Below are 144,179 nucleotides of genomic sequence, written 5' to 3'. Positions count from 1 at the left end.
ATGACGTGAGCTGATTATCGAGCCTTCATTGTAACTGTCACATTGTGTATTTGCGTGGGGAGTGTTGCAGTAGAACATTCCTCTGTAGCGACCGGTACATTAATGGGAAACCCTAAATGTTTGGACACCCTCTATGAAACGTCAAGCTACCCCACAGCACCCCCAAAATAAATCTCTGGCGCCGCCACTGAGCCTGACTATTTGTGTTGGGGGGCCCGACTTTTCTTTTTTCTCCAAAGGGGGGGCCTGACAGAAAAAGTTTGAGAACCGCTGCTCTAAAGGTAGACTGACTCTGATCAATCGTGATGTAGGGCGGGTTTGTTTTACATTGCCATTCGTTAAATCCCCTCTGTGAAGGATAAGTTATAATCTTACAAAAGTCTTTCAAAGGAGTCCTCTGGAGGCATAAATCATCTTATTATTTCAGTTAAATCTAAATAAATCAAACCAATAAACGTTTGTTTTTGTGCAAATGTTAGCTAACGCTCAGCTCAAGTTGATCTGTATTTTAGCCCCTCTAACGGTAGACTACCTGACTGATCGATCGTGATGAAGTGATTAGTGATGTCATAAACAGAAACAGTGGTTAGGTATTTAGCTCAATCTGCAAAGTAACTAATATCACAAATGATACAGTTGAATGGAAATAGAAGGGAGATATTGGCTTTCAAATGTGTGGAGTAGAAGATGAAACTCTGATAAAACGGTAAAATAATCAACATTTAACTTGAGTACATCACCAGACTTATTGCGCACCAAAATCATAATTTCAAAAACACTCACGGTACAGAAAAAGCAACAAATATAACGTTGAAATGCCAGAAAGAAACATGAAATGGAAGTAAATTAATAAAGTACAAATACCTCAACATTTGACTTAAGTGCAGTACTTGATTAAAGTATTAATGCAACAAAAACATCACAAATACCACATTTCCTCTTTTTAAAGTGCAACGTTTTATTAATATAATTTAGAAGGTATCATGAAATGGAAATACTCAAGTAAAATGTTGATTATTTTACTTGAGTACATCACCGGACTTATTGTGCACCAAAATCATAATTTGAGAAACACTAACGATACACAAAAATCAACAAATATAACGTTTAAATGCCAGAAAGAAACATGAAATGGAAGTAACTGATTAAAGTACAAATACCTCAACATTTGACGTAAGTGCAGTACTTGATTAAAGTTAGCAATGCACCAAAAACGTCATCACAAATAACATATTTTTTCTGTATCCATTTAAAGTGCAATGTTTTTTATACTCATGTATAAGAAGGTATCATGAAATGGAAATACTCAAGTAAAATTGAACTAGAGTTGAGCATACTTTTAACATAACACCACTGTAAGTAGTATGCCCCAAAAGCATCATTTGAAAAACACTGACTGCACAAACAGAAAGTTACAAACAAAACTTATGATTGCCACATTTAAAGTGTGTTGACTAAAGAAAGTATGTTTCTGTATCTGTTTGAAACAAAGTCCTCTCACCTGACTTCCCGGCCCCTTGGCTCCCGAGCAGGGCGAGCTTGATGTCGTTCATGTTTCAGATCCTCTCTCTCTGAGTCTCGGCCACTAAATGCTCCTCTCAGTGCAGACTGCATGTGAGTACAGAGCGTCCTCCTCCCTCCTCTTCAAAGGACTTAAACCCAGAGAGAGAGGAGAGGAGGGGAAACAGGCGCCCCCCCCCTCCTCTCTCCTTGCTCTCATTACTCTCACACCTCCTTTCTCCATGTTTTCTCTCTTTCTCCTGTATCCAACAAATCTCTCTCCTCTTTGTATGCTCTCAATCCTTGTTTCCCCTCTTCTCCCTCCATATATCTCTCTTTTCCTGCAGAGAGGTTAGGAACAGGTCACTGAACTTATTGTGCTGCTCCAACAATGTGACTGTAGTCTGGCTTCTTTCTACGGACGTTTGTGTTATTCTATACTGTAACATAATTGAATATTATATTATATTTCCAGAAAAATTAAAAGTTATATTGATGAAAAAGGAAGTTTAATTGCAAGAATATACTTTTGGTGAATGTAATGCTACCCTGTGTTTAAAAAGCAGGAAATAAAAAAAGTAACTCGCCTTGTGATAAACCCGCAAGAGAAAAAGCATTTGAGCTCCATACTGCTTCAGAAATCATCCTTGATGTGGTTTAGAACAGGATGGCGTTTTATCACAGCAGAATGTAACCTTTTCTCCGGTAGAATTCTGATCAGGCATTAGCTCCGCCTCCTCTTTTTTAGGACCCAAAATCCGCGTTTGTCTAACAGGGCTGGAATAGAGGGGTATGAGCAGTATGAGGCATGGCTACAATGGATGATCTGTTTGGTATTTTAAGCAAAAAACTTCACAGACATGTTTTATATAGGTATGGCCTTACAATATATGTTTCCAATATAGCATGATAGGTCCACTTTAAGTAATACATATGAGTTTTGAATAACTACATTTTAATATTATTGTAAAGCAAATCTTTTTGTGGCAATATCTCATAACTAGGTACAAGTATTCATTTTAGAAATATAATAACTTTAAAATGAAAAAAACACCTAAACATGAGGAAAATGTAGGCCAAATGTTCATTCTTCGTTCAAGTGTCTGCAGGACTTTCATTATATCGTACAGTATTTAATTTTTTCACTGTGTTATTGGCTCCTGTAATTCAATATATGGGGCAAAGCCTGCAAGCTAGTTCAGGCAGTCAACTCGAGCACCAATAGGCGCGTTCACATCGGAGTACTTTTCCCCGTACTTTTCCCGTTTAGTTCCGTTAGTACCCCTTATTTTTGCGTTCAAGAGTACTTAGTGCCGGGAAATGTTACCTCCAATTGTAGTGCCTGCTAGAGAGGTGGTACTATCCTGGGGAGAAAAAAGTACCAATTTCTGATTCAAATCAAATCAAGTTTTATTTATATAGCACATTTATAAACGATTTTTGGTTGAGTCAAAGTGCTGTACCTATAATAAAAATAGCCTACAGTAGAGACACTTTACAGCAAATACAACAGCACAGATTGTTCAGAATATCAGTATGAGAAAAAAATTGATTGGCTGGGCAAATTGCAAACCACGCCCGTAAAACTCTGAAAAGTGTTTTGAAGCCGCCATTGTATTTGCTGGCATTAGCATTATTAGCATTAGCCCCGCGCACCAACGGAGAGAGAATAACTTATGACAACACAAAAAAAAAACATGGAAGCGGTGGAGATGAGGAGGTGTCGGCGTTCTGGCGATTTACTCTGAAGGCTTCAGTAGAAGCTGCTGGGAGTCCCAGCAGCTTCTACTGAAGCCAGTCACCAACTCTGGGGACTTCCGGCCGGGGACTCCGGGTGGCAGTATAGGCTACGCCGTGAAGTGGTTTGCAGCCTGCCAGTAAACCCAAAGCAGAAGAAGAAGTGACGTCAGCGGCTTCATTTGCGTTATCTTCCCATCCATCCATCTTCTCCCGCTTATCCGTGGTCGGGTCGCGGGGGTAGCAGTTCCAGCAGAGAGCTCCAAACTTTATTTTCCCTGGCCACATCAACCAGCTCTGACTGGGGGATCCCAAGGCGCTCCCAGGCCAGCGAAGAGATATAATCCCTCCACCTGGTCCTAGGTCTACCCCTTGGTCTCTTCCCAGCTGGACGTGCCTGGAACACCTCCCTAGGGAGGCGCCCAGGTGGCATCCTAACTAGGTGCCCGAACCACCTCAACTGGCTCCTTTCGACGCGAAGGAGGAGCGGCTCAACTCCGAGTCCCTCCCTGATGACTGAACTTCTCACCTTATCCCTAAGGGAGACACCAACCACCCTGCGGAGAAAACCCATCTCGGCCGCTTGTATCCGCGATCTCGTTCTTTCGGTCATGACCCATCCTTCATGACCATAGGTGAGGGTAGGAACGAAAATGGCCCGATAGACAAAGAGCTTTGCCTTCTGGCTCAGCTCCCTTTTCGTCACAACGGTGCGGTAAAGCGACTGCAGTACCGCTCCCGCTGCTCCGATTCTCCGGCCCATCTCACGCTCCATTGTTCCCTCACTCGAGAACAAGACCCCGAGATACTTGAACTCCTTCACTTGGGGTAAGGACTCATTCCCTACTTGAAGTGGACAGTCCATCGGTTTCCTGCTGAGAACCATGGCCTCAGATTTGGAGGTGCTGATCCTCATCCCAGCCGCTTCACACTCGCTTGCGAACCGATCCAGTGAGTGCTGAAGGTCGCAGACCGATGAAGCCATTAGAACCACATCATCTGCAAAAAGCAGTGGTGCAATCCTTAGTCCACCGAACTGCAGACCCCCTCCCCCATGACTACGCCTCGAAATCCGATCCATGTATATTACAAACAGGATTGGGGACAAAGCGCAGCCCTGGCGGAGGCCAACCCTCACCGGAAATGGGTCCGACTTACTGCAGAGGACCCGGACACAGCTCTCGCTTTGGGAGTACAGAGATTGGATGGCCCTGAGTAGAGACCCCCTCACCCCATACTCCCGCAGCACCTCCCACAGTAACTCCCTGGGAACTCGGTCATACGCCTTCTCCAAGTCTACAAAACACATGTAGACCGGATAAGCGTACTCCCAGGCCCCCTCCAAGATCCTTGCGAGAGTAAAAAGCTGATCCATCGTTCCACGACCAGGACGGAATCCGCATTGTTCCTCCTCAATCTGAGGTTCGACAATCGGCCTGACCCTCCTTTCGTTATCTTCCCTCAGGAACTTATTCCGGTGTGAACGCGATCTGTACTTAGTGCCATGGGGGTCTTCCTGCCTCTGCCTCGCTATGCTGCTGCTGCCACTGCTGTGTTCACTACTAATGCTACGTTCATGTTCCTGCTGCTGTGTTTCATGTTTGCTACTGCTTGCCACCACCCCAGCTTCCACCTGTAGGCTCGGGGGATAGTGATGAGGCCCGAGCCTAGACGCCAAACTCAAATTATGCTGCTTCTAATAAACATATTAAGAAACACGTGAGTTGTCTGACTGAACTGTGTTGTAGTACGTTTTATATCTATTTTCTCCAGCAGAGTTTTCTTCCATCGTGGCTCCATATTCAGGTAAACCAACTTTGTATATCCTCACATGCCGGAGTTATTGTTGCCTCCTCTGTGATGAGATCAGAAAACTTCCTGCTGAGTCTAGCGTTTATAATATTCGGGCTTCGAGGAAAGTCACATTATGAGAAATTGAATCAATATATTTGATTGAAGGGAAATGCAGTGATTTTATGTGGAAAACATTTTTGATGACTTTGGTTTTGTGTTCAAAATCAACTTCTGCGGTTCCGACTGAAGTAATAAGTAAAAGTTGAGGCTTTGTGTTAAAGAAATCATGAGAAGGCCGGCAATACAATATCATTTTAAGCATCTGTCACAGTCCTGACATCAAACTAAATCGATTCAAACGAGCGATCCTTTTCCTTCAGCTTCGGCTGCCACACAAAGGGTGGCACATGTAGCCAATAAATCATACTCCAGTAGCTTCGATTTCACAGGCGCTAACTTCAGCCAACAGACTAAAACCACATTTCTGTCCTCTTGCATGCTGGGCATTTTGGGCCCATTTCCAAACCAGTTTCATTTGATCTTGTGTTTCTCTCAGACACACACCCCCCCCCCCCCCTGAAACGCCACCATTGGACTCCTTTGTTTACTATAGTGACATGTAGCACTCACGCTTCTATTGGCTAGCGCTCCAACACATTGTACTTGATACTCTAAGGGGCGTGACATCTCTAAGAAGTTGACCAATCACAACAGAGCCGGCCAGCTAACCAATCTGAGCAGACTGGGCTCTGGTTTCAGACAGAGGGTGAAAAGAGGTGCTGCAGCACAGGCAGTATGAGAAAAATAAAGAGCTTTTTGAACATTAAAGAATGGAAACATGTCACATAGAGATACAATGACATTACTAGACTTATGCATCAAAACTCATATTTTGAAATGAATGCCACCAAATGTAGAATTACCAACGATACATTACATTACCAATGTAAACAAGGATTTGAAATACAGCGCATGATATCATGTTAGTCTTTCCATCAAGAAAGCTGTCAATCAATGTTTCCAAACCTCCTTTTTGCGAATTTGAGCCGCTCTCTTTGTGTTGACATTAAGATCATGGAGTTGGATCTTTAAATAAAACCAAAACTGTAACGATGAAATGGAAACAGCCTGACCACTATATGTGTGTCCAAAGTCGCTCATAATGCACGGCACGCAGACTGTATCGGCATTTTGAAATGTTTACCAAATCGTGCTCTTTCCATTCAGCAATGTTATGATATCATGTGTCCCAAAAATGTTGCAGAAAAAATAATTGGGACCACGTTTTGTGGGGGTTCAGACGAGGACTAAAAACACGTCACTTAAAGCCTTCAAGAGAAAAAAGGGGAAATTATGAAAGAGAAAAATAAATGTTCCCTAATCAACATAATCTCCAAAGTAAGAATTTTAATCGCTGAAGCACCTGAGCTTGTGACCTCAATCAGCTGCAGAAAGAACGATATGCTCCAATAATACAGGCATTTTAAATAAAATCGTATGCTTCTCTTTGTGAAAACGTATCAATGGACATTCCTGTGTTGAAGACTCAGGCATCCATGACGGCTCTTAATCAGACGAAGAGGGAAAGACCATTTATCCAGCGCTGATCAACACGTGGCTGCAGAGGCTTTCGCATGATAGGACGACGTCATGCACACACACACCTACACACACACACACACACACACACGTACACACACACACACACACACACCGACACACACATACACACACACACCTACACGCACACACACACAAACACACACACATACACGCACGTACACACATACACATACACGCACGTACACACACACACATACACACACACCTATACACACACATACACACACACACCTACACACAAACACATACACACACACATACACACACACACACACACCTACACGCACATACACATTCACACACAAACACACACACATACATGCACGTACACACATACACACACACATACACACACACACGCACATACACATACACACACACAAACACACACACATACATGCACGTACACAAACACACACACATACATCCACGTACACACACACACACACACATACATGCACGTACACACATACACATACACACACACATACATGCACACCTACACACACACATACACACATATGCACACACCTACACATACACACACACATACACGCACGTGTACACACACACATACACACACGCACATATACACACACACAAACATACACACACATACACACATACACACATATACACACACACACATACACACACACGCACATATACACACACACAAACATACACACATACACACACATACACACATACACACACACATACACACACACACATACACGCACGTACACACACACACACACATAACAACATCAAGGACCCCACAGTACAACGTCATTGCATAACGTCTGTGCTGCAGCAGGAGTCTGTCTGGAGGTTTCTGTTTTTACTGTGAAAATGAGATAATCTATGTTTGATGTGAAAGGTTATGTTGGACTGGGAATTTCATTATGGCACAGCTGGGTTCATTGCTAAATGATGTAATGTTATAAAAACAAAACAATAACAATGTTTATTGTTTAGTGAAACTTAATTCTTACACAAGAAAGGTAAAGTGGTGATGCTTGTTTAGCACATTAGCCTAGATTAGCCATTATGTTTTTGTCGTTTCATTTGCTGTACCTCATTTTAACCTTAACTTAACTTGCTTTTTTATTTGAAGCCATAGTTTCATTTGACACGGTTCATAAGAAACCAAAAATAACAAATTAACATGACAAGCAAAGCCAACTGTGTTGTTTATGTCAGCGTAGCTTAGCCTAGCATCAGCTGAACTTCGAGGAATGAAAACTGTTGTTCACAAATCAATTGTTGAAGTCAAGGTGACTATTTCCACTTCCTATAATCAGTCTTTGATCTCTACCAAATATTAAATCATGTTTTATGATATAGTTTCTATTTTATTAGTGAAATGCTGAACTGCCTTTGCCACAAAACTAGCAAAGAGTTCTTCTTCTGCAAAACATCTCAAAACAGCAGCTGGGAGAAGGATGATGTCAGTATTGAAAACATGGGGGGGAATCACAATCAGCCTTATTTTTCTTTTTCAAGAAAACCCCACCTTTGATTTTGTTTCAGGAAATGACATGATTTATGGAAAACGTGTTCCTAATCTGTAACTTTCACAGAAACAACACAGCTGACTTGAGAGTCGATCAATCATCTCCACAGAGGTTTTAGTAATTGAGCCAAGAAATCTGAGTTAATGTGGCTTTCATGTTTAAAAATTGCCCCCTTTAAATCTAAAGCTGATGATTGTCCCGTCTCGTGCCTGTTGGGGCATTCGTTCCCTTCACAGATTCACATACACATCTTGAACATGTTACTGTACTCAGTGGTACAGCCACCTTCATTCCCCTTTTTCTAGTCACCCCTCAACATGCTTCTCAAATTTGGGCATCACAGGAGATGTTCTCAACATGTTTACCCAGCTGAGAAGAGGCCCTATTATGCTCGTTTGTAGGTTTCATATTTGCATTTTGTTCCTCTACTGCAGGGGGGTCAAACTCAAATACACAGTGGGCCAAAATTAAAAAAGGGGTACTAATCGAGGGCCGGACTGGTTTATAGCAAAACTTATTGAAATGAACTTATTGCACATATTAAACCTGGAACTAACAAAGCTTAAATTATTGCCTATAAAAACAACATTAAACATTAAATAATCAGTTGCATTCATTTCTTATGGCTCTATCTGCAGCTTTTCCAGAGTCATTTCTTATGATTACATTTTTCCACAGGCCAACAACAGCTTCAACAAAACTATTTCCCTCAAAGAACAAACCAAACATGCCCTGCTGTCGTGAGAGAGAAAGTGCAGAAGGAAACATCCATTAAACTCAGGTTGCTGCTCTGTGATGCTAGTTCAGATACTTGGCATCTCATCTTGGGTGCAGGTTCATCAATGTTTGGGCTCAGGCTCTGAGCGGAGGAGACCCTCAGGATTGAGTGAAGGTGCAATATACCGGCGGGCCAGATCGAATAGTAACTAGAAATTATCCTGCGGGCCGAAATTAAATCCACCAAGGGCCTGATTTGGCCCCCGGGCCTTGAGTTTGACACATGTGGTCTACTGTGACATGTCTCCATGCTTTAAAGGGGACCTATTATGCAAAATCTACTTGTTCATGTCTTTGCCCTTGAAACAGGGCAGAAACAGAGGGATTATGGGATGCTGCAATGATCTGTTTCAGAGACATGTTTTGTATATATCTGAGACCTATAATATATTGATGAAAAACAGTATAATAGGGGACCTTTAATGTTCCAAAAGCTCTATATTTTTCTCATACTGCCTGTGCTGCAGCACCTCTTTTCACCCTCTGTCTGAAACCATTGCAATTTGGGGTTTAAGCCTTTGCAGACCATTTACATGCTCAAAAACATACACTCTACAGGAAAGGGAAACCCCCAAAAAGCACAATAGGGCCCCCTTTAAAATTCAGAAGTGATATGACTGGTCTGTCATTGTCTTCAAGCTTATTATTTTTCGAGGTTTCTGGCTTTATAAAACATCCAAATATCATCATTGTCATCTTTATGTGTGATTTCTCTGAGATTTCACTTTGAGATACAGTTAAAACATATGGTAAAACATGTCCTGACTTCCTTTACCTTTACTTTGGTCATAAAACTAAAAGGTGATAAATGTTTCTTACACTGTCAGCACTCAACACAGTTCAAAGAAAACATCCCGCACTTATCTCAAGACAAGATTCAAGCAAATAGTGCTTTAATGTATCATTACTTATCAGCAATGGGAGTGAGGCAATGAGTCAAAATGATCCTCAAAAAATACAAAGAGTCCCAACTAATCTTGGACGGCCACTTTTGGAGGAAGTTCATCTTAAACAACTTTCCCAAAGTGGTGAATGTGGAATAAATGACATATCGTGTGACTCAATGAGGCTAATGCATGCTCTTGAGATTGGTGTAAACATGTATTTTATCGGTGCAGCTGCAGGGGCGTCTGCTTTTTACTTCTTTTAGACATTCACCTAACCTGACATGACATGAGGAGCGGCATAAGATGTTCTTTTGATGTTTTTAAGTGAAACATCTGCACATTACAACACGGGGGAGAAAGAGACAGAGAAAGAAAGAAAGAAAGCCAGCAGACATGTGACTGACTTTACTGGGCTGAATAAAGTGGGTTTAAAAGACACAAGAGGGGAATAAACCTTCCTTTGAAAACATCTCACGGTCAATTTCCCCATTTTACCCTTACATTAGCCACAGGGCTGCCGGCCGCCTCTCATCTCTCTCGCTACGTCTTCATGAACCTTTCTCAGATCCCGGTGGAGGTGCACTCAGACCAAAGTGTTTCAGGCCGGCTCACAGGGGGTTTTTATCCTCGATGCAACAGATTTTCTCCATTTGAAAGTATTTTATTGGGTTCAGGGGGTATAAAGCACTCATGGTGCACGTTTCTTGGTTTATTACATTACGTGGAAGAGCGTTTTGACTAAAGTGCATGAGCTCTAATTTCTTGCTCCTTTTTGACATATTACTTCACTGAGCTGAATCTTGGAAGAACACATCGTCCATTACATGTCATTTGTTAGATTACATGTAATTTGTTAGACGCTTTTATCCAAAGCGACTCAATACTGTGGGCAATCCCCACAGGAGCAATTTGGGGTGAGGTGTCTCAGGGACACAACGACATGCTGACTGCAGTGGGACTTGAACTTGCTACCCCCTGATTCAAAGTCCATCACTATCCACTGAGCCACAGCCGTCCCTCTTTAAAAAATAACATTATTTTTAGCGCTAAAAAGGTGAAACCACAATCGGAAAATAACAGCCGTGAAGTGAGCAGACCACCAAGAGAAACGGCGTCTGGTATCCACATCAGGATTTAGAAACATCTGTTTGTGCGATTTATTTAGAGTCAATTCCAAAGAAAACAACCTCATTCATTTTGTTTGGTTGTTTTTCTTATCTGTTTTTTTAAATGTCTTATTTCATGTTTTCTTTGACTCCCCCGGACTAAGGCTTCATGCTGAATTGGTCTGAAGTGCAATTAAAATAAGGCTTTTATGAAAAAGACTGTCTTGGAGATTTGTTTTGATAGTATGATATTCAGCTAAATGTATCCTTATAAGAGCACCACAAACAAACTCCATTTGACACCATCTTTTCTCATCTTTTGTGTATGTTTATGGTAATGAAGACCCATGTTTGTCTGTCCTCATGATCTCTAAATCAACCGACATTGTGCAGACACCAGCAGGGGGAGTGGAAAGGGAATCTTATTGCAGACCTTTGACTGTGTTCATGCAATCCAACTTGAAGTCAGAGACAAACACGCCCCCTGCTGGGAGATCTGTGTGAAGCCATTTTTATTACATTACATTATTACATGCTTTTATCCAAAGCGACTCACACACTCAATACTGTGGGCAATCCCCACAGGAGCAATTTGGGGTGAAGTGTCTCAGGGACACAACGACATGCTGGCTGCAGTGGGGTTTGAACCTGTGCTCCAGATCCCAACATACGCACTATCCACTGCGCCACACGCCTCCCTCATCAACAGCGTCTGCTTTGTTTCTGTTTTATTTAAATGTAATTCATGTTATTCTTAACATTGTATGCGACATTGGTTGATGTTACATTTAATCAAACAATACAAAAACGTTAGTAAGCCAATGGTCATAAACCCCAGGTACAAGAATTAAGACTTTTTACACATTGGAAAAAGTAGTTTTTTAAATCCTCACTTTAGCTTTAGCTGCTGTAAAAGATAAGATCAGGATCACACATAATGGCGTTCAATTATATTGGATAAAATAATATAAATATCTAAGGGAATTCTGTGAAAACATCTGAAAACAGAGCAAAGATATGATGTACTCTTTTCATAAAAAAAGTACAAATGATTGTGATTGTTTTCAAAATAAATAAAGAACTCCTGTTCAAGATTCTCTCCATTAGTAAGAAAAAGGCTTCAGGGCAGCTTTATCCAATCCAATCCACTTTATTTATATAGCAGTTTAAAAACAGAGGGTTTGCCAAAGTGCTTCACAATGAACATAACATTATAATAAAATATAATATTACACGAATAGATAAAAAGCACACATAAGAAAAGATAGTTTTTATGATCAAAACTAGCTACAAGTAGTATTTCTTCCCGCTGAACACATGTCTCCTCCTCCTCTGGTCCTCCTTCCTCCTCCTGCAGACCCTCAGAAGCTCAGCTCTGCCGGCTCGCTGGAGGCCGGTCGATGGGAACGTCCGGTCGGGAAAAGTCTCCTTCAGTTTTCTTGAGAAAAACTCCTCCAGACTGCGACCGGCCTGAGCCACCTCTGAGTCGGGCTGCAGAAAGGAGATAAATGGGAAGTATAAAAGTAGTTTAAAATGTTATGTATCCAGGGAAAGAAGATGTATTGACTAGTTTGCTCTCTCTTTGTTTACTTCCGTTACATAGAGAGGCGAAGTCCCTCCCCATCCGGGGGACCTCCATGGGACCTTGGTTGCGGTCGGATAATCCAAAAATCAGCTCCTAAATTCTAACCCTATCTCCTATTCCTTGACCTCTGAGTGAAACGTCACAGGGTTAAGGGAAAGTGGATAGGAGAATTCAAAAGGACTTAGGAGAAGAGACTGCGGTACTTTAGAGAATCCGAATGCACTTTCACTTTCCGACGTGTTTATGATGCGCCAGCGGACGTCATGAATGTGCGTCTGCTGCTGTGGGGAAACTATGGAAACTACAGTTTTCTATACAGCGGACTACAACATGGATGTTTAATAAGAACCAGGGACTACTGTAAACTCATCTAGAGACTCTGCACCGTGCTCTGATGCTGTTGCTTTATGCTTTATGAACGTGGACAACAGAGAAACATATTCTTCATGACCAAAGTTGGAATTGAAATGAAAGTGAAACTTATGCTCGTCACCCTCTCCCTCCGGTCCACATTAATACAAATGATCCCAATACGTATGATTGTATGAACTATGAAAAGATCTTAAAATTACGGTGGCCCTGAAGTGCAAGACACCACAGCATTTCACAAAACACCACAGCATTTCACAAAACACCACAGCATTTCACAAAACGCCACAGCATTTCACAAAACGCCGCAGCATTTCACAAAACACAACAGCATTTCACAAAACACAACAGCATTTCACAAAACACAACAGCATTTCACAAAACGCCACAGCATTTCACAAAACACAACAGCATTTCACAAAACGCCGCAGCATTTCACAAAACGCCGCAGCATTTCACAAAACACAACAGCATTTCACAAAACGCCGCAGCATTTCACAAAACACTACAGCATTTCACAAAACACAACAGCATTTCACAAAACGCCACAGCATTTCACAAAACACAACAGCATTTCACAAAACGCCGCAGCATTTCACAAAACGCCGCAGCATTTCACAAAACACAACAGCATTTCACAAAACGCCGCAGCATTTCACAAAACACAACAGCATTTCAGAAAACACAACAGCATTTCACAAAACACAACAGCATTTCACAAAACGCCGCAGCATTTCAGAAAACACCACAGCATTTCACAAAACACAACAGCATTTCAGAAAACACCACAGCATTTCACATTGGACGGAAAGGGTATTCCATTACATTATTACATTACATTGCATTTAGCTGACGCTTTTGTCCAAAGCGACTTACAATAAGTACATTCGACCAGGAAGACACAACCTTGAAGAAAACAGAATCATATAAGTATATCAGGTTTCATAGAGCCAAACATTTCAAGTGCTACTCAACTGGCTTTAGGTAATCCAGTCCTTTATTGGTATAAAAGTGCTTCGTTAATCGTTCTAACGCTCGAAGTGGAGTCGAAAGAGATGAGTTTTCAGTTTGCGCCGGAAGATGCGCCGGAAGTGTTCTCCCTATTCCTTAGGGAGAACACTTATTGTTTGTGATTGGACAGAGCCAGCCATAGAAGCACTGCTGTGATTGGTTGTTTTTGCTGCCAGTCAAGAAATTACGCTTCGTGATTGGCCCAACACATCAGCCGTTAACTGTTAGCACACACTCAGAGCTCACAGCTCCTCATATCTGTTCAGAAACTGGACAAAAGTTCAACATATAAAAAACACAGACTGTCTATGTCATGGTGAATACAGTCGCTGCTTTATTTGTGTCTGTATGACGTTGTTGTGAGTGTAGACGGAGCAGCTATAGCCTACAGGTTAGTTTAGCCTGATCGATCCGATTCCGATAGGATTTACATGGAGATACGGCCCGCCCCCTCTCCAGCGTCTTGTTTGAATGACAGGAGTAAACACATAATTAATGCTTTATTAATTCATGGTTTTTAAGGGGCTTATCTCCAAGTAAATACTATGGTAGACCACCCAATATTCGCATCGCTCTAATCGCTGGAGTTTAACCGCGGCTGTCAGCTGTGTTTGCTCCTGTCATTCAAACAAGAGGCGCTGAGAGGGAGCGGGGCGTATCTCCATGTAAATCCTATGGGAGATGCCAACTACAACAAAATGAACATATTTGACCGTGATTTAATTGTAATACACGTTTCAAAGTGATGCCGAAGTAACTACATACTGATAACGGTGAGTAAAAAAACATAAATTAACGCTTTGACAAGTCTGCAGATAAGACGGCAGGCGAAAAGCTTTTAAAATGCGTGTTTTCTGAATGGAATCGGATCCATCACGCTAAACTAACCTGTAGCTGCTCCGTCCACACTCACAACAACGTCATACAGACATAAATAAAGCAGCGACTGTATTCGCCATGACACAGACAGTCTGTGGTTTGTACATGTTTAACTTTTGTCCAGTTTCTGAACAGATATGAGGAGCTGTGAGCTCTGAGTGTGTGCTAACGGCTGATGTGTTGGGACATATTTCGCTGTCGGGTGTTGACCAATCACGAAGCGTCATTTCTTGACTGGCAGCAAAAACAACCAATCACAGCAGTGCTTCTCTGGCTGGCTCTGTCCAATCACAAACAAGAAGTGTTCTCCCTAAAGGAATACCCTTTCCGTCCAATGTGAAATGCTGTTGTGTTTTGTGAAATGCTGTGGTGTTTTCTGAAATGCTGTTGTGTTTTCTGAAATGCTGTGGCGTTTTGTGAAATGCTGTGGCGTTTTGTGAAATGCTGTAGTGTTTTCTGAAATGCTGTGGCGTTTTGTGAAATGCTGTAGTGTTTTGTGAAATGCTGTAGTGTTTTGTGAAATGCTGTGGTGTTTTGTGAAATGCTGTGGCGTTTTGTGAAATGCTGTAGTGTTTTGTGAAATGCTGTGGTGTTTTGTGAAATGCTGTGGCGTTTTGTGAAATGCTGTGGTGTTTTGTGAAATGCTGTGGTGTTTTGTGAAATGCTGTGGCGTTTTGTGAAATGCTGTAGTGTTTTGTGAAATGCTGTGGTGTTTTGTGAAATGCTGTGGCGTTTTGTGAAATGCTGTGGTGTTTTGTGAAATGCTGTAGTGTTTTGTGAAATGCTGTGGCGTTTTGTGAAATGCTGTAGTGTTTTGTGAAATGCTGTAGTGTCTTGCACTTCAGGGCCACCGTATAAAATCAATACAGATGTATTTATTATAAACGTTAGTCCTTAACATCTATCACTGTGTATATCACCATTCAAACATCTTTTAAAAGTTGAACAAACTCCACACAGCTCAGTAAAGACTGTGAGATGTTGACTTTATTTGATCATTTCAGTAAAAACTAACGTTCATATTTCTCTTTTTGATTATAATAATAATAATGAACGTTCAAAACAAAGCACTTTGGCAACTTACCACCTACGTTTTAAAAAGCTTAATAAGCACCGTAACTTTCATGATATCATTTCTCGGTCATAATCGGTTGTTTCCGTGAACGGCTGTTGTGTGACGGCAAATGCTGCGGCTGCAATGCATTGTGGGGCAGCATTTTCTCCTCTCCTTTCGTCAAGGGAGGTCCAGTGGTTCCTAAGCTAAAGGAGGTTATAAAGGAAGTTTGAAACCTCTTTTCCTTTCATTTAGAGAATTGGAACGGCACTTATCATGGCTGCCAGTGAGGGACTTCCGGGTCATTTCACTCTGTTAGGAAGGTTCCTAAGCTAAATGGACTATTCGACTTCAGCCCTAATTTCGGAAAAATCATGTGTTGAAGTCAATGGAGAGAGAATGATTATCTTTCGATCCCGTTTGAATTGTGCCACGAATTACACATATGATGTTTGTCAATTTAAAAGATAATTTTACAAGTCAAAAAAATGTAAATGTGTCGTAAAAATGTGAAGTAACACTTTTTTTTTGTGAAACCGCTCAATGAACTACATCTCCCGTCTCGCACCACACACCAAGACGGCCGTCACGTTGAAACATTTCACTTCTTTCTTTCAGAATGAGGCGAAAAGTATTAAACGAGGTGAAAATCACTACAAGTCTGTGCATATTGAGAGCTGTACATACACACAAGGGGAGTTAGTCGGTTCGTAAGAGCCAGCATGCGGGACCGGGATTCTGGGATTTGTAGTCTTTCTAGTTGCGTATTTTTCATAGTCTTATATTTCAACAGTTTTACGACAAACTGTAATTCGTGGCACAATTCAAACGGGATCGAGAGATACGTTTTCTCTCTCCATTGAATTCAATACATAATTTTTCCGAAATAAGGTCCCATGGGTCGGAAGTAGATGGGCGGGACTTCGCCTCTCTATAGTGACATCAATATGCAACGCATTGTACGTGATAGGCTAAGGGGCAGGACATCTCTGAGTGGTTGACCAATCACAACAGAGCAGACTGGGCTCTGGTTTCAGACAGAGGGTGAAAAGAGGTGCTGCAGCACAGGCAGTATGAACAAAATAGAGAGCTTTTTGAACATTAAATCATGGAGACATATCACAGTAGAGACACTACATACATATGAACCTGAAAATGAGCAGAATACGTCCTCTTTAATGCAATGGCATTAAATAAAAAGTCAGTTGTTCACCAAAATCCGAGGGAATCATCCTGCAGACTTTGATTGCCTCCAAGAAAATCCATTAAATAGATGTTGAGATATGTCAGTCTACATTTAAAACTCCATTAGCGCTCGGATATTAAATGTCTCACTCACTAAACGTCTTTTTAGTTCCTTTTAACTTGATTTATGTCAAAGTACCCCTTGGGTTTCCAGTACCCTCATTTGAGAAACACTGGCTGATAGCGCTGAAATAATGAAATGACTTCAGAAAATAGATTAAATGCACTCACGTAATTGAACCTGGAGCAGTTCTTGAACATCAGCAGCACGTCGTCCACAAACTGCTCGGCGCTGAAGTAGTGCAGCGTGTTGCTCTTGTCCAGTTTCCTGCGGATCAGCGACAGGTCGATGGGCCTCCGGATGATCTGGTAGTAGTTTCTGGCCTGCAGCACATTACCAGACATTACAGCATTGTGAGAGAGACTGTTGTCATTTTAAATATGCTTAAATGAAAGGTAGAGTACGGTGAGACTGCAGGTTGTTTTAACCACTCACATAATGACTAAAAACAATACACATACAACCAATATAATAAACCCGCCGGATAAAGTCAGGATAATCTTGAAGATAAAAGTTGGCTTTTTCATTTTGGATGAAACTTAAAATACAACACTGACTCAGACAGTGTTGTATTAAATATTAATGTATATAGATGTATATTTGTTAATAGACATGTTTAGATGTGAATCTGTTGTACTGACCAGCGTGCTGACAGGTTCGTGAAATGGAGCGCTGAGTGTGTGACAGTACAACAGCAGAGTCAACTTCTCACACCTCTGCAGGAAACACACAAACACAAATACGGTTACCAAAAAAAACTATTTTCAGTTGTGCAAATGTATGTGGTGAGGGTCAGAGTGACTCCCCCCCCCTGCAGCTCACCCTCTGGTCCTGGGGGGAGAGGGTGTACGGAGCTCTGACTCCCCCGCAGGAGGGCTGCTTCTCACAGGCGTAGCTCTCTTCAGGATCCTGCTCAGTTCTGCACAGCGAACACATCCAGTCCCCTCTGCAGGACACACGGGACACTCATTACTTCATTAAGCATTAAAGGTCCCCTATTGTACTGTTTTTCATCAATATATTATAGGTCTCAGATATATAGAAACATGTCTCTGAAGTGTTTGGCTCCAAACACCAAACAGATCATTGCAGCATTACCCATAATCCCCTCTGTTTCAGCCCTGTTTCCAAAGTGCTGATTCTCTGTCTGTTACTTTAGATGAAAATAAGGAGCCCCTCCCCACGCCCCTCTGAGAGAGATTTGATTACAAAGAACTCAATGGTGCTCTAGGAGGAGATTCAGGTGATAAGGTGGGGGATTACCTTGGTTGGTGATTGGCTAATGGTTACTCAAGACAACACATCGTTATGACATCATAAAGTGGCCCAAATCTGATCAGCTCATTTTCAGACAGGTTTTTATAGAAATGGATCAAAAAGAGAGAGAATCTTTGTTCCTGAAACTTTCAGAGTCTCTTTACACAGAGGGGACACATGTTGATGTAGAAGAGACATGAAGAAGAGGGGACACATGTTGATGTAGAAGAGACATGAAGAAGAGGGGACACATGTTGATGTAGAAGAGACATGAAGAAGAGGGGACACATGTTGATGTAGAAGAGACATGAAGAAGAGGGGACACATGTTGATGTAGAAGAGACATGAAGAAGAGGGGACACATGTTGATGTAGAAGAGACATGAAGAAGAGGGGACACATGTTGATGTAGAAGAGACATGAAGAAGAGGGGACACATGTTGATGGAGAAGAGACATGAAGAAGAGGGACACATGTTGATGGAGAAGAGACATGAAGAAGAGGGGACACATGTTGATGAAGAAGAGACATGGAGAAGAGGGGACACATGCTGATGTAGAAGAGACATGAAGAAGAGGGGACACATGTTGATGTAGAAGAGACATGACGAAGAGGGGACACATGTTGATGTAGAAGAGACATGACGAAGAGGGGACACATGTTGATGTAGAAGAGACATGGAGAAGAGGGGACACATGTTGATGTAGAAGAGACATGACGAAGAGGGGACACATGTTGATGTAGAAGAGACATGAAGAAGAGGGGACACATGTTGATGTAGAAGAGACATGAAGAAGAGGGGGACACATGTTGATGTAGAAGAGACATGAAAAAGAGGGGACACATGCTGATGTAGAAGAGACATGAAAGAAGAGGGGACACATGTTGATGTAGAAGAGACATGAAGAAGAGGGGACACATGTTGATGTAGAAGAGACATGAAGAAGAGGGGACACATGTTGATGAAGAAGAGAACATGAAGAAGAGGGGACACACATGCTGATGTAGAAGAGACATGAAGAAGAGGGGACACATGTTGATGTAGAAGAGACATGGAGAAGAGGGGACACATGTTGATGTAGAAGAGACATGAAGAAGAGGGGACACATGTTGATGTAGAAGAGACATGAAGAAGAGGGGACACATGTTGATGTAGAAGAGACATGAAGAAGAGGGGACACATGTTGATGTAGAAGAGACATGAAGAAGAGGGGACAATGTTGATGTAGGAAGAGACATGAAGAAGAGGGGACACATGTTGATGTAGAAGAGACATGAAGAAGAGGGGACACATGCTGATGTAGAAGAGACATGAAGAAGAGGGGACACATGTTGATGTAGAAGAGACATGAAGAAGAGGGGACACATATTGATGTAGAAGAGACATGAAGAAGAGGGGACACATGTTGATGAAGAAGAGACATGAAGAAGGAGGGGACACATGCTGATGGTAGAAGAGACATGACGAGACACATGTTGATGTAGAAGAGACATGAAGAAGAGGGGACACATGTTGATGTAGAAGAGACATGAAGAAGAGGGGACACATGTTGATGTAGAAGAGACAGAAGAAGAGAGGCACATGTTGATGTAGAAGAGACATGAAGAAGAGGGGACACATGTTGATGTAGAAGAGACAGAAGAAGAGGGGACACATGTGATGTAGAAGAGACATGAAGAAGAGGGGACACATGTGTGATGTAGAAGAGACATGAAGAAGAGGGGACACATGTTGATGTAGAAGAGACATGAAGAAGAGGGGACACATGTTGATGTAGAAGAGACATGAAGAAGAGGGGACACATGTTGATGTAGAAGAGACATGAAGAAGAGGGGACACATGCTGATGTAGAAGAGACATGAAGAAGAGGGGACACAATGTTTGAATGTAGAGAGACATGACAGAAGAGGGGACAACATGTTGATGTAGAAGAGACATGAGAAGAGGGGACCATGTTGATGTAGAAGAGACATGAAGAAGGGGGACACATGTTGATGTAGAGGAGACATGAAGAAGAGGGGACACATGTTGATGTAGAAGAGACATGAAGAAGAGGGGACACATGTTGATGTAGAAGAGACATGAAGAGAGGGGACACATGTTGATGTAGAGGAGACATGAAGAAGAGGGGGACACATGTTTGATGTAGAGGAGACATGAGAAGAGGGGACACATGTTGATGTAGAAGAGACATGAAGAAGAGGGGACACATGTTGATGTAGAGGAGACATGAAGAAGAGGGGACACTGTTGAATGTAGAAGAGACATGAAGAAGAGGGGACACATGTTTGATGTAAGAAGAGACATGAAGAAGAGGGGACACATGTTGATGAAGAGAGACATGAAGGAAGAGGGGACACATGCTGATGTAGAAGAGACATGAAGAAGAGGGACACATGCTAATGTAGAAGAGACATGAGAAGCGGGGACACATGTGATGTAGAAGAGACATGAAGAAGAGGGGACACATGTTGATGTAGAAGAGACATGAAGAAGAGGGGACACATGTTGATGTAGAAGAGACATGAAGAAGAGGGGACACATGTTGAGAAGAGACATGAAGAGGGGGACACATGTGATGTAGAAGAGACATGAAGAAGAGGGGACACATGTTGATGAAGAAGAGACATGAAGAAGAGGGGACACATGTTGATGTAGAAGAGACATGAAGAAAGAGGGGACACATGTTGATGTAGAAGAGACATGAAGAAGAGGGACACATGTTGATGTAGAAGAGACATGAAGAAGAGGGGACACTTGATGTAGAGAGACATGAAGAAGAGGGGACACATGTGATGTAGAAGAGACATGAAGAAGAGGGGACACATGTTGATGTAGAAGAGACATGAAGAAGAGGGGACCACATGTTGATGTAGAAGAGACATGAGAAGAGGGGACACATGTTGATGTAGAAGAGACATGAGAGAGATGAAGAAGAGGGGACACATGTTGATGAAGAAGAGACATGAAGAAGAGGGGACACATGTTGATGTAGAAGAGACATGAAGAAGAGGGGACACATGTTGATGTAGAAGAGACATGAAGAAGAGGGGACACATGCTGATGTAGAAGAGACATGAAGAAGAGGGGACACATGTTGATGTAGAAGAGACATGAAGAAGAGGGGACACATGCTGATGTAGAAGAGACATGAAGAAGAGGGGACACATGTTGATGTAGAAGAGACATGAAGAAGAGGGGACACATGCTGATGTAGAAGAGACATGAAGAAGAGGGGACACATGTTGATGTAGAAGAGACATGAAAGAAGTGGATTTTGCATAATAGGTGACCTTTCAAATACAAATATTAAATGTTCTTTATTTTCTGAAATCAAGTGTTGTCTGTGAAACCAAAGCCTGATATTACTTGGGATTGCACACTGCCTTTAGGTGACATATTCCTTGATTTCAATAAAGTGTGCTAGTTTTATTCCTCTTTTCTCTTGAGTTGTGCTAATGTTCCCTAACATAGATCTTACTCTTTAGATACCCGGCCTATTGGTTTGTAGGAAATGCTTCATTCATTTTAGGTAGAAGCCAAATTTGTGGAATCATAATGTGCCATTGTAGACTGTGTTCCAAAATAACAATTAAAAAGTATATTTAGTTTTTTAAACACAATTGTTTGTCACAATATCAATGGAATATTTTCTTCAAAAAACAATAAGAGAGTTAGTCAAATTCACCCTAAACTTTGTCTACTTTTGCATTGTGTCTTTTCTTTTGGGAAAATGAATTCCACTCAATATTAAAGTAAGGCAGAGTGAGAGTGTAAAATGATTTAGGGGCGCAGGATTATTCACATCATGAATATCATCAATACCGATATATAGTAACAAAAATAGTCAATCGGCCGGAGTCACAGAGTTGATTTGTTAGTAGATAATGGTTAAAATAGTGTTTTAGTACCAGGTCTAACATCACTTACTGAGGGAAGCAGGTGAGTGGAGGTATGTGACAGATCAGGTGGAAGACTTTGGGGCAGCGGTCGCAGCAGAGCAGCTCTCCTCCGTTCAGGCAAACACCGCAGAAGTCCTCACTCTCCTCCACTCCTAAAGGTCGAGCTAAAGATGACACTTCCTCCTCTTCCTGCGAGCAACAAAGATCTACACTGTCGTCCATTTGCACTTCTTCACATTTCACTTCTGCTTCGTCCTCCAGCTTCAGATCCAGCTCAGCTTCTGCTTCTTCCTCCAGCTTCAGATCCGGCTCAGCTTCTGCTTCGTCCTCCAGCTTCAGATCCGGCTCAGCTTCTTCTGGTTCTTCCTCCAGCTTCAGATCCGGCTCAGCTTCTTCTGCTTCTTCCTCCAGCTTCAGATCCGGCTCAGCTTCTGCTTCGTCCTCCAGCTTCAGATCTGGCTCTGCTTCTGCTTCTTCCTCCAGCTTCAGATCCGGCTCAGCTTCTTCTGGTTCTTCTGGATCCAGTTCAATCACCAGGCAGTGCTCTAGATCAGGATCCAGATAAAATGTTTCTGACTCTGTTTTCACGTCCAGGTCCCATTCCTCAGATCCAGAATCTAACAGGATGTACGGCTGATCCGGATTAGAGTCACAGTCGAAGCCGGAGTCCCTCTCTGGCTCTCTGGAGGGCGAGAGGTCGGGACAGTACGGCTCAGTCCAGGAGGGCTGAGAGGTTTCTGTTTGGATGAGATCGCACTGAAGTGTCTCTTCTTTTATCTCCAAAATGTTTTCCTCATGGTGACTGAATCCATTCTGCAGACAGAGACACAAAGGGGCAGAAAGAAAGAGCTAATGTAAAATATATGACAAACATCACTGAACCTGTTATATTTTATGTTGAGCTGTATACTCAGTGTTCCAACAATTTGCAAACTGAAAGAAAATCATTAATTGTATTCAAGGTAGCGTTTTATCTGGTGGTCTTTAATGGTGTCCCCTTTTTGCATGCTTCAGTGTTGTGGTCGTCTTCATGGAGCCGTAATGAACTGACTTTCTATGCATTTTTAAGCAGTTTTTGACAATACAGTGTTTAGATAATGGTCGCCTTATCACATTTTATAACAAGATAACGTTTAAGTTATCAGAGAAACAAGCTGAGTAAGGACACAGCCGAACAGCTTTGAAGAAACACTGATGACTGAGTTTAAACTGCTTTATTTAATGTAAAGACATCTTCAAGTCATTATTAAAAACTCACCTGTTCACCATGGCCTTTAACACCTAACCCATCACAGTCCCCCTGCTTCCACTCCTACTGCTATTTATTTAATTGTTTACTTTATTATTTGCCCGTTTTGTTTGTTTGTTCACCATGTAAAGCGGCCATGGGTCCCTTGAAAGGCGCTATAGAAATGTAATCTATTACTATTATTATTAAACCATACTCCAGTGGCTTTGATTTCACAGCCGCGAACATCAGCCAACAAAATGAATTGTATTATGACCTCTTGAATGCTGGGCCTTTTGGGCCACACATTACATAGTCACGTTATCAAATGTTTTAAGATATCAGAGAAACAAGCTGAGCAAAACATTGGCAACAACCTGATTTGATTTCACAGGCGTGAACATCAGCCAACAAAATGAATTGTATTATGACCTCTTGAATATTGTGCTTTGAATTGAAAGTGCTGTGTGTAAACTAAAGTTCATCTCTGTACCTGTTGAGGACGATGTAAACAGGACGTGTTATTGTGGAGCCCAGCTGGTGTTGGGCAGGGCAGACGCACCAGAGAGACGACCGGCTGCAGACAGGAAAGGGACCGGACGTCCAGACGCTCCATTACCACTACAGGGATTCTGGAGTTACCCAGAATCCTTTGGGCCTCCGGGTGAATCCTGTGGAAAGACATCTTGGTCAGTAAATCTCGATTTTGGTCAGTGGTTTAACATTTGTTCATAAATCCTGAATTCTCATTTATCAATAAAGGAATTGTTGGACATAACTCCTTGGAGAAAGCATATTCCCCATGACATCAAACCATTTATTTAAATACATTTGTTCCCATTGTTTTGAGGCGACTGCGTTCACTGTGTTGTCTTTAATTTTACCTTATTCTCTCCAATAAAATCGCCACATCTTTCTCAGGTTTTAATTTGACACATGACGGAGAGAGTCTTGTATTTCCATTGCAGGACCGGTTTGACTGCTTTTCCATCTCACAAATTCCAGTACTGCAAAACTTTATGAAAAAGAAAAAAGAGAATACATGTCAACACTCCAAAAAGTGTATCCACATATCAATCACCCTCCTTAATGAGTCAGCTGTAGTGATCACCTTCTCCTTAATCACGAAATCCTCCACTTTTACGTTTGCTTGTGTCGCTGTAACGTGTTGGGCTTGGCGTGGCTTCTCTGCATTTCCTGCAGGGTTTGACCCGGTCTCAGGTGAACCGTCCTCCAGGTGTGCTCTGCTCTTCGTTACCCGGGGCAACAGAGTGGCTCGCCTCTGGGGCAAGTTGCCATGGCGTCTGAGAGGCAGGTGAGCCATCTATCTCCAGGAGGATCACGCCTTGTGGGGTGAAGAACAAACGAAAAACACAGAAAGAAGCTGCTGTAAAATCTCCCGTGTGCTCAGTGTTTGACGGCAATATAAGAATCAATACAAGAATCAAAACAAACAGGAAGAAGTAACATTTAAAGATTACGGTAACTAACACTTAATTTACCTACAGGTATAATAAATGATAACATAAACAAAAAAACAACATGTTTTACATAACTTATCAGATCCGAAATTCTTCCTCCCTGGACATCTTCAAGTCATCATTAAAACTGTTCCCCATGGCCTTTGACCCCTAACCCTTCACAGTGCTTCCACTCCTACTGCTATTTATTTATTGTACTCTATTATTTGCCTTACTTTGTTTTTGATGTCTGTCCTTGAAAGGCGCTATATAAATTATAACTATTATTATAATTATCTTTTTTTAGAATGTTAGTGGTTTCTATTATTTAGTATTTTTGATTTTGTATTATTATTCTTACTTTTTCTTATTTATTTATTTATTCATTTATTTATTAACCTTATACTTATTGCTATTATTTTCATTCTTATTTTGTTATCCTATTTATTTTCTAAGTGTACATTTTTGTATATTATTTATTTGCTATTTATTTTATTCTTATTTTAAATAATATTCTTATCCTTATTCTTTTAATTGTTTCTTTATTTGTTTCCCTTATCCTTATGCTTATTTTAATTTATATCTTATTTATTGTTCCTATTATTATCTTAATCTTATTTTGCACATAACAACACATCATTAACAAGTCCCAGTTATCCGTACCTGCGTGTCAATGTGAGCTCCCTTCAGAAGATGGAGGTGTGTGCAGGTGGAGGTGAGCTGAAGATAAGAACGACGGAGCTGCTGTCCAGTATCAGGAGGGACAGCTGCGCTCTGATTGGTCGAGAGCTGATCCCACCTCGGCCTCCTGATACTTCAGAGAGTCGCTGCTCATCATGTGATGCTATTATTCGCCTCTCATCGTCACCTGGGGAGTTCACGTATAAAGCATGGGGGAAAACTGCAGCAAATGAGGCGTGGAGCATTAAGAGGAAGAACATCCGTCAGTGACTCATATAATAACAGATTACTAACAGACCAACGACAGGCTGTAGAGTTCACTTTGAATAATAGTAACTGTATGTAAATCAATTTTCCCTCGAACTGATGCTGTATCACGTGAACAAGCAATAAAGGAGCAAATTGGACTCATTTATGTTTCTATTTTCATGACCTCCTGTAATGTAGACCTGTAGGTTTACTATATGCTTCATAACAAGTTATTTACTTAAAGGGGACCTATTATGTAAAATCCACTTTTTCACATCTACATCAACATGTGTCCCCTCTTCTTCATGTCTCTTCTACATCAACATGTGTCCCCTCTTCTTCATGTCTCTTCTACATCAACATGTGTCCCCTCTTCTTCATGTCTCTTCTACATCAACATGTGTCCCCTCTTCTTCATGTCTCTTCTACATCAACATGTGTCCCCTCTTCTTCATGTCTCTTCTACATCAACATGTGTCCCCTCTTCTTCATGTCTCTTCTACATCAACATGTGTCCCCTCTTCTTAATGACTCTTCTACATCAACATGTGTCCCCTCTTCTCCATGTCTCTTCTACATCAACATGTGTCCCCTCTTCTTCATGTCTCTTCTACATCAACATGTGTCCCCTCTTCTTCATGTCTCTTCTACATCAACATGTGTCCCCTCTTCTTCATGTCTCTTCTACATCAACATGTGTCCCCTCTTCTTCATGTCTCTTCTACATCAACATGTGTCCCCTCTTCTTCATGTCTCTTCTACATCAACATGTGTCCCCTCTTCTTCATGTCTCTTCTACATCAACATGTGTCCCCTCTTCTTCACGTCTCTTCTACATCAACATGTGTCCCCTCTTCTTCATGTCTCTTCTACATCAACATGTGTCCCCTCTTCTTCATGTCTCTTCTACATCAACATGTGTCCCCTCTTCTTCATGTCTCTTCTACATCAACATGTGTCCCCTCTGTGGAAAGAGATTCTGAAAGTTTCAGGAACAAAGATTCTCTCTCTTTTTGTCCTGATCCATTTCTATAAAAACCTGTCTGAAAATGAGCTGATCAGATATTGGCCACTTTATGATGTCATAACGATGTTTTGGCTTGTGAAACCATTACGGCCCGTCCACACAGCGGCGTGCGTTGACGCTTGCCGGCGGGCGTGTCTGACACTCGACCAACAACAAATCACATGAATCTCCCGCCCCTGACACACAAGCAGCGGTTTGATTGGATAGAGCTTGTACTGGCATATGATTCGATTGGCTGACGCTTCTGCTGAGGCGTCAAAAGTTGAACATTGCTCAACTTTTGCCGCCAGCAACGCTCCACGTCGCTTCCCACGATGCAGTTCGGCTAAAAGTGACGTCACCCCATTCAAAGTGAATGGGCAGAAGCGTTGGAAGCTTCAACGCACACCGCTGTGTGGACGGGTCGTTAGCCAATCACCAACGGTAACTCCCGTCACCTTATCACCTGATGTGCTGTTTACACGAGAACGCAAACGGTTGTATCCGCTACTTTTCTCTTTCGTATATCCCGTTCGTTCACACGAGGCAGTAATGGCAATGCAGAAACGGACCGGGCAAACGATAACGGGTCCCAAGGTGGATAGATCTGCAAACGGAACGCTCTGGGGGGCCAAACGGCTCCGTGTGTACGCCCTATACGATCATTTCCTGATAACGACGAAGCCATAGCCCCGCCTCTCCCCACCTCTGCTGCTCACTGCTGTAGCATGGTCAGTAGCTACTGACAGTAGCTGTACAATAATGGTGTATTTTGTGGCGCCACTTACAGGCCCAGCATATGTACTACAGCGTTTCCAGCGCTTTCGAGCGGTTTCGTGTGAACGGAAGACTTTTTTGATATCGTATTCGGTTCGTTTTCGTTTCGTATGCGTTTGCATGTAAATGGGGTCTCAATCTCCTCCTAGAGCACCATTGTATTCTTTTTAACCAAATCTCTCTCAGAGGGGCGTGGGGAGAGGCTCCTTGTTTTCATCTAAAGTAACAGACAGAGAATCAGCACTTTGGAAACAGGGCTGAAACAGAGGGGATTATGGGTAATGCTGCAATGATCTGTTTGGTGTTTGGAGCCAAACACTTCAGAGACATGTTTTGTATATATCTGAGACCTGTAATATATTGATGAAAAACAGTATCATAGGGGACCTTTAAGTTCAATTTGAAGGTATGTGTACTTTCCTATTCTTGTTATGTTAAGCGACTACAGCTAACTTCACTACAATTATCTTATGACTTGTTACTGGGACCTATCCAGATACAAATAGTGAATATTAACACGTAAATAAAATGCAGGAAGTTGTTATACAGGAAACGTAACCCCAAAACAATAACATTTGTGGCCTTATGCCTTGTGATCCTTACAAATTAGTCTCAAATAACAGAGTTCCCTTCCATGTCAAGAAATAAACAGCATAGGTTGAAATATAATTCCCTGACAGTGTTAACGTCCGTAGAGACATCATGCCTGATGATGCACAAAATGCATCACGCACCACTCGTTTTTTAATCACAGCTGACCTGGTTTTTTGCTGTAAATATAAAAGAGACACAAGTGCCATCCAGCTGAGGTTAGACTGGATTGACTGCATGTGTAGGCTACTTTGAACCATAAAAATACTATGATTATAATTGGGAATATTTGAATCAGATGTAGTGAAGGAGAAATAAATAAAGAATATCATACAATAAATACGTAAAAAAAGTATGTAAGATACATTTTTATTTGTCTATTTTGTGTTACTTCATCAAACCCTGTGGCGTCGCTGTGGGTTTCTCAGCACTCTGTTGCAAGGAGCCAAATCTCGCACAAAAGCGCGAGGTTTAGAAATCGCGTTCCTCTTTCAACTAGCCTCCAAGATGGTAGGTGCTATCATGGATCTCTGTGCTCTGAAATGTAGTTAAATCTATGCCCATCCTTGTTCATTCGTACTGCAAATTATCATCTAATGGCGGGTTACTGTACAGACATCTCTTAAGAACATTTACTGTATGATTTGTCCCGTGATTTGTTAACATTATGGGGATTTGTGAGCGATTTACTGTGTGAGAGCTGGGGCCTCGGATGTAGCCGTCAGCTAGCACACACTGTCTGAACTCACATGTGTTGACCGCGTTAACAAAACCTCTACATTGATTATAAATGTGACTATCTAGGTCGCTGTTAAAAACGTTAAAGTGCTCGAGAGTTGTTGCTAGCATCAATTTGTTTTCTTAACGTGCCAAGCGGTTACAATATGCTGGTTATAGCTGAGATGCTAGACAGCATGAAAGCAGGCAGTCTTTAAACTGTGAGTTACAGCTTGTAATGCCACGTTGGAGTAAAAAAGAAAACCGTATAAGAATATTTGTGTAACTATTATAAGATGCTATAGTTTCTAAGTGAATGGCCTGTTGATGTAAAGTAGGTTGTTGTTGGTCAATGTAGCATGGCAGCTAACTCCAAGACCACATCTGTACTGAACTTTTATATGTATTCTAATCGATATTTAATCTTTATTTACAGCCCACCAAAGCGACCAAGACCCGGAAGCTCCGTGGACATGTCAGCCACGGACATGGTCGTATCGGTGAGTTTCAACTTGTTTTTTAAGATGTCTTCGTAGATGTATAACTGTGCTTGAGACACATGGTCAACCTGTGTTAATACCAACCCCACAGGAAAACATAGGAAGCATCCTGGAGGTCGTGGTAATGCTGGTGGTATGCATCACCACAGGATCAACTTCGACAAATAGTAAGTTCTGCAAGACGAGTTGTGCTAAAAACACTATGAAAGACCGATCTTACATCCAGAGCTTTTCTTATTAGTAACATTATGGTTAGAAACTGGACGTTAGACTTTAAGCATAGTTATACAAAAAAAAATGTTTGGGTGACTTTCGTGTGAAGTTTAAATATGTCCAGTATAATCACGTATCATATACCCCAACAACTCATTTGTATGCAATATACTGAACATTTAAGCTGAGTGCACACTAATGTCATATTAATCTAGTGATGTTATGGCAATATTCAATACAATTGTCACATATTATTTATTTCATTCTCCCCTGACTAGTATATAATAAGAATTTGCCCTCTAAACATTTTGTTTACAAATATTGAGGGCACTGCTGAGTTTCTGTCTAGGAGAGAATGGATTAAGAACATTGTTTTGTTGCTATTCAATTTGGTACTCGTCTGCGCTCTGGATTGATCGTTGGTATTATTGTTGTAGAGACTCAGAGTCTCACCCTGACACACATAATTGTCTTGGTGTGCTAGAGTTCTCTTAAAGTGAAGACTGGTCCTATTCACCGACTGGCTCTTTGTAGGCCAGTCACCCACATGGGCAGTTACAAATGTTACTCACTAAATTACATCCGTGTCAACATTATGCCTAGTATCTTTGCTTTATTAACAATCAAGTCTACAGAGATTGATAATAAAAGCACTTCCCTTAAGTAACAGATCTTGCCAACATGTTAACTTCTAAAAAGCTTCCAAACAAAACCAAGTTTTTTAGCTTATGTCCACTTTCCATTTAGGTTTCACAGCAGTTGACCCTTTCTCTCGCCTCCTCTGTTTCTCCTCAGCCATCCTGGGTACTTCGGTAAGGTCGGTATGAGACATTACCATCTGAAGAGAAACACCACCCACTGCCCCACCATCAACTTGGACAAGCTGTGGACTCTGGTGAGCGAGCAGACCAGGATCAACTACGGCAAGAAGCCCGACGGACCCGCTCCCATCATCGATGCTGTGCGCGCTGTAAGTACTGACCCACATCTTCATGAGCATAGTGCCAGAGCAGATGTTTTAGCTGACCCTGGCCTTTGTGGTGTAATCTTTGGGTTCTTTAAGTATTGGCATAGGTGAAAGACAAGTTGAGGTGTAGTTGTAATGGATGTAATTGTTACAACAGCTGTAGAAAAACACATTTGGTGGCAGATGGCTTACATATTGGAGCTAATTCTCAATCAACTGGCCACAGTGTCTAGGAAGACTTCAGTGCCGTTGCTAGATCTAATCATTGGTAACGACTACATTTCAGTTGAAGTAGTGTCATTGGTGTATTTGTGACACGCTTGATGGATAAAGACATAGTCAATAAGAAAGCTTTGCCGGTGTTGAAGTTTGGTCACTGTTATCTGCTTTGTTCAAAATGAAAACAGCGACGCCTGACACCAAGGGAAAGATGTGCTGAAGAAACTAAGTCTTAGATTCACAAATCGTTGTCATTGATACTTTTATGACCAAACTATTGTCATTGTTGGTATATCGCAGCCCAGACTGTAGTGATTTAGGCTACGATAACCAGTGCTGTCTCCACAAAAACCAACCATTAGAAGATGTGTCAAACTTAAGATGTTTTTTTCATTAGCACAACTGTTAATGTTTTGCGGCAGGACATTACATGCATGTTGTGATCGATGGTAGTCCAGTTAATGTCGGGAAGTCCTTATATATTTTATTTTCACAACAATCAATTTGTAAGCGAAAACTCAAGCCGAGTACATTCCAATTTGTATCTAGTGATGATATGGCAGTATTCAATAAAATTGGCACATTTGACTCTTCATGTTCCCCTGACTGGTGTACGTTTTCAAAAAAGTTTCAGTCTAGGAGAGAATGGTTTAAGAACATTGTTTTGTTGCAATTCCATTTGTTACTCATTCGTAAAGGTGATCTGCGCATCGTTGGTAATGTTGTTGTAGAGACTCAGAGTCTCACCCTGACACTCGTGATTGTCTTGGTGTGCTAGAGTTCTCTTAGATTGAAGACTGGTCCTATTCACCGACTGGCTCTTTGTAGGCCAGTCACCCACATGGGCAGTTACAAACTAAATATGACATTTGTCACCATAATATATATCCTTTATTTAACCAGGTAAAAGTCTCTGTGATCTTTTTCAAAATTGACCTGGCCAAGAGGGCCGCATGAACAATGTTACAATGAATGACCACAAAACGATACAGGCAGACGAATACAGTAAAACACAAAAGAAACTTGCACAATTTTAAACCGACTAATGCCCTGTGTGCTGTTTTTCTGATGAGGAAATGGTTCATAATCTTGCCAGATAAAATGGCCTCTGTGCTCATGGGATTATCTAGTTGTATTAATGTCTATATTCTTTTCTTACAGGGCTACTACAAAGTCCTGGGTAAGGGCAAGCTGCCCAAACAGCCCGTGATCGTGAAGGCAAAGTTCTTCAGCCGACGGGCCGAGGAGAAGATCAAGGCAGCTGGAGGAGCCTGTGTGCTGATGGCATAATGTTCCTGTCAGTGTGTTTTTGGAAAAATAAACTGTATAAAAAGAACTTCACGTTTTTATGTCTGATTTAAATGACTGATTTTGAGCTTTTGTTCTTTGAAAATGGCAGCATCTGTGGCATGTTCTAATTAAGTGGTTATTTGATGATCGTTTCAATAATTATTACATTGGGATAAGTGCGTTGTTGCTGGCACCACTTGAGCAAGAATCCACCGTAAATATGACTGCAGTTAGCTGTTTTTTTTTATCAATGTATTCAGCACAGTTAGAAATGCGCTTCTACTTCCTGGTTGTCTTTAAAGTTTTGCAGGATTGAAAATGCAAATGATCACAGGACTCAAAGAAATAACTAACGTAACAAAATCAATATACTCTTAAACTTTAGAGTAATACTTATGGTATTTTATTTTCAGATGCGAATTAACCTCAGTTAAACTTGTGATTGCAATCAGTGATGGATGTATTCAAATCATTACCCTAAAATTGCAATACTACAGTAAAGAAGTAATCTATTACACGTAACAGCCATGCATTCAGAGTCTAATGCTAATAAAATATTGGCACTGTTATCACAAATACAAAAAAAGTACTGATAAAAAAAATAGAAGCCGTCTTATATGTCAGTGGTCAGAGCTGACTCAACAACCAGTGGGGTTGTGGGTACGAATCCTGAGACTGGTAAACTGTTTCTCCAGTCAAATCTGTGGCCAAACTCGTATCTTAACCCAAAATAATGGGAAAGATATATGCTCTTCCAGATTAAGCATTATGCAATTTGTAAACTAATGTTTTGCAAATGCATTCATATCGTCAAAAATTAAAAAGTATGAATGTTTTATCCATTGGTTCAAATCCCACTGAGGCAGTGGGGTCTTCCAACACTGTATCTGGATACTGACTTCTCTGAAACGTAGACATTGCCTATAAAGTGGCATCAATTAAAAGTACTCAAGTAAAATACAAGTATGTGTTACCACCATAGACTGTTACTACTTATTCAAATCAGTAAAAGGTGAAACATCTCCACGTAACATTACGTACGGTGGGGGCGGGGCTTAACATGCAGGATTTCCTGTCCTGTCACTTGAAAACATCACGGCTGTGTGCGAGGCGAGCTGAATTTCTCAAGCTACATCAGCATAACGCGAGGAATACGAGCATAACACTGAATCTAAAAAAACACAGTTAACTCTTTATATGTTATGGACTTGTTGCTGACCGCCCAGCTCTGAGTGCGTAAGGTAAACACGTTAATAATCCTTCCTAACCCGCCACTTGTTGACGCAGCGCCTATAACCCTCACGTTGTTGTCACGTATGGAATGGAATCATGGAATGAGACGTGGAATTCTGTGAAGTTTCGTTGTTTCAGTTGATTCAGTTGATTCAGTTGATTCAGTGAAGCGACTGTTGACTGTTTAAAAGAGAAAGTAAGTAACTGGTGAGAAAAAGAAACAAACATTCTGAGTGGGGGGCGGGACTTTGAGGTAATCTTCATGCATGCGCTGTGACCCAGATGCGTTTACTTGCAATGTATAATAACATGTGGAATTGGTGTGTGACGGTTATACTTTTGTTATTTTGAACCACAGTTGTAAAAAAAAAAAAAGGGGATGTACCTTCATATCTTTCTTTGCCCGTCCAAAACAAACCCCCCATATAGTATAGAGTTGCTTAAAACTGTCTTTATCAAATTTGGGTAGCAACCATTTTTGTTATCATTTAATCTGCCAGTCACTGTTTTGTTTAAAAAATAATGATGATTGTCTGTAAAATGTCCATAGGGAAAATGTTCATCTCATGTGTAAGAGCCTGAGGGAAGTATTCAGCTTGATATCAAAGCATACTAATTAAAAGAGGTAAATACGTTTTGTCATGTTTGATTAAGAAATGGTGGATTATAAAACTGTCACAGATTTGTATTTGTCAACCCAGTAAGTAATCCCTACAGTTCTATATTAAATTAGTACAAAAGACAAGAATATCTGTAATAAAAACCCTCTTCTTAATGTGTGTACTTAAGGAAAGAGGTCTCTGTGCTTGTTCCTCCTCTCAGGTGAGGGGCACCTTATAGGTTAACTATCCGTTCATGGAAAGCCACGCCTGGCTGGAGTCGTCTTTGCGGCGCTCTGCCAGTCTGGGTCTGGAGGTTCTGCAGCGAGCCTCCAGGAGAAGCGTCGACTGGAGCAGCGTGGAAGCTTCCCAGACCCCCACCACCACAGAGGAAGACACACAGATCCCTATCAAGGTGCCTGTTTTATACTAACCCCACTATCAATTACATGTATGATCTTAACTTCACGTGTTGTGCCTTAATTCTCATGCTCTTTTCCAGAGACCACGCTCAGAGCTTGATGATGTCTTTGCAACCATCGCAGACTTCATGGCCCAGACAACACATCAGTGCAAGGTCAGGGATTATTTAGGCTGCAATTGATATGCTTTCAGCCACAAGCACAGGGAGTGAAATGTGAATATTTTCTGTGCTGCAGAGGTTTTATGAGTCTGGCTCCTGCACTGAGCCCTCTGACACTGAGAGGAGCCATGTGTGCAGGTTTCACTCACAGCCAGCTGCTGGGATTAAAACACCTGCACGGTCGGCTAGAAAACACGAGAGGGCACCACAGAACCAGGTAACAAGAATGTGATGCTGTTTCTCTTAGTATATAAAGCATTTATCTGTCAAAAGAGACTCAAAGGAATAAAACCGTGTCAATGTAGCAGTTATGGCTAATGCCCATAGCTGACTTGTCGGTATTTTAGACTTGGTTTGGAGAGAGAAATGTTGGGATCCTTAGTTTGTTAATGTTCAATGTTCTTAACCAGGTCAGTGTTAGCAGTTTGAACTTCCCTCACTAATTTACAGGTTCATATTTGTATTTTTTGCCTCTACTGTGACATGTCTCCATGCTTTCATGTGTGTTAATTTACATACTCAAAAACCTATATAATACACTACAGGAAAGGGAAATATCCAAAAAGAGATTGCAGGGCCTCTTTTAAAATTCAAAGTCTTGTTTTGTTCAGGGTCGTGGCTCTGCAGTCGGTGAAGATTTCTTCATCGACGTTTCCCCGGGGACGTACGCTGTCACTGCCTCCATGCCGGAGTCACAGCAGCAGACTCGGATGATCAGTGTCCGAGCCGGAGAGAGCGTCGACCTCACCTTTAACCTCTGACCCCTCTCCTTTAACCTCCAATACTAAAACTGACTGTGTGTGTGTGTGTGTGTGTGTGTGTGTGTGTGTGTGTGTGTGTGTGTGTGTGTGGTGTGTGTGTGTGTGTGTGTGTGTGTGTGTGTGTGTGTGTGTGTGTGTGTGTGTGTGTGTGTGTGTGTGTGTGTGTGTTGTGTGTGTGTGTGTGTGTGTGTGTGTGTGTGTGTGTGTGTGTGTGTTGTGTGTGTGTGTGTGTGTGTGTGTGTGTGTGTGTGTGTGTGTGTGTGTGTGGTGTGTGTGTGTGTGTGTGTGTGTGTGTGTGTGTGTGTGTGTGTGTGTGTGTGTGTGTGTGTGTGTGTGTGTGTGTGTGTGTGTGTGTGTGTGTGTTGCTTTTACACTGCATTAAGAGTTTACATTTTATATTGAATTAATTCTACAAAATGTTGTATTTGCTGCACATGGAGAAGCCATATTTGTATTGCTATTTATTATTTTATTATGTAGTTTGTGTTTCCATATTCTACTTTTAAACATCATGTACAGCTCTTTTCATATTTTATTTCCACATCAGTGTATACAAATAAAGTAACCAATTTCTTATCTTTATATACAGCTACATTAGGCGCTTTCACACCAACTACTTTGTCGTACTTAGTTAATCAGAATTTAGTTAATCAGAACTCAGATCGCGTTCACACCACTGACTGTATATATAAAGGTTCACGCTCTCACGCTGCCCAAACTATTCTCACGCCAAAAACAAGAATACCGAAGACTAGAAACGGTTTTGAAAACGTTTGTCACGTAGTGATCGTCTTCGCAATAGAACATCTTTGATAATGTCTCCTGGCCAATCAGAATCAAGATAACGGCGTGGTGTTGTTGCAGGAAGTCCCGACGGAGGATACTTTTGCTGTAGTACATCTCTATACGTCGATACAATATTACGTGTTGATAGAAATCAACACGTAATTAAATAAGACCCCACGGTTTGATGATTGATAGGTGTGTGGGCTGTCTTTCATTTTGACACACAGAACAATGGGGGCTATCCACAATGTAAAGTAATTCACACAGCCTCTTCTCTCTGTGAGGAGCAGCAGATTCAGCTTTCAAAACAAAGTAACGAAAAACTAAAATGGCATTCATTTTTTAAATATGTCGTGTAGTAATAGATGTATTTATTTTCTTCTCAAGAGAGTACCAGAATGTGTATTTTATGTTAGTATTTCAAAAAATGTCCTGGGTTAGAATCCCCCCAGACCCCCCTGCAGGGGTTGGGTTTTTAGCAAGTCAACTCTTTCACCTGTGGGGAAATTGCAGTATGGAGAGGCGAAGTCCCTCCCCTTCCGAAAGCCTCCATGGGACCCCGGAAGCGGAAAATTATACATTGAAGTCAATGGAGAGAGAAAGGTTATCTTTTGATCCCGTTTGAATTGTGCCACGAATGACACATATGATGTTTGTCAATTTAATAGAACATTTTGCAAGTCAAAAAAATAAAAATGTGTTGTAAAACTGTGAAGTTACACATTTTTTTGTGTGAAACCGCTCAGTGAACTACAGGTCTCTGGTCTCGCACAATACGCGTCACCAACATAAAGATGGCCGTCACGTTAGCACATTTCACCACATTCTTTCAGAATGAGAATAAAATTATTTTACGAGGTGAAAATCACTACAAGTCTGGGCACGTTGAGAGCTGTACCTATATGAAAGGGGAGTTAGTCGGTTCTGCAAGAGCCAGCATGCGGGACCGGCTTTACAAGGTTTCGGTGAGTAATATGAGTGCAATGTTTAACGTTAATGTCAGCTAGCTAACATTAGCTAACAAGGTACACTAACGTGTTTTGTTTTAGCAACTAGTTTTCTCCTTAAGAACTTCGTGGTCTCTGTGTATGCTGTGGATAACATTAGTGTTCACAAGAACAAGGTACACGCCCGTGTTTTGTTTTAGTTGCTCTTCAGATTGAAGCGGCCAGTTTTATATCGACTATACTGTATGTGTGATCTCCTTTTTCTCGTTGTGTCATTTGAGTTTATTTGCTGTGTGTAGATTCAAGGATTTTGGTTATCTAGGCACAGCTGTGTGTGACTCCCTCTGGTACACTGGTATGTGTTTTCCTAATGTAGAGAGCATTGATTAATTAATAAACTACACACTGAGTCTAGATCCTGACCAAATCCTTTTTTATTGTTGATCAAATGTTTTTCAAAAATGTATTCATACACATTTAGAAAAATACAATGTACAATCACAACCAATACAACACAAATTACAAAAAATACAGAAAGAACAAACGATAACAATCAGACAAGAGGACAAAACTATGGAAAAATAAACCCTCCCAGATCCGGACCATCCTTGTATTATTGCTCATTCAATCTATTATAGCATGCTAACAAATGGTACTTACTTTATTTGTACAGATCTGCATGGGAGACGATGGCGCGATGCAGAGCGCTGTCTGTGATTGTGCACAGGAGATGTACAAATGCAGCCACGCTGCAGCATTGGCAATATTTTCCATGTGGCAGATCAGCTCCACAGATGTTGAGTGCCAGTGGAGGAAGCCTGGCACTTCCAAAGTAGTCCAGCCGGTGTCTCAACTTTACCAACAGCGAGAGGAGACATACAACCCACTGGCCAGAGACATCGCCAACTGTCAACTGGGGGGTTGTAAACGAAGCCGAAGGGGTGAAGGCTTTTGTGGAGGCTTTTGTGGAGGCCTATCAAGTGACAGTGTTCAAATCGAGTCTGGTCTCTTTGTGAGTGAGTCGGGTGTTTTGGGAGCATCACCCGATGGACTTGTGCAGCCATCTGCCCTGCTGGAGGTGAAGTGTCCACACAGCCAGAGGAACATGACCATCGCGGAGGCAGTCCAGTTACCATCCTTCTGTCTCCGTGAGGAGGGTGGGTCATATATTCTCAAGGAGAATCACCCATACTGGCATCAGGTCCAAGGGCAGCTGCATATCACAGACCGGAGTCTCTGCTACTTTGTTGTGTGGACCACGAAGGAGGCGATCATCATCCCCATCCCCAAAGACCCTGCATGGCATGGAAATCTCCTCCTCCTGGAACAATTCTACACCCAGCATATGTGTTGGCCAGTAGAGAGGAGGACATTTAAATAAACATACTCTTAACACCCTCGGACTCTGCGTTGTGTTTCGTATGTGTGATGGGGTGTTATGCAGGGGGGAGGAAAACAGGACACAGCAGATTGGGATTGTGGTGGAGATGCTGAGCAGTTATTTAATTGTTGCATGTAATTATTATTATTATACTGCGTGCTTCTGAGTTTTTCCATCTTTTGCTGTAACATGGATCTGTATGTAACTCTATATTTACTTGTTATCTACCACACTTCCTTCTACATCATACACCATCATTATACATGATGGTGTATATAGGATATATATATTTGTATACATATCTGTAAATTGTATAATTTTATTTAAACGTCTTTTTGATCTCTCTGTCTATAAACACAAACTGAGTAAGATTGACAATAAAGTTGACTTTGAAAAATATATATATTCTTTATGAAAATAGTTGACTGTTGTCAAATGAATCCAAATGAAACGTTGGACTGAACTACAACTACGCCTTTAAATCTCTACGGACTGTTTTTCAGTGGGATGGCAAGTTCCTATCTTTAAACATTTATTAGTTTTTTCTCAGAACAGATTTGATTTTCTGAAGTTAATTTAACTTTGCCGACCATGTAAGGTCATTATTAAAAGGTACAATCAATTTGTTTAGGGTTGACTAAAATAATGAAAAACATTCATTTGGATAATTTACTGACAGAATAATAAACTCAATGATGCTCTACTCACCTGTTCCCTTTTTATAAAGTGAAACAGTTGAAACGATAGATTTTTAGTAAACTTAAAAACAACCTTCTCCAAAAGCTATCAAAGAATATACCGAATACTTGTTTTAGAACTTTATTACATATTTTTATATAAATAGTTTGAATGATCCATAATTGACAGAAGCTTGTGTTTACACTGACCTGTTACTCATATATTAATGTCTTTGTAACTTCAGTAAACCACTACCTCACTCATTTCTTTCATTCATCACGGTTCAGTAAACTAAGTGATACATGAACCAGTTTAATCATTATAATAACGTAGGATTGCAACTCTTTGAAAATGTAGGTGGCTCTTAAAAGAGCCGTTGTGTTTGGGTGTGCTGGTCTCAGGTCAGTCTAAGCCCTCTCTCCGCGGATGCGGCGGGCCAGCTGGATGTCCTTGGGCATGATGGTGACCCTCTTTGCTTGGTTCATCTTACTGGGGGGCAGCTACATGGATGTCGGTGCAGTCCACAATCATTGCGCAGTTGAAGGCAGAATGAATTTATTATTGACTCCGAATGAAGCACAACTTCATGTCATACAATACAATGACTTTATTTGTAATTGTGTAAAAAAACATGAGCATTGATTAGCAAGCAGGACCTGCAGGAACAGAGAATGGTGATGGATGGAGCTGGGAAGAGAGAAGAATAAAGAAAACAGATCAACTTTATTATCGGATATTAAAAATTCAATTTCAAAACAAGTTGCCGCTCCTACAGTTTTCTAGTATGTAAAGATGATTTCACATGACCTATGCAAAATATCACACTCAATACATGTGTGTCTCTGGGGGGTGCATTGTGCCTTTGATGTATATAAATAATATACCATAACCAAATACTATTACGTACAGTGGAAATCAGGTTGCCAGAGCAGGACAGTGTGCATGTTCCTCAACGTCTCAGCAGTTACAGGTGAGGTAAAGAAAATAAAAGAGAAAAAGGTCAGTAACAACACTTTAAAGTAACAACACTTTGAATAATTATCTCTTCTAACAATTTTCTCTCAATAAGCACACAACGACTGTCTTTCCAACAAACAGATTGTCATCACAATGAAACACGTCCAGAAGAATGTCATGCAAAGCTCCCTGCCTGCCTTCGACTCTCCCTGAACTGCTTCCTTAGCACCCGATGGAGGGCGCAGTAGGCTACTCTTCAAATGTTTCACGAAATACTTACCATCATGTTTGGTTACTGTTTAACATTTTGGTTTACTTCATGTAATAAAATAATAACTTCATGGTAAGGCTACTAAAAATGACAAGGCTAAGTAATGTAATGCTAACTAACGTGCTCGCTACTCGTCGCTACTAGCTAGGTAGCTAACTTGACTATGCACATGAACATGCACAACATGTATATTACCTATGATATTACCTGATATGTCTGATCCAGCGACTCCTGGTCCTTTCATCAGACGGGAATCGATAGAAGGAGCAAGTGGTATGATCACTTTTATGACTACAACCTGGTACAAAGCACACAGGCATCTTGTAAAAGTGAATTTATTTTTAGCGATCTATAATTTATTGGAGGGAATAAATCAGTTATGAGATCTTCTTCTTCTTCGCTTTAATTACGAGTCTTATTATAAATCACCGAGCATGCCTGTGACATCACTTACGCGACCCAGAATGGGATTTGGGATTTGTAGTCTTTGTAGTAGCGTATTTTTCATAGTCTTATATTTCAGCAGTTTTACGACAAAATGTGACTTTTTTGACATGGAAATGATTGTTTAAGATTGACAAACATCATATGTGTAGTTCGTGGCACAATTCAAACGGGATCAAAAGATATGTGTTCTCTCTCCATTGAATTCAATGTACATTTTTCGCTTCCGGGGTCCCATGGTCCGGAAGTAGATGGGCGTGACTTCGCCTCTCCATTGGCTCCAGGTCGCCCTTTTTATTTACTACAAGAGAAATGTGCCTTTTTATTTCATACAGTTCAATTTGGATTGAGACAGGGAAATAATCTAAACCTCACGCGTGGCGTTTCACTGTCAAGGGGAGCGTGTATGTAATTACATTGCAAATACTGACTTGAGCCCCACCACTGTATGGGTTAGCCCTACCATGGAAAACCCAACAAAAATACTCTGGAGCCGCAACTGCCGACACCTCCTCATCTCCACCGCTCCCACGTTTTCTTTTGTGTTGCCATAAGTTAGTCTCTCTCCGTTGGTGCGCTGGGCTACTGCTAATAATGCTAATGCGAGCCGAGGATAATAAAATTGCGGCTTCACAAAACTTTTTGGGAGTTTTACGGGGCGTGGTTTGCAATCCGCCAGCCAATCAGAAATAGGAGCCTTTTTCTCTCACGAAGGACTGAAAAGGTTCTCACGAACTCAGTTCCGGATTTTTTTGGTGTGAACGCACATTTTCGGAACTATATCTGCACTATACTGGAAAAGGTACTCCGGTGTGAAAGCGCCTAATGTAAGGTTTAACTTGTACACTGACAGATTATTAGTAAGCAGTTATCTAAAATGTTCCAAAAGTGCTAAACTTCCCTTGGAAAATTATGCAGAAACACAAAAACGTTCACATCATTTGGGATTTTATTTGATATTCATTGCTACAGTATTTTTGTGAACATTAAAATACATGATTTTTGACTAGAAAATACATTACAACATTATAAAATATATAATAAACAGTTGCAATAGATTGTGTTAAGTTTATCAGCTACACTTCACAAGAAATACAAATCCTCCTCTTATTTCCAGCTGTACACGCAGAACACTTCTGTATTTCTTGTGACAATACTTATTTATAAGTAACAAGAGCTATAAATCACATTCTATCAGAATAATAAAGTCTACAGCACTACACGTTCTGTTTATAATGTATTTCTATACAGTCTACTGCAGACAACAGCTACACATGATCATAGGCTACTATAAATATAATGCTGTTTTAGTGCTTGAACCTTGAGTAGGGGTTAGTGCGCTGATCTGCAGACAGCAGTCCCACAGCCAAAGTGTGCTTGAGCAAGAGATTTTACCCCAAATTGCTACTGCAGGCATGTAGTCTATTGTATTGAGTGTATGTACGTCGCTTTGGATAAAAGCGTCAGCTAAAAACCATGTAGTTATATAATAAACCGCTGCCTTCGTGTAAAAATAAGTAAAGTGAGGGTGGATTATCTGACTGTAAAGGCAAAGAGAGAAAGTGAGAATAAATAGGGTGAGAAGTTGATGAGAGTTACCTAATTAGGCATCTAGTTTTAACAGTACATTGTTGTATTGCTTTTGGTAGGTATGTTTAGTTGTTGTTGTTGTTGTTATTGTCAAAGGTCTCTGAAATCAGGAGAGAGAAGAAGAAGCAAAATGCATGTCACACATTGTATAAAAAATGTGGTATCTTTTTAACAAACATTTCAGGTACTTTATTTAAAATAACATAAGTTGCAAGTTTTGTTTCTTTTCAACAATTCTGCTGTGTATATGAAATATAATTCACAATCTATAAAAGAGGATATATGTATCCTTAGCCAACACTCTGTTAAAGGTAATACAATCTTACCTTTCATTGAACGGCTGTTTGGCAAAATGAAGTTGCTCCCTCACCACCGTCCCAAACACCAACATCTGCTTTTCAGTGTCAATTACACACTGAGGAAATACAACAATATAACAACAAATCACTCATCAAAAAGCTATTTGTTTTGGTGCAAAATTAAAGACAGGAAGCAGATATGTATACACAAAGACAACTACAAGCTGTGTGTGTAATGTGCAGCTGCTTTTAAAAAGTATTACATAATCAAATAAGATATGTATATTTAATAAGGAGCAAAATAGTCTGGGATCTATGTAGTTTATTTTCTCAAGTATAGAGAACTGTTCTTCAGCATCAAGGGACAAAAGGTTAAATTGCATTTTGCCTATCAAATAAAAATAAATGTAAATGTAATTTAGTAGCAAAAAAGTCATGTGTTTAAACTCTTAGTATCTTAACATCCCTGTGTTGCTGATGATCTTAAATGATTTACCTTCAGTGATTTGAACGTCTTGTTTCCCAGGGACATCAGTGGTCTGTTACTCTCTGCAAAATACATTGTGAAAAATGCATTTAAAGCACTAGTTACAGATACAAAACATACTTTAGAGTCTTATTCCCATGCCTTACCTAGGATGAAAAACGGGCACATGACTCTGAGCTTTCCGAGGGTCAGGCTGAGTTCTCGGATGTGTCCGTCGACACAGAGCTTCCTCTGAAACGGAAACACGTCCACCTCCATTTTGTTCTCTTCAAGCAGATCTTTCAGACTTTGAGAGGAAGAAAAGATTACTGACTGAATACTGAAGGGTCTAATGTTTGTCATGTATGCACATAATGAAGATCTCACCATAATCTCTCCACGGTTCGTGAGGACATCAGGTTCAGTTTGCAGCCGGTGTCGATCAGCACTTTCACCTCCTGTCCTAAACACTTTGAACAATAAAAAATGGACAATTAAATATTCAGCAACAGAAAAGCACAGACATTAATTGTGCAAAAGATTTATAGCAGTTCAACACTTCATTGCAGGTATCTATCTAACAACTTATCAGTTTTTTCTCTTGATTCATTTACCCTGCCACATCCAAACTTTCTCTAACTTTTTTACTAAATAAATAAAGTAGTGCACGTGGGTTTGGGAGAGGGTCTTTTAACCCTTAGATGCATAAGTGGGTCTTTTTTGACCCGGTGAGGTGGTTTTCTTGGAGTATCTTTGTAATTACGCTGAAGGCTCTTTGAGCATGTTTTTCTCTCACTGATTGTGCTGTTATGTTAAATGTTTGTGTTTCATGTATTTGTGTATGCATATTTGTCTGTTGATGTTGGACATGGAGCTGCTGTGACGCAAGTCAAATTTCAGACTTGATCTGACAATAAAGTAATATCGTATCGTATCGTATTACATTTTTTTATCATTTCATATTCCAGCTATTCCTCAAAAAACATGTTTTGGATATCGTGCCATTCACATTTTAAATTACATTTTTAAGAAATTGTAGTTTTTGTATTACGACCCCAAGCTTCCATAAGTGGGTAAAAATGACCCGCATGCATTTCCTATGGAATTTCTTTTTTTTTCAAAATGTAAAAATAAATTATAAAATTATAAATAGTGAAAAATTAAATATTAAATATTTCTAGTGTGAACCAAAATATAATACATAATATTATACAAGTGATTTTTCTTAACCAGAATGACAAAAATGGCATAAAAACACATATTATTCTAATACGGGTCCTTTTTGACCCACTTATGGAAGAGTGTAGGGTCCAGTCACTCTAAGGGCATCGAAGGGTTAAAGTTTCTTTTCAATTCCTATTCTCTGCTTCTCACCTTGTATGTCATTCTTTTCATTATTTATCTCTTCTTTTTGGGTGCTAATAAATGGTCATTCAATTGCTTGTGATTTGTTTTAACGCTGCCATGAGTGTTATTGTAAAGTAAACCGATATCTATCTCCTTTTTTCCCATGGGATTGTCCCTAAACTTATATTTCACGTTGCTAATTCTAATTCTTATCAAGCAATTGCAATGGAATTAACTCTTGAAGTAATCTACATATCTCTAATACATATTTAGTCACCTTGCAGGGCACATAGATGAAATCGTCCTCCTCTTCCTCTTCATCCTCGTGTGAGTTGATGTGAGTGCAGCTCAGACTGATGCCTTCGTTGTTCATCCTGCCCCGGGATAACTTGGACTCCAGCAGGCGCTTCTGGAGAATATGATGTGGCTGCTACAAACAAAGAAAACATGTTAAAAATATTATAAAGTCTAAATTTGAGGTGGACAACTTCAACCACCTGGTAAAAGAAGACAACGATGGGAGGGAGGCATGTGGCTCAGTGGATTAGTGCGCTGGTGTTGGGATCAGGGGAGCACAGGTTCAAACCCCACTGCAGTCAGCATGTCGTTGTGTCCCGGAGACACTTCACCCCAAACTGCTCCTGTGGGGATTGCCCACAGTATTGAGTATATAAGTCGCTTTGGATAAAAGCGTCTAACAAGTGACATGTAAAATATGACTTACTTCTCTCATCATCATAACATCATATACAAAGATAATCTGATATGTAAACAGGGTGTATATTAGATAAATTACATTTTATATGATTAAGCAATGATCATCAGCATAAGTTTAGTAAAATGTGAATGTAGTATCGTGATATAAGATGACATGTATGGTAATATAATATAACAAAATCTGCAGCCAAGTAATATATAAAAACAACAATAGTTGTATTCTATTCCATCATTATACTTTAATTTAACATTTATTTGATTTTTCATTTAATTATATAATTTTTTAATTCACTCATTTTTAAACGTTTCATTGTTTTAATATTTCTATTTTTGCATTTTACCTTTGATTTCATTGTGTTTTATTTTACCTTTCAATTCATTTTTTTTAATTTTATTTTTAAATGGAGTAACTGTCACGAAACCGAATCCCCCCCCCCCCCCCCCCCTGGGAAATACCTAGTGATTCCGATAGTGATTCATCATCACAGTGCCCATGTTTACACCAAAGGGTGATAAGGAAATGAGCTATGAAGTATGACCATTAGAATAAAACGTAATAGATAAGAGGCTCACCCCCTGTGTGGATGTCCCCAGCTTCTTCAGCCCGTCCAGCGGCAGCAAGTCAGCAGAGTCTCGGTGCAGGAACTGGATCGCCTGCTTCAGCCTCCTCTGCTGCCTCACCGCCGCAGCATCCAGACCCCCGGAGACCCCCCTGCTCTCCACCCGCATCCCGGTGAACATGACCCGGGCACCAGAGGCAGGCCGAGCCGCTGTGTTTGTGTGTGTGTGTGTGTGTGTGGGGGGGGGGGGGGTCAGACTGTGTGTGTGTGTGTGTATGTGTGATCTGAATCTATAAACAGGAATCCCCGATGATGAGTTAATGGAGAGGAAACACCCCCATCACGAGCAGTGCAGGTAGTCAAGTCAGACAGGTAATAATGCGACTTCCGGTCTACGCATTCAAAATAAAATTAAAATCCGTAAGATAAGAGATAAAATAAGATGGTACTTTATTGATCCCAATATGGGAAATATTTGTGTTACAGCAGCATAAAAGACATGGCATACAATAACAATGAAAAAGACTAGAAATAAACAAGAAAGTAGAAAATATACATGTTGAGTTTACAAATGAACAATAACAAAAACTAAATATAAAGCAAGTTATTATATATACATAAGTATGTGAGGGATGGAATATTAAATATTAAACTGAATGTATAAATGTAAAATGTACAGTGTGATTTAAGTCCAAGAGAAGCTATGGAGCAGAGTTCTCTGCCAGCCAAAGGTGATAGTTATTGACATGTCATCGACATGAAATAAAACGCTGCTGATGATTATCTATCTAAAGGTTTTGAGAAGTAGGCTTGAACAAAGGACCACTATCTGCTTTTTAATTCTTGATTGCGATGCTTTTATACATATTTTTGATGATTACCCTTTTGTCATTGTTTATACATTCATATTTACAATGTTCCCGGATATTAGTTACTAAATACTTTGTCTGTGTCTTTCATTGCTTTGCTCTGTTTTATGCTAAATGTTCAAAAGAAAGCATGGAATGAAGGCTTTTATTTTGAAGTTACATCCGGTCTGTTTTAGTGTCTCATAGACTTCAGTCTGGAACAAAAACTCCCTTTATTAAATCGTGACTCCGTGATGAATTGAGAACCTTCCCGTGTTACATAACACTTGGTGGTAGCTCATGTACATTATATAATTTAAATGATACTTTCCCAAAGATGGGAGAAAAAGAAACTCTTTGCATCAACAAATCAAAGCAGAATATGTTATTATAGCAGACTGATTTCCCTTACCCATCCTGAGAAATTGAAGCAATAACTTTATCTTAGATAAGGGGGAAAGTAGAAATGTTATTTCCTACTCATTACTCACATGTTTCTACTTTTAGATGAGTTGTTTTAATTGTCCTTTATTAAAGCTATACGCAGTTAAATAAACATAGTGACACTCTGCCCCTCCATGTGAGGTCGGCCCAGACCCGGGGTTTTTATACTCTTAAAACACACTTCTTCTCCCTGGCCTTTTAGTCAGAGCGGTTCCTGACTTTTCCCTATGTTTTTTATATATCTGTTGTAATTTATTGTCTTTTATTGTGATTGTAGTAATGTGTTTTTATGTGATTGTAGTACATAGTACACTTTGGCCCGACCAAAAATCGCTTTTAAATGTGCTTTATAAATAAACTTTGATTTGATAGTTAAAAAAAAAATCCCTAAAATGCAATAGAAATATTGTAGGCTTTTGGGGAAAGTGTGAACGTTGCTCAATTAAATCCAAATGAATAGCATCTGATTTCTTAATTCATTTCCTAATTGATTACAAATGTAAATAATGGGTATCTGAGACTTTCTGGAAGCTTTCTTTTAGGCTATTACAAACTCAAATTCAGAGCATATTGTATTGTTTACTCCATTCTAATAATTTCAAACCTTTGTTTAGTTACCTTGAAGATTCAGACTGTTATCAGTCTTCAACAACTCATAAATATGTATAAAATAGTTCAAAGATAAGGTTCTAATCTGATTGTATATATATAAAATAAAAATATATATAAAATAAAATGGTCAAATTTAATTTGATCAAGCCTATGTATGCACTAATAATCAAAAACATGTTCTCCTGATTTATGTGTACATTTTTGAAATTGCACTTCAAATTTGCTCTTGATTCTTGATTTGTTTTGATATTGTTTTAAGAGTTTTAGAGTTACTTTAATTTACTTGCAATCATGTAAATTAGATATTTTTTAATGGGTATTCTGTGTTGAGCTGATGCAAATGTTGTAATGCATGCATTATATATAATTTTTATATATATATAATTCGTCTGTCTTGTGTTGTTCTCTCACATTATAAACTCTAATCCATCGACCTATTTAGGTTTAGAATGTATTTAAGAGCTGAAATCCAGTTTTGCACTCTCTGCTCTTGGTTTGTATTTCAGATGTGATGCTGTGTGTAGTTTGTTCTGTCAGAGTTCAGCCGCACATCTCTCTTCTTCACTCCATTGCCCACATTCCCCTTCTTTTTTTACCCACACGACCTTGTTTTCAACATGGATGCCGAAAAACCTCCCCACACATTGCTGTTTATGTTGCAGCCAAACAAACCCATTCATCTTCCTCAGCGCACTGCGGTTTGCAATCCACAGTATCCGTTTGCTATCGTCTTTAATTGAAGCTTAAATATTAATTTTTCTAACAACGACACAGCGCATTTTCAGTCAACAATACGAAAATCGACGCGGAATGGCGTCCGTAAGGGGCCCGGGAAGATGAATAGCAGCAACACAGAACCTCAAATTGACCAATCAGAATGGTAGCTAGGGTCTTGCCAACCAATCAGCGTGTCTGGATTGGTGGAAAGTAGGCGGGTGCTTCGTGTGGAGCGTTCTGCTGTCAATTGAACTGGATACTGCATTGGAGGCGGGACCCCGTTCATTCCTATGATAGTTACTCGGTGACGCATGAAGCCAAAAATGACCTGACTCGAGAGCAAAATTACCCGGATGTGGGCCCATAGAGCATGCGCAGTTGAGTTTTCTTTAGGCCCTGCCTCCGATCTCCTGCTATCTGCTCAGTCAAATGAAGGGCTAGAGAAAATAACTCTGAGTCAGCTTTTAAGCGCATTTTACAACATTAAGACCCTAATGATTTAAATAAAGGCTATACAAGTGTTAGTACTGGGTAGTTGATTCAGTTAAAAAAAATACCCGCTGATTTACAGACGTATCTCATCCAATGTAAGTCAATAGGAAAATGTATTTGTTGCCCCAGTGAAGCTGTAGTACCGCCGTTTGGCCACTACGAGAATTTGCTTTAACGTCCGGCGCACTTCCTGGGCGGTTTGTGTCATACATGTTCCCGGCGCGTGGAGCGTTTCCTGCACTGGTGCATGGTGGTCGAACAGGAGGAATTGTTGGAAATTTTTCGGAGGTTAGTATATAAATTGGTTTTTTACCCAGTGTGCATTATTCCCACAGCCATCTCCGAGAGGCAGAGGGAGAGACGGGCTGTGAATGGGAGTCATAACACGGATGGGAAACGCAGTTTTAAGATGATTTAAAAATGACATCCAGCGAGTCAAAATGCTTATGTTATCGTTAATTAGCTCCGTGTTGTTTCCTACTTATATGTTAGGCTGGGTGCTTCGTGCAGACAGCTAGCTAGCACCTCCAGCTGTCACAGAGCCAGCTGAGACTTATATCAACTTTAAATATATATATACATGCTCTCATTGAAGTCACAATATGCACCATTAGTTTGCTAGTTAACCGCTTAAATAAAGTCGTGACAGCAGCACCGGGTCCGTTGGCGTAGTTAGCATTGTTGTTAGCATGGTGGCTAATAACCACCCTACTTCGTTGTGACATATAGTTTCTGCTGTGATATAAAAGAGGCTGTCAGTGTTTCAACATTTACAGGAAAACAGTTTACTACACGTGTTGGATAGTATTTTATACGGGTGACAAATGTGGCAAGTCATAGTTGTGCTAACATCTTAGCTTGCTAGCCCCCCCTAAATGCTATATTCAAAATAACTAGCGCCAAACTATAATGACTGCAGTGCACGGTCATGTGTTTATTAATAATCATATTAAAGCAATCAGAAGATAAGAAATAAGCAGTGGTATAATATAAAGTTCATATACACTACTTATCTTGAGTATTTCAATTTGTTATACTTCAATACAATCCATTTTAAAGGACTCATTGATAATATGTATGTAGCCTAGGTACTTTTCAAATGAAGATAAACATATTCATATATATAAATATGAAAGGTTTGACAATGGACGAACTATTTGCTGATATAACTTTTGATCATTTTTATTTTATTTTAAAGATATAAATTGATCATGAGGTTGGACAAAACAAAACATTGGGAAGGTGTCATTAGAAACCAAACAATACATTGGTAAATAGAGAAAATAATCACCAGAATAATCCATCATGAAAATTATCATAAGTTAATAGTAAAAAAGTATATTTATCTATTGACGAAATCAACATACTGTACATGTAAAAGTGTTATTATTTTAACCTTGAACTGTTTTACCATAGCCAGTTGATAAATGAGTCAACAAACAACAACATAATGTCTAAAATGAAAGTGAAAGAAAAGCGTAATGGTTAGAAAGTTTAGAGCACATGTGTCAAACTCAAGGCCCGGGGGCCAAATCAGGCCCTTGGTGGATTTAATTTCGGCCCGAGCACGGAGCGCTAGGACCCGACGGCGTCCTAGCACGAAGTGCGAGGAACCTATTGTTATTGGTGGTATTATTATTATAGTGCTGGCGTTTCCTCTTTTTGAGGTCTTTAGGATGCTTCAAAAGTTGTATAATTTTGCACGGACGCCAGGACCGGTGAAAAATTAAATATTCTGGAGTCAATGGGTTAAATATTCCAACCTGCTCACTAGCGCCACCTATCAAAATCCCATTTCGGAATACATTTACAAAGTCGCACCGTAACTCCGAATGACTTGACATTTTGCACACATATCCGGGTGGACCTGCTCTACAAATAATCCTCCTGGAACCCGAAGCTCCGCCTAATTTTTTTTACATTTAAATTAGCATAATGTTCAAAACAGTTAAATATTCACTTACATTTCAATTTTCAGTTTTTCAACACCAAACTTTGTATACAGCATCGGTGGAGGGTCAGACACATTACCGTAGAAAATGAGCATGTTAGGACGATAAATATTGCCGCCGTCAATCAAAACGTACTCGCAAAAAGGCAGGGCTTAGAAAGAAATGCTCATATCTCATCAACAATGTATCCAAACATCACAGATTTTGGTAGATAGGTTCAGTCTGTCTCGGGGAATAGGCACACCAAATAATTTTCAAATAAAGTGTGAAATGTAGGCCTGGTACATATTTTATTGAGCGATATATATTATACACACTGTTCTGCTTTATGCACTGACCTCAGCAGCTGTTCTCACTGTAAACATCGCCTCACAATGAAAGCAGTTTTATGATAGATAGCCTACCATCCAGAGGAGATGTGATTAGTGAGTAAACAAACGGTAAAGGGCAGAAGGTCTGATGCACATTTGATCATCTTAAATAACTTATAATCACAGCGGAAACATCACTGTTGGCTGAAATCGACTCCGGAGAATACTTCAGTGTACCCTCGGTTATAGCTCCTCTAGAGACACTCCTCTCCTCTAAATCAGTGTATCCTCGGTTACGGCTCCTCCAGACAGCCTCCTCGATAATCGATCCTCGGCGACCCTTTAGAGAAATTTGTTTTCCTTCGAGACGGCGCGCCGACATCCATTTCCGGGTCGCTGCCGGAGGACCTGGGAGTCTGGGACGTGAGAGAAATGACAAACGGCTCATTTCCGAGGACTCGCGCGCGTCTGCTTGACGCCGGGACGACCTGCTGCCCTCCCCGACAGGCGCACGGACGCGAGGGCCCGCTCATCACTGCGCGCACATGTGCCACCGCAGTTTTAATGTTTTATTACTATTAGATCTGACCCGTCGGTATATTGCACGCACACCTTCACTCCATCCTGAGGGTCTCCTCAGCTCAGAGCCTGAGCCCAAACATTGATGACCTTGCACCCAAGATGAGATGCCAAGTATCTGAACTAGCATCACAGAGCAGCACACTGAGTTTCAATGGATGTTTCCTTGTGCACTTTTTCTCTTGAGACAACAGGGCATGTTTGGGTTTTTCTTTGAGGGGAATACTTTTTTTGAAGCTGTTGTTGGCCTGTGGAAAAATGTAATCATAACAGTTGTTTTTATAGGCAATAATTTAAGCTTTGTTAGTTCCAGGTTTAATTTGTGCAATACGTTCATTACAATACATTTAGCTATAAACATTTAACCAGTCCGGCCCTCGACTAGTACCGATTTTCTTATTTTGGCCCACTGTGTATTTGAGTTTGACACCCATGAGAGGATGAAGGCACCACAGGTCAGCAAATAATTAATACAAAACGCTTTTAATGAGATGTTTGGCCTAGTCAGTAAAAATAGCATATCATTACATAACCTTCGAGAAGACATTATAAGGGACACATAAAAAGCAAAACCAATTAATGTATGAATTGACTTGGCATGATAGTCTGGTTGCTTTTCAAATCAAGGTTCAAGATGATATGCTAAGGAAAAGAAGAACTTGCTTTATTGTATTTTAATGGAATATTTGTGAGAATTTGATAGAAATGTTGTATAGGAATATGCACGATCAACACAACACGATAAGGGCCTTTAGTAGAGTAATGCTTTATTATGTCAATATGAGGCTTTTCATTTAAGTGGTAACTGGTTAAAATCTAGTTAAGACCTTCAGTATTTCAGATTTGGCTTTATATTTTGCATATTTGAATAATACGGATACAAGCGGCCAAGATGGGTTTTCTCCGCAGGGTGGCTGGCGTCTCCCTTAGGGATAAGGTGAGAAATTCAGTCATCCGGGAGGGACTCGGAGTTGAACCGCTCCTCCTTCGGGTCGAAAGGAGCCAGTTGAGGTGGTTCGGACACCTAGTTAGGATGCCACCTGGACGCCTCCCATTGAGGTGTTCCAGGCACGTCCAGCTGGGAGGAGACCAAGGGGTAGACCTAGGACCAGGTGGAGGGATTATATCTCTTCGCTGGCCTGGGAGCGCCTTGGGATCCCCCAGTCAGAGCTGGTTGATGTGGCCAGGGAAAGGAACGTTTGGGGCTCTCCGCGACCCGACCATGGTTAAGCGGGAGAAGATGGATGGATATTTGAATAATGCACCAGTACTTTAATTTGTTTGTCTTATTTGATGCTAACATAGCTGCAGAATTCTCGCTGTACAGAGTTTGTATTCTCATGGTTGATGGCAATTATTATATGCTAAGTAAAATGAAATGTTCTTATATGAATGGGCATTGCACATGTGCATCAACACACCCCTGGTTGTCACTTCTTTACCCCCAGTGCTCGTGTCATGATGTCTCTGTGTGTTAACTGGACCTGAGGACTCCAGTTTAAGTTTTAAATGTGCTTGTGTCTCCTTTCCAGCAGCTGAAGCATGCTCTTAGCCCAGATAAACCGGGACTCGCCGGGAATGGCAGAGTTTCACGATGCAGACGGGCAGCCGGTCACCCTCTGTCTGACGGAGGCCGTGACTGTGGGAGGTGAGATCCTGAACATCAACTCGTCAATATATTGTTATAAATAAGTCTTGAAGTGGACAACTGGCATATTTATTTTTATTTCAAAAGGACTTTTGGATGTTTTTAATTTACACCTCTTGACTAAATAAGACAAATGAGTATTGTTTCTGTATAGAAAAATACAAGTGTCACACCTCAAAAAGAAAGTCTAGAATACTATATATTTATATTGAGAGTAATTACTATAATAATATAATGCGTGAGAAGTGTAGAAAAGTAGCTACTGGACATTTTATTGCCCCTTTTTTAATAGATGATTATTATTGTTTTCTCACAAAAGAGTGAGTTTACCAGTGTCAGATCTGTATCATCTATTTTGAAAAGTTACGATGTAGTTCAAATTGCATTTAAAGCCATAACATTATGATCTTCTCACTTAAAGATAATTCAAACATCTTCCCCAGATGGCGATCAGATAGAGAGCTTGGACACGGTGAGTCTGCAGGCCATCACTCTTGCAGATGGATCGACTGCGTACATCCAGCACGACTCCAAGTCTTCGTTTTCAGATGGACAGATCATGGACGGCCAGGTGATCCAGCTGGAGGACGGCTCCGCAGCCTATGTTCAGCACGTGTCCATGCCTAAAGGAGGTAAAAATACATAGTTTATTTGTATTTAAAAAGGATGATTTAATGCAATCTTGTAGAACACATTTGGAGAAAGAAAAGCAAAGCAGTCGTTAGTGCTGATGAAGACGTTGTGCCTCACTTTATGTTGTTTCCTGTTGTAGGAGGGGATAGTTTACAGCTTGAAGACGGACAAGCAGTTCAGCTAGAAGATGGAACAACAGCCTACATTCACACACCCAAAGGTAAGAACATTACGTGTATTTCATCTCTGTTTCTTAGGCAACACCAACGTGTCTCATTTCAGTAATTTGTTTACATATTCATGTAAAGGAGTCAACTTTAGGAAAATCGAATTCAATGTATTAAAACTGAAAGGGATTAAAAAAACGTAATATGAGAGACAAAAGTCAGGGTTCTTACAGTCATTAAAAACCTGGAAAAGTGAAAATGCTAATTCCAGGCCCTGGAAAGGTTCTGGAAAACAATATTTTTCCCAACGTTTTGGAAAAGTCATGGAAATGTAACTAAAGTTGCATCAAATATAATTTATATTTTATCTAATCGCCGAAATAGTAATACTATAACGATAATAAATACTGTATCGTAATGAAACGTAAAATGGCATTTAACTGACGAGGTGTTTTGCTGGTGAGAGATTTGAGTTGCTTCAGCGTCTAGAAGCTAGTAAGCCTTTGATTTGTTTTAGATAAGCACAACATGTTTCATATGCAGACCTTATTTTCCTGTTCCATGTTAAAATAAACCATTTTCAGTGCCGCTGAGAAAGAGTAATGTTTTTGGTCATGGAAAATTAGGTAAAGGTCCTGGAGAAGTCATGGAAAATCATTGGTGAAAAAGTGTATGAACCCTGAAAAGTAGAATCGAAAGCCGCGTTCACACCGCAGTACTTTTCCCACTTTAGTTCCGATATAGTTCCGAAATGTTGCGTTCACACCAAAAAGAGCCGGAACTAAAATTAGTTAATGAGAACCTTTTTACCCTCTTTTCCGTCCCTGCTAGAGAGCAGGGGCTTTCGTGGGAGAAAAAGGTTCCTATGTAAAACTCCCAAAAAATGTTGTGAAGCCGCCATTTTATTATCCTTGCATTAGCATTATTAGCATTAGCATTAGCCCAGCGCAGAAACGCAGAGAGACTAACTTATGGCAACACAAAAGAAAACATGGGAGCGGTGGAGATGAGGAGGTATCAACTCGACTCCGGGGACTTCCGGCAGGGGACTTCGGGTGGCAGTATACGCCGTGAAGTTGTTGTAATCCCAAAGCAGAAGAAGAAGTGACGTCAGCGGCTTCATTTGCCTAATCCTCCCCAGGAACTTATTCCGGTGTGAACGTGATCTGTACTTAGTTCATGAGAACTAAAGAGTTCTGATGAACCTTTGTGGGAAAAGTACTCCGGTGTGAATGCGCCTAATGTATATCCAACATAGATTAAAAAAATTCCAAAAGGTTTACCTACTTTGCTTTGTCTTTGTACAACCTCTAGGTGCACAGTTGACTCTAATCACAAAATAAATAGTTTTACTGCAGCATGGATCTGCTTCTTTTAGAATATAAATTGGTTTTGGATACCATAATCTGAAACCAAAAACAGTTCTTAAAAATATGCAACATTTTTCCCCTGTTCTTTCATGGAAATAAAAAACCCCTAACAAATAGACCCATTAATGTACATTGAGTAATCATACCCCCTTTTATAGCTAAGTGGTTGTATTTAAAGACACTGTAAGTTTGTCTCGTCATGTAGGAAACCATCCTTCCTCCTGAGTAAACAACATCTCAGTTTTTATACTGTAGCTCAGTTCCTCTCTCTACAGCACATGTGTCAAACTCAAGGCCCGGGGGCCAAATCAGGCCCGTGGTGGATTTAATTTCGGCCCGCAGGATAATTTCTATTTCCTATTAGATCTGGTCCTCCGGTATATTGCACGCACACCTTCACTCCATCCTGAGGGTCTCCTCAGCTCAGAGCCTGAGCCCAAACATTGATGACCTTGCACCCAAGATGAGATGCCAAGTATCTGAGCTAGCATCACAGAGCAGCACACTGAGTTTAATGGATGTTTCCTTCTGCACTTTCTCTCACGACAACAGGGCATGTTTGGTTTGTTCTTTGAGGGAAATTGTTTTTTTGAAGCTGTTGTTGGCCTGTGGAAAATGTAATCATAAGAAATGACTCTGCAGATAGAGCCATAAGAAATTAATGCAACTGATTATTTAATGTTGTTTTTATAGGCAATAATTTAAGCTTTGTTAGTTCCAGGTTTAATATGTGCAATAAGTTCATTTCAATAAGTTTAGCTATAAACATTGAACCAGTCCGGCCCTCGATTAGTACCCCTTTTTTAATTTTGGCCCACTGTGTATTTGAGTTTGACCCCCCTGCTCTAGATGATAGGAAAGGAGGTTTCAAACTTCCTTTATAACCTCCTTCAACAAGGCTTTGTTCCCTTTACAAGCTGGGAGACAATCCTCCTCAGCCTCTGATCTCTCTGAGAGAGCAACTATACACTGTGCACTTTTTTTTATTCTTAATGGATTTGTTGGATTGCACTGGACCTCCCTTGACGAAAGGAGAGGAGAAAATGCTGCCCCACAATGCCTTGCGGCCGCAGCATTTGCCGTCTCACAACATTCGGCCGTTCACGGAAACAACCGATTATGACCGAGAAATGATATCATGAAAGTTACGGTGCTTATTAAGCATTTTAAAACGTATGTGGTAAGTTGCCAAAGTGCTTTGTTTTGAACGTTCATTATTATTATTATAATCAAAAAGAGAAATATGAACGTTAGTTTTTACTGAAATGATCAAATAAAGTCAACATTTCACAGTCTTCACTGAGCTGTGGGGTTTGTTCAACTTTTAAAAGATGTTTGAATGGTGATATACACAGTGATAGATATTAAGGACTAACGTTTATAATAAATACATCTGTATTTATTTTAAGATCTTTTCATAGTTCATACAATCATACGAGGGAGAGGGTGACGAGCATAAGTTTCACTTTCATTTTTTATTTCAATTCCAACTTTGGTCATGAAGAATATGTTTCTCTGTTGTCCCCGTTCATAAAGCATAAAGCAACAGCATCAGAGCACGGAGTCTCTAGATGAGTCCCTGGTTCTTATTAAACATCCATGTTGTAGTCCGCTGTATAGAGAACTGTGGTTTCCATAGTTTCCCCACAGCAGCAGACGCACATTCATGACGGATAGTGAAAGTGCAGTCGGACTCTCAAAGCACCGCAGTCTCTTCTCCTAAATCCTTTTGAATTCTCCTATCCACTATCCCTTAAAGGTGGGGTAGGTGATTCACTTCAGATACACTTGTTGTTATATTCCATGGAATGCTCTTAACATCCCGATAGCAATGAATACATTAAATGTAATCTGTGGAAGCCGTGGCGCTGTAAAAAGCACGACCAATCATCTGAGCCGGCCCGGCTAAAGTAACTGGATGGCCTACCTGCCTGTCAGCCTTCCATCTGGGCACAAACTCATCTCGTGCCCTCATTGGTCATGTGCGCGTTCGTGTGTGTTGGAGGAGGGGCTCTGTGAGGAAGTCTGAAGGAAGGGGCAGATTTTCAAATTCTAGCGCACTCGAGCTGGTTTCTCCGTTCTTACCTACTCTACCTTTAACCCTGTGACGTTTCACATAGATGTCAAGGAGTAGACGATTGGAGCAGATTTTTGGACTATTCGACCGCAACCTCAGTTTTCATTCTGTAACTCAGTTCCTCTCTCATGAACACCCCTCCTCTTGTTTCTGTGCAGATGCATACGAGCAGAGCGGCCTGCAGGAGGTGCAGCTGGAGGACGGCAGCACCGCCTACATCCAGCACACCATGCACATGCCGCAGTCCAACACCATCCTGGCCATCCAGGCCGACGGCACCATCGCTGACCTGCAGGGCGAGGCCACCTCCATCGACCCCGAGACCATCAACGTGCTGGAGCAGTACACCACCAAGGTGATCCTCAGGGTGCTGCTCCGGGGAACCTGACATGTTTTCACAATGTTTAGTACTATGTATTTTCTTGGTGTAACATTTCTGTAGATTTGTACAATACACCTTTTTTTCAATAATCTCCCTTGGTTGTGAATGTTCATATATTGTAACAGGAAGTGCCCTTTTCTCCTCCTGTCAGGTGGAGAATATAGAAAACCCTCTGGGGTCATACGGCAGAGTGGAAGCAGACAATGGCGTCCACATGCGGGTAAGAGTTTCTTTACTTTACTTTTCTAAATATTACCTTTCCAAGTTAACCAGCGCAGTCTAACACATGTTTGTTCAGATTGTAATACAGGGTCAAGAAAACAGGTCAGCCCGAGCCACACACGTAGGAGAGAAATCTTTCCGCTGCGAATACGACGGCTGTGGGAAGCTCTACACCACCGCCCACCATCTCAAGGTGAGAGTGTGTGTTCTGTTGTTGTGTGTGGGATCGTTCAAAGATGGTATTTCCCTTACAGCATCTTCCTATGATGTGGTTTCTCAGCCCTCCTGCTACACAGTTGTGTTTCTTTGTCCTGCAGGTACATGAACGATCACACACTGGAGACAAACCGTACATCTGTGACTATCCTGGCTGCGGGAAGAAGTTTGCAACAGGTAACTGTGGAGACTAAACGTGTGCTCACTAAACGTGTCTCATTATCCTTTTGCTCATTTGCATTTTCTATGTTGTAGACTCTGTACATACATCCTCTGTTGCACTTCTGCCTGTCCTCTGTTGCACTCACTGAGCTTTCCTCCATTTTCTCCTGTTAATTGTGGGGTTTCTTTGGGAGTTTTTCCTCGTTAATGTGGGGGTCTGAGGAGAGAGTATGCTGAACACACTGTAAAGCCCCTTGAGGCATATATGTCGTTTTTGATATATGACCACATGAATAACATTTAATTTGGTTCACCCTACTTAAAACTTTTACACATTGAACACGTCTTTTTTGCAACATTGCATAATTCAGAGTAGAAAGAGAACGAGCATTTATTAGTACATTCAAGGGTGTAACTTTGGTTTGAGAAGTGGGGGGTACGCAAAACAGGGGGTCCTCCGCAATGAAACATTTTCTCGATTTAATTCCATTTCCTGCCTTTCTACAAATCTATTAGGGACTATATCTAATCTCAATGGGATTTATCTGTATAAATAAAGGTTTGAAATGAAATATGGTGTAGTGTATATAATGAGTGTGCAGAGTTAACTAGTATCCTATCCATGTGAACCTGTTTTATTTGTTGGTGGACCTAACCTCCTCTAGGGGGGACTCCTCTCTCCTATCTTACCTAGTCTGCATATTTTCTTTTTATTAATGCATATTTTTACTAATCACTCCCCTTTCAAACTGTGTTTTTAATTTTGTACTGATATACTATATTGGAATGATTTCTTAACTTATTTTTTACAACTAGGCCTATATTAAATAGATGGAAATATTTGTTTAGGCTACACAGATGACCTCTCTCTCTCTCTCTCTCTCTCTCTCTCTCTCTCTCTCTGTCTCTCTCTCTCTCTCTCTCTCTCTCTCTCTCTCTCTCTCTCTCTCTCTCTGCTCTCGTCTCGATCCTCTCTCTCTCATCTCTCTCTCTCTCTCTCTCTCTCTCTCTCTCTCTCTCTCTCTCTCTCTCTCTCTCTCTCTCTCTCTCTCTCTCTCTCTCTCTCTCTCAATTCAATATGCTTTATTGGCATGAATGTCAGGTGAACAATATTGCCAAAGCTCTCTCTCTCACACACACAAAATGCGCTCGTGCCACACACACACGGAGACGCTGTGTGCTCCTCCGTGACGATGACCGATTGCGTAATAAAAACAACAACCCACATTTGAAAAGTGGGGGGGACACAAACGGGATTTTGACATGTCCCCCCTGTCCCCAGTGGAAATTACGCCCATGAGTACATTTCGCTAAAGAGGTTGTTTTGCACACCTAAAAAAGAATGCTATAAACAAAAGAATGACCTGACAAAATGGATAGTTTTAACCTAAAAGAAAGTATCAAGTGTGTATTAACCAGGAATAAGGGCTTTGAACTGAACTGAATGCCACTTCATTTCTGTTTTTATTTATATTCTAAGGGTATGGACTGAAGAGTCACTCACGCACACACACGGGGGAGAAGCCGTACAGATGTCAAGAGATGAACTGCTGCAAGTCCTTCAAAACCTCCGGAGACCTTCAGAAACACACACGGACTCACACAGGTACATCACCAAAGTCTGATATCATCGTATTACACCGTATGTTTAAAAAAGTGTGTTTGAATGTTCTTTTATGGGTCAGGAGTTGCGTGTGGTTTAACTGCGGTTTGCTTTAGCTGCGAGCTGAAATTAAGGCTGTTTGTTTAACAAAGAAGCAACTGAGGGTTTGCAACTGAAGTTATGTTAAAACAAAGACAAGAGTCATGCACAGCTGTTTTATGAAAGAACACACATTTTGAAAAAACATTTTGCCCAAAAACTAGAGTGCTGGAGGAGTTTTCAGGCACACGGTCATCATGAGCAGCATGACTCCGAGGTTTTTTAATAACAGGATTTTAAAAGTTTAAATCTCATTGGTTGAAGGATAGACTGTTTTCTCTACAATAACAATTTTATTTATTTTTTGAAACCCAACTCGCAGTCAATTTAAAATGGAATCGATTCCCCCTTTTTTCACTTAAATCCTGTAGTTAAGAGACACAGTAACTAATGTTTTTAAATAGTTTAATTCACAATCCCCAACATCATATCTGCATCTCACAGCAGAAATAGAGGGCATTGGAGCTAGCTATGTATTAAATAATCACCATAAAAACATACGATTAAAGTGGCAATAGGGTCGCCGGTTCAAGTCCCCGACCAGACCTAAAATATGGAGTGTGGACTGCTACTTGGAGAGGTCTCAGTTCACCTCCTGCCCTGCCCTTGAGCAAGGCACCTCAATTGCTCCTCGGGCGCTGTACATTAGCTGCCCACTGCTCCTACTAGACTCCTGGTACACATTCCACTGTGTGTGCTCTGCATGTGAGACCATTAAAGAGGGTTTCATCCCTCCTAATTAAAAAAAACATGGCTTGTAAAATAATCAAATATAAACTGATTGCTGTGGAAATAAAGGAAATCGTCATTTGCATAAAAGCATGAGTTTGGATACTTTAAATAGGTGATTTTTTACCTTGACGTGCTTGAATTGTGCTCAAATATTACTCTCAAAAAGCTGCAGATCACCTGTGTGCAAAATAACACAATGATGGCTTACCCCTTAATCTCGGACATCCCATTTCTTGTGTGCAGGAGAGAAGCCTTTCAAATGTCCGATGGACGGCTGCGGCCGGTCGTTTACAACGTCCAACATCCGCAAAGTTCACATCCGAACGCACACCGGGGAGCGGCCGTACTACTGCTCCGAGCCCACCTGCGGACGCTCGTTCGCCAGCGCCACCAACTACAAAAACCACGTGAGGATACACACTGGTGAGTGTCTCTAACAACTTAAACACAAGTGTGCCAGTTGTATTTTTTTTTTTTAAGGTCACCTATCATGCTATTTTTAGGCAATAGCATAGGTCTCAGATATATAAAAATATATAAAAAACATGTCTATGAAGTGTTTTGCTCAAAATACCAAACAGATCACCCATTCTAGCCATGCCTCATATCCCTCTATTTCACTTCCTGTTTCAAACGTGCTGATTTTATATATAAAGCTTAAAAAAACGAAACAAAAATTGATAAAATAAAAAAGGAGGGGGCTGAGCTACCCGGCAGCTACTGTCTAAACTAAATGCTGCCGTGATGAAACGCCATATCATGGATTATCAAGGATTCTCTCTGAAACAGTTTGGAGCTCAAAGGCTTTCTCTCTTGCCGGTTATACCACAAGGTGAGTTCCTTTTTACTTCCTGCTTCTTCACACACATGCTCTCCAGTACTGGTTAGCTCTGAGTGTTAGCGATGCTAATGTAAACACCGACCATATTACGTCCAAAACAGTCGGGCATTGTTTCTGATAGCAACGTTTCTGATTGGGCCGTGGGTCCACATTTCCGATATTACGTCATATCAGACGCAAATCTGGATCAGCTCCGTTGTAGCCCCGTTTTTAGAGATTTGGGTACGGAGGAAAAGAGAGAGGGCTTTATTTTCTGACGCTGCGTGAGTTCCCCGACACACCGGGGACACATCAAAAAGTGCCTTTTGCATGATAGGTCCCCTTTAAATGCTATGAGAAAGAGTTTGAATTCAGCCTGTACAAATGCATTTATATGAAAAAAGATCTTAGCAAATAAAGGTTATAATTGTTTGTTCTTCCCCAGGAGAGAAACCTTACGTCTGCACAGTGCCTGGCTGTGAAAAGCGCTTCACAGAATACTCCAGCCTTTACAAACACCACGTGGTCCACACACCCTGCAAACCTTACAACTGCAACCACTGTGGGAAAACCTACAAGCAGATCTCCACCCTCGCCATGCACAAACGCACCGCTCACAACGACACAGAGCCCATCGAGGAGGAGCAGGAGGCCTACTTTGAACCCCCGACAGGTCAGTGGGAATGTAGCATTAGAGATCATTTACGATCAGAAAATTGGAATGCTTTATTTTATTATAAATAATAATAAACGGAATATCTTCAGGATTATGGCGGATCAACAGAAAAGTCGTCATCATAGATTTTTTTCATCTCAAATTCAATGTGTTACTCTCGTTTCAGATGCCATCGATGACCCGAACGTCAGCTACACCACGACGATTGTCGGGGCCGACGACTCCGGCTCGGAGCAGGTCCCAATGGAAAGCTCGGAGATGATTGGTCAGCAACACATTGCCTTGGTTACGCAGGAGGACGGAACACAGCAGCAGGTAACGGAATGCGATGACATCACAAACGTTTTGAAATTCATGAAAGTTCCCGGGACTTAAAATGGCAACATTCCGTTCACATTCCGTTAAATCTGTCAATCAAAAAATGTATTAAGGCGGGAAAATATCTGTAATAAAACAAGATATTTTTTAGTTACGACATGTTGACACATAACTATGTTCTCTCTCCTCAGGTCAGTATCTCTGATGCAGATCTACAAGCTATGGGTGGAACGATCACCATGGTAACCCAAGAAGGCACCACCATTACCATCCCGGCACACGAACTGACGACGCAAGGTGCTCACTCGGTTACCATGGTGACGACAGACGGCTCGGAGGAACAGGTAAATTAGTGCAAAAATATTGTTAGAATGGAAAAACAAAATGTTATAAATAATTAATTATATATATTTTTTTTCTTTTTAATTATCTGAAATGAGCCAGACACGTTTACTTCAAATTTAACAAAAAACTAAAACTTTACCACAGACTTTTTGTTCACTGCTGGACCTCCATGATTGCTACAAATTGATTTTAATTCATTGATTTTCTTTATTTTGTAACATGAATATGAAGTGCCTAACTCTCATGGGTTCACCAGACACCAAAAAAAACCTTTGACACTGCTCCAACATTTTATTTTATTAGAGAAATACCGGTTATTTTACCACTTGATCAAAAACCAAGTAGTCTCCCCTTTTCTCTCAAGCTTTGCAAATAAAATCTTCAAAATAAAAAGTCATCCTCCTAAAGCACAACTCAAGTTATAGTCATCCAGCCAAATATATCATGGAGGACAAGTAAAATGTACCTAGCTAATGTCCAAAAGACAACCGTAGTATCAATTTTACTTGCCTCCAAAACAGGGCTCTCGACTAACTTTTTCCCCCATCCTCCCGGAACCGTCCCGAAATACAATCTAAGCCGTCCCGAAATTAATGTGGACCGTCCCGAATTGATAATGTTAGTTGTTCTACATTATCATTAGTTAAAATCATTCAAAGTGACCTTTAACATAAATAAAACATCATACAAATCATTAGATGATAATTCATCAACCTTTTTATTTGAGTAAATCATTCAATCACTTAAACAAAGGCCAAATATATTTAAACAAACGAGAAAATTACTCTAATATTGAATCCAATCAAGTCCCATCCAATTAACAAAAAAATCCAACACTCTGTCCTGAAGACAGAACCCAGAGTAACCACTAACCAGGATGACAGTCTGTAACACAGTCAGGAGACCTTTACAAACTGCCCCGCCCCCTCGCACACAGACGGGAGAGAGAGATCTCGTCTGGATTGGAAAGCTCGAAAATACATCATAGACGCATGTTGTAGTCTTAATATTGCATATTAGAAACGGAGTTGGCGAAACTAAAACTGCGATATAATGTGTAGCCTATGTACATATGACATATATTTTTTTAATGTCTCCAGTACCGATAAAAAGTTCGATAACGTCGGAGCTTAACGTTACCACTGTCTTTAATAATTCCGGCCCGTTGCTCGGTACCCATCCCTACATGGGGAGAGGCAGCATATTGCTAAGGACTAAATACGATGGAGAGTTCTCTTCTCAGCCTTATTGCCCATAGGGGATGAAGAGGAGTAAGTAAATAAAGAGGCCGGCGCTCCAGGGTCTGGTTCTGCTGTGCGTTTTTGTGATGTAACGATAAAACATTTCAGAATTCCTCCACGGGATGCCATTGTACGTCACTCAACCCGCGAAATACTCGTACTCGGTACATAGCTAGACCCGCGGATTTGCGGGCCAGGAATTCGCGGGCACAGCCAGCTGGGCGGCTGGCTGACAGCCAGCGGCACAGCTGTAGCTACATGTGTGTGTATTTCGCGGGTTTCTAAATGTTGTGTGCGTGTGTGTTTATGTTGACAAGGAGGTTTAATGTGCTACACAAAACGTGCAGTCGGTTTCATTTTCATCGCCGTTTGTAGTAGAGTTAGCGGGGTATTTTTGTTTTAACTCTCGTCCCAAAATTATTTTTTATCCTCCCCGACACTATTTTTTTCGACGACGGGACGTCCTTAAGCTCGAGCCCTGCTCCAAAAGGAAAAAAGAACATAACATTTGACTTCACATTACGTTCTACACGGTTGTGACAAACACATTTTAATTGTTATTTACACCATTAATCTACACCTAATTTGTCTTTCTACATAACAATCATTTTGCTAATCCTAATCTCCTCAATACAACAAAGTCACTTGCTCTGGAAAATAATTATAATAAAGCTTCATACAACACATGACGCTCAAAGTGCATCACAAGTTAAAAACAAACAACAAGAAATTCCCCTCAGATTATTTGATTGTAAAATGCATGTTACAAATTGTTTAAATAGATTACCAGATGTGGTCATACAGCTGTTAGTTTCTAACCCAACACTAAAGCAGAGGATTGATTAGTGAACGTCTGTCTCTCTGTCGCCCTCAGGTGGCCATCATGACTCCGGACATGGCGGCGTTCCAGACGGTGGAGGAGTCGGGATACAGTCAGGAGCATGAAGACATTCATCCCGTCACGTTACTGGCCACCTCTAACGGCACTCACATCGCTGTGCAGGTTGGTAGAGCGACTCCATAGGAGGGAATGAATGGTGGGCTGAGTTCCAATCTGTGCAGGTTGGTAGAGCGACTCCATAGGAGGGAATGAATGGTGGGCTGAGTTCCAATCTGTGCAGGTTGGTAGAGCGACTCAGTAGGAGGGAATGAATGGTGGGCTGAGTTCCAATCTGTGCTGGTTGGTAGAGCGACTCAGTAGGAGGGAATGAATGGTGGGCTGAGTTCCAATCTGTATGGATAACAGACAACAGGAGCCAGTTCAACTCAAGGATATATCTATTATTTCCCTTTCACACCAACGCGGTTCCAGGGCCGGTTCGGAGCTAGAGTCTGATAAGCACCGGTTCTTCCTGGTCACACCGCAGCGGAGCCGGCTCATTCCCCCGAAAACCGGTTCTTATCAAGCTCGAAAAAATTGTCCGTCTAAAAGCAAGAACCGCATACGTCACGCTTACGTTGGAGGCGGGGGCAGGGGCGGGATCAACCTCCTGAACAACAACAAAAAGCCCACATTTGTCCAGTTTGTACACAACGATAAAACTTAAACAGTCTATCGTCATATTATTTCCATTTGGTTTCGACAAAGCAAAACCAAAACGAGCAGCGCTTCAATACAATCGGCCAATGTTGTTATCGATATGAGGGGTTCCGCGCGGCGGTTTGGCTTTATGAAGCAGGCACGTAAACAGTTACGTCAAGACGCAAGCGATGACGCAGCACCACTCGGGCTCTCGGCGGTGTGAACTAAACAGGGGCTGAAAAGAAAAACTGGTTCCGAGCCAGATGAGCGCAAGAGGAGCTAGAACGAGAGCTGCGTTGGTGTGAAAGGGGCATGAGAGTTGGTAGCGATCCAATGTCCAACACCACAGCATGTGAAGCCAAATCAACTCATTTACAATGACTCTTCCAAAGGGGGCATTCAAAAAACATAACGTTCAGGAACAAATACACGAAAGACCAACACAAAGGCAAGGTGAGTTTAATAAAAGAATAATAATAATGCAAAGCTAATAACATCATCAAAATAATATTTATAAACAATCATTGAGCCAAACTAATAAGATAAAAACAAGATCAAATGGAATAAGAAAAGTGCAAGTATAGTATAAATATGTAAATAGATCTACTGTTATTCAATAGAGAGGCGAAGTCCCTCCCTTTCCGGTGGACCTACATGGGACCTTATTTCGGAAAAATTATGTATTGAATTCAATGGGGAGAGAAAAGTTATCTTTCGATCCCGTTTGAATTGTGCCACGAATTACACATATGATGTTTGTCAATTTAAAAGATAATTTTGCAAAATGCACTTTGTGATGTCTTTTTTTTTATGTCTTACATATGTGTCCCGGTGTATTGGGGAACTCACGCCGTGTCAGAAAATAAAACCCTCTCTCTTTTCCTCCGTACCCAAATCTTTTAAAACCGGGGGAACAACGAGCGGATACAGATTTGCTGCCGATATGACGTAATATTGGTGGCGGACCCACAGAAAGTTGCTATCAGAAACGATGCCTGACGTGTTTTGGACGTAATCTAGTCTTTGTTTACATTAGCCAGCCTCGCTAACACTCAGAGCTAACCTGTACTGGAGAGAGCATGTGTTTTAAAAGCAGGAAATAAAAAAAGGAACTCACCTTGTGATAAACCCGCAAGAGAAAAAGCATTTGAGCTCCATACTGTTTCAGAAATATTCCTTGATGTGGTTTAGAACAGGATGGCGTTTTATCAGAGCAGAATTTAACTTTATCTCCGGTAGAATTCTGATCAGGCATTAGCTCCGCCTCCTTATTTTTTTTTCAAGCGAAGTACCCAAAATCCGTGTTTCTCTAAACAGAGCTGGAAAAGAGGGATATGAGGGATTTCTAAAATGCATGATCTGTTTGTATTTTGAGAAAAACACATAGACATGTTTTTATATATCTGAGACCCGTAATATATGCCTAAAAATAGCATGATAGGTGACCTTTAATACAACTCAAATCAATACAACTATAAGCACCAGATAATGTGGGAGAATGTGAAGCTGACCGTTGAGCGGCCCAGACCAAGCAAGGAGGCAGAGGCAGAACGTCCAAAAATATAACCCGACGTGGGCATTTATTCAACTTGAGCACAGGACACAGCCTCAATCCTGCTGTTCCTGTGCACACATCCTACCAGCCACAAGGATCTCACACACTACCAGCCTCCCAACAGACAGGGAAACAGAGCCTAAATACACACACTAATCAGCACAACAAGACACAGGTGAGGGGGGGGAGGAGACAACACAGGACACCAGGTGCACACAATTACCCGGCCTGAAGCAGTCAGTCCATAGTGACGAAGTTACCTTCGTCACATTTCCTTCCCCCTCTCCCCAGGAAGCAGTGTCTTTTGCAACCTCCTTTTTGCTCCAATCCTTGGGTTTCTCCTCGGCTGGGACCCATTTCTCTTCGTCACGACGGCGTTCCCGCTCCTCGATCTCCTGTTGACGAGCGCGCTGCTTTCGTTCCTGCTCCTCGAGTTTGCGCAGATGCTCCTGGTACTCCCGATCCTCCTCCTCTCGCTGCTCATGTTCAATGCGTTCAGCCCTCTCAAAGTAGTCAATCTTTTTCTCCTGCTGCTTGTTTCTCGTCTCCTGCTGCCTCAACAGCCGTGGCCCCCTGGTCCGTTCTAGGCATAGCCACCCCCAGCCGCGGTTCCTCTCTTTGGTCCCTCTTCTTTCCTCTCAAAATGTTCACTTCCTTACTTGGTCAAATCCCACTTCTGACACCAATTGTGAAGCTGACCGTTGAGCGGCCCAGACCAAGCAAGGAGGCAGAGGCAGAACGTCCAAAAATATAACCCGACGTGGGCATTTATTCAACTTGAGCACAGGACACAGCCTCAATCCTGCTGTTCCTGTGCACACATCCTACCAGCCACAAGGATCTCACACACTACCAGCCTCCCAACAGACAGGGAAACAGAGCCTAAATACACACACTAATCAGCACAACAAGACACAGGTGAGGGGGGGAGGAGACAACACAGGACACCAGGTGCACACAATCACCCATAGTGACGAAGTTACCTTCCTCACAGAGAACATGGCTCATAACAATTTTAAAACAACTTCAGTTTGAATTTGAAATAACGCCCTCAGGATCCAGTTTGAGGTTCATATCCAGAGACGTTCCTCATGTTTACCCCGAACACAAAAGCTGTTTGTCTAAATGAACATTTACCCAAGGGCATTTTATAATTCCTGTTAAGTTCTCCACGAGTTTCTGAGCCCGAAGCTCCGAGTCTAACAAGATCACTGAGGATTTATAGAGGAGTTTAACTTAAGCAAAAACAATAATAAAATAATAAAATCCCAGCATATTTAATATCTTATAAACATGGTGATAATGTGATTTTATTCAGTGTGAATCATCATACAAATAGTTGTGGATGCTGAGTGTTGTCTATTACTGGTTTTAAAGACGCATAACAGTACAGTAATGTTATTTTACTGTACTGTAGTTTTATTACTTGCCTATTAGTTTGTCATTTACTTCTGATTAGGGATGCTCCGATCGAGTGGGGATCTTCCATTTGAAGTGATGTTTACAACTCAGTTAATGCTCATTCTCTGGCGCTTCCACAAACAACAACCAACATCATTATTACATTCAAGTGAAGTACATTAATCAAGTTTACATTAACTTATAATAACACGGGAGAAATTAGCAGAAGCCTCTCTCTTTTCTTCTCGCTCTCTCTCTCTCTCTCTCTCTCTCTCTCTCTCTCTCTCTCTCTCTCTCTCTCTCTCTCTCTCTCTCTCTCTCGCTCTCGCTCTCGCTCTCTCTCTCTCTCTGTCTCTCCCCATATTTATAACTAGTTTAGCTTGTTCCAGAGGTAGATAAAATAGCTAAGTGTATTAGGTCTAACTCTTAGTGTGTGTTTTTCCGCTCACCGGTCCGTCACAGCGGGCGGAGCTGCAGGATTTCTGCTTCACACACGTTGCATACCGCTATTTTACTGTCTTTTTCGGACACCTTAAAGGCATTTTGGCGAGCTTGTTTTGCCGCACACAGAGAAAAGTGTCATGTATTTTACGTCATGTGATCGCCTCTCGCGATCGGCATTTATAGAGAGCACTGATCGATCGACAGAGAGTGAATATCGGCCCTACTTATGATTATTTCTCAAACATCTCACTGTGTAAATATGAGAAAGCATCAACAGTCGGTTGACTGTTGACCACCACAATATCGATATTGAGAAGCTATATGACAAAAAAATTGTGTGCATTTCTTAATATTATCAAGTTGTTCTTATGACAAAGAGGTTATACAACAACCTACATGTGAAAAGTATTAGATATATATATAGTAGTAGCAGTATTTGATATATTCAGATCTGAGCAATGATCCAAACAATAAAACCAACAAAAGACACACTTCTGGCCTGAGCTCCTACCGTCAGGACATTAGAAAACAGAGCTTCTCACACCTACTAATTAACTACTCTAATTACAACTTGAATGTGTGACAGACTACAAATCAACTTGTAACGTCTTGTGTATTTCTTTGATTAGCTGCTGCACTACTTAATAACATTCATGGCTCAGAATGTATTTCGAAAAAGGTCGTAGACGTTTTTTAGTAGTCTGACAATTGCTTTATTAGTTTATGCCTGAAACGACTCTTAAGTGCTCTGCTGATTATATGAAACTGAGTTTGCTGAGTTTCTCAGTAAGCGTGGTACTTTGAATAAACACCCCAGATCCCACCCCGTTGAGCTATTTGCTAAAACGCTTAATACACATCCTTGGTGGGTGGGGTTCAGCTCAACATTTGTTTAGGTATAAAGCTAAAAACAAAATCAAACAACACACTGTGACTTTACATGTAATCCAAGTTAATGATGACTTTTTCTGTAAATGAAAAAGGAACACACTTCTGCAAAACAATTTACAGTTGAGGTTGTATTAGTTAAAAAAGGTATGTCACTAAAAGCAGAAGGAAATTAGAGGAAGTTTTACACATAAGAGGCAGTGTTGACATTAGTGAGGTTAGCCCTTTAACTAAAGGGGATAATCCTAAATCTATTCAAATAAACACGTTGTTTAACTTCAGGGTTTGTTTACATATATGGTTAGTACTTTAAAATGCAAATGCTTAAAGGTCCTATGTCATGCTTTTCCAGTTATTACATTACATTACATGACATGTTACTTGTTAGACGCTTTTATCCAAAGCGACTTACATACTCAATACTGTGGGCAATCCCCACAGGAGCAATTTGGGGTGAAGTGTCTCAGGGACACAATGACATGCTGACTGCAGTGGGGTTTGAACCTGTGCCCCCCTGATCCGAACACCAACCCACTACGCCACACGCCTCCGTATTACCTGTCCCCTTGTGTGTTACACCCTGTAGCGAGTAAAACTCTAACACAGAAAAGACCTGTCTATACTGCCCCAGAACGCCTCGTTAGAGATTTTCTTTTTCAATTTTTTTCTTCCGGGCACTAAGTGACGTGACGACGACCCCTCCGTGGATTGGTCAAAATGGACTAATCCGTGCAGCCGTTACGTTAAGTCCGTGGATTGGTCCAAATTGACCAATCCGCGGACTTCCTCCCACACACACACTCAGGCCCAATCCCAAACCACTCCCTCGACCCTACCCCTCCGTGACGGAGTGAACTCCGTCTGTAGCCACACTCGCAGCTCAACGAGGCTCCCTCCTGTCAGATGGAGGGAGTAAATACAGCGGCAAGCTTTGGGACGGCCCTCTCTCCGGCAGAAACAGGAAATGCCGTAACTGTAACAACGGTTTCAAATCAGCATCTCTTTGACAAAAAGTTTAAATGAATAACTCAAATAAAACTCCAAACATCTTTCATTGTGTTTCAAAGCTCTTTTAGTTTTAAACCTGATGTTTACAAGCTTCTTAGTTTTTTCAACGGTCTGTAAATATACACAACTTTATAACAAAATGCACACATTTACCTTTTTCTAGACTAAACACAGGTTTGATCCTAAGTTAAAGAAATATGAGGTCATCATGAGGTTGATAACATCGCAGTTTATCAGTGGATGTTTGCTGGAACTACTTGTTAACAGCGTGTTTCCTGACGGATACACACAGCGTGACTCCGGTCAGGTAGAGACCGGTCTCAAGTCAGCATCGATGCAGACTCGCTGTTTGAGGGCTTGATAGCCCACTCCCCCTCCACACCGCTCCACACTCGTTGGTTTGGAACAGCCCTCAATATGGCGGACCCTCCGCGTGAACGCGCAAACGGAGGGGTAGGGTGTAGGGGGCGGTTTGGGAATGGGCCTACATCTTTTCTCAGCTGCAGCTCCGCCGATTTCTCCTCCCTGAGACGGCGGGAGCTCCAACAAGCCGTTTAGGACAGAGAGTGAATACACATACTATACAGAGATGCTGTGAGAAACCAATGTGATTTTGGAAAATTGCACAATATACATCTATTCTAGTAGACCTCAACAATGGAATTATGATCAGTAGAAATGGCCATGACATGGGACCTTTGAATTGAAACCAGTATGTTTTAAATATACTTTAATATATATATGTTTTTTGTCATTCTCAGAGCTCTTACTCACGAAAAGGTCAAAACACATAAACCAGTATCATTTATGCTGGTTTAAAAATTATAAAACTGGTGAATTTACGTTGAGTTATTTTGGTACAAAGTAATGGTGTTCTTGGGGCGGTGGTGGCGAAGTCGATAGGGACTTGGCTTGGCAATTGGAAGGTCACCAGTTCAAGTCCCGGCACGACCAAGTGCTACCGAGGTGTCCCTGAGCAAGGCACTGTTCCCCACACTGCTTCCCGGGCACCGTTCAAAATGGCAGCACACTGCTCCTAACACTAGGATGGGTCAAATGCAGAGAAACAATTTCCCCACGAGGGATTAATAAAAGTCCATCTTATTTTATCTTATTTTGTTGTTGTTGTAGTTACACTTTAGAGGTGATGGTAAAGGCTTAAAAATACTGGATATTTTGGATTTACATACCTTGAAAGTATTTAAATCTCACTCTTAAAAGTGTGTAAAGACACTGTATTTACATATTGTGTTTAATACTATATTGGGTATTCAGGGTTAAACCCCCTATGATCACATCACAGGATGATGTTCTCATGACCTTTATTCATCCGGAAAAACACTGTTTTCTTTCCCCCCCCTTCTGTTCTTTTCTGTCATGTTAATTACAAAGCAATTACTTTTACCATGTAACGATCATCAGTGAGATTCAGCAGCTTGTAAAACAGTCACAGGAGGTGGTATTGAGTTTTCAAAGCGTATCAGAGTAAATCAGTGGCAGTGAGCGATTTAACAGGTTATCAACACGTCAATCACCATTTGTATAACGTGTTTTGTTTCCCTCTTGTCTCTGCAGCTCAGCGATCAGCCCTCGCTGGAGGAAGCCATCAGGATAGCATCGAGAATACAGCAAGGAGAGGGGCTGGATGATTGATGCTCTCATTATGGACTATGATTTGGCATCAAACGTCTAAAAAAAGACTATATATTGACGAGAGAAATCACGTGTCTTCCTCCCATGTTTTGTTTTTTTGGCTTTCCACCAGAGGACTTAGCTTTTATGTGTACATAGGATTTTGATAACTGGAGCTCTGCTATGCTGTTTTGTCCCTCGACCAAGGCGGGAGAGGGGAAAATGCTTTCTAATGTTTATGGTGCACAGCGACGTGTACAGCTAATGCTATTTCTAATTAAAGAGAAATTGTGTGATTATATGACTGCACTTGATTTTAAAAACTCCCGAGTTAAACGTACGAAATCACCGTTCCCTCAGCACATACGGAAAATAAATATTACAAGCATTTATTTATAAGTTCAGTTAAGGATTACATGACACAACATTTCATTTATGAGTCAATGGTATTGGGGTGCGTGACATTTGTAGTAGAGGTCAGAGTAACTAAATTCTGTCAAACAATTATATTTTTAAAAGGAATACCGGTAACTTTGCAGTATATCCAATGACAAATATGGTTAACAAAAAGTACTGTTAATCTTCTACAATAGATGAGGGAAATATCCAGACTGATGTGTATATGCAATATGTAAATTTCACATCGTAATTGAAGGCAAATATTGTACTTCTGTACTAATTAATACAATAAGATGCTGTGTTGATAAAGAGAACATATACAGGAAAAGTGGCTTATCTCAAACAGCTTTAAAATTACGAATATATTATGTCAGGCATTCAAATCCTACATAAAACCTGTTATTATAGTATGTCACACTCTGAAAGGGGGATTTCTCAATCAATTTTCTATTCATATGTTTACTTTACGATACAATTTGAAATATGTTTTTCTTGTAAATGAATATATGATGGATTTCCTACTTTACCAACCTGAACATATATTATATGAAAAATGTATTTGTACTTAAGCAAAATAAGCAAAAGTCCTGCATTCAATGTTTCATTTAAATATTTAAATGAAACTACTATTGAGGTAGACTTGTTACATTCAGAAAGTTATATAATAAGAATATAATTGCAAGAATTTAACTTGTATTTATATGTTGGTAAAGCTCCTTTTTAGTCAAATGAGTAAAATGACACCAATTAAATCCATCTATAGGCTACATGTATAAATACAAATTAACTTAGAATATATAGATAAATAAATCAATGCTTAGACAAAATATTAAATATGGAAACAAATGCATAAATATATGTAATAATAACTTATTCGACCACTTATTTTAAACCACTCAGATCCATTTTATAATTATAATAAACGATGTGTTTTAGATCTATTGTGCCTTGTATAAACTGATCAGAAGGGTTTTTTATTCAGATTGAACTCTGCCCTTTGTATTTATCGCGGCTCCATTGACCATGCGATCTGAATAAAAGACGCATTGTCTCGAGGTTTGATTTTAATTGTTGACTCCTGCAGAGACTTGAAAGGCAACGCGGCGTTTCGCGCCATTACGTTACTGTTCTACCGATGACGTAACCCTTCCCGAGACCTCTCTGGAACGCCCATCTTTCAAATATCCGAGGAGGTCTCTGATTGGCTGATGCGGAGCATGTGACCAACGGTCGCGGGAAGTCCTTTGCCACGCGCGTGATGGGAAGAGCCGCCTAGTTCTTCTTGACTCATTCAAACTTTTTTTCTGTCAACATTGATTTTGTTTTATTGCGGAAAAACCTGTTTCTGTGTCCGCGAGACATCGAGGAGTGACGGATACCAATACCCAACTTGACCGGGTAGTTTCTGTTTGTTTTTACTTTCTTCGGGACGGTGACTACTAGCTAGCCGACTCCATTTCTCGCAGTTGGAGGGGCGTGTTGGAGTTAGCAAACAAGCTAACTTTTCCTGGGATGCTAACGGACTTTTAAAGTATTAACGGTCGCTTTCGAACACGTTTTTTTCCACTCGATACCTTTACATTAAGGTAGTTGGAAGTTCACTGTGTGTTTTGGCTACTTAAACAGTAGCGGGTGTTCAACCGGGGGATTTTCCCGTCGACGTCGCCGGGGTTTAAATCCTGAAAAGAAAAATGTCGAGCTACACTCGCCATCGATCTCTGACTCCTAAAGCTGTGCCACTCCGACAGAAACTACAGTTTACCTCCAGCGATGGGGAGGATGAGTCCATAGAGGACGTAAACAACAGCACCGGGGGGGAGTCCGGCTTCACGGAGATGGATTCCCCGATGCCAGTGCGACGGGACACGGTGGATAAGCGCCTGGAGGGAAGCAGCAGCCCCCTGAACCAGTCCTGCGGGGACGACGAGGTGGAGCTGTGGGACGAGGAGAGCTTCGGATCCCCCTCTCACCTCCGGTCCCCGAACAGCGTGATCTTCGCCCGCTGCTCCCCGTCTCCAAGGAAGTCCTCCCGGCTGTACGGAGGCTCCCCGGACCGGTCGTACGTGCAGGACGACGGGGAAGCGTCCAGCTCTCCGATCCCCGACTGCCCCGACACACCTCCACACAAAACCTTCAGAAAACTCAGACTCTTTGACACTCCGCACACACCAAAGGTAGAGTTTCGTATGCTGTAATAACACTAGTTTTGATATCAATGTATATCTAAGTGAGTGGTCTTTTAGATGCAGAAATAAAGCAAGTTTCAGAGAGACAATTTCATTTTGTTTTTGAAAACTACCACAGCCTTATAGTGTTTGAAGAGCTCTTATAAGTGTGTAAAAAGCCTGTTATTGATAAAATAGTAAGTGGTTTAGTTAAGATTATTAAGAAATCACTTAAATGTTAGCATTTGGCACACTTTGGACCTTTTTAGGTTAAGTTATGATCTTGCATAACACCTCTAAACAGCATTTAGAGCACATGTTATCCTCTAAATGTGTTTATCTTGCTTCTGGATCATGCCATGTGTTGAATAGGAAAGGGAATCTGGAAAAACAAGCAAAACAACTCTTATGCAAACAGACCTGGTCTTTTTTTTTAAATTCCGTAGGATGCTTGAATTTGAATTACAACACGTGTTCAAAGCCTGTTATTGATAAACTCATATTTAGAACTTTAATGTTTGAATTTGACATGCTTTGAACCTTTTCAGACAAATGATGTCAGCTTACACAAGCACTTTGGAGTGACATTTCTCCTCTGAGTGTGCTTGCATGTTGATTTGGCTGATCCTAGATCATGTCATGTGTTAAATGGGATAGAAGAACAAGCAAAACAAATCTTACACAAACAAACCAGGTCATCTATTTTTTTTTGAATTCCTTGGGATACTTGTGGTTCACCAGTTAATGTGTAACTGAGCTCTTACATAATGTACTCTGTACTCTGCCAGATCATTTGGTGACATGGAGTTTTTAGCCTGGACATGTTTTTCTTCCTCATTACGCAACATTTACAGTTGAAGCACCACATTTACTACCAGAACCACCAACATACTGTCAACCAGGATTATGTAACACGTTTTTTCTGACCCTTTCTAATGCATACACATAACCAGTTGCTTCAGGGAACACAACATTAGTAGTAGTACATTTACCAAAAATCAAGTAGGAATATTAACTTCCTTTTTACCTTTTCCCCCTAATACACAACACACACTTCGACCTAGCTTCACAAGACTTCCTTTTTACAAAGGTTTGAATATGTATATCTGCTGTTTTCCTCTCCCCTGCTCTTGAAGTAATTATCAAAGCACTAAATCTGTCCGTCTCTTTTTATTTGTTTGCAGAGTTTGCTTTCCAAAGCCAGGAGCGCCGGGTCGGGGTCGTCCAGCCGGAGAGTCGCCCTGTTCAAGAATGTGGAGCCTTCAGGAAAGTCTCTCTCCGACAGCAGCAAGAGACAGCAGACGCCCCTGGTCAACTTTAACCCTTTCACCCCCCGACTCCCTGCTCATACAGTCCGCCACACAGCAGAGGAACAGGAAGAGAGCGCACTGGAATGAGTGAGTTTTGTTAGAAAATACCTGTCGACTTTAGAGGGACGTGTATCACAAAACACAGCTCGGCTCTTATAGGGGCTGGAAATCATTAACTACATGCCTGGCTTGGAATTATAGGATGCTAGGTGTACTAACAAACAGGAAATGCACTTTTAAAAGTTTGTTGTTATGCTTTAATGGGCCACTCTTCTTTAAAATACTGCCATGAAGCATAGTTTTGGAGGTCAAACGCACTTTAACACACATTTAAAGTTAATGGGGAAGTGCAATAATAAGTGTAACTAAATTAAAATTAATTTACCACATGTTTAGATGCGTTTACAGCTTGCAAATGCACGTTGAAATTCTTAAAATATGCATGATTTTGACTTCAGCAAAGGTGTAACAAACCCCAACGACAAACTGATAAGTTTGTTTTCCAAATGGCTGAGGGGAGTTGATCAGCTGCAGTCCAAAATATTTTGGTTTCACATTTCCTGGTTGTTTTTGGTTAAATAACTATTATTTACAGTTTCAGTAAAACCTGTTGACGTCGAGCTGAACCCGTTAACCGTATTATCTGCTTCTCAGATCCAAGCCATTGTTATAACCAGATACGTTAGAGCCGTTATGAGGCCAGGGGGGTTTGGCTGGAAATCAAGACCTCATGGTTACTGCTCAACTCGCCATGTGCTCCTGAAGCCCCCACCCCACCCCCTCACTGCTGCCCCCTGCTGGAATGAATGCTAACAACACCTCTATTGTCTGCTGTCTTTCAGCTCCTGTGGAGAAGACATGGAGGCGAGCGACGGAGAGGGAGAGGAGGAATTATTGCCACCATCAAAGGTAATTATTCCTTATAATTAAGGATTTACTGACTGAATATATGTGTGTGTGTATATATATATATACACACACATATATATGACAGACAGAATATTAAATATTGAACAGAACGCCTAGACTACTGCAACTCCCTCCTGGCTGGTCTACCTGCATGTGCCATCCGACCTCTGCAGCTCATCCAGAATGCAGCTGCTCGTCTGGTCTTCAACCTTCCTAAATTCTCCCACACCACTCCGCTCCTCCGCTCCCTTCACTGGCTTCCGGTAACTGCTAGAATCCACTTCAAGACACTGGTACTTGCTTACCATGCTGCGAATGGATCTGGCCCTTCCTACATCCAGGACATGGTTAAACCGTACACCCCAGCGCGTGCACTACGCTCTGCATCAGCCAAACGACTCGCTGCGCCCTCGCTGCGAGGGGGACCCAAGTTCCCATCAGCGAAAACACGTGGGTTTGCTATCCTGGCTCCAGGATGGTGGAATGAGCTCCCCATTGACATCAGGACGGCAGATAGCTTGCACATCTTCCGGCGCAAACTGAAAACTCATCTCTTTCGACTCCACTTCGAGCGATAGAACTATTAACAAAGAACTTTTATACTAATAAAGGACTGGCTTATCTAAAGCCAGTTGAGTAGCACTTGAAATGTTTTTGCTCTATGAAACCTGATGTACTTATATGATTCTGTTTTCTTCAAGTTGTATTTTGTTGGTCGAACGCACTTATTGTAAGTCGCTTTGGATAAAAGCGTCAGCTAAATGTAATGTAATATGTGTGTATGTATATATATATATATATATATATATATGCGTGTGTGTATATATATATATACACACACATATATATATACATATATATATATATATATATATTAGTGCTGTCACAATTATCGCGTTAACGGCGGTAATAATTTTTTTTAATTAATTGCGTTCAAATATTTAACGCATGTGCAGAATGGCCCGCCCCATACATCCCACCAGTGGCAGCGCCAGGGTATGGCTGGGGTAGGCTACACCCATACCAAGAAATGGCTTAGCCCCACCATGAAAAATGATGTTAAAGTAAGCAAAATAAAGTCTGCCAACTCGTGCGGAGTAAATTGCACAGAGAGCAGTTAGTAAGATTGATTTCAGTAGCCACGGTTTTGAAAACTTTTGTCACGTAGTGATCGTCTTCTCAATAGAACATCTTTGATAATGTCTTCTGGCCAATCGGAATCAAGATAACGGCGTGGTGTTGTTGCAGGAAGTCCCGACGGAGAATACTTTTGCTGTAGTACAGGGGTGCACATAACTGGTACGCAGGTTATGTGCGTAATCTGAAATGCGTACCGTCACTTGTGTCACAAAGCGCATTTGACGTACTTGTGAAGCTTTTCCAGAAGGCGGTTAGATCACCGGACGACAGAGTCGGTCTCCGTGTGCACAGACAGGGCTGCTGTTAACGTCGGTCTGTACAACGGAATTGTGCCAAAACTACGCCAACCGGCTGCTGAGGGAGACTCCCCCCCCTCACTGGAGAACTGCGCTAAAACAGCTGATCACAACGTTAGCACTCTGTGGTCACGAAGTACTCCACTAGCCGCCGCCGCCCCTCTGTCGACTTTCCTGAAGTACTCCCCCGTTGATAGAAATCAACACGTAATGAATTAAGACCCCACGGTTTGATGATTGATAGGTGTGTGGGTTGTCTTTCATTTTGACACACAGAACAATGTTTATGTTAAATGGATATATCCGCCTTCTTTCATTAATCTTTCCATTCCCACAACAATATACATAAATAAATGGCATATTTTGGACATGGTTCGAATGGTGATTAATCATGATTAATTAATTTTTAAGCTGTGATTAATCTGATTAAAAATTGTAATCGTTTGACAGCCCTAATATATATACATACATATGTATGTATGTATATATATATATGTGTGTGTGTGTGTATATATGTATATATATATATATACACACAAAAATGGTATTCGGGACAGCCCTACTAGCCTGTCCCGAATACCATTTTTCGGGTTCCGGATATTCGGTAGTAATCAACAGCGAATATTCGGTGCGGAGAGATCTTTTTTTTTTTTTATAACATTTTTTTTTGCCAACATTTTTTCATAACACGCTCCGAGACACCTGACAACACGCTGTTAAGCAGAAGGGCAGAAAGAGCATACTATTACGATTTATATTTATTTATTGTCTCAGTACTCGCATACATTAAAACTAAATGTGTCCTCTTGCCAGCCGCAAGCCAACCCAGCCGCAGCGCAGCGCCCGGGGACCAAATCTGGTTCCAAATTCCGTCTATAACGTTTTACAACCTGAAGATACAAAACACATATTTCTGTTATAACAACAATACTTTTAATAACATAGCCGTAACAGTAGGCCTAACCGTGTAATACTTGTTACCGATACAGTAAACAGTATTTAAATAAATGAAGAACGAAAAATAAATGAACGAACTGTATGCCAATAATTGCCTTAGCCCCAGATGTTCCACATTGCTCCTATTATTTTCACTATTCCGATAAAATTGAAAAACTAATATAAAAAAAACAATTCGGTTGCTTGCAACGATTTTCCAAGCAAAGTAAGTGCACGATTTTATCATGTGTAACGTTACCGTTTAAACGGCGGATAAAGCAGCTTCATCATGGCAACTTGCTAAGCTAAGCTAGGCTAGTACTTACAGCATCCGGTGACTTTTCAGAGTTGTTGTGCCACCGGCCAGTTTCTTGTCGCATATTTGGCACACTGCCTTCTTTTTACCGTCGTCCAATTTAAAATGGTCCCCCACAGCTGAAGTCTTCGGCATTTTGTGTTCAGGTGTGTGAAGCGAGGTGAAGCGTGCCGTTTGCGTTCGTGACTGAGTGAACGCGATGTCAGGAGCACAGGCTGAGATTGTATATTCAGCATTTCAACAGTGCAATTCAAAAGTATAAATATAGTATAAGAATATGGCAATTCGCCTTTATTGATAGCATACATTTAGGGGAAGAAAAAAATAATTTGAAAAAAAAAAAAAACGAATATCCGAATAATTAAATTGAAACCCGAATAGTTGGCCAACGAACGAATAGTCGAATATTCGGGTACAGCCCTAATATATAGTTGTAAGTCACTTTGGATAAAAGCGTCAGCTAAATGAAATGTAATACCGTGTTAAATTCAACATGTCTTGTATTTTTCAACAGCAAGAACAAGAAACGGCATCCATCTTCTTTGTTGTTGAGTGTGTGAAAGAACATTATATCACAAGATGGATGCCATCGTGTTATTGTCACGTGTGTGAAATTACTATAGATGAATACACTCTTACACCAAATAAATAACAAAAAGTTAAAAACAGATGAATACTCTTACACCAAATAAATAAGTAATAGATACAAACAGAGAGATTACCTTTCCGGTGACGGAGGTTCATAATCAGAGTCATTACTGTCCCCTTCGTGCGTGACGAGATCACTATCTTCTGACGGAGAGTCCTGAAATACGATGTCCAATGCCTCCTCGACGGACAAAAAAAGTCTTCTTTCTGGCTGCCATTGTTACAATGAAGACAAAGAAAACAAATCCTGCTGTTTCGCTGATCGATCTGCCGTTCTCTGCTCTCCTGTCGCTGCGGGACATGCTATGCTATGCTATAGGTATGCTGCGTAAAAAGAGTGGGGCGTGCGTAAACCAGCTATACTGCCTTTATTTATACTTACGCAAGCTCCTATCTCTGGAACTCATTGGTCGATTTGGGTGATTGACACATTTTTTGAATCGTTAGAGCCAATCGAATCGAGTAGCAGTTTCAAATTACGTAAATACATTACGCCTGCGGAGGGGGAGCTATGCGTAAACTGCATCTCCCGCAGCTGAAGCCACGGACTGTTAATCGTTGGACCTACTCTTCTGCCGTGAATGAAATAATTGATTATCAGTAATCATTTTAAAGTGACAAGAGACATTGGATTAACCCTGAGCAGCGTTTTTATTCCTTTGAACACAACTTTTGATCACAAAACAGCCAAGGTAAGACCTAATTATTGTCATGGATTTGAAAACTGATATTGTTTACTTTCTATGTTCTGGCTGCTAGCTCGGTTAATGTTGTGCCTGTAGTGATGGGGTGTACACCCATGGAATCTGTGGAATCTCAGCTTTCAGAAAATGTGTTTGTGCGGAAAGTATGAATTATAAATGATCGTTTTTGTGAGTTATGAGCAGAAATAGCAATTGCCCGTTTTTGCCATGGGCTCATTTAGAGGCTTCTTGTGAGACTTCTTTTTCGAAAAACATTTTTTTTTCGTATCGTCAGTTAGCCAAGTTTCCTCCGGTCAGATGGGTATGGAATATTAATAGTTTCATGAATGACACTTCAGATATAGCACTGTTGCTACATATATAGCATTTTCGGACCCGAGCTCGGGTCCGTGGGGCTTAAGAGGTTAAGATGTTAAAGGCCATTTTAAAATGTTTTTTTTGCTGTATTTCTTCTTAAATGTTTTTTATTTTGTAAAGCACCTGCCGTGTGCTGAAAGGGACTATATAAATAAACTTGCCTTGCCTTATAAATAATAATAATAAACTTTATTTGTATAGCACAAAGCAGCCCCTAGTGCTTTACAGAAAACACAACAACAATATTAAGATCAATAGAGTGCCGCAGTGACGCATCCTAAAACCCGGAAGTAAGTTAGCATTTTACCACTTCCGGTTCCTTCGACAAAAAGCAATGGGATTTCTCATAGGATTTTGGAAAATAGCTCCAAATAAGGTCTGTGGTTGACACAAATTGAAGAGACAGATCACGTTTTGTTCTACGACATTAAATCCATCAGCAGTGACCCCACTGGTGATTTCTGAAGAGTTTACGTGTCTGAAAAACGATGGTTGTTAACAAGTGGCTGAATAGGACTACAGAAGTTGTGGAGGCCATTTTACGTCATTACACCGAACACGTAAACACTCCGCTAAGTTAGTTTGCCCTGTTGCCTGCCTCCTGCAAACTGTTCAAACAAACGCTTCAACTTGTACCATTTTGAATCTGTAGTTTGAATATGGATCTTAAGTTGGCGTGACGTTGAAGCAGCGACCCTGCTGTAGTTCCTTTATAGCATAACGTTAGCATTTTGCTTCTGGCGACTAGATTTATGATTAGAAAATTATAAAAGTAGGGTAGACCTATGTGGATATTATCCGGCTGAACAAAACGTGACCCGTCTCTTAAATGTGTCTCAACCACAGACCTTATTTACAGCTATTTTCCTAAACCCTATGGAGAAATCTCATTGCTTTTTGTCGAAGGAACCGGAAGGAGTTTACTTTCAGGTTTTAGGACACGTCACTCTACAGAGCAAGATAAAACATCTACAGTGAAAATATGTAAAAAATAAAACCATTTAAAAGCAAAACAGAAAGAAAATACAGTAAAACATGAACAATGATACTAGTGAGAATTGAAAGTTAACCCAAATCAAAAGCCATATTAAAAAGATTATGTGATTTTAATTATATATAAAGTAAAGCACACATTTATAGTTGGGAATAAGTTCATTTATTTCTCTTCATCCGGCACTTTTTGCATTCTGCAGGTCGTTTTTTCTTGAACTTTGTTTTAGCGCTGCAACTTATTTCGTTTGTGGCATTGACTCCCATGCTAAATGTCTCTTGTGACTTATTGGACACGTTGATGTTAAATGTGTTCTTTGTTCTCTCAGAGGATCACCATGATGGAGAGCAACATGATGTCTCGGTACGTCTCAGAGTTCCTGGAGCTGGAGAAGATCGGCTGTGGAGAGTTCGGAGCCGTGTTCAAATGTGTGAAGAGACTCGACGGCTGCATCTACGCCATCAAGAGATCCAAGAAGCCTCTGGCAGGATCAATAGACGAGTAAGTTCACTTGGAGATTACCATGGAACAAAGACAATCAACATTAAAGAGGACGTGATGCACCCCAAGTCATCCAAGAGTCCTTTTGCATATTTACACATTCACATCGTTAGTAGTTTTATTGCCAACATTTGAATTTGCTGCTTCTGGATCATGCCATGTGTTGAATAGGAAAGGAAATCAGTGGCAAAACAACTCCTATGCAAACAGACCTGGTCTTCCTTAGGATGCTTGAATTTGAATTACAACACGTGTTCAAAGCCTGTTATTGATAAATGAATATTTCCAACTTTAATATTTGCATTTTACACCGTTTTAACCTTTTTTAAGTGAGCTATGTCATCTTCCACAAGCATTTCAGAGCAATGGATGAAAACTAAAGAGTCGAGACCCTATTTATTTCCCTCCATTTTAACTTCAAAGCGTTCTCCAGATGTTCCTTTTTAATTAAAACCCTCCGTCTCCCTCCTCCTTGCAGACAGAACGCTCTGCGGGAAGTCTACGCTCACGCTGTTCTGGGTCAGCACCCCCACGTGGTTCGATATTACTCGGCCTGGGCAGAGGACGACCACATGCTGATCCAGAACGAGTACTGCAACGGAGGAACGCTGTCCGACGCCATCTCGGACAACTACAGGAGGCTGAGCTACCTGACGGAGCTGGAGCTGAAGGATCTGCTGCTGCAGGTCACACGGGGACTCAAATACATCCACTCCACCACGCTGGTGCACATGGACATCAAGCCCAGTGAGTACTTTAGATTATACTAATAGGGTGAAAAGTTAGGCTTTATATAACATATTATATATATTTACATAACATTCATCTGTTTGCAACTCGTATATATCAATATTCCAACTACTGTGTATAGACTATTCTGCACAGTTTCTATTATATTATATTTTATTGTATTTACTTGTATCTGTTTTATTGTGCTGCACTGTTGGAGGAGGAGCCTGTGACCTGAGATTTTAACTACACTGTAGCTATAGAGAGGCGAAGTCCCGCCCATCTACTTCCGACCCATGGGACCTTATTTCGGAAGAATTATGTATTGAAGTCAATGGAGAGAGAGTATCTTTCGATCCCGTTTGAATTGTGCCACGAATTACACATATGATGTCAATCTTAAAAAATAATTTCCATGTAAAAAAAGTTACAGTTTGTCGTAAAACTGTTGAAATATAAGACTATGAAAAATACGCAACTAGAAAGACTACAAATCCCAGAGTCCCGGTCCCGCATGCTGGCTCTTACGGAACCGACTAACTCCCCTTGTGTGTATGTGCAGCTCTCAACACGCCCAGACTTGGAGGGATTTTCACCTCTTTTCATACTTTTCGCCTCATTCTGAAAGGAAGAAGTGAAATGTGCAACATGACGGCCGTCTTGGTGCGAGACGGGAGTTGTAGTTCATTGAGCGGTTTCACACAAAAAAAGTGTTATTTCACAGTTTTACGAAGCATTTTAAGTTTTTTGACTTGCAAAATTATCTTTTAAATTGACAAACATCATATGTGTAATTCGTGGCACAATTCAAACGGGATCTAAAGATAATCTTTCTCTCTCCATTGACTTCAATACATACTTTTTTTAAATAAGGTCCCATGGAGCTCCCCCGGAAAGGGAGGGACTTCGTCTCTCTATGTGCACATGACAGTAAAAGCCTTGAAACCTTGATATGCCGATTTACATTTTGCCTAACGCATATTTTGATTCCTGCCATTTTTATTGCACTAGTCCATATTTTTTATGACATTCTTTGGTCTGAAACTAATGTCAATTATAAACGTCTTTGTTTTAGGCAACATCTTTATTTCGCGGAAGACTGTGTCGAGCTGCGATGACTGTGACGATGAAGAGGGAATGACCAGCGTCGTCTACAAAATAGGTAAGATGCTTCCACTAATGTGTGATTTTGAAGTACAGGTTGAAGACATTTAAAAAGTAAACAAAATGAACGTTACATTTGTACAGGTCAGTAATTATGATACACTAATGAGGTACATTTAGTAGAAATACCGTATTTATAGTTTAGTTCAAATATAGACATGTGTGTTATTGGAAATGAGGGGGTGGGGGAAAGCAAGTAGATGTTCTATAAATCAATAGTACTTTTGTGAATTTAATCCGTTATACTTTGTGGGAAGGATACACTATTGTTAGAGGGGTTGATAAAGGGTTGCCAGTTCTGGTTGAATTTCTCATCACGTTGTTCTTAAATGTTACGTGCGATTAAGATTGTCATGACTCTAATCTGTTCTCTCTCGCCAGGTGATCTCGGTCATGTGACCCGAGTGAACAACCCTCAGGTGGAGGAAGGGGACAGCAGGTACCTCGCCAACGAAGTCTTACAAGAGGTTTGTCATCTTACTTCAAAAACTGCCTTTTATCTTTTCATCAAGTCAATCTTTTCAGTGTCGATAACACTCCTCCTCTTTATCGTTTGCAGGACTACAGTAAGTTGACGAAAGCGGACATCTTTGCTCTGGCTCTGACCGTCGTCAGCGCGTCGGGAGCCGAGCCGCTTCCCCACCAACGGAGACAAATGGCACGAGATCCGACAGGGAAAACTCCCCAACATCCCACAAGTACTTTCTCCAGACTTCCTCAGTCTGCTAAAGGTAATTCATCATTCACATTCATGTCTATGCTTTGCCTCCACTCTGTGTCTGGTAGGTAGGTAGGTAGGTAGGTAGGTAGGTAGGTAGGTAGGTAGGTAGGTAGGTAGGTAGGTAGGTAGGTAGGTAGGTAGGTAGGTAGGTAGGTAGGTAGGTAGGTAGGTAGGTAGGTAGGTAGGTAGGTAGGTAGGTAGGTAGGTAGGTAGGTAGGTAGGTAGGTAGGTAGGTAGGTAGGTAGGTAGGTAGGTAGGTAGGTAGGTAGGTAGGTAGGTAGTCCCAATTTGGGAAATGTTTGTGTTGCAGCAGCATAAAAAAGGCAATGTACATAAGAGAAACCAAGACACAGAAATAAACAGTCCAATATATTAAAAAAAATAGCATTTAAATAATGTGCTTTTAAAGTTGATAATCATGTTAGTTTATTTGTTTGTCGTGGACAAATTAATTAACTGTCACAAAAAAACATTAAATGGGGCAGCTTTAGCCAACATTGTTAATTTCCAGCTGTTGTCCCCGGCCAGATGATAATAGACACCTTTTAACATTTTAAATGAAACACCTTAATATCACTTTTTACTTCCACATCCTAATCTCATATGTTCTCTTGTCCTGCAGCTGATGATCCACCCCGACACGAGCAGACGGCCCTCCACCTCGGAGCTCATCAAACACCCGGTGCTGCTCACCGCCGCCAGGATGAGCGCCGACCAGCTGAGAGTCGAGCTCAACGCCGAGAAGTTCAAGAACGCTCTGCTGCAGAAGTGAGTCTGAACGGCAAAGGAAACACTTTGAAGAGATACACATTTATGATAGATGAAAAACTTTAAATAAATTGTTACTGCAGCTCTTACTTGAAGACTGAATTTCATTGCGGTTTTTCACAGGTTTTTCTTTAATGATAAATTGAGAAAACATCCAAAGTATAGTGATATTTGTGGTCCTAGTTAAGTCAAAGAAACTCCTCGTGTCCTCATCACTAACTGAACATATTTCCTCCTCAGAGAGCTGAAGAAGGCTCAGCAGGCGCGAGCTGCAGCGGAAGAAAAAGTGTTATCGGGCGACCGGATCCTGACGCGCTCCACGGTGCATCCGACGCCCCGAACCTCCAGACTCATCGGAAAGAAAATGAACCGCTCCGTCAGCCTCACCATCTACTGAGCAGGGAGTCAGACACAAAGGCTCATGGACCTTTTTGAATCAGAAATAATTCAGATGCAGCGCCAACGTAGCTCACTTGTTCCCGGGTTGGAATCCAGCCCACGGACCGTCTGTCTTCTGCAGAAAAATATCAACTTTTTAGGGAGGAAGGACCTTGATTGAGTGGATCTGTCTCTTTTTAGTTTTCTTTCCATGGAGACCTGTGTCAGCTGTAGAACTTGATAAACCCTCAACATAGTTCAGCATTTCTTTCCCAATAGACTTAGGAGAAAGGAAACATTATCCCTTAAAGGAAGCTACTTTACCTTTTCCACACTCTCAACCCTCTGCTGAGACTAAGTGAAAGCCTCATGGACCTTTTTAATCAGATATTGAGATGCAGCTGGGTTTGAATTTGACACACAGAAACTCAAGGTAGCTACTTTACCTTTTCCCCACTCATTCCTTCCTCTAATCGACGACAGGCTCTCTCTCCGTTTCTCTTTCCTTGCACATCCCTCGAACAAGCCGAAGCGCCCGCTCTTCAGTGTGAATGTACTTGTTTCCGTGCGCACCTTACTGCCTGTCGAACGCCTGATGCTGAGGGTCTGAGGATTTCTGTGTTTGTAATGGAACACTTTGGAGGCAACATCTGGAACACTTGCCACACTTTCTTTGTTTTAAAAAGAATAAAAAAATACTGCTGCTATTGATGTTTTGTGTGTATCAGGGTTGGATCGTTCTAGAGGTCATTGGCTCTTAGTTTTGAAGTAGCCGTTTCGCCCCCAATTTAATGTAATCGGATGGAGAATGGATCATGCCACGTGAGGAAGTTCATCTACTTTGAGCTCACTCATGATCTGTGATGTTAAAGTGTTTGTTTATTGGTGCTTCCACCCTGCCCATAGCATTAGAACAATCATCGTCCTGTTCTCTACGTTCTCATTTGTTCTGTTTTTACTTTCCTCACTGCTCGTCTTTAATTACTGTTTAGAAAAGTATTCCTCATTGTTCTAACACAAAACAATGTTTATGTTGTAACCTTGTACATATGTTCTCTAAATAAATTCTCACCTTCTTCACTTTGTGTTGTGTGTTGAAGGGTCTTTACTTTGCAATCAATGGAAATCTAATATGTAAAGGGGAGTTTTTTGAGCTACGATTATAATTCATTAGAGGCTTTACATTGAAAATCAAACTAGTGTTAGGTAAGTCTTAAAAGGTCATAGATAAGTTATTGGAATTACTCATGGTATATCATGTCTAAAAATAGTCTTGGTATGTCAAGCAATCATAGTATGTTTAAAAAAAGACATAACAGGATGTCAAAAATATAGTGTGTATAAATATGTATAGAGTAAAGTACATGGAAAAGGTCTGAAGGAATAACAGTATACCGTATGTTTAAAAAAGTCATCGTATACTGTGTCTAAGTGTTTAAATATGAACTTAATCCTAATGGTATAGTATGCTTTGAAAATAATGTGGTATAGTATGTTGAGAAAAATAAAGTCAGAAAACAGTGTGGTGGAAAAGTTGTAGAACAGTATGTCGAATAATTCTGAAAAAGTAAAAGTATGTCAAATATTAGAAAAGTCCTAGTATGTTTAAAATATTCTGAAAAAAGTAAAGTATGTCAAATGTTTGATTAAAAAGTTATAGTATGCTGAAAAATACAATTCATAGTCGAGTATGTTTTAAAAAGGTCGTAGTATACATATACAGAAAACACCATAGTATAGTATGTTTAAATAAAAGTCACCATACACCATGATGGAAAAATATTCATAGTAAATATTGAGTTAAATTATAGTATGCAACAAACACATGACATAAAAAGACAGTTACTAAAAATGTCATAGTATTCAGGCCTTATTTTACAAAACAATCTAAGTAATTAAAATGAGTTAAAGTTCTTCGAGTCAAATGTAAACATGACTTAAGTCGCATTGACACTAAACCACAATACACAACGTGCGATAAAAAACATTAAAACATAACGATTTTGAAGACATCCGCGTTCTTGTGACGCGTAAATACTACGCTTCCTATGTTTTGGTGCGGACTGCGTTGGTTCACACACCCATGGTTCACACCAGCGATGAACCGCTCCAGAGTTCACTTGCAAGCGGTCGGACTGAGTTCACACCGACCCAAACGAACCGCACCAAGCGAGTAAACGCACAAGGGTTCGATTCAACCGGACACAAGGCTGGTGTGAATGCGAAGTTAACAGATCCAGTTCACCGAGGTTTTTCAACTGGATTATTTTTGAATAATTCTAAACATTTGAACACCATAACATTAACACATTATAATGATATAACAGCTGGTAGTTATGGGTACTTTTTACATTTCAAAGCCCACACTTCTTTACTTTTACTTGAGTAAAGAAGTTTAGTCAGTACTTTAAACATGAGTATCCGTACTTCTACTTGAGTAAAGGATGTGTGTACTTTTGCCATCTCTGGTGTTAATGAAATTCAGATAGTTATGATGGCATTAATGAAACAGATATGATGGTGTTGTTCCCTCGCTGCGCGGTGCTGCAGCTCTTCTCTGAATCTCAGACAGCGGTCATGTGACTTTTCCTCATCCAGTCCAGCTGAAGTTCATAGAGGAAGCGAGCAGAGTTTCACACACAGCCACAGAGAGAGAGAGAAGGAGCAGAAGAGGAGATTATTGTACCTTTCCTTCAGCATGGCGCTACGGGATGAGCTGCTCAGGTCCATCTGGCACGCGTTCACAGCTCTGGATGTGGACAAAAGCGGGAAAGTGTCCAAATCTCAGCTGAAGGTAACTCTACTTTTACTTTGCGCATCTTTATGGGGCAGTGGGATGGAGTTTGGCCGAGCAGGAATCTCTCCCACTGCTGTCAATGTTAAGAACAAACTGTTCATATTATGAAACACTTTAAGTTGCTTTTATGCGAGCGTTTCCTCCTCGTGGGAAACACAGCTGCGCGTGCACCGAGACGCACCTGCCCTCACTGATGGAATCTGCCACTTCAGAGAAAACACAAAAAAGCCCTTTTTCAGTGTTATTAAAATACTTCATGGTTAGATTAGGAGTTTATCTGAAGTCATCACAACATAGCGTTTCTGTTTTTGACCATAACACTACAAACATGGAGTCCTAAAGTGACGCTGACTTTTATATGAGGTCTGGTCAAGTTATTAATAATAACATGATAAGATAAGATAGGACTGGTTTATCTAAAGCCAGTTGAGTAGCACTTGAAATGTTTTAGCTCTATGAAACCTGATGTACTTATATGATTCTGTTTTCTTCAAGTTTGTATTTTGTTGGTCGAATGCACTTATTGTAAGTCGCTTTGGATAAAAGCGTCAGCTAAATGTAATGTAAAGTAGTCAACAACTTTTTCATATACTTTGATTGAGAAAAAAGTACCAATACTACACTGTAAAATAATTTGAAAAGGTTTCAACGTAGGCAAGTATAATAATGGAAAGTACAAGCAGAAAATGGCTCCTATGTGTACACCATGATACTGTAACTGTGTATTGTATCATTAGCTCATTTTGTTTGATAGGTTGTTGAGGTGGAGACTTGTTATAATTATATTTTTAACAAAGATTAGCTTGATGATTTTCTATGTTTTGTCCATCAGAGTTAAATGGGTAAGTGTCAGAGGATAAATCCTAACCAAACAACTTAATTATCCTGTGTGTAACCATGAACTTGTTTACAACTGAATGACACACCCACATATTTCAGTGGCAGCCACACATTGTTCAGAAGTCTCCAAAATAAACCGTTAAACTTGTAGCCTCTGAATCTAAAAAGGTAAATGTGTAGTTTACTATATTACCCCAGCACTGGACCACTTTTCACAGAAAACTAGATCTTGTTGAAAGAGGAGAAACTTTTCTCTGACTGTAATATCTGTATTACTCATCTGAGTGTTGATGAAAGTTTTGGAAATACAGGAAAGCACGAAATGTGTTCACTGGAAGATGAGGTTGAGAAAGTTTTTCCTTACCTGAGTTTGACCTCACAGAATGAAACGTACCGACATGTCTGAGTGTTGGATTGTGGTATTTCTTAGATAAAAGCGGGATAAATGCTTTTGTTTTAGGATGCGCTGTATCTTGATTATTGCTCAATAAGACAAGCTTTCTGTTAAAAGTCAGAACATATATTATACTACTTTTCTTCATCATGCATAGTGCTCCTAGTGGCCTTTTAAATTGCCTCTTGAAGTCATTTGCGTTGTATGTATCCTTTAGAGTCCAGTGCTTCTCAAACTGTGGTCCGCGGACCACTGGTGGTCCGTGAGCGCCCCCTAGTGGTCCGTGAGTATATTGGTAACATTTCACATTTTAAATAAATAAGTTAATTTAAGTTTTCCGCACTCTCGTGGGAATATCTCCGCAATGGAGCGAGGTTAAGTTTAACTTTCGATGGCATGATATAGCCCAGCGCAACACCTTCGTCACACATGTTGCCACCTGTTTGTACCATTTTCAGGCGATTTGTAATCTGTTCTAGAAAAACGATGTGTTTTTGGATATTTGTGGAGTTAGGTGGTCCGCAAGTGTTTTTTATTGGTTAAGTGGTCCTTGGTATGAAAAAGTTTGAGAAACCCTTGAACTTCTCTGACTTTTCCTCGTATTTAAGAGACCAAACGATTGCTCGAGAAAATAATGACTCCATGATTGAATAATGAAAATAAGTGCAAGTTGCAGAGTTTCAGCTAGAACACGTTTTGAACAGGAAACCAGCGTTACAAACTCAAGCTGTAGAGGTTGCTGTTTCATTGAGTGAAACATGGAGATACTTGAGTTCTTTTTCAAGGTCTTCCTTATTCTCTGTTTCTTGGAAAACAATCAGTTCTTCAAATAAAACACCAGAAATATCTTGAGTAAATGCTTCTTAAGCGTTACAGACGAGATCCCTTAGTTCCCTATCCTAGACAACTACTCTCTAGTAGCGCATTTTGATAATTTAATAATCATTATAGTTTGATTTGATTTGTTTCGAATGTGTAAAACAATAATACAAAAATGTAACATGAGAATTATTATACAATACAAAATGAAGCAGTGTCAAATTGATATACAAAAATATGACTGACTCTAAATGAATGATCTACTTAATTACACATCCGAAAAGGGGTGGGAAGAATTCTACACTTATTTAATCCCACCCAACCAAAAACATAAAACAACAAATTAATAAACAGATAAATAAACAAACAAATACATAACAGAGGTAAATGATATTCAAGAAAAGATAACATAACAAACGTCGTCCAGCAAGCTGCCAAATGTCTTGTTCCAGCTTCTCAAAGTTAAAGATTGTGTAGATTGTTTGTTTTATATCTTAGTCAATTCAATATGTTGTATTGTTGTTGTCTCCAGGTGCTGTCCCACAACCTGTGCACAGTGCTGAAGATCCCACACGACCCCGTGGCGCTGGAGGAACATTTTAAAGACGATGACGAGGGTCCCGTCTCCACCCAGGGTTACATGCCCTACCTAAACAAGTTCATCCTGGATAAGGTACGGCACGATTCACATGATACTGCTTCTGTTTCTGTTCAAACTGAGACACAGATATGGATGGATAGATAGAGAGAGAGACAGACAGATAGATGGATGGATAGATAGATGGATGGATGGATCGATGGATAGATGGATAGATGGATGGATGGATAGATAGATGGATGGATAGAGAGAGAGAGACAGACAGATAGATGGATGGATGGATAGATTATAGATAGATAGAGAGATGGATGGATAGATGATGGATAGATGATAGATGGATAGATAGAGAGATGGATGGATAGATGATAGATGGATAGATAGAGAGATGGATGGATAGATGATAGATGGATGGATGGATGGATAGCTGGATGCTATAGAAAATGGGAAATGTTTGCGTTGCAGCAGCATAAAAAACAAGGCAATTTACACAAGAGAAACTAAGACACAAGAAATAAACCGTCCAAAATATTTCAGAAAATAGAAATATGTAGCCGCCTGCTAATGCCCATGATTTAAGACATTGGCATCACAAATGATTCAGTTGAAGTGGACGATTCCCCCAGAAGGGATTAAGTATAAATGAATGCCACTGAAATTGGGGAAACAAGGTTTGCACTTGGTCTATTTTTATAGAGAGATATTACTTAATTCCTCCATATGCCAAAGAAATAGTTTCTTTGAGGTTCAGTGAGTCACCTCTGTTTATATGGAGAATGAGACATTATCAGGAGTCCAAAACAGAAACGTAACGGTAGGATTTGAAAGATGCAACTTTTCGAAGTCTCACCCTGGCTCAGAGGGCTTTCTGCAGACACTATTCAGAGGATGGTTGTTATTCTTTATGGGATGCAGGTGACCATGTGTAATTATAATGTTCTCATAAGACACTAGAGCTGAGCCTCAGGTAGAGGACACATCAGCAACACAAGAATACACAGTCAAATCATAGCAGCCACATCACTAAACCCACCCTCCATCTCCCTGTAGACCTCGTTCACAGAGTACATCTTAACCGTGAATAATGGACAGATAGGGAAGGGTAGAATTGAACATATAAATAACTCTTGCAATGAAAGACATTATATATAATTTAGTATCAGATCTTGTTAAAATATGTAGTACATTCAAGATTCAAGGGTGTTATTATCATGTAGCTACAGTGTAGTTATGGCAATGAAAATCTTAGGTCACAAAAGGACACAAGACAACAAAATAAATAATAATAAAAATAGTGCAAATCAAACAGTACCATACATTTGTATCAAATAGTGCAGGTGAAAGAACAGAATGTAAGTTTAAATATTGTACAGTGAAATACAAGTTAAAGGTCCCCTATTATACTGTTTATCATCAATATATTATAGGTCTCAGATATATCCAGAGCCTGTCTCTGATTGGCTGAAACACCAAACAGATCATTGCAGCATTACCCAGAATCCCCTCTGTTTCAGCCCTGTTTCCAAAGTGCTGATTCTCTGTGTTACTTTGGATGAAAATAAGGAGCCCCTCCCCACGCCCCTCTGAGAGAGATTTGGTTAAAAAGAACTCAATGGTGCTCTAGGAGGAGATTCAGGTGATAAGGTGGGGGGGGGTACCTTGGTTGGTGATTGGCTAATGGTTACACAAGACAACACATCGTTATGACATCATAAAGTGGCCAAAATCTGATCAGCTCATTTTCAGACAGGTTTTTATAGAAATGGATCAGGACAAAAAGAGAGAGAATCTTTGTTCCTGAAACTTTCAGAGTCTCTTTCCACAGAGGGGACACATGTTGATGAAGAAGAGACATGGAGAAGAGGGGACACATGTTGATGTAGAAGAGACATGGAGAAGAGGGGACACATGTTGATGTAGAAGAGACATGAAGAAGAGGGGACACATGTTGATGTAGAAGAGACATGAAGAAGAGGGGACACATGTTGATGAAGAAGAGACATGAAGAAGAGGGGACACATGTTGATGTAGAAGAGACATGAAGAAGAGGGGACACATGTTGATGAAGAAGAGACATGAAGAAGAGGGGACACATGTTGATGAAGAAGAGACATGAAGAAGAGGGGACACATGTTGATGTAGAAGAGACATGAAGAAGAGGGGACACATGTTGATGTAGAAGAGACATGGAGAAGAGGGGACACATGTTGATGTAGAAGAGACATGAAGAAGAGGGGACACATGTTGATGTAGAAGAGACATGAAGAAGAGGGGACACATGTTGATGAAGAAGAGACATGAAGAAGAGGGGACACATGTTGATGTAGAAGAGACATGAAGAAGAGGGGACACATGTTGATGTAGAAGAGACATGGAGAAGAGGGGACACATGTTGATGTAGAAGAGACATGAAGAAGAGGGGACACATGTTGATGTAGAAGAGACATGAAGAAGAGGAGACACATGTTGATGTAGAAGAGACATGAAGAAGAGGGGACACATGTTGATGTAGAAGAGACATGAAGAAGAGGGGACACATGTTGATGTAGAAGAGACATGAAGAAGAGGGGACACATGTTGATGTAGAAGAGACATGAAGAAGAGGGGACACATGTTGATGTAGATGTCTTTATCTGCATGGACACTCCAGTGCTCTATAGATTCCGTATACAGTATATCTGAATCCTCCAGCGATTGCTTCTTCTTTCTTTATTTACAGCTAGGGGGTTTAACAGTAATTGTCTTAGAATAACAGTAACTTTGTAAACGCCAGGGAGTCCACCATGTAGATGTTATTGGTTGTGTCATGTTACAGCCAATCAGTGAAGACGCTGGTGACTAAAGGAGCTCATTGATGGACGGGCAGTACGAGTGAAATGTGTCTGTGACGAACTCCATTGTGTCCGTCAGTCAGTGTGCGGCGCTGAGCTCTGACAGCAACACTCAACTGTTTTATTGAACGCTGAGTCAGCTCATTCGTCTGTCTGTCTGTCCCTCTGTGATGATGTCATAACGGGTCACTGCATGAATGGAGCGGGGACGATTGTTTAGCCGGGAATCACGACAAGTGGAAACTAGTTGGGGCTTTTTTTTTTGGTGATGTCATGAGCTGAGATCATTACGGCGCTAAACTAGCGAATCCTACTGGCTGTTAGCATGACAACCATTTCCCTCGTTGGGTGTCTCTTGAAGGTTTTATAACTTTTGACCTCCAAATGTATCTTTTATGAACACTTTTGTCCCATTAGGGAGGTGTTTATATTTGTATATCCTCCTATTATGCTCCATCCGAACTAGTTTGCCTCCTCTGAATAACCCCAAATCCAGCCGACTGTCTTATCTGTAAATGTTTCCATCACATTAGCTGTCTGCAGTTTGAAACTCCCTACAGAGGATTTGTCTCGTCTAAAGGGAACAACACTCTGCGTGTGACCTTGGTTAAGGTCCAGAGTGGGTCTTTGTGATAAACCTGTCACACAATGAGACTTCCCTCAGAGAGATGTTAACAGTTGTTGTGTGATTTTCCTTTGTTGGGCTGTTTTTAACCTCAAACATACAGAGAGCAGAGGCCTGTACTACGAAGCCGGATTTTTGCTTAGCCGGCTAACTTCAGGGAAAACTCTGGGTTTCCGGTCCTACGACGCTGGTTCTCTTCTTAGCGGGCTAGATCTCCATGGTAACTTATGCTGAACGGCTAACCTGGTCGGGAGCAGGTTAGGTTGCAGGCTAAGAGATCAACTCAGTGAAAGCACCGCCTGCTGACCAATCAGAGCTCAGTGTGCGGAGTTTAAAGCGATCAACAACATTAAGTACACATTAAGTACAGTCTGCGGCACTGTGAGTGCAGACGTCGATGTGTCCCATTACCATTCATATCACATCACATCATAATGTATCATATATTTTCTTATCTGAGTCAGCTGAGCCGTATCTGGCCGTGCAACACTCAGTGTCACATACTGTATGCAGACGTATTATTTTAAGCAACACATTAAGTTGACGAAACACTCAACTAAAATGTAATTAAAGTCAGATCGTGTCTTAGACGGGGCAGTGATATCATAAACCTGTTAATGTACACATTCAAACACTTGTTCTGTCACCAGCTGTATTCACCTTGCAGGTGCAGCTATGTGGCTTTGATCCTGGATAAAGTGTTTAAGTCATGGATGTTTAAAGTTTAACTTCTTCATATTTGTCTAATATTATAGTTGACTTTTCATTCAGGAAGTATGACGCTGCACTTGTCCATGTTTGTGATTGGTCGATCGCTCCAAATACCACCACTTTTATGTGAACGCTCACCTAACTAGATAGGACACGGCTGGCTTGAGTTAACGAGTTGATAACCAGCGTCGTAGGACCGCTTAGCGAGAGCGCATTTGTTTTGGATTAGGTAAACCGGGCAACTCAAACATATCCAGGTTATGTTGAACCGGCTTCGTAGTACAGGCCTCTGATATCCAGTCCAAAACGTTGGGATTAAGCAACTTCGGATTTTTCTAAGTGTATTTAAAGCTATCTATAACTTCCTTGCTCTTAAAACTCTAGTGGAGTAACATTCTTCAGAGAAAGTTGTACAACGTGTTTGACAGCAAATTATTTCTGAGTGACGCATCAACACACACCTTTTTCCCCTTTCAGTAACTTTAAGGTCGTTAAATTGTCGTATTTCACACTAATATACATATAGTAATTGAACTATATGTTGACTTGAGGGATATAATCTAGACATCTTTTGCCTCATTTTATGCCAATGAAATGAATTCAGCCTGGCATATCATTAGAATCTATCTCCACTAGAATGAATGATATATTATGAGTGTGTTTAGCTACATGTGGCTGCACAGTGTAGTTTGTAAAGGCTCACTGACATTTAAGAGGTGAAACTCCACTCTCGCTCTTAAAGGGACACTTTAGTTGGAGGAAATGTGGATTCTGGATTTACGTTCAGGAAGAGAGACTTGACCTCATGTGCAGATGTCATTATCCCCCCCTCAACACACACACAACGGTCCCACCCTCCCTTTGGAGTGGAGGTGACCAGAGAGGGCGTCGGTCGGTGCATTCAAATGCTCTCAGTCCGGAGGAAACTCCACCCGCTTGCACAAGGAAACTGTCTGTGAGCATTACTATACTTGTGGGGACCTAAATCTGTTTACATAGTCACGTGTGGGGACTGGCTTCCCTTATGGGGACAAATTGGAGGTCCCCATGAGGGGAATCATTAATTTTAGGGTGAAGACTTGGTTAGGATTAGGGTAAGGGTTAGGGTTAGGCATGTGTTGGTTATGGTTAAGGTTAGGATAAGTCTCCAGGAAATGCATGTAAGTCAATGTAATGTCCCCTGAAGTGATGTATACATGGTGTGTGTGTGTGGTCTAGCATTACTATACTTGTGGGGACCTAAATCTGTTTACATAGTCACGTGTGGGGACTGGCTTCCCTTATGGGGACAAATTGGATGTCCCCATGAGGGGCATCATTAATTTTAGGGGGAAGACTTGGTTAGGTTTAGGGTTAGGGTAAGGGTTAGGCATGTGTTGGTTATGGTTAAGGTTAGGATAAGTCTCCAGGAAATGCATGTAAGTCAATGTAATGTCCCCTGAAGTGATGTATACGTGTGTGTGTGTGTGTTGTAACCACAAGCTAAAACAAGGAAGACGAAATAGTCTTATTTTACACATCAATGGAGTTTGCTAATCTAAAGAAATTGCAATATATAAAAAAACCCTGAGTTACGTGTGTGTGTACAAATCAGTGGTGAATCTGAGGACAATTACTCAAGTAATTTACGTAAGAGGAACTTGTACTTTCCTTTCTTTATACTTCACTCTAGATGCAAAAAGAAATATAGCACATCTAACTCCACTGTCCACTTATAGTGCTCAATTACCTTTTAGATTAGTTGTATCCCCCTTCTTTTACAGCGAGACCTCATACCTCCAGATGTGGTGATCAGTAATGAATGTGATCAACTTGAGGATGAAGTCATTTTGATTTTCCTACTTCTTAAGATAAATAAAGTCTTTGGATCGGCTGGAAACTGCTTCTAAGCTAAAAACAGGGCTGTTTTTCTGAGCTCATGGAAAATCGTTTTTATATTTAACATACAGTATTAAAATGCAATGTTTGTTGTGGTATAGCTTCTTTCCCCCCACTAGATGCAATGCTAGATGCTGCATGTGTGAGGTATCATCCTGACGTGCCAGTATATAGCTATAGCAGAAAATAAAAAGCACTACACTGCCGTTTGACCTGATCAGAGGACAGAGGCCCAGTCACGCTCTGCAGACCGTTGATGCGGCAGTAATGACGTTGATCTCGGCACTTTGAGGTTTTCTGGAGCGTCCCTGACACAAGTGATGCTCTGTGACCCTGAAGTACCAACGATCACAACGACCAGCTGCACCCAAACATCACACATTTGGTGCTTGGTTGAATCCTTTACAAGTATTTAAGGACTATCTGTTTCTATCAGAACACTTCACTTTTTAAGAAATGTTAGGGTTTCTAAAGGGTCTTCTTTACAAAACAACAAACACCCATTCACCAGATAATAATTAGCGACCTCTGTCTAAGACTAATTCTGTAAAGTCTTTAAAACAACATCTTGCCATTTGTAAATCAAGGCTTAGTGTTACGGTGTGTGAAGCAGGCAGGACCCAAATGCAGATTAAAGTGAAAATTCCTTTATTTCAAGGCTAGGTGATAAACAAAGACAAAACAGAACACTCACCGACGAACTAGTCATGACACAAGACGAACCGACACTGAACACAGGAAGAGACAAGACTAAATACAGGGAGGGGTAATCACAAGACGAGACACAGCCGGGCAGGGTAGGAGAAACACAAGGGCCACAGGTGAAAACAATCAGACAACTAGACACACCAGGGAAACTAACGACGGGAGGAAAAACACAGGGAAAAGGACCAGACAATAACCAAGAGGAAAACATGACAGGGAGAACAGCAAAACACCCAAACCAAGACATAGAAAACGTGACATAACACAATAATCGTAACAGAACCCCCCCCCCCTCAAGGGACGGATTCCAGACGTCCCTAAAACAGTCCCATAACGTCCAAAAAAAACAAAAACAATGTCCAGCAGGGTGGGTGGAGGGGGACCGGAGGACGGGTTTGGGCTGACAACCCAGGAGCACGGCGGAGGATCCGGAAGGAATCTCGGGCGGATGGCCCGGGGGCAAGGCAGAAGCCGAGAAGGGGGACTCGGGCGGATGGCCCAGGGGCAAGACAGAGTCCAAGGTGGGGGTTATGGAGGGGCGAAGGCCACCGCGGGCGAACTCAGGGGGCCGAGCATGAGGGCGAGGACCGCGGCCGGGAAAGTCAGGGGGCCGGGCTTGAGGGCGAAGGCCGTGGCTCTCAGGGGGCCTGGATCGAGGGTGAAGACTAGACAGCTCCGGAGGCCGGGCAGGAAGGCCAGGACACGGGATTGGCAGGACCCCCGGCAGGAGGGCAGTCGGCAGGACCTCCAACGGGACAGGACATAGGGCCGGCAGGACCCCCAGCGGAACCTCCATCGGCGCAGGACGTAGGGTTGGCAGGACCCCCGGCAAGAGAGTAGTCGGCGGGACCCCCAACGGGACAGGACAAAGGGTTGGCAGGACCCCCGGCAGGAGAGTAGACGGCGGGACCTCCAACGGGACAGACATACGATTGGTAGGACCCCCGGCAGAGGAGTAGTCGACGGGGCCTCCAACGGGACAGGACATTGGGTAGGGACTTGAGACGTGACTCGGGAAGGGACTCGGGAAGGGACTCGAGAGGAGACTCGAGAGGGGAACCAAGGGGGAACTCGAGAGGAGGGACTAGAGGAGGGACTCGAGGAGGGACTAGAGGAGGGACTAGAGGAGGGACTAGAGGAGGGAATTCGAGAGGGGACTGGAGAGGGAACTGGAGAGGGGACTATGGCAGCTGGGGCCAGAGCTGGGTCTGGAACCATGGCTGCGGGGGCCGGAATTGAAGCCAGCATCATGGCTGTATGGTCCGGTTCTGGAGCCGGAAACATGGCTGTAAGGTCCGGTTCTGGAGCCGGAAACATGGCAAGGTCCGGTTCTGGAGCCGGAAACATGGCTGAATGGGCCAGCTCTGGAGCCGGAATTGAAGCCAGAATCATGGCTGTAAGGTCCGGTTCTGAAGCCGGAAACATGGCTGTAAGGTCCGGTTCTGGAGCCGGAAACGTGGCTATAAGGTCCGGTTCTGGAGCCGGATCCATGGCTGCTGGGGCCAGAACTGGGTCTGGAACCATGGCTGTGTGGGCCGGTTCTGTAGCCGGAACCATGGCTGCTCGGGCTGCTAGCCTGGCCTTGCGACGACTCCTCTAAGCAGCCGCCTGAATACTCCGTGGACCTCCATAAGCCAGACGAGTTCCGGAATACAACTCCTGGACAGGAGCAGGAACTGGGGCAGAAGCACGGGTTGACTTCAGGCGGAACCCACCAAGGCGTATGGTGCCAGGTTGGGAATTGGGAGACATGGAGTTAGCATGCCTGGGGCTAGCAGGCCGGGAATCATATGTTTCAAGGAAGTCCAAAATCCAGTCAGGTAAGAACTCCACAAAACATAGTTTCTCTGCTGCCAACCGGTGCGCCTCTACCAGAGCGGCCCTCTTCTGCCGAACACTGGACGCTCCCTTCCACCAATCGAAGCAGCAAGCCAGATAGAAGGTAAAATGCTGTAATTCTACCTCCCATGGATCATCTGCTGGGTCCATTTGTTAGGTCGGTTCGTAATGTTACGGTGTGTGAAGCAGGCAGGACCCAAATGCAGATTAAAGTGAAAATTCCTTTATTTCAAGGCTAGGTGATAAACAAAGACAAAACAGAACACTCACCGACGAACTAGTCATGACACAAGACGAACCGACACTGAACACAGGAAGAGACAAGACTAAATACAGGGAGGGGTAATCACAAGACGAGACACAGCCGGGCAGGGGAGGAGAAACACAAGGGCCACAGGTGAAAACAATCAGACAACTAGACACACCAGGGAAACTAACGACGGGAGGAAAAACACAGGGAAAAGGACCAGACAATAACCAAGAAGAAAACATGACAGGGAGAACAGCAAAACACCCAAACCAAGACATAGAAAACGTGACATAACACAATAATCGTAACACTTAGTGATCAGTTTAAACGATGATGGTCGTCTTAATGATAATGTGGGGGCTTTCATTTGTGATGCTGGTGAAGTCTATTGTGTTTTACTTGGAGATGTTTCTAGTTTCTATCACCTCAACAAAAACTGGACATTATAATCTTTTTTAACGTACCATTTTTTTGCAAGAAAGTTATATTGGCATTAGATTGAGTTGATTGCACCTAATAAACTGGCAGCTGAGTGTGGATGTATTCAGTCATGCAGTGACATTTAAGAGTAAAGCGTAGTGACTATAAATAGAGGATGATAGATTGTGATGCAAGGAAGAACATATCATAGATAAGTGACTCAGCACATGGACAAAGATAACCTCTTATCTGCTGGATATGAGTAGAGTTAGGAGAGACAAATAGTGTCATGTATCTACAAAATGCTCAGAAGCCAAGCTATCGTTGAAGACACCTGCAGATGTTTGTGTGCGTAAAAACATTTACTCATTTCCTCTTTGTGTAATGACTTTCCTTTGATATCGTGAAGGAGCACCCGTCCCTTCCACTGCTGCTGCATTTAGTCTGCAACAAGCCTTTTGAATAAATAGCTGAGCATCCTGTTCAACTGGTAATAAACTATTTTAATGGTCTAATTCGGTGTGAGGAGATGCTGCGGCAGGGATTCTGAATCCTAATGAACATGTGCAGCGCGACAAGGCTCTCATTGTTGATATGAGAGAGAGAGAGAGAGAGAGAGAGGAGAGAGAGGAGAGAGAGAGAGAGAGAGAGAGAGAGAGAGAGAGAGAGAGAGAGAGAGAGAGAGAGAGAGAGAGAGACACAGACACAGACAGACAGACAGACACAGACAGACACAGACAGACAGACAGACACAGACAGACAGACAGACACAGACAGACACAGACACACACACACAGACACAGACAGACACAGACAGACAGACAGACACAGACACACACACAGACAGACAGACAGACAGACAGACAGACAGAAAACCACCTGAACAGAGCTTCCTCATCCTCACAGGAGAAACACTGATGCTGCTGAAGAATAAGATACACTTTTTAATCTTTGGGCATCGTATAGCAACACAAAACTGCTTCTATGCATCAGACACACTCCAAAAAGGTATTGCACAATCGGCCAACATCCGACGATGACTATTTTGTTTTTCTTGTTATCTCATGTCAGACCTGTTGACAGGATTCACATCCGCGTGCCGAGCTTTATTAAAGGGAAACCCCACCCAAAATCTATTTTTAGTGTCTAACACTATCTGTATGTCCAGAGGAGAGTAACACTTCCCATTTTCAAATACAATTCTAGACTGACCATTTTTTCGTCAGCATAAAAGTGTAAAAACATCTTTATAAAATTCTTAAATCACTTTCGGGTTATAATAACTTCTTAACTTGTCAAGTCCTAGTCTTCAAAAGAAACAAACCAGGTTTATCAGATATCCTGAATGTCTCAATAATATTTCTATAAAGCTGACATGGAGTATTTCACAAGTGTAGAGTTTTGAGTATAGGACATTATGCAAATGACCTGCCTGCTTATACAATTTGTATTTATTTCTCAGGTTCAAGACTCGCACAGTACGCATTTCCTTTTCAGTTTATTAGCTACAAATGCTCGTATCAATCCTATTTGCATAACGGTTATTGTTCATGTTTTTGTAAAAACTGTTTCAGATGTTGATTCAGATGTAGGATTATTTTCTCATGTACATTTGAGCACCATAACACGGCTCCTGACTTTAATGTTGGGTTAGTGAAGTATTAATAAGTGAAGTACAAACTGTTTACTGCTATCTTTTGAGTCAACAGTGATTCCTGGGAGTACATTCACTTCCAGCGCAGGTTGCCACTCTCTCTCCTAAATGAACATCAGATCCTGAGCTGCTTTAGAAACGTTTCTCTGACTGCAGTTCATTCACTTCAGCTTCACGCCTTTATTCTCACAGCACAGAAATAAATTAACAACTGTGAGATTTATTATATTTGTTTCCAAGACTTGTGCACCACACTAAGGTGCTGTTTACACGGGAACAAAACGAGTTGTATCCGCTACTTTTCTCTTTCGTATAGCCCGTTCGTTCACACGAGGCCGCAACGGAACCGCGGAAACGGACCCCGCAAACGATAACGGGTCCCAAGGTGGATAGATCTGCGGACGGAACGCTCTGGGGGCCAAACGGCTCAATGTGTACGTCCTATACGATCATTTCCTGATAACGATGAAGCCATAGCCCCACCTCTCCCCACCTCTACTGCTCACTGCTGTAGCATGGTCAGTAGCACTAGCAGTAGCTACTGACCATGCTACAGCAGTGAGCTAGTGCTACTGCTACAGATGTTAGTGCAAAATCTACAGCTCCTCTACCACAACCATCAGCAACAAGTGGACATGGAGAACTACATGAACTACATGTTGCTAAATCCACCGCGGAGAATAAACAGAAGGGCAACCATGGCAACCATGCTCGGGGTCTTCTTCGCTGCTTTTGGTGTATTTTGTGGCGGAAGTACAGCGCCACTTACAGGCCCGGCATATGTACTACAGCGTCTCCAGCGGGTTGAGCGGTCTCGTGTGAAGGGAAGGGACACGTTTATTGAGCCGTATCGGAAGACTTTTTTGATATCGAATTAGGTTCGTTTGCGTTCCCGTGTAAATGGGGTCTGATAAACAACAGTGTGTGGGAATCCCCTCTTCTCCTACGTGTTATTTGATTAAATATTGCATCATAATGTGTCCATGCATGAGCGAAGGAGAACATGTCGAGTTATGAAACCTGGTTCTTCATGCTGTGTTGCTCTAACCACGATAACTTTGTTTATTCTAAACTTAGACACTTAAAGTTTTGCTCCTTGAGTTCAGTTCAGGTTCTCTCTGTTCAGATCGCTGAGTGTTGGGAGTTTTTTTGTGTTTTTGTTTTTCTGGTGGCTTGTTGGTTGCCAGCAGGACGAGATGTGCTCCTCCGGCCAGCGTCTCCATGGAAACGCTCCTGTTCAGCGGCTCGAGGAAAACATTTCTCCTCCAAATCACAGTGTTTCCATTTCATGAGACTTCTTTGTATTTAATCTGGAATTTGATGTTTTTTCTTTGCACAGTTGTTCAGCAATGCACAGATTCATGCCATCTTTCTATAGAAGAAAATACTCAGTTTTATTGATTTATTAATATGGACAAAGGGCTAATTCAACATTCGAGGGGGGCCTTAAAGGCCCGCACACACCAATCTGACAACAAAGAACTGACACAGACGGACCCGACTGTTGCGTCGCCTCGCGTCTCTGCGTCTTGGCCATGTGTCGCACTGGAACACACCGCAAAGACTTCAGCCGACGGCCAAGAAGCAAGTACGAACTGCGCATGCGTGAGTGGCAATAACTCTCCTTACCAGCAGGCGGCGGTAGTGTGTACTCGTCATTCAAAAGAGGCAACAACCGGAAGACAGAGAAGAAGAACAGATATGACAGCGTGATATAAACAAACAACAAATAGCGTGTGCGTTCCATTTTCACTCTACAGCGAGAAGCTCACGGGGCTTTCCCGAACCTGTGTCGAGAGCTGGAGTTCAATGAAATCTCAGATTTGCCTTCTTAATAGTTTGTTTGGGTCCCTCACTTCCGTTTCGTTTCTCATGCACTGATTCGCTAAGCTGAACAGCCAATCAGAGTGATTTATTTGGCCGTATCCGTACCTTAAGATAAACCTGACTGGTTGTATAACAATGATAAACGATAACAAACATTTCTCTAATCTTTGCTTTGTTAACTTATCGCAGTACTGAATACTCCTGAACTGCTTCATGGTAAAAAAAATCGTCCTCACCAGAGTTGTGTTTCTTCTCCTCCTCAGGCGACGGGGAGCTTCGACCGCCAGGACTTCAATAGGATGTGCTGGCTGCTTTGCTCGAGGAAGAACCTGGATCGGAGTCAGCTGCTCATCTCCAACGACGACGCCTTCAAGGTCTGGTGCATCTTCAACTTCCTGTCGGAGGACCGATACCCGCTGATCATCGTCACTGAGGAGGTGAGCGTTAACGGTGCTTTGATATAGTTGAGACAAACCAGCATTAGTTTACTTTGTATTGGAGGAAAGTATATTCACTCATTAGAGAGACTTGTACTTAAAGGGGACCTATCATGCAAAATGCACTTTTTGATGTCTTTTATACATAAAGATGTGTCCCCGGTGTGTCGGGGAACTCACATAGTGTCAGAAAATAAAACTCTCTCTCTTTTCCTCCGTACCCAAATCTCTAAAAACGGGGCTACAACGGAGCTGATCCAGATTTGCGTCCGATATGACGTAATATCTTAAATGTGGACCCACGGCTCTATCAGAAACGTTGCTATCAGAAACAATGCCCGACTGTTTTGGACGTAATATGTTCGGTGCATGTTTACATTAGCATCGCTAACACTCAGAGCTAACCTGTACTGGAGAGCATGTGTGTGAAGAAGCAGGAAGTAAAAAGGAACTCACCTTGTGGTATAACTGGCAAGAGAGAAAGCCTTTGAGCTCCAAACTGTTTCAGAGAGAATCCTTGATAATCCATGATATGCGTTTCATCACGGCAGCATTTAGTTTAGACAGTAGCTGCCGGGTCCCGCATGAGCTCAGACCCTCCTTTTATATTTTTAGCCATTTTTATACCCAAAATCAGCACGTTTGAAACAGAAAGTGAAATGGAGGGATATGAGGCATGGCTAGAATGATCTGTTTGGTATTTTGAGCAAAACACTTCATAGACATATTTTTTATATATTTAATTTTTTATATATCTGAGACCTATGCTATTGCCTAAAAATAGCATGATAGGTAACCTTTAACTTCTTCTCCACAACATCTAAGAGGGAAATCTCCACTTCCACAAATTAAGAGTTGTGCATAAGACATATGAAGAGCTTATCAAATATTGATGTTTTGTTGTACATTAGATCACCAAACAGCAAACTCATTTGAGAATAGTTTTTTGCATATAACACAATTATATGGTTCCAGCTGAACAATGTTTGCTGCTCTATCTTTTAAATATCATCGCAGCATATCCAGCAGTTTACAAACCTGATTCACACATTAACATCCCGATAGCAATGAATACATTAAATGCTTTGACAATACAAAAATATCATCTGTGGAAGCCGTAGTACTGTAAAAAGCACGACCAATCATCTGAGCCGGCCCGGCTAAAGTAACAGGATGGCCTACCTGCCTGTCAGCCTTCCATCTGTGCACAAACTTATCTCGTGGCCTCATTGGTCATGTGCGCGTTCGTGTGTGTTGGAGGAGGGGCTCTGTAAGGAAGTCTGAAGGAAGGGGCAGATTTTTTTCGGCTGCGTAGTTTCAAATTCTAGCGCACTCGAGCTGGTTTCTCCATTCTTACCTACCCTACCTTTAAGAGTTATAAAATATCAATATTGCAAAACATATGGTGAGGCAGTGCAGATCCAAAAACTTGAAGTTTAGCAGTACTTTAATACGTATTAGACTGTAGCCGGTTAATAATTAAAAATATTTGATATATTGGTGCACAAATCTGAATCTGACTGAAGCATTACATTATACACTATTTCACTTAAATTGTGGAATATAAAATATTTTCTGTGAATGCCCAACATCTCAATGCATTCATGTTAAATAAAAGCTCTGTAGAAATAAAACAACTGGCTATAGATAAGCCAGTCCTTTATTAGTATATAAGTGCTTTGTTAATAATTCTATCGCTCGAAGTGGAGTCGAAAGAGATGAGTTTTCAGTCTGCGCCGGAAGGTGTGTAAGCTATCTGCTGTCCTGATGTCAATGGGGAGCTCATTCCACCATCTTGGAGCCAGGATAGCAAACCCACGTGTTTTTGCTGATGGGAACTTGGGTCCCCCTCGCAGCGAGGGTGCAGCGAGTCGTTTGGCTTCAAACCTTGTTATTTTTATGCTATTGAAGTTAAAGCCTCCCAGTTTGTCAGAGCCAGAAAGCTGATCCACTATCAAATTGTAAACCAACCATACTCGAACAGGAGTCCCCCATTTTGAATATGCTCTGCACTAACAGTCTAATAAATCTCTACCAAAACAGTTGGTCATTCTTCAAAAACGAGGAAGTTATTAACGGAAATGTTTTTAAGTACAATTAAATTGACTTCCCTGTGCCCTCACAACACGTTGGAATGAGATGTTGTTCAATTCAAGACCACTGATTTTAGCTGTAGTGCTGAACATGTGGTGTTTCAGTGCTACTCATAGCGTCTGTTGCTCAAGAGCAGAAAAGGAAGTTTCCAGCTTCCTGTTCTTGTACTAATGCTGGAGGATTTATTGTTGGGTATAACAAACACTGGGGCTGAATCACAGGAAGAAATGTAGATGTATGTGCTGCAGTGAGCCCATGCAGAGACGACTAGAAGGAAAAATACAAGACAGGAACAGTTACTTTCAATTTAAAGGAAGAGCTTAAACAAATAAAGAATATAGGATCTCAATGTTTGTGTGTAGCTGTGCTCTTGTGTTGAAACCATGCATGTGTGACCTTGCACAGATTGAGTACTTCTTGCATGTTTTTTTTAGGGCTGTCAGTCGATTAAAATAGTTAATCGCACATTTTTCATCTGTTCTAAATGTACCTTAAAGGAATACAAGTTTGTAATACTCTTATCAACATATGAGTGGACAATATGCTTTATGCAAATGTTTGTTTATTATCATTGGAACAATGACAAATATTCTCCTGAATATTTTCAACATAACAACCTGGAACCTCTCTCTCTTACACTCTCTCCCAACCTACTTCTTTGCACTGAGCCCGTTGCTCAAACAGACAAGCCTGTTTACAGTTGTCGGCGAAATTCGAATGATCTAACGCAGCCCCTCGTCCTCCACAATGTTAAGCTGTAGCCACCCATTTAGCTATCGCTGTTGAAAGCTTGCTGCTCGTAGAAGTGTCCAGGCGTCTCCCCGGCAAACGTTCAAGCTTGGTCTGCCGCAAGCAAGCGGCAGGAGCCGGGCTGTCGGCATCAGCTGTGTGCTTGGCTCATTTGTACGGCTCTGAGAATCTGCCTTGGTACAAAGTAGCAGTGAAAACATGGTACGGATTGATTGATTTGGGCATTCTCTCAATAAGCAAGTGGAATGGATTTGATAATGAAGCACTGACACAGCGCTCTACAAAGAGTGGCGAGTGGATAGACCGATTCACGGACTTTCCACATGGTAAAAGTGGGGGGGTCTAAACTAATCATTTTAAAAGGTGGGGGGGGACTTGTCCCACCCTCATATAATGGCTGCGACGCCCGTGATTAATACTAAGACCAATGGGCACAGTCAGCAAAGAAGGAAAAACGATATAGGCCTACTGACCGTGCATTTCAATATTGAGGTTACTCGTCTTCTCTGCTTCTGTATTTTTGGTGTTAAAATCCTTATCTGTGTTTTTTCCGCTGCAGCCTTTACAAGATATATACTAAAACAAGAAGTGTCTCGTTCTCATCAAATCCTCACAATATCAGCTTTGTAATCAGTGTTTCCGATAAGAAGAAGAAGCAAATCTCTCTCAGAGGGGCGTGGGGAGTGGCTCCTTATTTTCATCTAGAGTAACATACAGAGAATCAGCACTTTGGAAACAGGGCTGAAACAGAGGGGATTATGGGTAATGCTGCAAAGATCTGTTTGGAGCCAAACACTTCTGAGACATGTTTTGTATATATCTGAGACCTATAATATATTGATGAAAAACAGTATAATAGGGGACCTTTAAACCCTGCTTGTGTGTCCTCCACAGATCGAGTACTTCCTGCGTAAGCTGACGGAGGCGATGGGCGGCAGCTGGGTGGAGGAGCGCTTCGAGGACTACAAGGTGCAGCTGAGCGTGAGGCAGCAGAGTCTGAACGCCTGGGAGCTCATCCTGCTGGTGGGCTCCGGGCAGTTCATCAAGGGCATGGACCGCCAGACGCTCTCCATGGGCATCGCCGAGGTCTACCAGGAGCTCATCATGGACGTGCTCAAACAGGTGAGCTGCACGGAACAATAAAACAAGTCTGTTATTAATCATTAGCTTAGATCCATCCCCTTTATTACTACACAGCAGGTAATGAAGGAGATGTCACCAAAAATAAACGTTTAGAAAATTAGTTAAGAGATGGAGTGGAGACCTTTGGAATAATGTGTCAAAACAATAATGCTCAGAATAAACATGGACATTGATTGCAGACAGTATGAATCAGAACTAAAGCCCTTTTCAGGACGCATTCACACCTAATAGTCACCAGACCACAGTTTATTACATTGTTTCATTTTTCAGAAGGTTCGGTTTGCGTTAAAACACAAGTCATGCGCATGGAAATGCTGTTCAACCATTGGTCAGACATTAAGGGGGTACAAACGCAAATCCCGGCAATTTCTACCGGAGCCTCCGCCATGGAGCATCGGCAGGTTATTTTTCATGCTGCTGTTAATCTGGAGAGCATATCAACAGCAACGGCACATATGATTATATAATCAGACAACGTGCGATACAGAACATTAGAACACATATAATGAGAGACGTTTTGCAGTGAGGAGGGGGTTTCACCGACGACAGGTGGCTCTGACTTTTATGTATAGTTTTTTGTTTGATAGTTGTTTTTACTTTATACGACACTGTTCAACACTTCATGCTGCTTCACTCTTTCGCTAACGATTTTGAAGACACCCGCGTTCTTGTGACACGTAAATACTACGCTTCCTATGTTTTGGTGCGGACTGCGTTCAAACCAGCGATGAACCGCTCCAGAGTTCACTAGACTATAAAAGGCTGGTGTGAATGCGCCCTAAATATAAGCCCATAAAATAAGGAAGTGAAGGTTTGTGGTCGTAGCAGGTCTGTTTATTTCCCGTTGGCACTGAGGTCATGTTGAGAGTTAAAGGACGGCATTAAAGCACAGAAAACCTTTATTATTGAGAAATTATTAAAATAAGGTATAGTTCAGTATCACACAGTTAATTTGTTGGTTTTAAATTACCCTGATCCATGTCCTCCTTTCTCCTGCAGGGCTACATGATGAAGAAAGGCCACAAGAGGAAGAACTGGACGGAGCGCTGGTTCATGCTGAAGCTCAACTCCATCTCTTACTTTGTCGGCGAGGACCTGGCGGAAAAAAAGGGAGACATTTTACTGGACGGATACTGCAGTGTGGAGGCAAGGACCTGCTGCTTTTTAATGACAAATGTATAGCTGTCTTGCATTAAAGTGATATCTGACACCAAATGTAGCAAAAATATTAGGAATATTACCTGTAACTAATGCCAGTAGTAGAATGTGCATTGACACAATTCATAACACAATTGTCCAACTTAAATGTGGGGTAGGTAATTCACTTCAGAAACACTTGTTATATTCCATGGAATGCTCTTAACATCCCGATAGCAATGAAAACATTAAATGCATTGACAATACATACAAATATTTCATCTGTGGAAGCCGTGGCGCTGTAAAAAGCACGACCAATCATCTGAGCCGGCTCGGCTAAAGTAACTGGATGGCCTACCTGCCTGTCAGCCTTCCATCTGGGCACAAACTTATCTGGTGCCCTCATTGGTCATGTGCGCGTTCGTGTGTGTTGGAGGAGGGGCTCTGTGAGGAAGTCTGAAGGAAGAGGCAGATTTTTTCGGCTACGTACTTTCAAATTCTAGTGCACTCGAGCTGGTTTCTCCGTTCTTACCTACCCCACCTTTAAGGGATCGATTGTCTTATATCAGTCATGCTGAGAAAATCAGTAGATCAAAGACGGAAGTCCCAATGATTAAAACATAACGCAATAGACACAGAGTTGAAAACAGAATATATGTATTTGGGTTTCCTTGTAATTGTTGCTTTTGTATTTTTGGTGGTTAAATTCTTTTTTTTTGTTTAATTGCAGCCGTTACAAGATAAAGAAGGAAAGAAGTGTCTCTTTCTCATCAAGTTGTCAAATAAAAGCTTTGAAATCAGTGCGTCGGACAAGAAGAAGAAGCAGGAGTGGATCCAGGGTGAGCGGTGAACTTCATAAGTCTCATTTTGTCCAGTTACACACTGCAAGAAGTTCCGTCTACAATCATAAAAAAAGAACATGTGACTCAAGTTTTTCATGGCACAACAACACAGTATATGACAGTATAACCTTTGAACTTTGATTTTTCTAGTTGATTGTATTTCAATCAGGAGAGACGGGTTTGATGTAAGAATACATATTTATTGCCAGGAATACACAAATGAATGTAATGGGGTTTTGTCGATTAGGCCCCGTTGTGCAGGAAGTATCATTCGGGAGGGGAGAACCGATCCGATGAAATCCCCCGGGGTCTAGACACTGGTGGTGGTGAATGGATAGTTGGGTCGGTCTGAAGGGGAGGGGTTTAGCTTGACCCTGGATTCAGAGGGACGGGAGGTGAAAAGGGGTGGAGGAGGGTTGCATCGAGTCACCTGAAATGACAGCTGTCAGAGGGGGCAGAGCAGACTTAAAAGGTTTAGCAGAGCGCTCATAGGCTCTTGGGAATAGAGCGAAGTGATTGGTTAAGCTGGGGAGTGACGCCCCCGATCACTTATTGAGAGGAGAGAGAGTATTAACATATAAATAGTAAATTAATGAGGTCTTCCTGGTTGAACTTGCGCTGAGCTTCATTAGTTAAATTCCTGTCTCTAACGTCTCCTCTTCAGCCATTCAGAACTGTGTGAGTCTGCTGCGTCAGGGCCGGCCCACGCCGCACTGCGAGGCTCGGCAGAAGCGGCGGGAGATTCGTCTGAAGCTGCAGGCGGAGCAGGAGGATCTGCAGCTCAGGATGTCCGAGCTGCAGACGGCCAACGAGGTCAAACAGCTGGAGCTGGAGAACATGAGGAAGGTGAGGAGAGAAAAATACACATTAAAGGTCACCACCTATTTTTACGCAATAGCATAGGTCTCAGATATAAATATATATATAAAAAGTGTTTTGGTCAAAATACCAAACAGATCACCCATTCTAGCCATGCCTCATATCCCTCTATTTCACTTCCTGTTTCAAAAGTGCTGATTTGGGAATAAAGCTTTAAAAGGAGGGGGCTGAGCTCATGCGGGAGATTCTACCGGCAGATGCTGTCTAAACTAAATACTGCCTAAATATCTAAATAATTTCCTGCTTCTTCACACACATGCTCTCCAGTACAGGTTAGCTCTGAGTGTTAGCGATGCTAATGTAAACACCGACCATATTACGTCCAAAACAGTCGGGCATTGTTTCTGATAGCAACGTTTCTGATTGGGCCGTGGGTCCACATTTCAGATATTACGTCATATCGGACGCAAATCTGGATCAGCTCCGTTGTTCCCTGTTTTTAGAGATTTGGGTACGGAGGAAAAGAGAGAGTTTTATTTTCTGACACTGCGTGAGTTCCCTGACACACCGGGGACACATATGTGTGACCCGCTCTATCGAAATCAGTCGGAAGTCGCAACGGCTCATTTCAAAATAAACGTGGATTTACGTAAAAAACTATTTTTTCAGGGTTCGGGTGTTTTGTTTGATTTTAAACAAACAAAGTCTTGGCTTTCAGAATATGAACCTTTTATTTCCAAACTCACACGATAAATACATTCTTTAAGCTTGTAAGGGACGAAGACAGGCACCTCTCACTCGCAATCTGCTCTTCCGCAGCGCCACCCCCCTCCCTCCGGCTGACATTATGAATGTAAGCGTAGAGTAATCATAAATAACACGGCAGGGTCCGTTACAGTTTGTTTTCATCTGATTTCAATTAAACAAAGTCTTGGCTTTCAGAATATTAAACTTTTTTCGGCAAATTCAGATGATAAATACAACTTTGAAGCTTCGGCATAATTACAAGCGGAGAACAGAGTAACTTAACGTCACAGCAGGCGTAACAACAGCCGGTGTTTCTCGTGAGGGTTTTCCCCGGGAAACAAACACAATACACACAAACGCTAAATTACACAAACACACACGTATACACACACATGTGAGCTTCCCCCAGACCAGTAATCCAAACGAAAATATCTTCCCTCCGTAGTATTTTGATCATTTGCTCCGCTAATCAATCAGATCGATCCAGAGAAGAGGAAACTTTGAAGGCCTTTTTCTCAAAATGATGACTTGGTGACAGTCATTATATAATGTGACATATTCCGCTTAATATTTGGAGTACAAAAACAATCCTGATATCATTAGAAAGCTAGGAATATCCTCTTTTCAGCAGTGTATACAACTCAAAATGTGTCTTCGGGTCAATGCGACTGATTTCGATAGAGCAGGTCACATTTATGTATAAAAGACATCAAAAAGTGCATTTTGCATGATAGGTCCCCTTTAAAGGTTCCCTCTGTGAACCTCGTCTGTTCAGGAAACCTCTGGGGAGAGATCAGTTCCTTTTGTTGTATGCTGAATCTAAAAAAGTTCAGTGAGTTTCTTTGAAAGCAGAAGCAGTTATCCATGATGACGGGGTATTGCAAACAAGGTTTCCATCAATCACATTCTATTTATAATACCATAGATTACCCATAAGTCTCAGGGAGCTTTACATGTGACGCCATCGGTCCTTAAACCCTCCCAGTGTAAAAAATGATTAGTGAAAAAGTCAAGAAACCTCTGCTCGAGCAACATAGGAGGATCCCTCTACCAGGACACACATACCTGCAATAGATGACATGTGTACAGATTAAAAAACAACACAGACAATCCAAATTACAAAAATTATAATGTGAATGTATATAAAAAGAAAACATTCCAGGAGATTGTCAAAAAAGCTTCAAAGAAATGATCTGCATATAAAGGGGCCTAGAAACCAAACTGACACCAAAGAACACGTCCCGACGGAACACGACTGTTGCGTCGCCTCGCGTCTCTGCGTCTTGGCCAACAGTTGCACTGGAACACACCGCAAAGACTTCAGCCGACGGCCAAGTAGCACGTACGCACTGCGCATGCGTGAGTGGCAATAACTCTCCTTACCAGCAGGCGGCGGTAGTGTGTATTCGTCATTCAAAAGAGGCAACAACCGGAAGACAGACTGCGTGATATATACAAACAACAAATAGCGTGTGCGTTCCATTTTCACTCTACAGCGAGAAGCTCACGGGGCTTTCCCGAACCTGTGTCGAGAGCTGGAGTTCAATGACATCTCAGATTTGCCTTCTTAATCGTTTGTTTGGGTCCCTCACTTCCGTTTCGCTTCTCATGCACTGATTCGCTAGCTGAACAGCCAATCAGAGTGATTTATTTAGCCGACGGCCTCGGAAGGTGTCGGCACGGCCGAAAAGACACGACGGGGCGGGACACACCAATCTGAGTAGGGCGACAGGACGCTCATTGACGGCCAGACATCCATCGACATCCATCGACGGCCGAAATCGGCTTGGTGTGTCAGGACCTTAAGACAGAATTCCATCCCTCTAGTTTGAGTTTCAGAGATCAGCATGCTGTGTAAACTGTGATCTACATGTAAAGCCCTATTAGGGTATTTTAGGTATAAGAAATAAATAATGGGGTAAAGGGGTCATTTCTACATTTGTATCTATAGATACCTTCAGCAAATGAAGAGAAAATAGGAAAATACCCAAAGGAGTTTAATGGAATTTGTCTGTAAATAGAGCTGGGGGAAATGTCTTAACCTGTACGTTTTTAAAAATAGGAAATAACAAAAATAAAGAAACAGAAGCTTTCAAAAGGGAAGCAGAAGAGACGTTCCCCATCAAGCATCATCCGGACCTTAAAGTGAGCTGTAAATAAATAAAATCTGAATCAGAATACCTTTATTAGTCCTACGGAGGGGACATGTGCGTAGTTACAGACAGCTTAATGTTACATATGTTAAATGTGACATGCATTAAAAAAAGAACTAAGTTATGATATAATAAAATAAAATGAAAAAGTTACATAATTTACAAAATACACACCTTGTAACAGTTCTTAGGATTGAGCAGCCAGGTATATATTACACAGTTATTAACGGCATTCATATATTGCACATATATACACATAAATGTTCACATTCATAATTCGGAGGCAAAAAGGAATGTTCTATTGATTTTTGTCAGGAGTACAACAACAAAATGAACCTTGATCCTTCATGGGATGTCAGTCGTGGGGGATTCTGATCTTTTTGTTAATTAAAAGTAGAATTAACAAAACTCAAACAGGTTGAATCCTCCATTCAAATTCTTAGCAAAAGTAGTATCAAAACATAGTATAGTGTCCTAGTGTCTGGAGCGGTCAGTATATTCGGCGCCTGGGGAGCAGTGTCGGGTCGGAGCCCATGTTAATTACTTTGTGTACTGCTGGGAGGCTTCCAGTTATTAAACACACACTAATTTATTTGTTGAATATATTTTGTATAAATAATCTGCAAAGTAATTAAAGCATTAAATGAAATACCATGGAGTCAGAAGTACAGAAGTGTACTGTATGTATGTATGCCTGTGAAATGAAAATGTGTACTTTAAATTCATCCACTGTCATTGTATACTCCTCTAAGTATTCTACACAAGGAAACTTTTAAAATACTTGAACTTAAATTGAGTATTTTCCTTTTTTATGAACACACTGTTCACACAATAATTAAAGTATAGTGCCCTCGAAACCATGGAGGGTCTCCTCTGAAACTCACAGCTCATGAATACCAATAAAAGCCCCCCCTCCCCCTGCTCTGTCCCCAGCTGCTGCACAGGGAATGTGTATTGCACCAGGAAGCAGACGAGGGGCCACTTTAATCAGGATTTTCCAGTAAACCTCCCTGAACCTGAGTCACTCTGTCTGTTGACTCTGCGTCTGACCGCCTGTGATTGTGTGGATTCCACAAATACTGGTGACTAATGGCCGCTTCCTGGTAACGCTGTGAAATTAACAGGAAGTCATACAGTCTGTTGAAACATACTTTACATGTGTGTGAAGCAATTACAAAATCTGTTGCAGCCTTAAAGTAAATACTAAAGCAGTGTTTTTTTGTAGGGTGTGATAATTGCACATTTTTGCGTAGACAAGGTGCTGTATATATTAAAACATAAAACTGATTCATAATCCTCAACAATTGTGGAACCTGGTACACAAGCCTCATTTTCAGTTCCAATGAATAGACTTAATGACTAATTTCCATTTTCAATACTTCTGCCTGCTCCAGAACTACAGAAGCAACGATACAGTGCAGATAAACAAAAGGTCCATATACAGTTTGACTTATATATTAGATTAAGATAAGATAAGACTTTATTCATCCCGAAGGAAATTGTTGTGCCAGAGTAACAACATACAATAAACACAGCAGCAAAACTGTACACTAAAAGTGCAGCAAAAAGAGCAATTAAACATCCACAGACAACATGAGACGTAGAAACATAGAAGGTCACACAATCAATGCAATCATTATTAGCAGTATTTAGTAATTAGTAGTGCAAAAAATAAAACATAGTGGCAGTTACGTAATTGCACGTTATCATAGCATTATTAATAATAATAATATAATATTGCACATAGTTATATATATATAGCAGCGAGTGTATTGCAATGATGTTAATTACATTGATATGTATATTGCACATAGTGTTGGTGTGGAAGTTCAAAGGAAAGCACAAGTCATAAATAAATATATAATCAAAAAACTGGAAACGGTACACCGTGGTATAAAATAAGTAGCAGTATCCTAAAAATACACAAGTGAATGCACAAAGTATTGAAGTAAGTATTGAATCCAAGTAAGACATTTTTTGAATTGCACATAAGTGTATATTGCACACGAGTGTTTGTATTGCACAGTATTGAATGCCTTTACCAACCAGCCAACATGTTGTTCACATTCATGTCGATCCACGATGTCATCTTTTTATTTTATTTTCTTAGACATTTGTGTGACGTTATAATTAGGAAACTAATGATTGAGTAATGGCCAAACCATGCTTTGTGAGGTCACAGAGAGCTTGACCTTTGACCACCAAAGTCTAAAGAGCGATATCTAAGTATAGCCGACGTGAAGTCATAAAAACACCGTCACCATAACTCAGCCGAGAGAGTTTTGAGCAGCAGCACTTCATCAGCAGAGAGAGTGATGCGCAACAGTCGGTCAAACTAGTTCACGTCGTAGTTGTGCAACACAGAGAACAACAGTTTGTCTTTGTGTGGGACGTCTCTGCTGTCCATTGAATGCACAACAATCTGCCATTGAGGTGAAAGTCTTGCATAGATGGCTGCATGAATGCACAATGAACACACACACACACACACACACACACACACACACACACACACACACACACACACACACACACACACACACACACACACACACACACACACACACACACACACACACACACACACACACAACTTCAGGGGACATTACATTGACTTACATGCATTTCCTGGAGACTTATCCTAACCTTAACCATAACCAACACATGCCTAACCCTAACCCTTAACCTAACCAAGTCTTCACCCTAAAATGAATGATTCCCCTCATGGGGACCTCCATTTTGTCCCCATAAGGGAGGCGAGTCCCCACACGTGACTATGTAAACAGATGTAGGTCCCCACAAGTATAGTAATGCTAGGCCACACACACACACACACACACACACACACACACACACACACACACACACACACACACACACAGCACTGTGGCTCTTGCACTGTGCTGCTATATGTAGTCACAGCTGGGTGACACGAGTCAATATGAGGTTACCGCTTAAACCACTCGCACCACTTGACTTAAATATAATTGTTCTTGTGACATCTACTTCAATGTACAAAACTAGAGACGTGGAGACTTATTTATACAAATGTTAAAGTACAAGGAGCCTTCAAACATCTGACAAGACAGCTGTTTAACTCAAACATCATTCCTGTCTCTCACTTTTTATAGTAGTTTTTTTTATTGATAAGAAGAGAATAGACGGCCTGGATTTTCTTAAATTGTATTCTGAGTTTTTCTGCGTCAACCTTTTGTAAATCCGGTCTGGATCAGGTTCCAGATCGTAAGCGCGTACAGCGTGTAAATGAAGCTACTAAAATGGAAATGAAATGCGAAGCAGGAATAGCTTGTTCCAAAAGAAGAGAGAACCTGTTGAATACTTGTTGAGCGGGATCCAACTTTACAAACCTCACCCAAACCCTACTCATTGTGCCTATAATTTAAATGTTGCATAATTACAGCTTTTATCAAAAGTTAATCTAAGCAAATGAAGCCAGTAGATTGAGTCAATTCCATGTTATAATACACCTAATTCACATAATATTGCTCTGGTGATTTTTTTTCAATCTGCATTTCTTAGCATGACATATTTGAGTATTGGGCCCTACTTTACTCTCAATTCCTCTTTGGAGCCGGAACCTCTCTATTTGTTAAACAAAGTTATTACTTTCAAATGACTATTTAGAGGTAATGCATTCACTTCTGTTGATAATGTGTAGAAAACAACTTGCTTTTTGACCTTAAATGGATAGTGTAATTCCTTCTGATGAAAATGCATTTCACCTTAATTTAAAGGTCCCCTATTGTACTGTTTTTCATCAATATGTTACAGGTCTCAGATAAATACAAACATGTCTCTGAAGTGTTTGGCTCCAAACACCAAACAGATCATTGCAGCATTACCCATAATCCCCTCTGTTTCAGCCCTGTTTCCAAAGTGCTGATTCTCTGTCTGTGACTTTAGATGAAAATAAGGAGCCCCTCCCCACGCCCCTCTGAGAGAGATTTGGTTACAAAGAACACAATAGGCGCTTTCACACCGGAGTGTGAGCCCACTACTCAAATATGTCCTGCTAAGAAATGCAGATTGAAAACAAATCTGTACTTTTCCCGTTTAGTTCCGATAGTTCCTGGGATTTTGCGTTCACACCAAAAAGAGAACTTAGTTCATGAGAACTTTTCCCCCCTTCCAAGTTCCAAAGTTCCAATTTCTGATTGGCTGGGCGGATTGCAAACCACGCCCCGTAAAACTCTGAAAAGTTTTGTGAAGCTGCCATTGTATTTGCTGGCATTAGCATTATTAGCATTAGCCCTGCGCACCAATGGAGAGAGACTAACTTATGGCAACACAAACAAAAACATGGGAGCGGTGGAGATGAGGAGGTGTCGGCGTTCTGGCGATTTACCCAGTCCCCAACTCCGGGGACTTCCGGCCGGGGACTTTGGGTGGCAGTACACGCCGTGAAGTTGTTTGCGGCCTGCCAGTAAACCCAAAGCAGAAGAAGAAGAAGAAGTGACGGTTACCTTGGTTGGTGGTGATTGGCTAATGGTTACTCAAGCCAAAACATCGTTATGGCATAAAGTAGCCAAAATCTGATCAGCTCATTTTCAGACAGGTTTTTATAGAAATGGATCAGGACGAAAAGAGAGAGAATCTTTGTTCCTGAAACTTTCAGAGTCTCTTTACACAGAGGGGACACATGTTGATGTAGAAGAGACATGAAGAAGATGGGATACATGTTGATGTAGAAGAGACATGAAGAAGAGGGGACACATGTTGATGTAGAAGAGACATGAAGAAGAAGGGACACATGTTGATGTAGAAGAGACATGAAGAAGAGGGGACACATGTTGATGTAGAAGAGACATGAAGAAGAGGGGACACATGTTGATTGTAGAAGAGACATGAAGAAGAGGGGACACATGTTGATGTAGAAGAGACATGAAGAAGAGGGGACACATGTGATGTAGAAGAGACATGAAGAAGAGGGGACACATGTTGATGTAGAAGAGACATGAAGAAGAGGGGACACATGTTGATGTAGAAGAGACATGGAGAAGAGGGACACATGTTGATGTAGAAGAGACATGAAGAAGAGGGACACATGTTGATGTAGAAGAGACATGGAGAAGAGGGGACACATGTTGATGTAGAAGAGACATGAAGAAGAGGGGACACATGTTGATGTAGAAGAGACATGAAGAAGAGGGGACACATGTTGATGTAGAAGAGACATGAAGAAGAGGAGACACATGTTGATGAAGAAGAGACATGAAGAAGAGGGGACACATGTTGATGTAGAAGAGACATGAAGAAGAGGGGACACATGTTGCTGTAGAAGAGACATGAAGAAGAGGAGACACATGTTGATGTAGAAGAGACATAAAGAAGAGGGGACACATGTTGATGTAGAAGAGACATGAAGAAGAGGGGACACATGTTGATGTAGAAGAGACATGAAGAAGAGGGGACACATGTTGATGTAGAAGAGACATGAAGAAGAGGAGACACATGTTGATGTAGAAGAGACATGAAGAAGAGGGGACACATGTTGATGTAGAAGAGACATGAAGAAGAGGGGACACATGCTGATGTAGAAGAGACATGAAGAAGAGGAGACACATGTTGATGAAGAAGAGACATGAAGAAGAGGATTTTGCATGATAGGGGAGCTCTAAGGTTGAAAAACAGAGAAGGTGTTTTTGTAAAAGGTTATTTATCTATCTGATATTTTTGTTGACTAATGTCTGTTTTTCTTTTTGCCAGGCTCTGGAGGAGGCGGCGGATAAAGCAGCAGAAGAAGAACGAAAGCGTCTTCAGACTCAGACTGAACTCCAGGACCGCTACATCGTGGACATAGAGAGAGAGAAAATAGTACGTGACCATGTGCATCTTTCACAGATTAATTACGTCAGAATAAGAGCAACTTAAATACAACTTCCTCTTTTAGATGTAAGGTGCTTTCACTCGTACATTACAGATGTTTTAATGTAAAAAAGATACTCAGGAGAAAAGTTGAGTTAGTGTGGTATTGTTGAATCAGAACAAAACAAATACACAAACTAAATAAACATTGTGTCAAAGGTAGACCAGCGACTTCCCTATTCTTCAAAGGCGAAATGACTGTTTTTGTCAATGGAGTTTGAAGAGTGTATAGATGGATATAACTGCTTCAGTTCCCTGTCAAAAGTGCTGTCTGATGGCATTAGAATTTTCTAAATATAGCGATCTCTTAAACAGATAATGGTTTCATCACGTAGGCCTTTGGTTTAGCTGGTTAGGTATATGTTACATTACATTACATTTAGCTGACGCTTTTATCCAAAGCGACTTACAATAAGTGCGTTCGACCAACAAAATACAAACTTGAAGAAAACAGAATCATATAAGTAGGTTTCATAGAGCAAAAACATTTCAAGTGCTACTCAACTGGCTTTCGGTAAGCCAGTCCTTTGTTAGTATATAAGTGCTTTGTTAATAGTTCTATCGCTCGAAGTGGAGTCGAAAGAGATGAGTTTTCAGTCTGCGCCGGAAGGTGTGTAAGCTATCTGCTGTCCTGATGTCAATGGGGAGCTCATTCCACCATTTTGGAGCCAGGACAGCAAACCCACATGTTTTTGCTGATGGGAACTTGGGTCCCCTTCGCAGCGAGGGCGCAGCGAGCCGTTTGGTATGTTCTTTCTGCACATCAATGCTTTGCTTTCATGCTTCTGTCTGTTACTCCAAACTGAGGGCTGACTATGGTTCCTCTTTCAACCCCACTTTTACAATTCAAACTATCCCTCAAAGTCACAACAGCTTAGAGGGAAGCTAAAACTTAACAATTTATTTGAGGTTGTGTTGATGATCTCACTGCACATGTCAGAGACACATACTTGTTGCTGTAGGGTACATTTGGTAAATGTCACCACAATAAAAGCATCTATACTACGCCCGACTGCCTCTACTGATAACATATTGACATGCTCAGTGCACTCTGGTGTGCTGTTTTACACGAGAACACCTCACTGCTGTAGCATGGTCAGTATCTACTGCTACTGACCATGCTGTTAGTGCAAAATCTACAGCTCCTCTACCACAACCATCATCAATAAGTGGACATGGAGAACTACATGAACTACATGTTGCTAAATCCACTGCGGGGCATAAACAGAAGGGCAACCAGGCAACCATGGCAACCATGCTCGGGGGTCTTCTTCGCTGCTTTTGGTGTATTTTGTGGCGGAAGTACAGCGCCACTTACAGGCCCGGCATATGTACTACAGCGTTTCCAGCCGGTCGAGCGGTCTCGTGTGAACGGACACGTTAATTGAGCCGTATCCGTGTGAATGAAAGACTTTTTTGATATCGAATTCGGTTAGTTTGCGTTCCCGTGTAAATGGGGGTTTATCTTCAATCAGTTACTTTATGGATTTTTTTCAGGAAGTCACAACTTCAACACTTTTACTTTTATGAGTGAAAGTGCTACATGAATGTATGCAATGCACTAAATCTGACTTTGAGAGGGTTTAACATACTGTATATAGATTGAAATCAAATTATTGTTTTCATTAGAAAAATATTAGTTCAATATTAAAAATGAACTAATTGTAAAAAATGGCCTTTACAAATATTCATCTGGAACCAAAAAACAAGTTGAATAGATATAGATAACTAAAATTGCAGTAAAATGAAATGACAAATAGCTAAATCCACCTTTTAGAAGCTGGAGGTAGTCAATATTTGATACTTTTAGTTGATAATAAGTACCTACAATTATACATTTATAATTAAAATAACTCATCTCTGTGAGTAGGATAAAAGTCAGTCCAGTCAAGATTCAAGTGATATGCTGATAAATCACAGGCAAGAACACTTTTGAGTGCACAGAGAACACGTCTATTACCTAAATTAGGCCTGAACCCATCACTGGGAGGGGAAGGTATGTATTCCTTATGGACTACTCGTTAAACAAAAGTCAGGAGTGTTGACACTGACCTCATCATGTGTTTGTCATGCTTCCACAGGTCCGGCAGCAGATGGAGGAGCAGGTGGCGCAGAAGTCCGAGGAGCTGGAGCAGTACCTGCAGCGGGTCAAAGAGATGGAGGGCATGTACTGCCAGCTGGAGGACGCTCTGGAGGACGAGAGGAGAGCGCGGCAGGACGAGGAGGCCGTCCGCAGGCTGCAGGCACGGTCAGTCAACAGGGAGGAGAGAGCGTTATTATTATTATTATTATTAGAGTCCGTTGATAGAACTGCCCGTGCACAAAGTTATTCTGCAACTAAGCAAAAATATCAGGGGTTGTTTTAACGAGGAGGCTGCATGCACCGTCAGTCAAAAATGCGGTTTTGAAATAAGGGAATTTCCTTATTACATTCAAAAACGTCACTGTCAACTTTGAGAATCTGGGATGGACGTTTCTCCCTATTTATAGACCAAAGAATGTATCTAGAGAAACACGGAGTGACTAAGGGATAATTCATGAGAATCGTTGGTTGCAACCCTACATTGAACTTAACATAACTGGCCATCATAAAATGCATCATATAACCAAACAGTCCTCATAAAAGTGTGTTAGTTCACAAACAAAACCATCAGTCGTATGAATGCTAGTTACATGACATGTCACTTGTTAGACGCTTTTATCCAAAGCGACTTACATACTCAATACTGTGAGCAATCCCCACAGGAGCAATTTGGGGTGAAGTGTCTCAGGGACACAACGACATGCTGACTGCAGTGGGGTTTGAACCTGTGACCCCCTTATCCCAACACCAACACACTAATCCACTGCGCCACACGCCTCCCTCCCTAGTTGCCTTCTTTTACCAGGTGGTTGAAGTTGTCCACCTCAGATTGAGGTTGTATTTTACATCATGATCACTTACTAGTTTCTCTTAACCTAAATCACATGGACTGATTCTGCTCCTCTCTTTCTCACACAGCCAGACATTGTACTTCCCTCTCCCCTCCTCCCTCTCCCCTCCTCCCTCCTCCTTCCTTCCTCTCTGCTGACATTTACTTTCCACCTCACGTTTGACTAACCAGTAGTGAGCATGTCAGCAGCATACTGACCACACTGTTCAAATTAAACTGCTGTGTCACAAAGACAGCTATCAGTTTGGAATCATTAGTTTGCTGTTATTCATATCAGAGGAAAGGTTAAAGTTCAGTTACTTGTGTGTAATTTAGTAAACAGTTTGACACATTACTGTGAAATAAAGGTTGCTAATCATTATAATGCCAAAGGAAACTTGGAGTATGTTGTCACCACTGTAGGTCCTGTGTGGAAGATGCAACTTCCAAATGGGGAAGCCTAATTTTTCATATTAATAAACAGTGACTTCATTTTGGTTCCATCTAATCTTCGACTGCCTTCTGTATATAATGTCTTAAGAATATAAACAATGCAAGTTACATTTATCCAACAATTTAGTTCATAATTGCACTACAGCGCCACCTGCTGACGAACAACACCCTCCACCTTCCTGTTGATTTATATGCAAGTTGCTTTCATTTCTTTTAGACTGAGGAAACTTTGTTACATCCTGTTTCACATATTTTAGATTAAGATCTGTTCACATAGTTTTATGCATTCATTACTTTACACTTTTACAACCTATGAGAAATGGTTAGAACATTTCCAACACTTTAGTTACAAATACATAAGAGTATATATTGATGGTGGGAATTGCAAATGTTGCTAATGTATAGCAACAAATACCTACTAACTATGATCAGGATCCAGTTGATTATTTCACATAGGACAAATGTGATGTATTGGTGCATACTGTAGACATAGTAAGACAACATAAACAATCAAAGCAAGTATTGCAACATTTAGGGAAGATACATTTAGAAAAAAGAATATAAAAATGTGCACAATTAATCTTTATTTTCAAAAAGGTCTGCATGCACACATTGTGCTCAGTTTAGGTTATAATATGCCTTAGAAAGTGTTTAATGTGACACTGCAGGGCTCAGCTGGAAACAAGAGGCTTATTCGCACATAACTTATATACTGACCAATGTTTGGTGTGTGTGTGGAGCAGGTTGCTGGAGGAGGAGGCCGTAAAGAGGGCGGAGCTGGAGGAGTTTCACCTGCAGCAGCAGCGCGCCATCGCAGAGACGAAGGCTGAGAAGCAGGAGCTGGAGAGGGAGCGTCTGATCAAAGAGAAGGAGCTGCAGGCGGCCATGAAGCAGCTGGACCAGCTGGAGGAGGACAGGCAGGGCGCGCTGGAGCAGTACCAGGTCAGAGAGATGTGGATTACACTATGGCTCAGTAGGAAATAGCTGGCAGAAAAAAGGTTATGAGCAGTTCCTCCATCACCCATACTTATTTGGAGAACAATAGTTATTTAGTAGAGCTGCATTAAAAAGTTTGAAGCTTCATTCATAGTATTGATTCATAAATGCTGTGCGTTTCATTTTGTTTGTTTCTGCACAGTTGCATTAGTAGGCTTTATTCATTTTTTAGTAATCTCCCATTTGTAGAATGTGTACCAGGATCGTTTGGTACAAACATCACATTGAGTGAAAACCCCCCCAAACTATTTTCATTAAATGCCAAATCCAAAATGTACCACACTCAAAGGGCCCGCCCGAAAAGTACGATTTATTTATTTTTGAGAAAAAGCCAAGATTGTAGATTGTGTTTAAGGTGAGATTACATCGAGCGATAATGAACAACAATGTGTTGTTCTCACACTGTTTATAGCTGTTGTTACAGTGATAGAAGTTATACACACAAACTAACTTTTATAGCAGGTAAATACATTTCTCAGTGTAAATTATTAACATATTGTCTATCTGTCTGAAGACGTCAGTTCTTTAGTAGTTTAGTGCCTTTTTTACCTCATGGTGTGAGTTGGACTGCTGGATGGGAGGCAGCTAATGAGAAAGTCATGTGAGACACATTATACAGGTTATGTTGTTGATACAGCGCTCCAAGATATGCTGAAAACATATATAATTTGATGACCTGTTTATAGCTTTGTCTCTGTGTTTTCTCGTGTGAGCCAGGCGGTGATGAGGAAGCTGGAAGACGCAGCCAACAACACAAAGACCTGGAAGCACAAGGTGGCCGAACAAGAGGGCATGCTACGGCTCATCCAACCAGGTAACATCAGCCGCTCCAAATGACTGTTTGATGGTTCTTCTGTCTTCGTGAGGACCAAGCTTAGTGTACCACCTTGAGAGTAGAGACATCTTTGATGGGTAAGACTGGATTCCAGGGTGAGAGCAAGGTTGAAGCTATACTGCTTAAGGTTTTTATCATATCAAACATCATTTTTAATAATATTATTCGCCCACTATTGTCTCCATCCATTCACGGTATTTGCCTGCAGCGCCGCATAGCCATGACCCTCTTAATGTCAATTAAATGGCAGTTTAATACAATCCCATGTCTAGATATGTGACCAAGACACTTTCACACAAATGACGGTGTCAATCATACTGTTTTATTATTTTATAGTATTCATTTTGCATTATGTCTCTTATTTTTTACGTTTGACCTGAATTGAATATCTGTTGTTTGCCATATTGTTAAAGCACTTTGAGTTGCATCTGTGTAAGAAAAGCACTGTACAAATGAAATTATTATTATTATTACCAGGTCATGATAACATTTCAGTAAAACTGGGTAGCTTGGGGCAGCTTTGATGGTTTCCTCTTGCTCTGTGCGTTTAAACTGAGAGTTAGAGAGCAACATGTATACATATCTGCTTGAATTGTTTTTTCCTCAAAGCTACAAACTCCTGCCATGAATCAATGTAATGGCGCCTTCATCCCTCTAATGTCCCAATAGAGTTTATTGGTAGATTCAGAGGAAAAACAAGCTGAGACTGTTTTGTCATACTCTCTCAGCCAACTATGTACCGAGCAAACAAGCTATAACAGTAAGATATCGAAATTCCACAGATACCTTTGGCTGGAGGCTTCATATTAAGAATGTTGTTTACTACAAAGTAATAATGACGACTTTAATAGACAAAATATCCATATCACACGGTTTATGCGTTTAAAACGGCTGCACTTTTTCACACTTAATCATATTCAGTTGAAACCTAAGAGGCTAAAGTGCAGTTAAGATAACATTAAAGATAAAATCATAACTGAAATGAATCTTTGTGAGTGATAGCGCTCCCAATTAGTTTTTCAGGAATATCTGTATCTTTAAATGTTGTTTTAATAATAAGAGGCTGACCTTTTTAAAGAGATCACTAAATAGTTCTGCATTGACATAAACATTAGCAAAATGATCTCCTATTAAAATAGAATGAGCCATATGTGAAAGTGAGGAAAATTAATGATAACGTGCGCACGGATATAACTAAAATCAGCTGTACACAACAAGTGTGTTCTGTTACAGAGATGGCCGCTAGCGTTGCACAACATCATATTTTGTGTTATCAACTTACGCAATAAACACACAGCGAAACTCTGGGTTATTTCCCTCTGGACATTTTAGTTGTTTCTAAGATGGCAGTAAAAAAATGGTGCGTTTTGCAATTCAACATTTTACTATCATTCTGTTTTTATTGCTGTCTTTTGTGTTCATTTCAAGTAATACATTTCAGCAGTACCGAAAAACTGAATCTGAGTATACTTTAATATCTGTTTATTTATCACAAGTACTATCCCTTTTGAATATTTTCCATATACAACTTTTATTTTGCAAACAGCAACATATGCAAAATGGGATGCTTTCTTTGTAGCTGACCTTTTTGTGCAGACACCCGCGCAACGATGTATAGAAGAGTCATGTGACATTTGATTGCTGTTATCAATGCATTATAGTCAGGGGTGCACATAACTTTTTTGCCCTGGTTCTCAAAGGAGCACCTGGAGATGTTGCTTGGTGCTCATCCTTAAAATGAAATAAATAAACCGGTCTTTATTTGCCAGACACATGGCACTGAACACACGTGAGGTGAACACAGAACACACATGCAGAGGTGAACACAGAACACACACATGCAGAGGTGAACACAGAACACACATGCAGAGGTGAACACAGAACACACATGCAGAGGCGAACACAAGACAACATTAGCACGACCAGTAATACAAGCTGTCATCACTACCCTCCTGACTGTTCTCCTCTCTGTCAGACATGGTAGCTGATGATGTAGGCCTACTTCTTTCTCTCTGGTTGAGTCTGCGATTAGATGCTTGCATCCACAAGTCAACAGCTGGGTTTGGGTCGAAAGTCCAGTTTTAAAAGGATATGTTTGGTTACTGTCCTATAGTATACATTGGAATGATTTCAAACCTGTTTATCCCAATAATTATAAAGGAGTGCCTTGAAAATATGTGTTTACATAAATTGTGACCAAACCGTTTGAACTTAGACTAAAGTGAACTATCTAAACACTCAAGAGTCCTTTACCTCACTGAGCTGTAGTTATCAGTCTCTCGGTCTGACTGGAGAGGACTCTCCCTCCACATCATTGTAGAAACATCTTCTTCTTATATCCGCAGCTAGCACCAGATTATAATAACAACAGCGCTGGTACCGGTGCACCCTCCCTCTCTCCCTCGCTCACTCGCACTTTGGCTGTGAGCTGCGGGCGCCAGATAAGCCAACATCCCCCATTTCCATCACTTACAGCGCCCATCGTACAGGGCGAATGAAACGTGTAACCGGGGTGAAAAGGGTGTTACATTTACTTAATTATGAATTTTGTTACATCAAGGCCAAAAATTAGGATGAGCACCAACGGTCAAAAATGTTTTTTTCCCTCCCAGAGCTGCCAGCGCAGCGCCTCCACAGATCTGGCGCCCTAGGCGAAAATAAACGCCAGTGCGACGGGCCGGCCCTGAGTTCATATGCAACTCGCAAATATCTTTCTCTCTCTCTCTCTTCTCTCTCCTCTCTTCTCTCTTTTCTCTTCTCCCTTCTCTCTCCCTCTCTCTCAATGTTGGTACGCAAATGCGCCTTTTTTCAAATGACCCGGTGCTCTTTTTTTGGCCGAGGTGCGCATGCGCACCTGCGCACCAGTTATGTGCAGCCCTGATTATAGTGACTAATATAATAATAAAATACTCCTACCTTTCCCTTCAGGTTCCAAGGGCCAGCAGATGATCACAAACTGGGGCCCCGCAGCCTTTTCTGACGCAGAGTTCAGTCATAGGCAGAAGAAATGGCAGGAGACGAAGAACGAGGAGACCCAGGCCCAGTAGAGCCGGACTGCAAACATGTCTAATAATCACAAGGGAAGAAGAGAGGGCTGCTGGGATATACGGTCTGTGATACAATGTGTTTAAGTAACGACTGGAAGACAGAGTTCTCTGATGACTGGGTTTTAAGTGGAATCGAAATTCAAGATTTACCAAGGTGATACGAGGCATTTTATGATTAGGGGGCATTCAGTAATACAATACTTTATCCCTTTTATAATCTTTACTGAGAACCAGCACATGCTTTTGAACAAGTCTGTCGTACATTAAATTAAAGGAGCAAAACAGAAAGTCAAGTCACATTTTCACAAAATGAAAGCTCCCTTTTTAGCTTTGTTGTCAAATGTATTGATCACCATGCCACTTGCTTGGTCTTTTTATAATTGAGCAGCTTACAATGTAAAGTGGTAGTGTGTTTGAAGTCCACTGAGTGGGAACTACAGGATGTAAGATATTTATAAAGTTTGAAGAGCACATTGGCAAAGTGTTGGGTCATTAACTGATTTTTAACCCTAACAACCACCACAGATAACAAAAGGCACTTTCACACCGGAGTACTTTTCCCTTTTAGTTCCGATAGTTCCTGGGATTTTGCGTTCACACCAAAAAGAGAACTTAGTTCATGATAACTTGTACCCCCTTTTTAGTGCCTGCTAGAGAGGTGGTACTTTCCTGGGGAGAAAAAAGTTCCAATTTCTATTGGCTGGGCGAATTGCAAACCACGCCCCGTAAAAAGTTTTGTGAAGCCGCCATTGTATTTGCTGGCATTAGCATTATTAGCATTAGCCCAGCGCACCAACGGAGAGAGAATAACTTATGGCAACACAAAAAAAAACATGGGAGCAGTAGAGATGAGGAGGTGTCAGCGTTCTGGCGATTTACTCAGAAGGCTTCAGTAGAAGCTGCTGGGAGTTCCAGCAGCTTCTACTGTGCTTGTGTGTCCGGGGCTGGAGATTCATGTGATTGGTTGTTGGTCGAGCTTCAGACAAGCCCGCCGGCATGCTTCAACGCACGCCGCCGTGTGTAGGCACCGTAACGGCCCGTCCACATGGCGGCGTGCGTTGAAGCTTCAATGCGTCTGCCCATTCACTTTGAATGGGGTGACGTCACGCTTTGCCGAACTGCATTGTAGTTCCGTCGCTTCGCATTGCTCGCTTCAAAAGTTGAGCAATGTTCTACTTTTGAAGCTTCGACGGAAGCGTCAGCCAATCAAATCATATGCCAGTACAAGCTCTAGCCAATCAAACCGCGTCCTTGTGTGTCCGGGGTGGGAGATTCATGTGGTTGGTTGTTGGTCGAGTTTCAGACACGCCCACCGGCAAGCTTCAACGCACGCCGCCGTGTGGACGCAGCACAAACCCGAAGAAGAACAAGTGACGTCAGCGGCTTCATTTGTGTAATCTTCCCTCAGGGAACTTATTCCGGTGTGAACGCGATCTGCTCTTTAGTTCCATGGGGGAACTAAGTGCTGGGAACTAAGTACGGCAAAGTACTTGGTGTGAAAGCGGCTAAATATAACAGGATTGGGCTTGTGCAGGCCCTCTAAAAAATGTTAACAGTTGAGCATTGATTCAACATTTACTTAGTGGCAATGACAAATCAGTCGTAGCATAACAGTAGAATACAATGTACCGCTACCAGATACATTTTGAAATATACTTCAGGGGCTGAGAAAAGTAAACCAAGCGCCACAAAGTCTGTGGGCCACATGTTTTCTATAACGTATGATCTATGTGAGAGTAACAACTGAAATGTAAATACACACACACACCAATAACAAAAACATACTTGATTATGTGTTTTGTACATGCAAACAGAGATGTACATGTTTATTTACATGTAGAGCGGGGAAGGGATATCCGATGACAAGTTGTCACTCAGACGTCTGGCCTGACCTGAAGTATTTTCGGCTGTCCACGCATGGTTATACCAAGTTGGACCACGTTTGAAATGCACTACTTTTAAGGGGACTCGTTCAAAGTTAGGTGAAGAGATGTTTATCCGCAACTATCAAGGAATGCTATCTTTAAATTAGTGTGACGGCAACAAACTGTTCTCTTTCCTGTGGTATCTTGAGTTTTTGTGGAAAATAAGGGATTTTTGTACATAGAAAGTGTTTTGCTTACTACGGTAATGAAATGTTGTATGAGGGCAGCATCAGGATGACAGGTCAAGTTGTCTTCTAAAGAAACATCCTAAATTGAAATAAAATGTACATTACGATTCACTAAATATTTTCTCATAATCAGGAAAAGCTTTTTTTTTTCTTTCCAGTTTGTCTGACCTAGATTGGTATCTGTCTGAAGAATTAGCTCTTTAAAATGTCCTGCTTGTAAACACTGTCAGATACACGGCACTTAGCCAAGATCACACTCCAAACAAGAATGCTAACCGCTGAACATTTGTACTGTGTTGTTGTTGTTGTTGTTGTTGTTGTACTGTAACCATCAGTGCCTTTGATACTGTCATGACTCATTGATTTCTATTTTATGTTTTTATATATATGTAAAAAGCCTAAAAGACTGAACTATGGATTAAATACATCTGGAATAACTGGTGTTCTGTATTCAATGTATTTTGTCTACAACTTAAATATTTTGGATTTGACCTTTTTAAATATTAACGTTCTAGAAAATAGTGCACACAAATTATACAAAAGACACTACAATATGATATGTATATGCCCTTTATGATTATCTATTAGTGCTTTGTAATTATTATAACGGAAATGTACAAACAAGGAATAGGTATTCAGTCAAAATATTGAAGATGGATGTTAAAAAAGGAATCCTATGGAAATAGGGTACAGTGGTATGTAGAGGAATTGTACATAATGGACATTTTAAATAATCGAAAAACTATATTTCTTTTAAGATTGCAAGAAAAACAAGATGGAAAAAAAGTGGGGGAAATGGTCATTACTCCCAAAACAGCAACTAAGACTACGAAAGAGCAACAGATTGAGTGGATAAAACAGATGATAGATAGAACACTACAAACTCATACTACCCAAATATTACTTTTGTCCTTTTGAATTTAGGTTATTTTCTGTCTTTTAAGTAAATTGTGATAAGATGACACACATGATCTGTACTACACAACATACTGCACAAACCAACTTTTTACCCAAACCATCATATGATCACCAGAGGGTGCTAGAGCGCCACAAACACAACGCCACTACAGACAGTGGTGAGAGAAGTTCAGTATTTCTGATCAGCAAAAGACACTAACTGTTGTACGGTAATAAATACATGTATGTGTAAACTGTGTCTCATGTTGGGACACAGAAATGGAGAAAAACTGAGACTTAATGTCCATGACTGACTTCTTCAATTTTCCAAAATACAGTGGATCATTATCTGGATTTGTATGAACAGGATCATGTACTGTTATATAATTATGTGTAACTAAATGTTCTGTTTTTCTATTGTCTGGTAGTTGTCTGTCCGGGACTTTAGTTACATTAGATCTGGGGCACGCAAGGGAGTGTAATAAGGACTTACAGGGAATAAAACATTCTTGCCAATCGCAGATGGATACTGCAAAAGTTATTCTTAGGAAGAACTTTGGTTTAACACTAATTCAATTTGAAGAAATCAAACGTTGCATATTTTGAATATGAGACACAAAATGTCTCAAATGTTAATTTACAGGACAAGAACTTCAAAGATGAAATTACATTTAAAAAGTTTTAATTTAAATCTACAACTATCTAGCCAACAATTATGTAAATGATAGAAGAGCAGAAAGAATTGTATCTAACATTATTTAGCTATAACTAGAGCTTCAAAAAAACACAGAAAGTATCAAACTGAATATCTTTTGGTTTTGGACTGACCATAAAATATATTTAAAGACATCACCTTGGACATTTTTAGGTAAAAATAATAAAATCGATAAATCTGGTTTTTAATAAAAAAACAACAACCGTGACCTCCTCCTCCAACTACGGAGCCCCTAAAGGGACATGGGAAGAAAGAAAAAAAAAAGAGAGAAAAAAAAAAGTCAGGATAACGGGTTTGTATCTCGTGCGCACGAGAATGTTTCGCGTGCGCACGAGAAAGTATCTTAAAAAAAAGTCAGGATAACGGTTTAAGGGACATAAAAAAAATATATGAGAAAAAAAATAAAGTCAGGAAAACGGGTTCCTTTCTCGTGCGCACGCGAAACTAATCCGTTATCCTGACTTTATTTTTGAATCCACTTCCTATTAACCAGTGCGCCAAGGAGGAAGTGCAGCACACAGTAGACCAACATTTCAATGCAGACTTGTATGTATACGTTTTGAAATGACAGTGGAAAGGTATATTTTAATCTCGGACTTCCTTATAAGGACATTACGGTCCTGCTTGCACGTCGTCACAGTTACATTCTCTCAGAACGGCATATTCCGTTCGTATTTTCAGGTAGCCTAGCTCATCCAAGTCCAACCCATAAACAATGGCAGGGGAGGTGGACATATTCACGTTCCTGAAAAGGCGAAATATACCCGATAATATCGTCAATCAACTGAAAGATGACAAGGTAAATTATTCTGCTGTTTACCTGTTGCATGCACTTACAGCTAAATGTAGCATTACACTGTTTTTAGCGATAGGCCAATTTGTTAGCCTCATTTAGCTAACTTGCTAGTATAGTAACGTTGTTTATATTTCTTCTGCTTTCTCCAGATCGACATTAACAGAAAAGATACAAACCCGTTATCCTGACTTTTTTTTTTCTCTCTCTGTTTTTTTTTTTCTTTCTTCCCATGTCCCTTTAGGGGCTCCGTAGCAATCAGTAGTAATCGTTACTTTCAGCCCTAACTCAAACGGAGAGTTGGAGGCTGTGTTTGACAAGAACTTTTCCGCCCTCCAAGCAACCTGACAATGAGCGTCTAATCCTGACAAGATTCAATAAGCGTAATGCCTGATACTTCCAGAGTATAAAAGAAGTATCTACACGTTATTCAAAACAGGCTGCCTTGTAAAATTTGCACTTTGAGATGAGCCCCCCCTCGAAAGATCCCCAACAAAGTTAATTCACTCCATCCTCCCTGTGTATCGTGCAACAGTCTTTAATTTGAGTGAGACTGGACAGACCAAACAAACACAAAATACACTCCCAAAAATCTGCAGTCCAGATGCGCTCGGCACACATACCACAGCTGCACTAACATTGCTTTATGCAACAAGATGGCCTGTCATTAACGCCGAGTGCTGCGCCGGATGCGCTCAGTCAAACCTCCCCTCAGCCACCCCCCATCACCCCCAGCAGCGTCTGTATCCCATCAGTCCTCTCTCTTTTAAACATCCTCACACTCATCAGCCTGAGGTTATGAGGATTGTGGCACGCGTGCTGCATTCCTGGGAGGTGATGCGAAACAGAAATGCATAAAATTCCCGATCTGGAATCCATCGCAGGGGGTGTGTGTGAGTGAGAGAGAAAAAAGAGCAGCAGGGGGGTTAGTTGGAAAATAAAGATGAGGCGGGGTTAAGGGGGTCTCACTGCCCCCTTGAGTACCAGAGCATCTGAGATACAAAGAGTCTGAGGAATTCAAAATATATAGGGGTTTGAAAGTTTTAGGAATTCTGGGTATTTACAGCGAGTGGGGTTTACGGAGCACAAGGGTACTCTTGGGACAGTCAAATAAAACGCCTGCAGAACATTTACCTTCCTTCACAGTATCACATATGACAATTCATGAACCCCAGGGGTGTGATACGGGCGTATTAAGAGTTCAGGGAAGCATCTGGCGAGAGAGTAGATAAAAATAGCATATCAATGCATATTTGCATTATAGATCTCTACGGAAGATTAAAAGGTCCCTGGAGGTCTCCTGTAAGGGTCAACGACCCAAACAGATGTCCTCCCAACTCCTCGTAAAAATGAAAAACAGCAAAAGTGGGTCCAGAGTGAGAAATTAACAGCAGCATTCCACTTCACACCAACAGAAATGTCTATTACTGTAAAGAGCTGCTCGGCCCAACCTTATTTCACCTGCGTGTCATCCCTCCTGTCCACCAGCACGTGTTTCTGCGCCTCGCCCTCCTGACATTTCACAACATCACATGTGGGACTTAAGCCAATGACTGAAGGTTTTAGTTAGATTTCGTGAGGTTCAAGGGTGCAAGGAGACGGAATTTGGGACAAAGGATCTGGCTCCAATCAGCGCATCTGACTGAGGTTGACTCTGCACCCACAGGAAGGCCGAGCCGAGGCCACAGCGGGAAAACCAAACTCTTCTTTCTCAATTGTTCATTCCAGATATAAATATCTTCTGACCATGTAAAGTGCAGTGCTAAAGGTGAGCCGTGTGCCACTCTGATACCAGTTGTATTTTTACCCTCATGGGTCAGAGGTTACTGGGGATTCATGTCAAAGTAGATGCACATGCACTTACCTACTGTAAATCATATTCAAATGCATGCACATGAATACTTACATGCATGCATAGTTTACACATGCATGAATGCTGCATGCACACAATCATGCACCCCAAAAACACATAAATCAAAACTAAATACCTACTTAATCTAAATGTGCTACAGATGCAGATTCTTTTTTTTAATTCAGCCTGCTATGAACTGTAATATCGCTGTAGTGATGTGGTTGGATGTCTACTCTATCTGCGAGGAATGCTTTACGTGACAAGATAGAAAGACTTCAAAAGTCAACGTCTCATCCTATTCCTCCCCCATGAACACAAAAGAATGTTAGGCAAGGCGCAAATATAAAACACAAGTGTTTCTGTGAAGAAGAAAAAAAAAAATTCCCTGCAACCCCCATGGACTGCGCTTCTCTCCTGCCAGCACATGAAGTTATTTATTTTTCACTTTAAACCGTCTGACTCATCATTACTGACTGAGCCAAGTTTGGAGTTGGCCTCCTATCAGAGCATTGTTTACCAGCATCCTACTTAATTGCACGGAGTATATGAAATCATTCTAAAAATACCCATGGTGCCGAGGGCTTCAAAGGAAGTTAGTGAATCAATCAGAAGAGGTGGTAACCGGGTGAAAGGCCAAGTGCTTGATTAGGCAGATACATAATTACCTGAAGGCTCTTGTATCATCACCCCACCCTAAATACACACCCTTTCTCTCCCTCTGAGAAAAGTGTGTCATGAAGGTGTGAAAACATCTGCTATTCATGAGCACAGATCAACACAACATGCTTTGTTTAACCTTTTAAAAAAAGACATATGACTAAAAGGAGGGAATGGTACCCAATCTTAACTGTCATGATCCTCCTGTAGACAGGTCTGGAGCTTCGCCACAACACCTCCCTTATTGGATGGACAAAGTGCCAGGATTTAAATTCAGAATCTTACGTTTTGTTAACCAGACACACCTAGTAACAATGTGAATTCCTGTCTGTATAAGCACTGAAATCATAAAACAGACCATCTCAAAAGGACGAAAAAAATAAACATTCCTGAAGTTAATCAACCCATTTCCCAACTTACTTTGCAAGTGATGCCCTAAACCACAAAGTCCTAATGAAGACAATGTGACATCAATACTTTGACTGGAAAAAGGGGATATCAACTCTGAAATTCGAAGAAAACATTACAATCGTTTAGCTCACAAGGCGGGAGAGTCGCATATTAAAGTCTGAATCCCTCTGCAGGGAGACGAGGGTGAGCAAAGGCTAGCGATATTAGCCAGATTTCATTGTCTTGATCGATTTCAATGCAGCATTGGGCGAGGACTTTTGCCTTTCAGCATGCGATGCCTCCGTAACAACATATGACTCATGGCGACAGAATGCGATGCAGCAGGAAACATCACTCGCAATTAAACCGTTAACTTCACTGGAAAAAAAGTAAACATGTTATTTTCGGAACATGTTTATGAGCCACTTGAGGGACAGCCATCTCCTGGAATCGTAGAAGACAATGTGGAATAAAGCCCCACAACATCTTGGAAATGCAAGCTACGTTCGCTCTGCATGTTACTTTAGTTCAACAATAAAAAAGATATACAATTATAGACAGCAAGCACAAGATTCTTGCAGTTATAGTGTATAGTGTAGATTGGTTTTATTGGTGAAGGGCAAGGAATGTATTACTTTTAGATGCACATATACACACAGCGAGTGAACGTTTCAAATAGGAGCCATAACACTATATATGTAGCAATAAGGTTTGCCAGTGAGAATCCCAAAAATAATACATTTAGTTTAGTGCCATCAAAGAAGATGTGAATTCCCTGAATGTGAAGCTACTCAGTGGTCCTCATAAGAGCAGTGGATGTACTGCTCATATGTGAGAATCTATTGCAATTGGTGGAATACGTTACTTGAAACACACAGCAAATACACTTCAATCATGAGAGACGTGATGTATGAAATACATGTTTAATACCGGACACGTGGTATAGAAAATTATGATGACAGATTACAACAATGAATCAACTGATGTTTGGAGATTAGGCACCGGTTTGTAGGATAATCATTCGGGAGGGGAAACCCGCTCCGATGAACCCCCCGGGGTCTAGACACTGGTGGTGGTGATAATGGTTCGGTCTGGTCTGGAGGAAGAAGGATTAGCTTGGCCCTGAATTAGGAGACAGGAGGCGAAGGGGTGGAGGCGGGTTGTGCGTTGACACCTGAAATGACAACTGACAGAGAGGGAAGAGCAGATTTAAAGGGTTTAGCAGGTGCAATGATTGCTAGCTGGGGAGTATCGCCCCTGATTACTTAATGGGAGAGGAGCTTGCAGTGACGTGTAACACCAGGGGTATGGTCTTCCTTCTTGAACTTGCGCTAAGCTTCATTTCAATCATGAGAGACGTGATGTATGAAATACATGTTTAATACCGGACACGTGGTATAGAAAATTATGATGACAGATTACAACAATGAATCAACTGATGTTTGGAGATTAGGCCCCGGTTTGTAGGATAATCATTCGGGAGGGGAAAACCGCACCGATGAACCCCCAAAGAGAAGAGAAGTGAGAAGTGCTGAGATGTGAAGCATTTCTTACCTTGCTGGCTGATTGAGGAGATCTGTGGATGAAATGAGATAACACGGGGACATGATGAGAATGTCGGAATAACTGTAGGGTTAATGTGAACGCCAACCATGCTTAGCGCCTGCATGTTGGATTAGACGATGCTGACCCACTGGCCGCAACCTGCACGCGCAGGGTTAAACATGACACTGACCCACCGGCCGCAACCTGCACGTGCAGGGTTAAACATGACGCTGACCCGCTGGCCGCAACCTGTACACACAGGGTTAAACAAAAGCTGACCCATAGGCCGCAACCTGTACACGCAGGGTTAAACGAAATGCTGACCCATAGGCCGCAACCTGTACACGCAGGGTTAAACGAAATGCTGACCCATAGGCCGCAACCTGTACAGCCAGGGTTAAACAAATGCTGACCCATAGGCCGCAACCTGCACACACAGGGTTAAACAAATGCTGACCCATAGGCCGCAACCTGTACACACAGGGTTAAACAAATGCTGACCCATAGGCCGCAACCTGCACACACAGGGTTAAACAAATGCTGACCCATAGGCCGCAACCTGTACACACAGGGTTAAACAAATGCTGACCCATAGGCCGCAACCTGTACACACAGGGTTAAACAAATGCTGACCCATAGGCCGCAACCTGTACACACCGGGTTAAACATGACACTGACCTACTCGCCCTGCACGTGCAGGGTTTAAACATAATGCGGACCCACTGGCCGCAACCTGCGCGGCAGGATTCAATACAAGCGAACCTGAAGGTCACAACGATATGAAGTGTTTAAACATGAACACGGTGACACGTAAATGTGCTGACTTGCTAAGACCACCACCAGTTGTTTGTATAAATACCGTTTAGTGTTCGGACCTTGGATAGCCAGCACGCACGGATGTCCGGGCGAATGTGGGATATGAAGGCGGAGGAGGACCACCGTCCGAGTTGGCAGGGAGGAGGGAGATATGCCTTGAATGGCTGCACCTGTCTGAACGAAAGCCCTGATATGCTATTAGACGCCACCACCAGTTATATGCATATTTACCATAGGTAAACTGAAGAGATCTTGATTGGCGCCACAAGCCGATGTCCGGGTGAAGAGGGAGATGTAGACGATATAATGCCCGAGAGCTGTTAGCTTGAGTACGGTGATGCATGAATATAGTAACCTGGCTTACCACGAGCCAAGTGAGCATGAACCCGAGAATATGAATGAAGTGCAGGATGCACGCAGAAAAGACGTACACTTAGTTAAATACTGAGACATGACCCATGATATAGTATATCTTAATTAGCGTTAAGTGTCCGGGATGAGTTATAGATGCTGATGAGCTGATTGAGTGATTAAGACTGTCTTCTATCATCTGAAGTGAGGATGATGGAGGGACGCTAGTGTTAGATCCAGCAGTGTGATAATAAATGTGTCGAAATAGTGGAAATCTGAGTGTGCCGCTATGCGAATGATCTCATGCAGATATCCCCCCCAAAACGGAGGATGTGCAGTGCACGTCCTTAAGTCGGGGAAAACACGGTCGTCGTGAGGCCGGCGGATGCCACGTCCAGGAAACGGGAGATGATGCGTGCCGAAGAATCCGCATGCAAAGTATGGTTGCCCGGTGAGGAAGAGCAACTGTCGTTGAAGACGTTTATGTGGATGCACACAGTTGGTTAGAGGAACGATAATACCATGAGCTTGATGTGATGGCTAGGAACTCCGGTGTGAGACTGGGCCTGTAGTTCCTCATGATTAGGAACGCTGTGCTCCTGGAGGAGTCTCTTCTGTTTCCAGTTGAGCGGAGTTGTAGTTTAGTAATGTTGTATTTGAACGCTAGATGCGTGAAGGCAACGCATTAGGAGATCTCCCTGAGCAGTGGGTGATTTGAACTGGGGAGAGACGCTATTAATATTATTACCCGAATAGCCGGTGCACGCATAGTTTCTCCTACTTGACTTAAGGCTGAAAGAGTTCCGCTGAACGATGATGGGAACATTAAAGCGCGTCGTAATATCTGCTTTGAAGAGCCAGCCTTGGCCTGCACACTATTAGATTACATTATCTCCGTGCGTAGAAAGGGGGGAACATTGACCTTGTCATCGAGATTGCCCTGAGCATTTACCGAATCGTATTAAATAATCTGTCGACAGGCTGTAAACAGAAAAGCTGAAATTGAAACTAATAAATACTCAGTTACCTCTAATCATTAACCCAGTTTGTATAATGTAGTTACTCCGTGTGTTGCTGCTAGCATACATAACATCTGACGTGGGAACGTTACTCGTGAATGGAGCTACGGAGCTGCTAGAAAGACAGTGGAACCCGGTGCATTCCTCCGTCTGGATGTGGAGCACTTTTGCTAAATGTTTAGACAAAGTGCTCGTGTTACGCCCTTACATGATAAACTCTTATTGCACTTTGGCAACGAGCATTCTCCACATCGAAGCGGGTGAAGTTAACCACGCCTCGGAGCGCGTTCTCTCCGCCACCTCCGCAGTGTGCTCCGCTGCATGTAGCAGCTGTGTGTGTAAACTGCCCCGTCCCCTCGCGATGGGGGAGAGAGATCTCATCTGATCGAAAATACATCATAGGCGCATTTGTTTGTCCTTTGCATATTAGAACGAGTTGTGACACTAGACTGCGATATAATGTTTTTGTAGCAATAAACATGACATATATTTATAAATGTCTCCGGTACTGATAAAAAGACCAATAACGTTGGAGCTTACGCACGTAAACACACTGCTGACGTCACAATGAATCGACGACTGAATTAGTTGCAACTAATTTGGTAATCGATTTGATCGATTAGTCGATTAGTTGTTGCACCCTTAGTCGCTGCAACTCTGACTACTTTTAAATCCAGGCTGAAGACTTTTATTTTGTTGCTGCTTTTAATTGAACTATTCATATCTTAGACTGCACTGTACTTTGATCCATGTACTTTTTCTTTTAATGTTTATTTTATTAGCTTCCTTTTAAATGACTGATTTTAAATGCCATTTCTTAATGTCTTTCATTTTTTAAAGCAATTTGAATTGCCTTGTATTGAAAGTGCTATATAAATAAACTTGCCTTGCTGCCAAGGAGATGTTGTTGTCGCAGATCTAGCCGTTGGTGCACCAAGAAACGGAATATTCTTAGTGGAGAAGAAAAAGAGAAAACCGATCATTTAGTCAATAATCATTAAATTAATATTGGGAGTGAATTCCTAATGTATTTAGTATCTGGTCATAAACAGGATAATGTGCAGCGACTTGTTCATTGAGGAAAAGAAGCCCTACGAAACGCCATTCATTTCAGGAAACGCTGTGTTGAAGCTTGAACCTGCGTTTAGTTACTGAGCATTGTAATGAGTAATTACCCGACTGCATTAGTAATGCAAGTAATACGTTACTGAAACTCCATACTGTAGCACGTTACCCCCAACACTGCCTGAAGCTCACCTTAACCCTGACTAGAGGTAGCAATGCGTAGTGTTGAACTTCCTGTCGGCTCCCAGACCGTAGTCGAGGAAACGGGGGGGGGGGGGGGGGTGACTCTCTGTCGTCTCCCAGGGCAGAAGCAACACGCTTCTGGTTCAATAACCCATTTTATCGGAAAGACTGGAGAGAGGCGAGCTCTTCTTGGGAGGTCGTTGCATTATTTAGCTTTCCTGTTTCGCAAGATAGATTTCGCAAGATCGCAGACCTTCCTTTTTTCTGCTGCCTCGTTTATTTCTAAAAACATGTATCCCGCTCGCTCATACCATGCCCACGCACACATGCACACGCCACACCCCTCTCTTAAGGGGTAGCGATCTCACTCTGCATGACCCAAATGTCGTAACAATATACGAAACATCTCGTGAATTTGTTGCAACTGCCTTTGCCAACGTTACCCTGACGCCTGTTGAAGTGAGCGCAGGAGGAATAGCTTCAATGGGATAGCTTAAGCCCTGCCTGCCTGCCTGCAGGAGGGGTTGTAGTTGAAGCCAGAATGGGTAAAACTCCGCATGTGATGAGGACCCGTTCCGCGTGAAGCCGGAAGCGCTGCATTAGGTGGCCCTGATGCCAGTGATGCCTTCTCAAGAGACTGAAGCGTACGTCAGTTGTTTGCGTGAAGTAGCCATTCCCATTAGGCCGGAGGAACTTCCATGGAGCCAGATTTCCTTGTCTTTTCCTCCCGCGTCCGGGCTTGCGGGACGGCCGGCTGACCCGCTACCCGACTGGGGAACGCAGCCTGTAGCTTAATCCGCGATACTGCGGAGCTGATAAATAAATGCCTGGAGCTGGAACGAAGCCCTCAGCTGGGCCAAAGCCCTGCTGCTGCTTGGCTTAACCATGAACACCGTGACGCGTACACTTGTGCGTTGACACCTGAAATGACAACTGACAGAGAGGGAAGAGCAGATTTAAAGGGTTTAGCAGGTGCAATGATTGCTAGCTGGGGAGTACCGCCCCTGATTACTTAATGGGAGAGGAGCTTGCAGTGACGTGTAACACCAGGGGTATGGTCTTCCTTCTTGAACTTGCGCTAAGCTTAATTTCTTTGCAATTCTTGAATGAAATGCAGGACGACGTAAGTAATTAGGCAAAGAAAGCCAATTTGTTACATGTCTGAAATCCAATTGAAACCTCACTAAGAACAGATTATAGCAGGACATTTCCAAAAATATTTGAAAGACCAAAGAGGTGAGATATTCATTGACAAATAGTACAAAACGAACAATATATCTGGTAGTGGTTGACAGTGTCTGGCAGGTCCTTTGATTTTTGGCTTTTAAAATCCATTTTCCATCCTGCAACCCACGCACTGGAATTTCAGAACTCTCCAAATTCATCTCTGACGTCTTTGCACTTTCAACAACAATGAAAGATAAGTGACGATCGAATAATACAGCTATAAAACACACAGATGTGGCAGTTGCAAGTCAAAAAAGATGAATCATCCTATGAGTTAGATCTATAAAAAGGTACTGTCTAACTGATTGGACCGTGATGAGGACCATCTGTTTGGATCAGAATACTTCCTAAACTACAATCATCAATATTTACATGATCATTATTCAAAAACCTTGTGATAAGGACTATCAAGCAAAGATGTATGATGCTTCATTGAGTTCATTATCATGCCTCTCAAAGTATTCTAAGGACTTGGTGATCTCCTATCTTTTCTTGCCACCACAACATGTCATTTCTAAATAAATGTTTCAAGACTTACCGGATGGGTTGCCACAACAATTCGTACAGATGTCATCACTTTTATCCCCTGACCATTGTCTAGGGCCATCATCAGGTCAAGTAAGTTCAGTTTGTACAATACTTTGCCAAAATTAAGTGTTTGCCAACAGTCTCAGTGATTTCAGCTTGGATTTATTTGGCAATTGTTATCATGTGAACACTCAAACTAAAATTGAGCACATGGTAAACA

At 41.3% G+C, this 144,179-nt stretch overlaps 7 protein-coding genes and 2 non-coding genes across 13 annotated transcripts in view; 7 read left to right on the top strand and 2 right to left on the bottom strand.

Annotated features, from left to right (window-relative positions):
* Positions 1-1,574, bottom strand: part of rerglb (RERG/RAS-like b) — a 9,634-nt gene extending 8,060 nt beyond the window's left edge. Inside the window, exon 1 of the mRNA XM_034229607.1 lies at positions 1,502-1,574. Coding sequence (XP_034085498.1) covers positions 1,502-1,553 — 52 coding nt within the window. The 5' untranslated portion in view covers positions 1,554-1,574. The remainder of the gene's footprint in view (positions 1-1,501) is intronic.
* A 27,121-nt stretch (positions 1,575-28,695) lies between these two features.
* rpl27a (ribosomal protein L27a) lies at positions 28,696-32,251 on the top strand. Of its 2 annotated transcripts, none has more exons than XM_034229609.1 (5): positions 28,696-28,809; positions 29,453-29,516; positions 29,608-29,683; positions 30,525-30,699; positions 32,077-32,251. In XM_034229609.1, exons 1-5 carry the CDS (start codon positions 28,807-28,809, stop codon positions 32,203-32,205), a joined length of 447 nt encoding a protein of 148 aa, XP_034085500.1. In that variant the 5' UTR covers positions 28,696-28,806; the 3' UTR covers positions 32,206-32,251. The 2 variants fall into 2 exon arrangements, with proteins under 2 accessions (XP_034085500.1, XP_034085501.1); XM_034229610.1 differs by lacking the exon at positions 28,696-28,809 and adding an exon at positions 28,875-28,898.
* Positions 30,163-30,292, top strand: LOC117554977. The gene has a single exon (XR_004570344.1). It is a non-coding gene; the product is annotated as a small nucleolar RNA SNORA3/SNORA45 family (small nucleolar RNA).
* On the top strand, positions 31,643-31,772 carry LOC117554976. Its single transcript, XR_004570343.1, has one exon. It is a non-coding gene; the product is annotated as a small nucleolar RNA SNORA3/SNORA45 family (small nucleolar RNA).
* Positions 32,252-33,282: 1,031 nt separating the features above from the next.
* Positions 33,283-35,486, top strand: akip1 (A kinase (PRKA) interacting protein 1). Of its 2 annotated transcripts, none has more exons than XM_034229597.1 (5): positions 33,283-33,446; positions 34,261-34,452; positions 34,540-34,614; positions 34,697-34,837; positions 35,232-35,486. In XM_034229597.1, exons 2-5 carry the CDS (start codon positions 34,294-34,296, stop codon positions 35,379-35,381), a joined length of 525 nt encoding a protein of 174 aa, XP_034085488.1. In that variant the 5' UTR covers positions 33,283-33,446; positions 34,261-34,293; the 3' UTR covers positions 35,382-35,486. The 2 variants fall into 2 exon arrangements, with proteins under 2 accessions (XP_034085488.1, XP_034085487.1); XM_034229596.1 differs by having other exon boundaries at positions 33,283-33,634.
* A 6,300-nt stretch (positions 35,487-41,786) lies between these two features.
* LOC117554964 (nuclear receptor-interacting protein 3-like) lies at positions 41,787-46,152 on the bottom strand. 2 transcript variants are annotated; one of them, XM_034229588.1, is made up of 7 exons: positions 45,838-46,152; positions 44,825-44,974; positions 43,588-43,670; positions 43,368-43,507; positions 43,231-43,283; positions 42,762-42,850; positions 41,787-42,535 (listed from the first exon to the last, which is right to left on the bottom strand). In XM_034229588.1, the coding sequence occupies exons 1-7, from the start codon at positions 46,003-46,005 to the stop codon at positions 42,526-42,528; spliced, it is 693 nt and encodes a 230-aa protein (XP_034085479.1). In that variant the 5' UTR covers positions 46,006-46,152; the 3' UTR covers positions 41,787-42,525. The 2 variants fall into 2 exon arrangements, with proteins under 2 accessions (XP_034085479.1, XP_034085478.1); XM_034229587.1 differs by having other exon boundaries at positions 44,825-44,977; positions 45,838-46,149.
* A 2,944-nt stretch (positions 46,153-49,096) lies between these two features.
* Positions 49,097-73,241, top strand: znf143b (zinc finger protein 143b). Of its 2 annotated transcripts, none has more exons than XM_034229604.1 (15): positions 49,097-49,225; positions 53,312-53,427; positions 53,871-54,059; positions 54,200-54,280; positions 57,833-58,029; positions 58,208-58,276; positions 58,355-58,471; positions 58,596-58,671; positions 60,137-60,262; positions 61,334-61,513; positions 62,356-62,583; positions 62,753-62,901; positions 63,096-63,248; positions 65,365-65,493; positions 72,884-73,241. In XM_034229604.1, the coding sequence occupies exons 2-15, from the start codon at positions 53,322-53,324 to the stop codon at positions 72,959-72,961; spliced, it is 1,878 nt and encodes a 625-aa protein (XP_034085495.1). In that variant the 5' UTR covers positions 49,097-49,225; positions 53,312-53,321; the 3' UTR covers positions 72,962-73,241. The 2 variants fall into 2 exon arrangements, with proteins under 2 accessions (XP_034085495.1, XP_034085494.1); XM_034229603.1 differs by having other exon boundaries at positions 49,191-49,225; positions 53,315-53,427; positions 72,884-72,997.
* Positions 73,242-74,544: 1,303 nt separating this feature from the next.
* wee1 (WEE1 G2 checkpoint kinase) lies at positions 74,545-88,457 on the top strand. The gene is given in 12 exon segments (XM_034229605.1): positions 74,545-75,513; positions 76,689-76,835; positions 76,837-76,901; positions 77,657-77,723; positions 83,440-83,612; positions 84,091-84,359; positions 85,417-85,503; positions 85,887-85,972; positions 86,065-86,142; positions 86,144-86,236; positions 86,849-86,994; positions 87,235-88,457. Coding segments are annotated over 12 exon segments (1,851 nt in total). The 5' UTR covers positions 74,545-75,030; the 3' UTR covers positions 87,392-88,457.
* A 1,544-nt stretch (positions 88,458-90,001) lies between these two features.
* swap70b (switching B cell complex subunit SWAP70b) lies at positions 90,002-130,284 on the top strand. Its single transcript, XM_034229606.1, has 12 exons — positions 90,002-90,166; positions 92,755-92,895; positions 105,821-105,994; positions 109,733-109,960; positions 110,981-111,127; positions 111,849-111,957; positions 112,625-112,806; positions 121,407-121,514; positions 123,647-123,813; positions 125,674-125,872; positions 126,644-126,740; positions 129,690-130,284. Exons 1-12 carry the CDS (start codon positions 90,071-90,073, stop codon positions 129,806-129,808), a joined length of 1,767 nt encoding a protein of 588 aa, XP_034085497.1. The 5' UTR covers positions 90,002-90,070; the 3' UTR covers positions 129,809-130,284.
* Positions 130,285-144,179: the final 13,895 nt, after the last annotated feature.

This window comes from Gymnodraco acuticeps, unplaced genomic scaffold (assembly GCF_902827175.1).
Source record: "Gymnodraco acuticeps unplaced genomic scaffold, fGymAcu1.1, whole genome shotgun sequence".
NCBI lineage: Eukaryota > Metazoa > Chordata > Actinopteri > Perciformes > Bathydraconidae > Gymnodraco > Gymnodraco acuticeps.
The sequence above is the reverse complement of the archived record's forward strand: the minus strand, read 5'-3'. Positions and strand labels throughout refer to the sequence as shown.

What these genes read in the sequence shown, in the direction of transcription:
- rpl27a (XM_034229609.1), top strand. An exon ending in CCACGGACATGGTCGTATCG is followed by an intron (nt 29,517 to 29,607) that starts GTGAGTTTCAAC and finishes CCAACCCCACAG; the next exon opens with GAAAACATAGGAAGCATCCT. An exon ending in AGGATCAACTTCGACAAATA is followed by an intron (nt 29,684 to 30,524) that starts GTAAGTTCTGCA and finishes GTTTCTCCTCAG; the next exon opens with CCATCCTGGGTACTTCGGTA.
- akip1 (XM_034229597.1), top strand. Translation starts at nt 34,294, where the DNA reads ATGGAAAGCCACGCCTGGCTGGAGTCGTCTTTGCGGCGCTCTGCCAGT. An exon ending in ACACACAGATCCCTATCAAG is followed by an intron (nt 34,453 to 34,539) that starts GTGCCTGTTTTA and finishes GCTCTTTTCCAG; the next exon opens with AGACCACGCTCAGAGCTTGA. An exon ending in AGACAACACATCAGTGCAAG is followed by an intron (nt 34,615 to 34,696) that starts GTCAGGGATTAT and finishes TCTGTGCTGCAG; the next exon opens with AGGTTTTATGAGTCTGGCTC.
- LOC117554964 (XM_034229587.1), bottom strand. Translation starts at nt 46,005, where the DNA reads ATGTTCACCGGGATGCGGGTGGAGAGCAGGGGGGTCTCCGGGGGTCTG. An exon ending in TCATCTATGTGCCCTGCAAG is followed by an intron (nt 43,671 to 44,824) that starts GTGACTAAATAT and finishes TATTGTTCAAAG; the next exon opens with TGTTTAGGACAGGAGGTGAA. An exon ending in GTGCCCGTTTTTCATCCTAG is followed by an intron (nt 43,284 to 43,367) that starts GTAAGGCATGGG and finishes TGTATTTTGCAG; the next exon opens with AGAGTAACAGACCACTGATG.
- znf143b (XM_034229604.1), top strand. Translation starts at nt 53,322, where the DNA reads ATGCTCTTAGCCCAGATAAACCGGGACTCGCCGGGAATGGCAGAGTTT. An exon ending in ACAATGGCGTCCACATGCGG is followed by an intron (nt 58,277 to 58,354) that starts GTAAGAGTTTCT and finishes ATGTTTGTTCAG; the next exon opens with ATTGTAATACAGGGTCAAGA. An exon ending in CCACCGCCCACCATCTCAAG is followed by an intron (nt 58,472 to 58,595) that starts GTGAGAGTGTGT and finishes TTTGTCCTGCAG; the next exon opens with GTACATGAACGATCACACAC.
- swap70b (XM_034229606.1), top strand. Translation starts at nt 90,071, where the DNA reads ATGGCGCTACGGGATGAGCTGCTCAGGTCCATCTGGCACGCGTTCACA. An exon ending in GAAGCAGGAGTGGATCCAGG is followed by an intron (nt 111,958 to 112,624) that starts GTGAGCGGTGAA and finishes TCTCCTCTTCAG; the next exon opens with CCATTCAGAACTGTGTGAGT. An exon ending in GCTACGGCTCATCCAACCAG is followed by an intron (nt 126,741 to 129,689) that starts GTAACATCAGCC and finishes CTTTCCCTTCAG; the next exon opens with GTTCCAAGGGCCAGCAGATG.